The 144,179-nt window shown below is 42.6% G+C and overlaps 4 protein-coding genes and 1 long non-coding RNA gene across 5 annotated transcripts; all 5 read left to right on the top strand.

The window, feature by feature from the left end:
* Positions 1-40,030: 40,030 nt before the first annotated feature.
* LOC311044890 (anoctamin-6-like) lies at positions 40,031-55,119 on the top strand (the record flags this gene model as incomplete). The annotated part of the gene is made up of 9 exons (XM_084056701.1): positions 40,031-40,063; positions 42,010-42,066; positions 47,790-48,053; positions 50,045-50,152; positions 50,352-50,446; positions 51,170-51,304; positions 51,698-51,803; positions 52,238-52,298; positions 55,097-55,119. 9 exons carry the CDS (start codon positions 40,031-40,033, stop codon positions 55,117-55,119), a joined length of 882 nt encoding a protein of 293 aa, XP_083912827.1.
* Positions 55,120-57,300: 2,181 nt separating this feature from the next.
* On the top strand, positions 57,301-74,970 carry LOC311044889 (anoctamin-6-like; the record flags this gene model as incomplete). The annotated part of the gene is made up of 3 exons (XM_084056700.1): positions 57,301-57,399; positions 69,310-69,387; positions 74,695-74,970. Exons 1-3 carry the CDS (start codon positions 57,307-57,309, stop codon positions 74,968-74,970), a joined length of 447 nt encoding a protein of 148 aa, XP_083912826.1. The 5' UTR covers positions 57,301-57,306.
* A 928-nt stretch (positions 74,971-75,898) lies between these two features.
* LOC311044888 (anoctamin-6-like) lies at positions 75,899-95,659 on the top strand (the record flags this gene model as incomplete). The annotated part of the gene is made up of 6 exons (XM_084056699.1): positions 75,899-75,992; positions 76,097-76,302; positions 77,162-77,373; positions 78,320-78,425; positions 90,366-90,505; positions 95,422-95,659. Coding segments are annotated over 6 exons (996 nt in total), but the record flags the coding sequence as incomplete, so codon positions are not given.
* Positions 95,660-120,763: 25,104 nt separating this feature from the next.
* LOC311046507 lies at positions 120,764-122,328 on the top strand. Its single transcript, XR_014600892.1, has 2 exons — positions 120,764-120,910; positions 121,731-122,328. It is a non-coding gene; the product is annotated as an uncharacterized lncRNA (long non-coding RNA).
* Positions 122,329-140,590: 18,262 nt separating this feature from the next.
* On the top strand, positions 140,591-142,522 carry LOC311045805 (E3 ubiquitin/ISG15 ligase TRIM25-like; the record flags this gene model as incomplete). The annotated part of the gene is made up of 1 exon (XM_084057861.1): positions 140,591-142,522. The coding sequence occupies one exon, from the start codon at positions 140,591-140,593 to the stop codon at positions 142,196-142,198; it is 1,608 nt and encodes a 535-aa protein (XP_083913987.1). The 3' UTR covers positions 142,199-142,522.
* Between the last annotated feature and the right edge of the window lie 1,657 nt (positions 142,523-144,179).

Genomic DNA, 144,179 nt, shown 5'->3' with positions numbered 1-144,179 from the left:
GCACTAATTTATGGAACAGTGACCAACCAAATCAAACGCGAGGAATTAACACATTAATTGTAAATTGGCAGCCTATGCTGGATGACACAGGTTTTCATTTCACCTGTTGTCATGTTGTCATAATAAAACAATGCCTGAGTTCTTGCTTGGATCAGCACTGCACTTCAACGCGGTTACCATGGAAATATTTGGTCCTATACACTTTCATGCGTTGATCAATAATAGCCTACCATACTGCAGTGAACTGCTGCGCTCTCCAGCCCATGCAAAATGTAGGCCTATACACGCACTCATGACTCATATTATTAACTTTATTATATAACCTACCAAAGCATTATGGTTTGTTGTTTCTTTTAAATGTTTTGTCCATGGTTGGGTAACGTTATTGATTTATAAAGCCCGCTGATCTGACGCACGCACATAGCATCCTAGACTATTTCAGCTCCTTCTAGTCAGGCCATAAATAATAATATTCAGAATAATGTTAAGGGGGGAAAGGTATTATTATAATAATTATTACTATTGGTGGTGGTGTTGTTGTTGTTGTTGTTTTTTTGTTTATCACAAGCCTTGTCTAGTGCACCTGACGTCAGTAGACAGCAGCAAGACAAGACAGACAGCTGACAACAAGCTGCGTACTGCACTAGTGAAGTTAAACAGTCATCTTTGTGGAAATGTTTTCCACAGCCATTGTATCTTACAGTGAATTTATCTTGTGCTGGTTTCCAATCAAAAGTATTGAAAAGAGAAAGTTTATAGAATCTAGAGTTAACAGCCACCCAACGAAAGCCCCCCCCCCCCCCACCCCTGCAAATGGCTCCTGTTAAAATGCAAGTTAATAGGCAAAAATGGACCCCTGCGGTGGGGATGAGCGCTTTTCGGTGAGCGTCTGAAGAGGCCTAATATTCATATCAATATTCATTCAATGTGAGCACACATCCAGTGTGGACGATAGAGAGATAGATAGATAAATAGATAGATAGATAGATAGATAGATAGATAGATAATCACTTATGTTGCATGCCGGCAAGAAAATACAACGTGCGTAATTTGACGGTGCGTAAAGTCCAGCCTCTGTGTGCAAAACTGTTCTTATATTTAAAATACTCAAGCAATTCATTATTAGTTATACATTATGAATGTATCATTAAAAGGGGGTGTGTGTGATCCTCAATGCGCACACAACCAGGGATTTGATCTTTCACAGAAGTGATGAGGATTTGGAATCCCTCATGAATGAATCTTTCCACCTAGGCCTATGGCACGGTGATTGGTTTAAATATTGTAACGGGAAGCGCAGATGTTTTATGGATAGGGCTGGTGTCCGAAGACTCGAGGAGAGCAACTTTGCCGGGGGAACAACCCTTGTGCATTGCTAAATCCCCAAATGGTGTATAGAAAATTCGTCCCAAGATATATGTCCACAATTGGCTGATATCCGCATTACTGTCAAGCCTGCATCTACCAAAACTTAACCATACTACATGTTGGGCAATCACTTTTACACACATCACCTGTATGAATTAGTAGAGGCCAATCACTTTTAGTAGGTACAGAACCCGAGGGAAATCACTTTTACGCACAGCTCCTGGAAATACTTAGAATTCAATCATTTTTACTCATATCACCTGTGTGGGATAGTATAAAGGACAGTACTCATGGCCTTAAACTTTCTTTCCAAGACAGCCACAAACAGTGTACACCATGGCATACATGCAGATTGCAAACAGTCGGGGTGGCAGAGCCATGATCCTGAACGACTACCGTTACCTCACCAACAAAGTTAGGGCGGAAAGAATCTACTGGCGTTGTGCCAGTAGAGGTTGTCGGGTCTATGTGACCACTAATAATTTCAATGTTGAGGCGGATGATCCGCATATTGTAATTATTAATGCTCCTGGCCAACATGGTCATGCTGAGGAGGCGGATTTGGTGGCCACCACTGCTCTTATAGAGCAAATGCTTCGCCACGTGGCCGCTGATCCGTCCCAACCTTCTAGAAGGGTCTATGACAGGGTAAAGATATAATCTGTAGCATAATGCTTTTGTTGTAATACTTTTTCTCATTCTTCTCCAAGTCAAGTATATGAACAAAACATAACCCTATAATGTTATTTAATCAGATCCTGGCCCAGGCACCAAATGTTGCAGATATGCCTCCATTTGAGGCCGTTAGGTCGCGCCTTGAGCGCAGACGGGCCAGCCTCATGCCCCCCATCCCCAATAACCTCCAAGACGTGGCTGTGGACGGAGAATGGGCCGCGAGCTGGGGGGGCGACGATTTTCTGTCGAAGCACAATCGAGACAAGAACTACCTGGTCTTCGGTACCGACGAAAATTTCACGAAGCTGGCCCAGTGCCGACAGGTAAGACCCCCTCCCCCATGAAAATCAGTCAAAATGAACTCTATAATGATTGATGGAAATATTAGGCTAATTGTTATAATATGTTTTGACAGGCCCCATCCAGTTTAATGTGACCAATATTTGTTACAATGGGTAACGTAAGGCCCTTCCAACATTACCTTGTTAGACTAAACCAGGGGTGCAGGGCTTGATGATGAAGAGGGCCACTATATTTCCACACTAACCTTTTTCGTAAATGAATGAGTGCCCAACTCAGTCATTCTATGTCACACAAAAGTATCAAAAATAGCCGATACAAACTCAAAAAGTGTACACGTTTTTTGAGCTTGTAGATCTGCTATTTCGTTTAATTTCAAATGCATTTATTTGTATTTATGTTGACTTTAGGAAATTAAATGCAAATACATTAAATAAAAAATAGAATATTTTTGGTAATACTTGTCAATTGGCTACTAATACAGACTGAAGTAATTAAAGCAGGTCATGTTTGCATGTTTGGAATGTAACAACTGAAATCAATAATCAGTAGTCCGATATTAACCTGCAGGTGGCATTAAGTGAAGGTGAGGAGCACATGTGGGCCCTGGGCCCTGACCTTCACTTAATGCAGCCAGTGGGTTAATATGTAGGCCTAATATAATATTGATTTTCAGCTGGTACAATTCCAAACATGCATACATGATCCAGCAAAGATGATCTGCTTTAATTAGTTCATAGTAGCCAGTGGTGGAAAAAGTACTGCCATTTTATAGTTAAGTAAAAGTATCAATACTGCAATGTTGAAATAGTCTGTTAAAAGTAAAAGTCCGGAATTCAAAATGCACTTGAGTAAAAGTACGAAAGTATTGCCATCAAAATGTACTTAAAGCACTAAAAGTAAAAGTTCAAAATGTTTGAAAATAGCAGATCTACATCTCTCTCCACCATCAAAGTTGTCAACCCCTGCATGGTCCAAACAGTGAATAAATGTGATCGTCAATGCTTTATCAAGTAAAAGGCCATATCCTTATCAGTATTATTATTGTTGTTATTATTACTAATATTATTACTATTTCATATTAATAATATCTTATCCCTAACTGGTAAAGTTAAAGAAATCTGATTAGGCCTCATTAGCATACCGTTATTTAACATACATTTCATGACAACTTAATTGTAATATAAAAAGTATTTGTATTAATGCCAGTAACCAACGTGTAAAGTTTCATGCTGATATCCATAAGTGAATTTCTTTTAGTCTTGAACAGAAGAGATATCTATCCCAAATCAAGGGCATACTAATCTGAGCCAGGTCCTAGTAGTCAAGGGATATTAGCAGAAAGATTTCCAATGTTGGAATAAATTCCTTACCAAAAAAAATCCTCACCAATGTGTTTGTAAAGTGTCTAGTAACACATCTCACAAAGAGTGAAATGCAGTTTCCCTAGGATAATTTTTGACAGCTGATGAAAGTTGGAGTACCCACCATAACCTTATGTGGGGGAAAAAAATCTAAATTGAATTGTGTTTTAAGTATAATGTGAGGGGTCAAACCATTGCAAGCATTTGTTTTGCACCAAAACCACTCCTTGGGCTAAAAACGGCCCAATCTCAATGGGCTTTTTACACAAAAGGTATACCTGGAAAAGGATGGCTATGGCCGTTTTTAGCCCAAGGAGTGGTTTTGGTGCAAAACAAATGCTTGCAATGGATTCAGAATCATAAAAACACCCTAGTTTGACCTCTCACATGCTACTTAAAACAGAAATTCCCCACATAAGGTTATAGTGGGTACCCCAACTTTCAGGAGCTGTCAAAAATTCTCCTAGGGAAACTGCATTTCAGTCTTTGTGAGATGTGTTACTAGACACCTTTACAAACACATTGTGGAAGATTTTTTTTGGTAACAAATTTATTCCAAGATGTTTTTAATATCCCCTGATTATAGGCCTAGACTATATCTTTTTTTCAGAAAGTTATTTTCCACAATACTGTAAGCAAGTTTGCTCATTTCAAAATTCATGAACATCTATGTAGGAATTAAATATTTGAATTTTGTTTTAGATCTACATGGACGGGACTTTTAAGACCTGCCCTAGGCCGTTCTATCAGTTTGTAACTGTCCATGGCCTGTACATGGGGGAGAGGGCCATCCCTTTTTGTATGGTTCTGATGAGCGGCAAAACTGAAGAGATGTACCGCAGTGTGCTACGGCACATCCAGAGAAAGGTCCGCCGAGTCACTGGACAACGGTAGGCTATGTGTGTGTGCATGTGTGTCTGAGAATGTCTGTCCGTCCATCCGTCTTCCTGTGTGTGTGTGTGTGTGTGTGTGTGTGTGTGTGTGTGTGTGTGTGTGTGTGTGTGTGTGTGTGTGTGTGTGTGTGTGTGTGTGTGCGCGCGCACATTCACTGTATCCTTGCTTTATATTTTGTGTGGGAAATGAGAGTAACATTTATCTGCATGTCTGTCTATTTCTGTATGTCTGTGTTTCTATCTATCCTTCATCCCTCCTGTCATAAATCTAAAAGATGGATGCCAGCCAGAGTGGTGACGGACTTTGAGATGGCTGCAATGAATGCACTACGTGCTGAGCTACCAGGAGTCCGCACCACTGCTTGCTATTTTCATTTTTGCCAGAGCCTGTGGCGCAAAATCCAGGAGCTTGGCCTGTCAGGTCAGTGGCAGTGTATTAACAGCACACAACAAGCCATTTGGTAGATAGATACATGCTAAGATGGTCTGGGAGACCCTGATTGAGTACAGTAAAACCGCACACAAGCTTCAAAGAACAGAACGCGGGGCATGTTGACTCCCCTTTAACTTACTTCCCATTGTGGTGTGTATATTGATTGTTCATGAAAATATTAGTATATGTCCCAGTACATATATACAATATTATATCTGGAATAAATGCATTGTGCCTCCAAAATGTGTGTAAATGTAGGTAGTTAGTCTATTGTAAAAGTTGTATGTTTATAACAATGCAATTTAGTACTTTGATCTGTCAATTTTCAGGGAGTTAATTTATATTTCTTTACACAACTTTTGTAGCTCCATACCAGCGTGACCAGACGCTCAAAGGTTGGCTCAGGAAGGCCATGGCCATCGGATACCTGCCTCTTCAAGTTGTACGGCAGAACTTCCAACTGATGGCCACATCACGACTGACCAGACGGCTGATACGTGTGCACCCAGCACTGGAGGACTTCATAGACTACATGGAGCACACGTATGTAGGGAGGAATGCCATCTTCCCTACAGCCGTCTGGAATGTCCATCGCCGTGGTTCTGATAATAGAACTAACAACCGCGTGGAAGGTAACAACTAATGTCTTTACTGTAATGGGTAACATCAAATATTAAATATTGTCTTTACAATTTGTGAGGAGACAGGAGGTGTGTGGTAGCCTTGTGAGACCATCCTGATCTCGCAAGACCGGACGTTATTGCTTGAAGATAAATCAGGATACTGTACACTTAAAAGTGTCATATAAAGTCATATTGGGGAAAAGATAACAGCCTTATGAAAATAAACAAAAACTTTTCCCACTAGTCCTTTTTCTGTCATGATGCCATATGGTTCAATATAGAAACTTATGGCATCATGACAAAAGGGCACTGATAAGCCAAAAGTGAGGTTACATCTGTGCATCTTCTCACGCAGAATTGGTTCAATTAGCTAAATGTGACATGTCACTGAGCAATGTATGAAAAAATGTCAATGGGCCGCATGCCTTGTGTGCTGTATTTACACATCTATGATTGTTTCAGGTTTCCATCACAGATGGAACTCCAGCATGAACCGACGCCACCCCTCCATATGGGTATTCATCAGAAGACTAAAAGATGAACAGCGCCAGGTGGAGACCCTGTGTGGGATGAGTGAACGCGGTGAGCGCCCACCGCCTCAAAGGAGAAAGTGGAGGAGGCAGGAGGAGAGGCTGACGCGGCTGCGGAGGCAGTACCGGAGGGGTCAGAGGACCGTAGACCAGTATTGGGACGCTGTCCAGTACCTTGTGGTCAATTTCATTGACTAGGTTTCCACCCCACCCCCACCAGCCCACCACCACGTCCTGCATGCCTGCGAAGGAGGGAGGGAGGGAATCCTCCTAGTTTGACTTTTTTGTTGGTGAGTTTTTTTTTGGTGAGGACTTTTTTTTTTCTTCAATATTTGGCTTTAAAGTGGGTGTGGTGTTTTTTTTTTCTATTTTGCTGAGTGGCCATCGAAGGTCAGTAGCCCTGCCCCTAATAGTGGGATGACTTTTTTTTTTTTTTAATGGGGTGTGGTGTTTTGTTTTTGTATTTTGCTGAGTTGCCATCGAAGGTCAATAGCCCTGCCCCTAATAGTGGGATGACATTTTTTTTCTTTTTTCAATGGGGTGTGGTGTTTTGTTTTTGTATTTTGCTGAGTTGCCCCTGAGCCATCTAAGTTGAGAAGCCCTGCCCCTAATAGTGGGATGACTTTTTTGTTTCAATTGGGTGTGGTGTATTTTTTTTTTTTTTTTGCTGAGTGGCCCCTGAGCCATCGAAGGTCAGTAGCCCTGCCCCTAATAGTGGGATGACTTTTTTGTTTTTTTCAATGGGGTGTGGTGGTTTGTTTTTGTATTTTGCTATTTTGCTCTGCCCCTAATAGTGGGATGACTTTTTTTTCTTTTTTCAATGGGGTGTGGTGTTTTGTTTTTGTATTTGCTGAGTTGCCATCGAAGGTCAATAGCTCTGCCCCTAATAGTGGGATGACTTTTTTTTCTTTTTTCAATGGGGTGTGGTGTTTTGTTTTTGTATTTTGCTATTTTGCTCTGCCCCTAATAGTGGGATGACTTTTTTTTCTTTTTTCAATGGGGTGTGGTGTTTTGTTTTTGTATTTTGCTGAGTTGCCATCGAAGGTCAATAGCCCTGCCCCTAATAGTGGGATGACTTTTTTTTCTTTTTTCAATGGGGTGTGGTGTTTTGTTTTTGTATTTTGCTGAGTTGCCCCTGAGCCATATAAGTTGAGAAGCCCTGCCCCTAATAGTGGGATGACTTTTTAGTTTCAATTGGGTGTGGTGTATTTTTTATTTTTTTTTTGCTGAGTGGCCCCTGAGCCATCGAAGGTCAGTAGCCTTGCCCCTAATAGTGGGATGACTTTTTTGTTATTTTCAATGGGGTGTGGTGGTTTGTATTTTGCTATTTTGCTCTGCCCCTAATAGTGGGATGACATTGGGCTGCCTTTTTCTGTTTTTTTCTTAACCCTTAAGTTCTGTTTGATTTACTTTGTATTCACTTGTTGATGTTCGTGGGTCATTTTGACCAGGGTGATATTTGGTTTAAAAAAAAAATATATATATATATATATATACACATAAAATTGAACCAAATCATCATCCTACATTGACTTTGTCACAATTTGTGGAGTATGGGTGTAGTGCAAAAAACAGTTTGACATGTTCATCACTGAAAGTATGAGTTGTATAAGTTCAGAGTGACTGGCAGGGGGTGAACAGGCAAGAGAGCCACGTGTCAGGTTGCTGACTTTACAAGGAGGAGGACATGAGAGCCTGTGTGCTGTACATGAAAAAAACAACTCTTGGCATTTATAATTACATCCAATAAACTACTAAATAATAGCAAATTCAATTAATATTTCAATATAAATAAGGAGTAAATATTCATAAGGAAATCATAAAAGCTAGTCAAATAATTCATGGTCAAATCATTATAAATCTCCAATTATAACTTCATGTAATTAATCAAAAAGATAGGCAAAATATAATAGTTAAGCAGTAAGCAGGATAAACAATTGATTCTACATTTCATAATCTGTAAACCAAAGGGAATAATCATAACTTAAATACTTATGAAAGAATGTCTCTAGGGGTATTGTTCAGGTGGGAGTGACTGACAGGGGTGAGCAGGTAATGGTCACCGGTCAGGCTGACCATATAAGGTGAATGAGAGGAGGCTGAGAGCTCGATTTAACCCCGGTGTGGTACTGTATATGTAGGCTACTGAAGGAATTTGTGTGCTGTACAAAGGAAACAGAAATACAATATTCTTGCATTAATAATGATATCCAATATAAATAATAATTAGCAATTCAATTTATCTTCAATAGTACAATAAGGAATAAGTTCATCAATATTTATAATGAAATCATTCATAATGTCATTGAATTAAAGCATGGGTCCTCAACTACAAATCTTGAAGGTCCACAAATCATTTTTTTAATAAGCCAAAGGTCCGGTCATTAAAGTCGGTCAATCAAGCCAAGCTTATCAAATCGGATCCCCTCCCAACCAGGGGCACATTAACCCTTCGTGGTTCCCAGGTCGGTGCTCCCCGGGAGCGTTTTGGGGGGGTCCCCAGTTCATATTTGAACTGGGGACCACCCCCAAAATTAATCATTTGAACTGGTGACCCCCACAAAATAATCATATTTGAACTGGGGACCCCCCCAAAATCTTATTTTAACTGGTGACCCCTCCAAAAGAATCATATTTCAACTGGGGACCCCCCACCCAAAACAATCATATTTCAACTGGGGACCCCCACCCAAAATAATCATATTTCAACTGGGGACCCCCACCCAAAATAATCATATTTCAACTGGGGACCCCCCACCCAAAATAATCATATTTCAACTGGGGACCACCCACCCAAAACAGTCATATTTCAACTGGGGACCCCCACCCAAAATAATCATATTTCAACTGGGGACCCCCCACCCAAAATAATCGTATTTGAACTGGGGACCACCCACCCAAAATAATCATATTTGAACTGGGGACCCTCCACCCAAAACAATCATATTTCAACTGGGGACCCCCCACCCAAAATAATCATATTTCAACTGGGGACCACCCACCCCAAATCATATTTGAACTGGGGACCCTCCACCCAAAATAATCATATTTGAACTGGGGACCCTCCACCCAAAACAATCATATTTCAACTGGGGACCCCCCATCCAAAATAATCATATTTCAACTGGGGACCACCCACCCAAAATCATATTTGAACTGGGGACCCTCCACCCAAAACAATCATATTTGAACTGGGGACCCCCAACCCAAAACAATCATATTTGAACTGGGGAACCCCCACCCAAAATAATCATATTTGAACTGGGGACCACCCCCAAAATTAATCATATTTGAACTGGGGACCACCCACCCAAAACAATCATATTTGAGGCCTACATTACTGTTTGACTCGGTTCCACAGATAAATATTGTGAGCAGATCTACAAGCTCAGAACGTCTCACCAGCCAGTATTTCAGTAGGTCTGGTTGCTGTGGAATCTGCGAGTGGGATTTTAGCTGTCATTTCCTCTTTTTCTTTGGCTTCAAACATTTTGAAGACCATCCGTCGTACCAGCTAGCAAAGTGCTGGTACAAGCATACAAACTCACTGCTGTGCTGCTGAACTCTCGTAACCCCAGCTAACAGCCAATCAGCGCTGATTGCTCGCGCAGGGCACTCACACACACACACACACACACACACACACACACACACACACACACACACACACACACACACACACACACACACACACACACACACACACACACACACACACACACACACACACACACACACACACACACACACACACACACACACACACACACACACACACACACAGTCAGTCAGTCCACATGCATAGCGCTGCATGAAGGAAAATTCTGACTCGTGGTCGCGGTAACTCGCAGATTAATGGCCTGACCTACAAATTATATTTTGGGGGGAAAAATGGACCGCGGTCCGCCTGTTGAGTAGGCCTACCCCTGAATTGAAGCATCAAATAATATATATATATATATATATATATATATATATATATATATAGATATATATAGATATATATATATATATATATATATATAGATATATATAGATAGATAGATAATAAACAGTTAAGCAGGGAAACAATTCATTACATTTCAATAAGTAGTAAACTAAAAGGGAATAAACAACTTAAATGCACTGCTTATAATTTCAGGAATAAACAAATAAATAGGTGTGAATCACTCAATTGGTGCATCCAAATCAAACATAATGTGCAGTCCATATCATAACGTGGCACACACACTTATGTGCGCTCATTAACTCCCTCTGGGAGAGCAAACGTCCTGATGGCCCACTTGACATCAAAGGGAGTTGGGATCGAAGGACTTACGGTGGCCATACACTACTGCCATTCAATCATGATTGATTGAGCTGATTGAGATGACATCATGATTTCTCCATGAGTCTTTGCTTTCGAGGAAAAAACAACAACAATTTAGTAGGTGTGGATTGCTTCAGTCAATGAATCAACAGCGGTCGTTAACTCCCCACTGGGACATCAGACAAACTTGATGGCCCATTTGCGCACACATAAAAGGTGATTAGGATCAAAGGCACTTAGTTTGTAGACAGACGCACAAGGCATGAATGGATGACAGTGATCGTAGGTTTCGGTGACTGTCTTGTTTGTAGCGAGCTGTGTGCGGCCGGGGAACAAGCGGCCATTAAATTATGATTATTTTGATTATGATGATGATGATGATGATGATGATGATGATCATTATTATTATTGTTATTATTATTATTATTATTATTATTATTATTATTATTATTATTATTATTTTTTATTATTATTGTCATAAAATAGCTAAACAATCCATTTTACGCACAGCAGCCCAAATACAGGTCATGCCAGGTCCGGACAGTTCATTCTTCAAATAGGCCAGTAACATTAGTATTTATCTGATGAAGGTAAATGCTTCATCAGTAGGCTATTAAATAAGGTGTTTAGGCTATTTCAATGGCATTCGTCCAAGACAAGTGGAGTTAACTGGCCAGCTAAATAACAGACATATAGCATATTCCTTCTGTAAATGGGGTGTGGTTGGTTGGTCAAAGACGCACACAGGAATGAGTAGGAAAGTTGGCAGTGTTAAAAGGTCATGTCAGGCAGTCGCTGTATAGTTCTTATACCATAAGAAGCGCACACCTCTCTCTCATAATCTGATTAGGTAAAAAATAACGGGTGCGCAAGGCGCACTGTGCCGCGAGCTTGATCCATTTGATCCAGTTGTCACTGTGCCTGCTATGTTATTTGTTATATGATGGTTGCAGTCACGCGTAATTGCGCATGACACATGCGTGCCACACATATTTGATTAATATTATGATTATTATGATGATAATGATTATAATGCAATACACATGGGACGTTATACAAGCATTATATGATTTCGTTTTGATATTATTTCAACGGGGCATCATTCGAGAAGGCTTTCTGTCCGTCAGTCATTCACTGTTTGTCATTATAATAATAATATGAATAATTATGAATAATAATAATCATCTTATTGACTATATGCGCGGACAGACAGACACAGAGATGCGTGTCGAAATGGCGGGACTCTTGAAAAAAAAATAAAGTGCCATGCTGCCAGTCCGACACTGTCGGAATGGCAGGTCGTTTATGGAAATGGGAAAGTGCCACCACTCCGACAATTAGAAGTCAATGTCGGAGTGGGGGGATGTCGAAATGGAAGGCTGTTCCCGGTATGTTGTTAGGTTTTCAAAGCAGTAGTCGGAGGTTTATCCAGCGGCCTCTATATTGGATTGTTTCTCGAGAGAAGATGCATTAAATTAGTGGCGTTGGTGATAAAAGAAGGTTCGGACGTGACTGTCATTGAGAGCACAGTTAAACATGAATGGAGATGAGCTTGGCTGAATGAAAAAGTTGAAACGGGAAAGCTGTTCAGGTCATGGTGCCAATCCTGTGGGTGCTCGGGAGCTCATGCACCCACGGGAGACAGCGAGCACACACTGGGAATGCGGCGGTCGAACTGTAAAAATGCTTTGTAACGTGCTCACTGAGCAGGATGCATGATACCCAGTCAGATTTGTATCAGAGGAACGTGTTGTGCACTTCCATAAAGCTTTAATAGTTGTGCTACAACTGGTTCCAGAAACGGAAGCATGCGCGCACCTTTCGAATGACAACCGTGGGTGTGGGGGCTGGTGGGTTGAGCACCCAACGGTGAAATTATAAATTAGCGCCCCTTTCATCAGTTTTGTGTCAATTCATATTTGTTTGTTTGTTTTTCTATTCTTTCTATTAAAGGTAGGGTAAGTGATTTTCTTTGGTTAAAATAAGTGTTAAATAGCTCTATATTCTGATATTACTCATTGTTGCTATAGTGTTTGTAGAGGTCTTCTTAAATAATTCACTCCAGACGGTTGTAAAAATGTACATGAAGTTTTACTTCTCAAAAGAAAAAAAAAGAATATTCCACAGGTTACAATTATGAGAGATGAAGACGGTAAGAATATTGTATGCTTCCAAACTCCAAACTGTCTGACACTGCACTGTCATTACTGTCCCACTGATGACAGCAGCTGAGTCTAATCATGAAAATGTCAAGGTGACACAATACACACCTGTTCTTACTCAACCTTAATTATCAAAGGCCTTAATTATCGAAGGTACTCTTTGATGTTCTCTTAAAGCAAAAGTCCTCTTATGTCAATACTTGTACATACATATACAATGAAATAAACATGAATTTAGCAATTATTTAGGTTCTTCAAATATTTAGGTTTTATACCATTTTTACTCTATACACATTATTAATTATGAAATATCAAAAAGAAACGTTATCTCTGTGGTTTGGCTTCCACAGTGTTTGTTCAGTAACAGGAGTCGCCATGTCTCTCCAGCTCTTTATTTAACAAACAGCATTTTCAGGTCAGGATACCAATTTTATCCAATCAGAATAAAGAACTCAGACAGGATACAGATTAAAAAGTTGAATTCGAAGTGATGACACAAAGAAATGAGCAGACACTATTGGAACTAGAACACTATAAAAATGAAGCTGATAAATGGGTACTTTCTCCTGGTTGGCTGAGATTTTGTCACCTACTGTACCTGAAAAAAATGGGTTTAATCGGCTATCCTGGCTTAAATTATCCAGGAATCGGTTTCACGAAAGCTGAGTTAGCTCGGCAGATTAATTTAGCCAGTAAACCTGGATATGTTTATCCATGATCCGGTTTCACGAATGAGAATTGAAGCAATCCTCCCTTAGTTACTATGGCAATTTAGCTGTGAAGTTAGCCTGGTCCGGACCAGGCTAACAGCCAAGCTTTATTAATCCAGTGCCTTGTTCTTTAAGTTTTGTGAAATAGCTGTTAGTCCAATGACTCCAATCGTAAACCAATGACCTTTCCACACTTATTCAATTCTTATGCGAAAATCAAAGATCTACAAGCCCGGAAAAATAAATTGTTTTAATGGCGGCCGGGGGTCCACGGGGACCCCTGGACCCCCGTTGACCCCCGTGGACCGGGGACCCCCGGCTGCCAATGGGGGTCCGGGAGTACACGGGGGGCCGGGTACTCCCGAACCCCTGTTGACCCCCGGCCTCCGTGTACCCCTGGACCCCCGTTGACCCCCGTGGACCCCCGGCCGCCAAAAGGCAAGCTTTTCACTTGTAGATCTTCGATTTTAGAAATTAGAACATTATTCTAAGTGTTTATAATTATAATTCCAACATTCACTTAAACTCCTCATGTTTAAGCCTAACTGAATTATATATTTATGGACGTATATAAATTAATTGCATTTTTTTGGACAACTTTTGAACTTAATTTGTCGGCAATACTTTGCCACGCTTTCTCCCTGGATCTATATTTATTGCGGCCGTGTTTCCTCTCTTGCTTATTATACATTTTACTTTCTTGTATGATTCCATGAGCTGCTGCAGTGCTGCTGTTCAGCCACAGAGAAGAATGCCACTCTGGTTTTGGGCTCCATGATTGGTCAAGTTCATGGATTCTGCTCGACTTTCATGGTCTTTCATAGGAATAGGTGAACGCACATTCAGCCTGGTTTAAAGGAGACATCCGGTCATTTTAAGTGTTATGTTTGATGTGTGTCAAATCACTTACCAACGTAGGAATGAAAATCGCGTGACTCCACAGATCCCCCTATCGACCCCGACCGTTGTCATGATAGTAGGATGCTGGATAGCCCAAATTCGCCTATTTTAACAAATGCAAAGTCTGTTTTTTTGCTTCTAGTACTCATTGTTGAGTCCCATGATAATGTAACAGGCGCTAAAACTCCCGACAAGCTAACGGCTAATAACAGAACGAGCTAATGCTGGTTGCTGGTTTCTCTCCCGACCTGGCAACCTGGGGCTGCCATGCAGAGAGATAAGCAGCCCCAGCATTAGCTCGTTCTGTTATTAGCCGTTAGCTTCTCGGAGTTTTAGCGCCTGTTACATTATCATGGGACTCAACAATGAGTACTAGAAGCAAAAAAACAGACTTTGCATTTGTTAAAATAGGCGAATTTGGGCTATCCAGCATCCTACTATCATGACAACGGTGGGGGTCGATAGGGGGATCTGTGGAGTCACGCGATTTTCATTCCTACGTTGGTAAGTGATTTGACACACATCAAACATAACACTTAAAATGACCGGATGTCTCCTTTAACGATCCTGGCCCGACAAAGCCGCTCATTCTCAGCCAGGCTTGGCGTTCGTAGTTCCCCCCCCCCTCAAAAATTGATGTTTTGAATATCCTGGTATGGAAAAGAATAAAGTAAAAATAAATCTACATCAAATTACTTCAAATCACACCTAACTTCTATCCTATTGGACCTAGAATGGTGATGTTGGTGCCTATACCTATTATCATGAATGAGTAATTGTATAGAAATAAAATAAATATGATTGGAGGCGGAGCATATCTTATATGATATTTCACACAAATGAGACAGTAGCTTCAGGTGGCTGCAATTCAAAACTGGCTCCTGTAAAAGTCATATAGCTTTTTTGGGGCTTGAAAAGCTGTGTCGCCACATAGCTGCCTGGTAGTTGGCTCGAAGTGTGTGCTGCATGGCGTAAGCTGTCACGTGACACGTCATAGTGGAAGTGATGATGATGATGCAATGCGAGGGAGCGGTCTAGCCAACGGCAACTCAGGACTCCTGAATTGCTGACCTCCATACCCTCCTGTCAAGCATAAGTCTCTTGAGCTCTGCAGTGTTGTTAGCGCCACTGTCGCGCCGCAGTGTAGACGTAGGTGGTGCTCCTGGTATGCCTTACGCATGGTATGCTCCAGAAAGGCATCTGCTCTATCAGTCTTTGAGCTCGAGTCAGAGTCGAGTCTCGAGTCTTATGTATGGTGACTCGAGTGCAACTCGAGTGTGAGTCATTCACTCGAGTCCCCATCTCTACCATATGCAGTGCCGCCTTAACCCATTAAGACCTGGAACACATCTGTGTCATTTTAGATTTCAGCTATTATTTGAGCATTATTTTACACTTTGGCTATTCAAGAATAGCAGATCTACAAGCTCGTAGCGTGGCACCGAGTGCCGCGCTACGAGCTTGTAGATCTGCTATTTTTGTAAAATCGTGAAAATGTGTGCAAATCTGTGAATGTATTATGTTCTTTTAAAGCGAACATTTTGAACTCAAATCTTTGTTCTGGAGGTCCCTGGATCCCTTTGAGATGGGGGTCCGCGGCGAAATACATATAATTTTGGGGGTCCTTGACAATTATGAAAAAGAAGCACTGATATAGCAATATTTTGTTTTGTAGAAAATGTTGTGATTTAGAAGACATTTGTAGAATCGGCTTCAGGTCAGTGGGTTAAAGGGCTAGACCACTTTGGTAAAGGTTTGGGTTGTGTAGTTACCTTGCCATGATGTAACTCCAAAGGTGGGCAAGGAATCAAAAGTAATTGCTCCATTTATTAGAAATGTATAATCCAATACAGGCTCTTCATTGACTTCCATTGTGAAGAGGCTCAGGATAAGCTCTTTTGGCCCGTAAACAAATGCAAACCAAGTTGATCCTGACCATTTTTTTCCTGACATTTGTTCTTTATTTTGGAGGAACGTTTTACAAACAAAAATTCTCTGTGACTCTCTCAGTGCCAAGCCCCGAGTTATTGTTTTTTTTTCTGAATGCCCTCAGTGCCAGAACGAGAAATCCCGAGTTTTTACTTAATGTTGTTTTATAGACCGTCACGGTCTGATCTTGAATCCGAAGGGAGCAGTAAAACTGTAGCACAAACGGATACGGAAATAATGGATTTAACGTCATTCCGTTCCCGTCGACTCCATGTTTGTAGTTTTTTTTCTTTCGCCCGTATCTCTGTTCTTTTTTTTTCTTACATTTTTCCGAGGAGACGCGTGTTTCCAACGGCCTGTAGCGAAGGGCACACTAGCTCCGGATGCAATGTTTTGCTTCCGGAGCAATAGTCAGAGACTCCTGCTCCGGAAATACACAGTGAATCGATAGATAAATATGGATCTAAACTTTTATGACAACTTTAAAACTACTAAAAACACGAAAATCGCTCGAAAATCGCTTGGCACTGCAGTACATTATGAAAATACTCTGGCAGTCAAAGAGTTAAAGACATCACCTAGTAGGTAAAGGATGGAGCTTGTAAAAGAAAACAATCATACCGTCTGTGTGAACTAATCTCTGACTCATTAGACCGATCAGCATGGAACTTTGCACGTACATTCCCAGTAAGCCGGGGAAGAACCTTTCACCAAATGTTTCAAAGTGACCTCAAAGTGGCACTAGAACAGGCTACCTCACATTTTATTTTATCCCACGAATTTTGTAACCCATTTTTTCACCCAGTGCCAATTGCCTATGTAATCCTGGGCGCTACTCTCCCTCTGCCAGCCTAGGGAGAGCCCGGAACTGAGCTCCTGCCTCCTTCAATGCATGAGGAGCGAGCAAGCCGCTTCTTATCACCTGACAGGCCTGTAACTCTTGATTCATATAGGTCACACAATCACAAATGTTTCCCCTGGATTCCTTGGATCATATGACACAACTCCCCACATACTAGTAGGTCCGGCCATTTGTGCCAGACAAAAGTTTTCTTGAAAACAACGTTTTTGCTACCACTCCGAAATGCTGTCCAAAACTCACATACATTGGTACACTTTATCTCTGTGGTGTTGTGATCAAGATATATCAAAGTGTTCATATTCCATTCCAATTGACTATAACGGCCTTCCAAAGCACTTGTCTAGTTGCAATTTGTGTGAGGTCAAGTTAAAGTATTACTGGTCTAAAAAGGTTCATTCTAAAGTAGGAAAAACACAACTATCTATATTCCTATTCCTGATAAACCATTCCTCATGTAAAAAGACATGCTGCATGTGTCACATAGAAAAAAGTTTCCGTCCTCCTTCTACGCCGCCCTACCTGCACACTCGCCTGTCACTGAATGTCATTAACACATTGGGTGCCAGAATTTTATAATAACAGAATGCCCCCATCCATCACTCCATACCCATTCCCACCCACTACATACCCAATTCATTGTTTCTGAACTGAACTGAAACACAGCAAAGATTGAACACACTAACACACACTAACACACTCACATACACGAACACACTTGCGCACAAGAAGAGAAAAAAACTAAGTGCCACGGACTATATGCACACTAAGGACATTGATACCTACCTTGGGAATGCTTTATTGTGATCTTTTTCTTATACTAACTATGCACTGTTCAGAGTGAAGTTGGGGTTTTCTATTATTAAGGTCAAGTGTCAGGAGCCACTATTGTTAGTCGGGGAGTGTGTGATACCCTCACAAATGTGAAGTAACTTTTATTTAAAGTACGGTCCAGTACGTTTATTATTTTTATTATTCCTATGGTCACAAGCCAAAATAATATCAGTAGTAATTCACTGTAGGTCACTTGGGATGAGAAGCGGAACCTTTGTTTGTGCAGTAGGTGTTGCCTAAGGGTCCCCTTTAAGGTCTGGGTGCCTCCCCCCTTTCCTTCAGAGGAAAATTAGGAATGCAAGTAAACAGGTTCATGTCCTCATTCCTGTGATTGTTTACTCTGTTTTTCAGGTCAGTACACCGTGAAAACCATATTAACTTAGCTCCTAAGGTTTAATGTTTATGTGAAGAGACTGTGATGGGTTTTAATGACTGATTTGAGTGTTTAATGTAGAGGTAAAAAGTCCGCAAATTGACCAGTGAACCAAAAATTCAATCCTATTACTGTGGTACCCGACCCAGCTTGGGACCCGTAACATGTCACATAGAAAAAGGTTTCCGTCCTCCCTCTCCGCCGCCCTACCTGCACACTCGCCTATCAATTAATAGGCGTGTCAGTTGCTTCACATGTGAAAAGGCCTTTACACGGCACAGATCTGCATTACTCCTCACTCTGACGGATACCGTCATGGCTCATGAGTTGAATGAGCTTGTCAAGCCTTTAGCACAAGACTCAGACTCACTGTTCTTCAAAGACGGTAAGACGATCGATTTTATCCTGGTCTATAAGAAGGATGACACAGAAAAATATAAGTCTACAAGGGTGAGTGTTTTATTTTATTTTATTTTGTATCTATCGAACATAAAGCATAGGTGAACAGTATTTAAAGTGTGATTTAGTGTGTTTCTTTATCAAGGTAGACAAAGATGGATGTTGATTCTTGTAAAACAACACAGTTACATTTATAATACTTTTGTCTAAAAGGTCCGACCAAAAAGGTCCTTGCGGACTTGTTTCCGTTGGGGTCCTTGAATTAATTTCATAGACATATATAGTAGCAACCAAACAGTTCAAAAGTCAACATAAAAATACAGAGAAAATATACCACTATGTACAAAAAAAAAGCATGACAAATAAAAAAATATATATAAAAAAAGGGGGAGGGGGGTCGTCTGTCTACCGGGAAACTGGTACTACCTCCTCTTATGGCCTCCAGAAAGATGAGTTTTTAGGGCTGTTTTAAATGAGCCCAGCGAACTGCATTTTTTGAGGGATGGGGTTAGACTATTCCATACCTTGGTGGCCGTGCTGTAGAAGGAGAATTTGCCCATGTTTGTTTTATGTTGTTTACGCTCCCTCTAGTTTCATGACTGTGGGTGTCATGGCCCCTTGGCCTGGCTTGCAGGGCCTGTGTGGTTGTATGTTGTACTCCCCTATGTGTGTACCTCTCCCACAGATATCCTATAGGCGTCGGCCAACTTGGGGTTCCTAATTAGGTGCATTGCAGTGCTCCCTGGAGCCCTATAAAATAGTGGCTGCCAGCCACTCTATTTGTCCCTCACCAGATGACAGCACCCTTTTGTTTGTTTATCTTATGACTGAGTTTACACACTTTACAACACCCCACACTACATTTATCACACATCCATACATTGCTGACATTTGGGGGGCTTGTGTCACTTTCAAGTAAAAATACTCGGGTTGGCTGTGATTCTGAACAGGTAATGTCCTGTATTGTTTGAAGCCTATTTTGGCAACTTAAGTCACAGCATTACTGAGGAGGTGCATGGTAGTGTTTGAGTAATAATTTGAGTAACAATTTGTTTTGAATAGCAATTTGTTTTGAGTAATTTGGGTAACAATTTGTTTTGAATAGCAATTTGTTTTGGGTAATTTGAGTAACAATTTGTTTTGAATAACAATTTAAGTAATTGATTTATCAGTTTGGTTAAATACAATTATTTATTTTTGTTTTGTGCTGTCATTTAGTTATCACTAGAGTGGTAATTAGGGCAGGGGGAACAGGTGTGTCTTGGACAATCTGAGGGGTGGTGTTCCCCACCCAAATAGGAGAGCGGCGTTTCCCCCTGTGGGACTCGTTGTGCTTTTGTTTCTTTCTTGTATGATTTGATAGATTCTGTCCCACAAAATATGGGATAGGGTGGTGCCACCTAGATGCTCAGTCGGTAAAGGGGACTCGGGAGGGCGACTGACGACCAGGGCAAGTTGTGGTAGTTGAGATTTGGTTAGGCAGCTGAGGTAGGGGGAACGCCACTCCTGTAGGCACACCTGTCTCACCTGTCCTATAGAGCATCGCAGTTGCGCAGAATCCGGGTGCCGGAAGTAAATACTCAATGCATTTTTCCCATTGACTTTTCCAAAAATATTTATATCAATGAATTTAAGCCTAGAATCAAGCCATCCAGGATTCTGGTGAATCATGACCATAAAACCTTTTTTTCTGTGATTTTAAAAATTTTATATTTAATGATATGATATACTATGTTTAATAAATACCCTTTGTTTTGCCGTTTTCAAAAAAGTTTTTTCACAGAATCAAACGTTTTATGGTCATGATTCACCAGGATCCTGGATAGCTTGATTCTAGGCTTAAATTAATTTATATAAATATTTTCGGAAAAGTCAATGGGAAAAATGCATTGAGTATTTACTTCCGGCAACTGGAAGTGGGCGGGAACTGCAACGCTCTATTGTGGCAGAGGGGGAAAATTTGTTCAATTTTGGATTTTTTTGTGTTACTCTATTTGAAATCTAATGTAAAAAAAGAGAGAAAAAAACCCTACATGGTGTATTTGTAAAAGTGTTGGTAATGGGTCACATTTTCTTTTTTGTTTCTTGAACAGTTTGAAAAATGTCTGATCTAGAGGATTTTATGAAGACTCCATGCGAGGAAACTTTAGATAGTTTCACTAAGGAGCAGCTACTTAGAGTAGCAGACCACTATAACCTAGAAATCACTGACAAAAGGTTAAAGGAGACAGTGAAGTCAATTTTAAAAGCTAACTTGAAGGACATGGGGATTCTAAAAGAGTCTCCTTAAACTGAGGAAAAGTCAGCTGAAATGGTTAGTCAGTCTAAGCTGCCCACTAGTTTTTCACATTTGAACAACAGAAAGAGTTGCTTATGCTGCAAACAGAGCAGAAGAGACTGCAATCAGAGGAGAAGAGACTACAATAAGAGGAGAGGAGTCATCAGTTCGAGAAGGAGTTACAAGTTGAGAGTAGAGCAGTCTAGACTGGAGATTTAGAGGGCCACATTTGAGCTTATAAAGGAAGGTAAACTCACAGCTGAGGAGGCTGGGGTTTCCAGTAGTAGGTCAGCGGCCTCGGGGTCTCAAGCTCAGGATTTTGACATTTTCAGGAATTTGCGCTTAGTGGCCAAATTTTGTGAAAAGGACCCTGAAACCTTCTTTTCCATGTTTGAACGAGTAGCCGAGGTGCGTAAATGGCCAGAGTCTGCCCGCACGTTAATGCTGCAATGTGTGTTAACGGGCAGGGCGCAGGAAGCCTATTCATGTCTAAGCCCTGATGACAGTCAGAAGTATGCCGTTATGAATGCAGCAGTGTTAAAAGCCTTTGAACTTGTTCCAGAAGCCTATCGCAAACGTTTTCGCACATGGCGGAAAACAGAAAACAAGACTCACCTAGAGTTTGCACGCGATTTGTCATGTTACTTTTCCCGCTGGTGTCCCGCATTGGATGTTAAGGACTTTGATGGGTTATGTGACCTTATAGTCCTCAACAATTCAAAAACACTTTGCCTGAACATATTGCCAATTATATCAGTGACCGGAAAGTTGAAACTGCTGCCGAAGCAGCTGCTTTGGCAGATGAACATGTGTTGACACACAAGCCTCCTAATGGGGAGCGGCGCTCCTTTGGCCAGCAGCGCGCTGGTAATGACGGAGGCGATGGCGCACGTGTCAAAATGGGCGTTCCTGGTAGTTCAGGCATGGCGGTTGCACCAGAGGCGAAAGCTGAACATGGCACACGTGAGGAGAAAATATGTAACTTTTGTCATAAAAAGGGCATTGGAAAAATGACTGCTACGCTCTAAATGACTGCCCCACACACACACACAATTCAATTCAATTCAAAGGGCTTTATTGGCATGAGAAAACATACGTTTACATTGCCAAAGCAAAAAGCACAATACAACAATACAGCAATACAATCAAAACAAAAAATGTACATTTGAAAGTCAGAATCTTCAATAGATCAATTTCTATGTACCAAGATCACTGGGTGCAGGTATAGTGCAGGAATATACACAATGATTAGTCTTTAGGGTGGTTGTGTTCCGTTCGATATCCTTCTCCTATCACAACAACTCACGAATCTTGCTGCTGTGTTTGCACATTGTTGTACTTCGCCCAGCAGATATGGGAGTTTTTTGTCGTTGGTCATGTTTTCAAAGTCTCTGTGTGTGGTTGTAATCTGTGGGAAGTATGTGTCTCTGATGTCTTGGTACAATGGACAGACGGTTAGGAAGTGTAGCTCGGTTTCCACTTCCTTTTGTGTGCAGTGGGTGCATAGTCTGTCTTCTCTCGGGATACAGGTCTGCCTGTGACGACCTTTCTCGATCGCAAGACTGTGCTCACACACTGTGCTCACACACACACACACACACACACACACTCGGCCCGCCCCCTGATGACAGGCTCCACTGCTCCGCTGCGCACAGCCAGTTAATTGATAAAATCACGATTTTAAACGCATATTTGAAAACTGGAGCCTATCAATCAAAATGCGGGACAGCATCTCAATTTGCGGGAAGCTTGAAAAGTCACTGAAATGCGGGACTGTCCCGCACAAAACGGGACATATGGTCACCCTAGGAGTCTCTGAAGAGCGTTCCCACACGTGTTCACACCGTTCCCCCGCAACGGTTGCTATGGGAACGCCGTTCCCAAGCGTGCAACGCCATTTCCACCACTGCTCGTAACCTACTAGACTATGTAAATGGTTTTAGGCATCGACTTTATGCAGCTGGAGAACTAGTTTTCAGCCCTGGTGACCGTGTGTTGGCATTGTTGCCAATCACAGGCTCACCATTCCAAGCCAAATTCAAAGGTCCTTCTGTAGTCAAGAACATTTCTGACTTAAACTATTTGGTTTCAACTCCTCAGCGGAAGAAACCCACCCAACTACGTCATGTTAACTTGTTGAAGCCGTATCATGTTCGTGCGTCACCTGATGCGCAGTCTAATTTGCAGGACGTTCATGCGGCATGTTTAGCAAGTAGAGCATCTGTGATCACTTCTCCTCATTCGGTAGAGGATGGGGAAGAAAATGGTTTGCCTGCTGTTGATCCAGCACTGTAACATGGTCAATTAAAAAACTCTGAGACACTTGATAATCTGAATACCTTAGATCACCTGCCTGAGAAAGATGGAGCAGATTTGATTGTTATCCAGTTATCCAGGCTTTCCCATGCCTGTTCAATGAAACTCCCAGTCAAACCCATCTGATTGAGCATCATGCTCATTGAGGTTCGAAGGTGCTCTGCCTATCTGCCAGAGATTTTACAGAGTCAATATTAAGAAACGAAAGCATCTAGATGCTGAGGTCAAGTACATGCTGGACAATGGAATAGCCGTGCCGTCCGCGTCGAGCTGGGCGTCACCTTGCCTTCTTGTTCCAAAGTCTGATAACACGTTCAGGTTTTGCAAAGATTTTCGAAAAGTAAATGCTGTTACTAAGCCAGATTCATTCCCTCTTCCTCGTCTGGAGGACCGCGTAGATGAAATTGGACATGCCATGTATGTAAGCAAATTTGATCTACTAAAAGGATATTGGCAAGTTCCTTTGTCCAAGCGGGCGCAGGAAATTTCAGCATTTATAACGCCAAAAGGTCTGTTTTCGTACAAAGTAATGCCATTCGGTTTCCGGAACGCACCTGCGACATTTCAGCGGCTCATGACACGGGTGCTGGGTGACCTTGAGGGTTGTACTGTGTATTTGGATGATGTGGTGGTTTTCTCCGACTCAATGTGTAGAGCGCATTCGGGCTTTGTTCGGCCGCCTGGCCGAGGCTGGTCTCATGGTGAACCTGGCAAAGTGTGAGTTTGCCAGGGCCACCGTGACTTACCTTGGTCGGGTGGTTGGACAGGGTCAAGTTCGCCAAAAGTGAGTGCGGTTGCGGAATATCCAGCTCCAACCACTAAAAAAGAGTTGTTACGATTTCTTGGATTAGTAGGATATTACAGATGTTTCTGCCGTAATTTCTCTACTGTTGTGGCTCCCCTCACTAACCTGTTAAAGTCTAGTGTTGTGTTCATTTGGTCTGACGAATGTCAACAGGCATTTGAATCTGTCAAAGCTCTGTTGTGTACTGCTCCTGTCCTTGCAGCGCCGCGTTTCAATCGCACATTCACTCTACAGGTGGATGCTAGTCACGTGGGTGCTGGTGGGGTTTTATTACAAACAGACAATTTGGGCATTGACAAATCAGTTAGCTTCTTTTTAAGAAAATGTAACTCCTTCCAGTTGAATTATTCTACAATCGAGAAGGAGGCCTTAGCTCTGATATGGGTATTGAAACATTTTGATGTCTATGTAGTGTCTGGGGCTGCGCCTGTGGTGGTCTACACTGACCATAACCCACTAACTTTCTTGAACTCATTGCAATGCCCAGGGGTGCACATAACTTTTTTGGTCTAGTACTCAGAAGAGAACCTGGAGATGTGAGTTGGTGCGCACCAAATAAATGGTCCCGACCTGTTTTTTTTTGTCCCATCTACTGGTCCTCCTGTTCTGTCTGCTCCTGCTTCCTGTTCCTCTCCTCTTAGATGCTCCAGGAATCCATGGTAATCTTGGTTGCTGAGGGGAGGGCTGGGTGTGTTGGTTGTGGACAGGATTGGTTGGACGGTAATTCATTTGGAGGCAAGTGGTGTTTAAATTCACAAATATTTTTGTTTAAGTATTGATATACGTACATTTTTGGTTTTCTTGATTGATTTAAATTTCAATTTGATATACTTAAATTGGTGTTAGTTACACTATCTCGGTCCCTTATGGGCCCTCATTTTGAAGGGGGAGGGTGTCACTGCCCCTTGGCTTGGCTTGCAGGCCCTGTTTGGTTGTATGTTGTACTCCCCTATGTGTGTATCTCTCCCACAGATATCCTATAGGCGTCGGCCAACTTGGGGTTCCTAATTAGGTGCTCCCTAGAGCCCTATAAAAGAGTGGCTGCCAGCCAATCAGTTTGTTTTGGGAGGTTTGAAGCTTAGTCTTCAGTGACACTGAGGTGTTGGAGTACAAAGAGGAGCAAGCATAGTCAAAAAAGGTGCTGAATCAGGGCCCCTGAGAGGGTCCTGAGGGCCTGAGGGTTGACAAAAGAGGAAACCCTGCCCATAAATCTGGTTCTCTGGTTTACTCTTTCGACCACCTTTGTTGCCATGCTTTCTCCTGTCAGGTATTTGTCAATAATACATCCCAAATAGCGTAAAATATGCTGGGGAGTCTTATTCATGAGCCTGCGAGGTTAGTTCAGGCAGTATACATTCGAGAGGTTACATGCATGCTCATTTCTATGTGGCTGTGTACAGCGTCATGCTGTCATGCAATACACTGACGTGGCAATCTGTCCAATTGGGTGGTTAAGCTCTCCTAAATCTGTGTTCCTTCCGCTTGTGTGTCCTGGATGTCATGTGGCGTTTGCTCCCACCACCACCCAAGCACCACCAGTGGGCTCTGCTATTGGTTCTGTTCCCCTGTCTCCACCAGGCTGAAAGGCATGGCGAGAGAGTATGTTTTGCACCCTGTCCGTCCGTGTGTCCGTGTGTGTCTGTGAACAGTTAATCTGCGGCACCGTTAGCCCGGCCGCTGCGAAACTGTGCACACACACTCCCTGGATGCCAAAGCGAATTTCTCAGATTGGCCTGTTATAGCACCACCAGGAGGCCAATGTGTGCAAAACACATTTTTGGATATCACTTCTACAGATTTTGTCCAAACCTCACGCAAATTGGTACACAGTATCTCTATAGTCATGTGATCAACACGGATCTGACCGATTTTCCATATTTCATCCTGATTGGCTAATATTGGCTTCCAAAGTTTGCAGGATTGGTTTGTTTTGCAGCTCTATTAGCTGTGAAGGGTCTTCTTTCATGTGTATCAGTCATTATTGTATTGCCATCAAACAATATCAAGCAAAAAGGAAAAATCACACCCTGTGTGAAGGAAGCGGTGCCTTTGGGGCGGGGCTTAACTCATTTCAGTTTTTCCCTATTGGTGGTCTGAGTCCACTTACCAAATTTGTACTTGGTAGCGTGCTGCAAACTGGAATGATGGCTGTTTAAAGCCCAGCCAATGGGCAGACAGAGGGGGCGTAAGTACCGTTCGTCCCTATTGGTGGTTTTAGTCCATGTACAAAATTTGTACTCCGTAGCATGCTGCCAACTTGAGTTATGGCTGTTTAAAGGCCAGCCAATGGGAAGACAGAGGGGGCGGGGCTTCAGAAATTCATGCTCGTCCCTATTGGTGGTCTAAGTCCACATACCAAATGTGGACTTGGTGGCATGCTGCAAACTGGAGTTATAGCTGTTTAAAATCCCGTGCTCATCCCGTGCTCATACGGGCGGACGGACATAACATACGCGGGGGGTCCCTGGATCCCCCTTTGATAACTTAAGCAATTCATGCTCGTCCCTATTGGTGGTCTAAGTCCACATACCAAATTTGGACTTGGTGGCATGCTGCAAACTGGAGTTATAGCTGTTTAAAATCCCGTGCTCATCCCGTGCTCATACGGGCGGACAGACATAACATACGCTGGGGGTCCCTGGACCCCTCTTTCATAACTTCAGCAATTCATGCTCGTCCCTATTGGTGGTCTAAGTCCACATACCAAATTTGGACTTGGTGGCATGCTGCAAACTGGAGTTATAGCTGTTTAAAATCCCGTGCTCATCCCGTGCTCATACGGGCGGACGGACATAATATACGCTGGGGGTCCCTGGACCCCTCTTTGATAACCAGTGGCACGTGTGGCCAATGAGAGGAGAGATGGCATAGGCAATCTCCAAGTCCGTGTGTGTGTGTGTGTGTGTGTGTGTGTGTGTGTGTGTGTGTGTGTGTGTGTGTGTGTGTATGTGTTGCTTCTTTGCCGTGCTCATCCCGTGCTCATAACATACGGACGGACGGACGCTCATACGGACAGAGTCAAACGTAGAGCGGTTGGCACCGCTAAAAATCGGCGGGTCCTTCTTCTCTCCAGTCTACCCCATCGCGCAGCGCACCTCTCCAAATGGAACGTCCTAATGACCTCTCCAAATGGAATGGAATGGTCGTCCTAAAACTCGCCCCAGGTCTAATCCGGCGGACACGGTCCGCGAAAAAAATGGGGCAGTGTGTTTTAGGACAAGCGTTCCGTTTTAGTTTTCTTTCACTGTGAGAGGGGGGGGGGGGAAGCGTGTGAAATGGCAAGTGTGGCGTGAGGCCTGCGAAGAGGTTAAATTGCGTGACTCTCACTCTCAAAGGGTGAGACTTGGCAGCAGGCTCCTGCTTGACAAGTAATAATCTGTCTCAAATGGTAACCGCCTTCCATTCCGACATCTCGCCACTCCGACTAGTGGCTTCCGCGTGTGGTTAAGTATAGGGTTCGTTAATGTCGGAAAGGCGACATGTCGGAAAGGCGACATGTAACCGTCTCAAATTGGTCTGTGTTAATTGAAGATGTGCATTGTTGTGCCGTGTGCTCAGCAAGGTTTTGATTGTGTATACTTTGTTTGGCGGGCGGTATCGCGCACCAAAAATAGCCGATCTACAAGCTCACAACGCCTCACGTTGCGACGCGTTGTGAGCTTGTAAATCGGCTATAATTATGCGCACGCACTGCACGGCATGGGGCTCAATTAAGTAAATTTACTGTCTGCAGGTGCGGGCCAACGGATGCGCAGGGATTTCTACAGTTTACAGACAGACAAGACTAGGGGGCATTAAAGGCTGCATTCCAGTTCAGGAGAGTAAGACAGGGGCAATTCTCTTGAATGCTGTCTCAGTGCCTTCGAGTACAGCATGGAGAAAGGGCATTTGTTTTTTTTTTCACCATTATAAATGCTGCATCCATGGTTTGGCGAGGGCACTTTTTACCGACAGTCATAAAAGGGCAGGGGCTCAAGCCCCCTTTGATGTCTATGTGTGCACGCGCATGTTGTTTTGAACAAAATGCCTCGAATCATCAACGCAGCATGTGATTTCCATGAAATTATGCACGCACATTCCCACTGTGCCGAGGAAGAAACGGCCCTTGAAAATGTTCAAATCAGCCTCATGGTGGTGCTATAACAGGCCGTTTTGCGTTTTGACCTATAACAACACCAATCTGTGTGAACCTGGAAAAACCTTTGCCCTGCATTTTTCACATCTGCCTTTTAGAGCGCCACAGGGAGGTCGATTTGTGCAAAACTATAACAAATATTTTTTGTTGATATTACTCCTACAGATTCTGTCCAAAAATCACACAAATCGGTACAGAGTATCTCTATAGTCATGTGATCAACACAGACCCATTTTTTATATCCATCCTAATTGGCTAACATTGTTGGAACAAAATGCTTCAAATCATGAATGTAGTGTCCGATTGAAAGGCCTAAGAAGAAATGACACCCTTTTCCATTGGCCTATTAGAGTGCCACCAGGAGGTCACAATAACCTACAGTACCTGACCTGGCGGAGACCTGTGCTACGAGGAGCACTTTTTCTAGTTGTATATCTGTTACAGGTAAATTGGCATTCCAGGTAAATTGGAAAAGGGGCCCTTGTTTTCATCGCCCCCCAGGCAATTCTGTAGAACCAACGCTAGAGGGCAATGCAAGCCAGACATGAGTCCCACACCACACACGCACACATGCACACGCGCACAAACGAGCACGCATGCGTTCACACGCGCGAGCGCACACACACACACAACCACTTATTCCATGCAGTTGAAGCACAAGGGGGCGAGCCTGAGGGGGCGGGGCTGGCGGGTTATGTTAGTGCAGTGAGTGGCAGTTGGGGCAAACCATACAGGGGCAAACGCAGTCCCCACAACATCATTTACGATTCTGTGCCTACCGGTACATAACTCGGACGGCGCTTAGTCGACTAGCTGAGTCGGCGCGCCTCCGTCATGGTCTAAAACTATACTTTATTGGCGAAAAAAAGTAGTCCGCGGTTGTTTGAAAAAGTACCCCAAGCGGGAGTTAAACCCAGACTCCCAGTGGTAGTGGATGGGGAGTCCAATGATTATCGAAGTGCGCCACTGAGGCCGGTGCTGAGATTGGGTATTCGGGCTGTATTAGAATGTGACGTCCTAACTATTCTAATCGTTAGCTATTATACAAAGCTAGCAGCTAATGTAAACTGGGAGCTGGCTAGGCTAGAGCACTATTGCTTCCTGGTTGCTATGTTGTTGTCGTCGTCGTCCTCGCATCAAAGCCCCGCCTCGCAGCCCCGCGCCTAAAAACAAGCGCTCCCCTTCCAATTTCCCTGGAATGCCAATTTACCTGTGACATAATCTATCTCCCTGCTCTTAATGGTTAATGATGGATGTAGCAGAGCCTGAACACTAAGATAAAATATTACATACACACTTGTATTCTCATTATATAATATAGGTTCAATGTATTCGGTCTATAATATTGGTTCAATCTCTTTATGAGTTATCTGACTGAACTAGTGTTTGCGTTCAGCGTGTAATCCGGTGGATATTTTATGTTGTGGGTAATATGTTTTAACTTGGTGGAATTGTGTTTTATTTTGTCTCATGTACTGGTGCTTTTATTTTGTAATGTGTCTGTGTATGTTTTGGGGCAAAGCTTACCTTGTGTGATTGGTAGATGTGGGGGATGGGTGGTTTCAGGGGCCAGGAGTGAGTGAGTGGACAGATGCGTGTGGTTTCCAATCAAGGAGAGAGAGAGCTAGGAGAAGACAGGAGCACAGAGACTGTGTCAGTTCCTTTGAAGAAGAGTTTGAGTCATATTTTATGATATAAGTATTTAACTGTCATTTCTGTGTGTGTCTGATCGACAACTGCGGTGCGGTGAAGCAAGACGTTGCAAACAGCAATATTCTACAAGTGGTGTTAAAGGGAAATACCGCTCATTTTCAACATTGTCTGCACTATGTCTTTAATACACCTAAGAGCTGTTGTGTGGAAATAAGAATAAAGTCCCACCCACCCCCAGAGACATAGTTCAATGTTGAAAATGAGTGGTATTCCCCTTTAATCAGTGTGCTTGCTAAACCAGAAAGGGCAAGTGGCTTTTTTGTGTTCAGTCTCACTAGCGCAGAAAGACATTGTGGAGCTTTGGTGGAGCCTTTAAAGTCTCTGCTATATATACGTCAGGATTATGGAGGAGCTCCTGCAGTGAGCTGTCAGCTCAGGCATCCTGGACATTCTTCTGCTGTTCAGGCGTCAGTTCAGCAAAAGCTAAGGTAGGTCAAGGTTAGGGTTGCCAACTCCCAGAGATTAAAATAAGGGACATCTGTCCTGGGCGCGGCGAAGATTGTTTTGGGGTCAAACCCCCCAAAACCCCCGAAATGTATAGAAAAATATGTATTATACCTATAACACAATACAAACACAATGGTCTTACACAAAATAATTCATGATTCTTTTATAAAAAAATGAATAAATACGCCCCTCCCCGTTTGGAAGTCGGGACCGAGGTGTGCTGCTGGAGAGGGGCTCTGAACTGTTGTACCTTTCGTGTGACACTCGTCACACAAAAGGTACAGTTTTATTTCCTTGCTCAGGAGAGCGAAGGGGCCATCCGTTTTCGGCCACAACGTACCCAAACATCACTACAGGCCTGCAACGAGGGGTTTTAAATAGTTTGGTTTAATTATTTATTGCTGCTTGCTAGTGTGTAAGGTGTGAAAGGTTGTGGGCCCACATTTATTGTTTTCATTTTGAGGTTGAAATATTGTTCTTTGAACAAAGTGTATTTGGTTTAATGAGGACGTCCACCAATTAGTTTAATTAGGCCTAAATCACAAAAGGTATTTGTGTTCATTCCATTTGAAATAATACAAAAAAGCGGTATATTTCTCATTGGTGTATTGGTTGACAACCCAAGGTTATGAAAATATCTGTTTTCTATTTCAGAAGAGCCATTTAATGTTATTGTATGTGTATCTGTGTTTTGTCTAAGTAAAGATTATTATTTTTATTATACTTTCCTGAATGGAAATTGATTTCTGGGTATTTTTTAAATAATAGACGCATTTACTTATACTCACCTGGTAACCTGAATCAAAGTGATACTCACCTGTTTACCTGGGAATTAAGATACTTACGTTCTAATTACCTGGAAGAAAGACAATAGTGTTGATTATCTAATATCTACAGTAGGCTGTGAATTTATTTAATTCAAACTACTTACAGGTGTACACCTGAAACACAAGAAATAAATCAAACTAAATGTAATCGTATTTTAAAAATAACAAAAAGAACTCAGGGCCCTGCCTTTATCCATAATTAGAGGGGCAGGAGCGCTACAAGCTCAACTTGCCTAATAGGTATTGCGCACAAGATGTTGGCATTATCATTTAAGTACCGCCTAAGACGTGGATTTAAGTCACACATAATAGGGTTCTGAGTCTCTACATATTACACATATTATACTTGCTCATCATGATCATCACTCAACATTTCTGTCTCCCCAGGTGAAACTAATTGGCTGAGTGGCCATGCAGGAAACACCACTGAAAATGTTCAGTTAAAATGTATTCAATCAATAAAATCATGACTGTGCATTTAAAATACAACTGTGCAAATTACGCCGTGCAAATGCCTAAAGTGCCAAATCTGCCAATATGCTGTGAAAATATCATTCAAATGAATAAGGGTTACATGTGCAAACATAAGTAACAGAGGACCTCTCTCATACACCATTAAAGGACCCTTTAACGGGACCCTATCCAAATGCTTGCTTAGGTGGGAAACATTGGATCTCTGCTCTATATGCTAAGTTACTCTTGAAACAACTTGTTTCCATTTGGCACTATAATAAAATTGAATTGACTAGAAGTTCGGCCCGCGTTCGGTCCGGCCTGACGTAGCACTTTGCATTTGACATTCACCTCAGGCACACGCGCACGCACGCACGTACGCACGTGTGACATACACAAATGTATTGTCACATTTTTGTTTGATTATGTATGGTTACTTTGTATTTTTGAGACAAAGTAACCAGCGTATGTTATGTCCGTCCGCCCGTATGAGCACGGGATGAGCACGGAATTTTAAACAGCTATAACTCCAGTTTCCAGCATGCCACCAAGTCCAAATTTAGTATGTGGACTTAGACCACCAATAGGGACGAGCATGAATTGCTGAAGCCCCACCCCCTCTGTCCAGGGACCCCCAGCGTATGTTTTGTCCGTCCGCCCGTATGAGCACGGGATGAGCACGGGATTTTAAACAGCTATAACTCCAGTTTGCAGCGTGCCACCAAGTCCAAATTTGGTATGTGGACTTAGACCACCAATAGGGACGAGCATGAATTGCTCAAGCCCCGCCCCCTCTGTCTTCCCATTGGCTGGCCTTTAAACAGCCATAACTCAAGTTCGCAGCATGCTACGGAGTACAAATTTTGCACATGGACTACAACCACCAATAGGGACGATCTGTAATTACTTAAGCCCCGCCCCCCCTGTCTGCCCATTGGCTGGGCTTTAAACAGCCATTATTCCAGTTTGCAGCATGCTACCAAGTACAAACTTGGTAAGTGGACTCAGACCACCAATAGGGACGAACTGAAATGAGTTAGGCACTGCTTCCTTCACACAGGGTGTGATTTTGTATTACTACATGTCTCTAGTTTATATTTTGGTATGATACATCTTCCAATTCAGTAGCTTATTGACAGTAATCACTCTAAACCGGATAATGTATCCGGTAGGAGACACAAAGTAGAATCTTTGTGTCTCCTACCGGAAATACACCTGGGCATCAAATTATTGCGACAAAAAACAAAATATATCCATGTATTCAAGGCTTCATGGGGTGTGCAATTGTTAGAAAATAAATCATTTTTTGGGTGAACTCCTCCTTTAAGTTTCCCAGGGGGACTCTCTACCCATTCAGCTATGACCACCCTAGACCGAAGGAGGGTCAACATTTACAAGCTTATGGAAAGCAGTCTTTTTGCAAACACCAAAAATCTGAGAAGTTATCAATTGCACACCCCATGAAGCCTTGAATACATGGATATATTTTGTTTTTTGTCGCAATAATTTCATGCCCGGGTGTATTTCCGGTAGGAGACACAAAGATTCTACTTTGTGTCTCCTACCGGATACATTAGCCGGTAGGTAGTGATAACTGCCATTAAGCTACTGAATTGGAAGATGTATCATACCAAAATATAAACTAGAGACATGTAGGAATGCAAAAATACAAAAACTTTACGGCCACCTCAGGTGGTACCAATTTGTGAAAATATCAGTGTTGGCCCCTGGACTAACTGCTGATCGCAAAAACAAGACAGACAACGTACAGCAGCTGACCGAAAGAATAGACGTGCTGACAAAGCTGGTTGACTCATTGGCCGAGACAATACAGAAAGATCGGGCTTGTCGTTGTTCATCGCCTAACCCCAAATGGTCAGGAATGAGAGACAGTATGGCTGTCCAAAGTGTCTCGAGAAGGGTTTACAGGACTGTAAACACTGCTTTTACTGTGGCGAAGAGGGTCACAGAGCAGTAGGCTGCTTGAAAAAACCTAAGCGCCAGGGAAACGAGAACCGGTCGCTGTGGCGGGACAGCCAGTGACCGGAGCGCCCTCTAAGTCCCACCCTGAAAATGTGCAACATTTTGAGGCTCACAGCAACCACGGCTGTGGTGACAATAATCCCCAAAGAACAACTGCGGATGCAGTTGCTGTGAACAGAGGACGCCGTCACAGAAAGGCGACTGCTCTGCCCTCACTATCCCCCTCACCCCCTAATGAACCGATTGCCAAGCTGATAGGCAAGAAGGCCTTAACCAAGTGTCTCCTGAATGGCTTAGCAGTCAGTGCCCTAGTAGACACGGGGGCTCAAGTGAGCATTGTTAACCATTCCTGGAAAGAGATATACTTACCTGATCTTGACATTCGACCGCTAGCTGAGCTTATGGAGGATGACGAAAAGCTCCAAGTATATCTGTGAATGGGGACCTCATTCCTTTTGATGGTTGGGTCAGTATAACTGTGAGTTTGCCTGAAAATGAAGACCCCGACTTGGCTATTAAAGTGCCGTTCCTTGTAGGCCACTTGCCCTTAGAAACGCCACTGATTGGGTTCAATGTGGTGGAAGAATTGAGAAAGGGAAAGCCAGAGACTACTCCCTATTTCAACCCGTTTGCTTGGGGGAGCCATGTCGATCCCTGATGACACAGCTGAGACTATTGTGCACTATGTCCAAGCAAAGAAACCCGATACACTCCAGGGACGTCTGAGAACAGGTCAACAGGACAGGATAATCCCCGCTGGCAGTGTAATATGGGTAAAGTGCAGACTCCCACCTAATCTTGACCTGTCTGATTCCCTGTTGTTATTTGAGCCTGATGAGAGTAACGTCCAGTTGCAGCAGCTGGATGTCGGCGAGAGATCCAGAATGAGAAGAGCCCATATGTAGCTGTGCCTGTGGGAAACCACATGAAACATGACATTGCTTTGCCCCGTAAATCAGCCATTGGTAGTGTCCAGCCAATTAAGAAAATAATTGAAACTGACTCACCTGGAAAGGACACGAGAGTCCACAGTGTCACTACCTCACCAGCTGATGCAAGCCTGTCACAGTCACAATGGGAACCGCCAGTTGACATAAGTCACCTAGATGAAGAACAGCAAAAGATTGCAAAAAAGATGCTGTATGAGGAGTCAGCAGCATTTGCCCGGGATACCAATGATATCGGGTGCATCCCAAGTCTACAGATGTCAATCAACCTGAAAGACAACATCCCTGTGCAGAGATCATACTCTTCAATACCAAAGCCCTTGTTTGCCGAAGTGAAGGAGTACAGTCAAGATCTCCTAGCAAAGGATTGGATCGTTAAATCAAAGTCTCCTTATTCCGCTCCTGTTGTGTGCGTTCGCAAAAAGGATGGCTCGCTACGCCTTTGCATCGATTATCGACTTCTGAACCAGAAAACTGTTCCTGATAGACACCCGTTGCCCCGGATCCAAGATCTGACCGACACCCTGGGTGGCCAATCTTGGTTCAGTATCCTTGATCAAGGCAAGGCTTACCATCAAGGTTTCATCGACGAGGGTTCAAGGCACCTCACCGCTTTCATAACGCCCTGGGGGTTACACGAGTGGGTGAGAATACCATTTGGCCTCTCAAACGCACCCGCAGCCTTCCAAGGGAGCATGGAAGAGATGTTATGCTCACTCAGAGATGAATCCTGTATACCATACCTGGATGACATCCTTTGTTACGCTAAAACGTTTGAGGAGCATGTGGAAGGAGTCCGCAAAGTCCTGAAAGCACTACAAGAGCATGGCGTGAAGCTGAGACCCGAAAAATGTGAGCTGTTTCGCAGTCAAGTTAGGTATGTGGGTCGCCTTGTATCTGCGGATGGTGTGGAAATTGATCCAAAAGACTTGTAGGCTGTGCAGTCCCTCAAAAGCAAGACTCCACAGACGGTTGGTGATGTAAGAAGACTCTTAGGCTTCCTTAGTTACTATCGCTGTTACATCCAGGACTTCTCCCGCATTGCAAAACCAGCGTATGAGCTCCTCCAAGTAAAAACTGTCACGTCACCAGTCCAGCCCCAGCGAGGAAAGAGCAAAGGTCCTCAGTTGGCCTCTAAAACTCCTGTGAACTGGACCAGTGAAAACCAGAGAGTACTGGAACAACTCATTGACCTACTTACAAACCCACCAGTCCTAGCCTACCCAGACTTTAGCCTGCCATTCTCACTGCACACGGATGCCTCAGAACAGGGTCTCGGCGCTGTACTCTATCAGCGGCAGGAAGGCAACAGGGTCTCGGCGCTGTACTCTATCAGCGACAGGAAGGCAAGCTGAGAGTACTGGGTTATGGCTCCCGAACGTTGACCCAAGCAGAGAAGAACTATCGCCTGCACAGTGGGAAGTTGGAATTCTTGGCACTAAAATGGGCAGTGTGCAAAAATTTAGAGATTATCTATATTACGCCCCACACTTCACCATTTACACGGATAACAATCCCCTAACGTACGTAATGAGCACGGCAAAGCTCAATGCCGTTGGACACCGTTGGGTCAGAGATTTGTCTGACTTCCGGTTCGAGATCAAGTACAGACCTGGAAAAGTGAACATAGATGCTGACACCCTGTCCCGTCTACCCCTCGACATGGACAAGTATGTAACTGAGTGCAGTGAGGAGCTATCGCAGGAAGTGGTACGTGCAAACCTGGGATGGGAACATGGCAGCCCAGAAGCAAGATGTCGCCTGGATAGCAGCCCTCACACTCGCCACAGATACTGCTCCAGAACTCCCAGTCACCATCCCAACTATCAGCCGAGATGAGTTGTTCAATGCTCAACGGGATGATGCAGTGATAGGAGAGATTATTAAACTGAAAGAGACAAATGCAGTGTTGACTAATGACACAAGGAATACTGTGAGTAGAGCAGCAAGTAAGCTCCTCCGTGAATGGAACAAACTGCACCTGGAGAGTGGACTTCTTTTCAGACAAACCTGTGAAAGAAAACAGCTGGTTCTCCCTGCCAAATACAAGCCTATGGTCCTGAAGCACCTTCATGACGATATGGGGCACGTAGGTACAGAACGAGTACTGTCCCTGGCAAGGGAACGCTTTTACTGGCCGTTTATGAAGAAGGAAATAGTGGAGTACAGTATGTCACGAGAAGATGTCCTTGTATAAAGGAGAAAAAGCCAGTGAATCATGTCCGTGCTCCTATGGGCTCAATCACATCAAACACACCTTTGGATCTTGTATGTATTGACTATCTGCACCTGGACACTAGCCGAGCGGGTATGAGTACATCCTGGTCGTTGTGGATCACTTCACAAGATTCGCTCAAGCTTATCCAACAAAGAACAAGTCCGGACGGACAGCAGCTGAGCGCATCTTTGACGATTTCATTCCCCGGTGGGGGTACCCTGGCCGTCTACACCACGACCAAGGTCGCGAGTTTGAAAATGAGCTCTTTAAGACCCTCCGTCAGAAATCTGGAGTTGGACATTCAAGAACATCGCCGTACCACCCTCAAGGCAACCCGGCCGAGAGGTTTAATAGAACACTCTTGCAGATGTTAAGGACACTCGGTGCCAAGGAGAAAGAACGGTGGAAAGATCACCTCCAACATACTGTACACGCCTACAACTGTACACGCCATGAGTCTACTGGGTACTCACCCTATTTTCTTCTGTACGGGCGCAATCCCCGTCTCCCTGTAGACTTGTTGTTTGGTCTGGTGGAAGAGAAAGACACTGTGCCACACAAAAGCTATGCAGAAAAGTGGGCAGGGAAGATGTCTGAAGCGTACAAGATCGCCAGCGAGAACAGTAAACAATCAAGTGCACAAGGCAAATCCTACTATGACAAGAATCTGAGAGGTGTAGTTCTACGTCCTGGGGACAGAGTCCTAGTAAGGAATCTCAATGAGCGTGGCGGCCCAGGGAAACTCAGATCATACTGGGAAAAGAAGATCTATGTAGTCAAGGAACAAGTAGCAGACAACCCGGTGTATGTAGTCCACCCTGAGAGCGGTGATGGACAAAGAACCAGAGTACTCCATCGGAACCTGTTATTACTCGTCAATGACTTACCTGTCGAAGCTCCATCGCATCCAGTTGAACCCACACCTAAGAGACAAACAAAACAGAAACACTGTCAACCAAGTCATACCAATGTGAGAGAACATCAGAGTGACTCAAGTGATTCGGATTCTGAAGGAGATTATGGAAGATATTGGTTAAGATTCCCTGTAAGAGAAAGAGAACAGACAAGAGAGAATACTTACCATACCATACCTACCTTGATCCAGAGGACTCCGGTCCCTGAAGAAGTCAACAGTCCAAGCCAAGTTCCTGTAAGGGAAAAGAGACAAGTCGCAGTACCTGTGCGGAGAGAAAGACAGGATGAAACACTCACAAGAGAAGAACAAAGTGAAAGGGAAACACAACCAAGCACATCATACCTACCTGATCCTGAAACTGGAAGTGAAGACGATGAGTATGTCATCCCTGTGGAAGAAGAGATTGTTTTGCTTCCCCCTGCACGTGACACACCCGACGAGATCAGGCGGTCAGCAAGAGAAAGGAGACCAAGACAGATGTTCACATACCAGACACTTGGTGAACCTTCACTACAACCACATCCTACTGTCAATACAGTTCACACCTACACCACACCATACACTCCACAATACACACCTTGCCATTTTCCACCACCTTTCCTGTTTCCCCCTTACATCCCTTACCCCCATACACCCTACACATGCACCACACCAGCACTTTATTGAGTGTTTGAAGTTTTTGTTTTGAGATGAAAAAATGGTTTGAAATATCAGGAGACACTTCTTATTTTGTCAGGGAGCATGTGACATACACAAATGTATTGTCACATTTTTGTTTGATTATGTATGGTTACTTTGTATTTTTGAGAGCCTTATTGTGTAATGGAATGAGCATGGAACTTACATTGTAGGAACAGACCTATCCCCCTTTTCGCCACAAGGTGGCAAAATCGTTTGAGACAGGTAGCTTTAGGTGGTCAGGTGACAGTCTTTCTTCAGATGAACAAGGAAGAGAGATTGAACAACACCAAAACTGACTCTGTCTCCCGTTTTTCCCTGTTTGTTCAGGTAAATGGAACATTAGAACATAAAACATGTTCAATATGAGCACTTTGTAATATAAAACAAAGTTTGTCTTGGTTTTATGCCAGATGCCAGATTATGCCAATGTCGTGATTTTGTAGTAGTTTGTTGTGTGTAGTTGAATCTAGGTCTAAGCAGTCAGATCCATGGTAGCCATTACTGCTGCCCACAAACATGTCCTGTAGTGTTTCACTAACAGTATTTTTGCTGCTCCCTTTAGTGTTAAACGCTCCTGCTGTAATGTTTAATTTGTGATTGTACTTTTTGCATTGAGAAATGTTTATTTTCGTTTTGATTTAGTTAGTTAATCCTCTCCATGAATGCCTTGCAATGTGTCTTTGTAGTCTGTCCATTGTGATGTACTGTACCAATGCAGTATGAACCTTTTTGGTCAAAGTAAGCAAGTGATTTTTGATTGATTTCATGTGTATGCATAAATAAGTTCATGTGTATGTGACATTTAAAAATCATTAATTCTTAGTAGTACGCACTATATTATTGGTAAAAGCCAAAGAGAATATTCCAGTTTATTGATGCTGTGAAAACAAGTAAACACATGGGAATGTGAAGATATGGAAAAGATGTATATTGTGAGTTTGATGAAAATGTGTTAAAGGAGAAAAGATGGGTTTATTGATATTTTGTGAATGTGAGAATATTAATATTGAACTGAAACTCTTTGAAACAAAGAAAGACAAGTACATGGTGATTTAACCTGCATAATTGTTAATAAATTCAGATGAAACAACACCAAAACTGACTCTGTCTCCCGTTTTTCCCTGTTTGTTCAGGTAAACCTGCAGATCAGTTTAAAAAATATAATCTGTTTACTAAGCCACACCCCTGGGGCGTGTAACACACGCACGCACACACGCACGCACACGCACACGCACACGCGCACACACACACACACACACACACACACACACACACACACACACAGCGTAGGTGTTTATTTTTTATCACATGTTAATTCATGCAGAAAATGTGGATGGAGGCAGGATATTGCATACATACATTTGTGTTTGCATGTAAAGGAGTGTTCTATGATTTGAGCTGTAATTTTAATGGATCCGTAGTAACTCACATTTGGTAGATTGTGAAACTGCAGGGGGGGAGGTACACACACACACACACACACACACACACACACACACACACACACACACACACACACACACAGACACACAGACACTTGGGGGGGGGGGGGGGTTTGTACTGTTTGTATTATATTGTTTGTTGTGAATGAATGGGCGTACATATTTAGGAGGTTTTTGCAATCGTGAAGTGTGTGCGTCCGTGTGCGTGATGTGTGCTGGTGTGGGTCTGCTGAGTGAAAAAGTCAGCAGTACTGTACAGCGTTTGTAGCACAAATACACAAATGAACACAGGACGGGAGCGCCAAATGAAAGTAGTTTGTAGCTACTATAGTGGCTCATGGCTTTATGTTTGTAAATGTCAAATGGTAAATCATATTTGGCTGAGCAGAGCAGAGCAGAGAAGAGCATGTCTGTCGTGCCCCCCCCCCCCCCCCCCCCACACACACACACACACACGTCTAAAGTAACTAAATATAATTAGCTGGCATGAGCAGTCGCTTCTGTGTTCTGTGAGGCATAATAACTGTTGTGGCTTTCCTTGCATATTAGTAAATTGTGTTTGTTGACTGGTCATCTGCTAGCCTGGTAAACCCTCCCTCCAGAAATCTCATTTCCATTTGATTTCTGGAGTGAGTCTGGCCTGATCGCCCATTCTGCAATATTGGCTGTGGGCTGGAGTTGGGCGGGAGTAATACCGTTGACTGACAACCCCTTCAGCCAATGATCGCTTTTCCCCTTCAGCCAATCAGCAGTTCATTTTTACCACCTCCAGACTATGTAACGCAACGGGACTTTTGAGACGGCCATGCCCAAAATAGGTTGCCTTATTGGGATACATGCGTGTCACTCCCCGCCCCTGCCGGTTCTCTAAATTTATATTTTTAAATAGGCTGTGTCATGATTAATTGACCACAAATATGAAGTTAAACAACTAAATTCTATCCAAACGATATCTTAATAGTAAATTCCGTGCCTCAAAAAAGAAGTTTTAGACCGTTTTAAAAAAGAAAGTAAGAAGTGAAGGCACTCGGACCAAGCCCCCAGAGTTGCACCCCAGTGGCCAAAGCTGGAACAGCAGGCGGGGAGAAATACATGCGCGAGCAAAACATACTGAGAGATATTTATATATATAAATATAAATATGTAAACATATTATACATACATACATATGCATTTACATATAAATAGGCATCTCGAGTGTATTTAATAAATATCTCGCGTTCAATCCTTGACACACGGGTTGCCGTAGAACGCAAAAATGACACTAGTGCGCATGCTCATAACTCTACGTGTGGTCAAAATCGAACCAATAATTCTACTTCCGGCAGGCTTCCGGGTGCTTCAAAACGCCAGTGAGCACATTCATTGAAATGATAGCTGGGGGCGGGGCAATCCGCCCTCTAGTTATATATTCGTCTTTTGTCGGCTGCACTCAGGCTGCACTCGGCTTCATTCGGGCTCACTCGAACTCGCCACCTGATTGGCCAACTGTCGCTGTCAATCACAGAACGATGAGCGACGACGCTGATAGGCTCGTTCATTTGGTGAACGGGCTAGAAACGCCCAGACAAGCCTTCAGGCCAGACTCCTTCCAGAAATCAAATGGAAATGAGATTTCTGTAGGGAGGGTTTACCAGGCTAGTCATCTGCTGCTGGGTGAGTGTTACTTTTGCTGTGCGTAAGTGTGCGCGAGTCTGGCGTGTGCGCAGTAGAAGGCGGTCCAGTCTGAGTTGCCAGGTCTGCTTATTGTAAGCGATTTTGGGCTTATTTGGTCGCTTCTTTTGGGCTCGTTTTCATAGACCATGCCAGCACTTTTCTCGCACGTTTCACGAATGTGGTAACGCCAGCGCTTGTTTCTCGCACATGATTGCCTGGCCAAATCGTGATCATTTTGACGTTGCAGCAAATCCCGGAAGTAAACTGCAAGCTGAAATATTGCAACCACTTTGTGATTATTAGAAGTGGAGACACATGTGAAGGCGGAAAAGAGAGTAGATTTTAAAGTCAGCTTAGCCATGAGCGATTTTTGTAGCAAGTTGGGAGAGAATTGGACCACTGCTTTGGCCGTGAGCTGTACCTAAAGTTTTGGTGGGTACAGAGGGTACAGACTCGGATTGTGTGGCAGGATTCAGAGACAAATATGGCTCATTCAGACCACTTCCTGTGTGCTCTCTTTTCTCTCTCCAGAATTACTACGAAGGCACGCTGAAGACGTGGGGAATGAAGCTGCAGGAAACACAATCAGTAAGTCAATGGAAGTCTTCACAAAGTGGCAATTTTTAAGATGGTAATGAAGATTGACAAAAAACGTGGCTTTCTCCTCAAATACTTGAACTAAAACATTCCGCTTTCTGTTCAGTTATTTGACAAACTTGAGTATTTTTCTCCAGGGGGCCTATATCGACAATCAAACACATATTAAGGTGCATGCACCCTACCAAGACCATCTTATTGTGGGATCGCTAAAGCGATCACACTACTGTTATTGTGGGATCGCTAAAGCGATCACACTAATGTTATTGTCAACGGTGTTTTTTTGGCACCTAACTAGTCCTTAATACTTTTAGCTACAAACTCCGTTCCAACTCTTCAACGTTCAGCCTACTCTCATCTCTTCTCCTCTCATCGGCCACACGGCCGCTGTTGTTTTTTTTCCAAAACTTTTTTTTTTCAGAATTTTTTTTTTTCAAAACATTTTTTTTTCAGATTTTTTTTTTTTTGACTTTTTTTTTTCAGATTTTTTTTTTCCAAAAAAAAAAAAATTCCAAACATTTTTTTTTCCAAAATGTTTTTTTTTCCAAATTTTTTTTTTTTTTTTTCCGAACTTTTTTTTTTTTCAATTTTTTATTCCTAACATTTTTTTTTCAGATTTCTTTTTTTCTTTCCAAATTCTTTTTTTTCTTATTTTTTTTTTCAGATTTTTTTTTTTACACTATTCAACACTGCCAACACTATACAAACTTTTAACACTAATACTTTAACACCTTGTCAAACCTTTCACACCTTTCAAACTTTTCAAACCTTTAGAACCTTTCAAACCATTAGAACTTTTAGAACCTTTAGAACCTTTAGAACTTTTAGAACCTTTAGAACCTTTAGAACCTTTCAAACCTTTCAAACCTTTCAAACCTTTCAAACCTATAACACTACTAACACTATCAATACTCAATACCTGCAACATTCTTAGCGATCCCACACTGTTTCTTCAGGAACAGTACTTTCTAGTTGTCAATATTTTTTTTTGGCACCAGTTTTTTGGCACCTAACTAGTCCTTCATACTTTTAGCTACAAACTCCGTTCCAACTCTTCAAAGTTCGGCCTACTCAGGACATGTCGGCTATTATTCAATTTTTTTTAAATAATTTGTACTTTTAGAGATATTGCACTTTTTACTTCTAAAAAATCCCCATTCATTTCAATGGGGAAATTCATCATCATCCTCAGTCCCCCTTTCAAAAAAAAAAATTCCAAACATTTTTTTTTCCAAAATGTTTTTTTTTCCAATTTTTTTTTTTTTTTTTCCGAACTTATTTTTTTTTCAATTTTTTATTCCTAACATTTTTTTTTCAGATTTTTTTTTTCTTTCCAAATTCTTTTTTTTCTTATTTTTTTTTTCAGATTTTTTTTTTTACACTATTCAACACTGCCAACACTATACAAACTTTTAACACTAATACTTTAACACCTTGTCAAACCTTTCACACCTTTCAAACTTTTCAAACCTTTAGAACCTTTCAAACCATTAGAACTTTTAGAACCTTTAGAACCTTTAGAACCTTTAGAACTTTTAGAACCTTTAGAACCTTTAGAACCTTTAGAACCTTTAGAACCTTTCAAACCTTTCAAACCTTTAGAACCTTTCAAACCTTTCAAACCTTTCAAACCTTTCAAACCTATAACACTACTAACACTATCACTACTCAATACCTGCAACATTCTTAGCGATCCCACACTGTTTCTTCAGGAACAGTACTTTCTAGTTGTCAATATTTTTTTTTGGCACCAGTTTTTTGGCACCTAACTAGTCCTTCATACTTTTAGCTACAAACTCCGTTCCAACTCTTCAAAGTTCGGCCTACTCAGGACATGTCGGCTATTATTCAAATTTTTTGAAATAATTTGTACTTTTAGAGATATTGCACTTTTTACTTCTAAAAAATCCCCATTCATTTCAATGGGGAAATTCATCATCATCCTCAGTCCCCCTTTCACACCCATGTTAACTCTCATCTCTTCTCCTCTCATCGGCCACACGGCCGCTGTTGTTTTTTTTTCCAAAACTTTTTTTTTTCAGATTTTTTTTTTTTTCAAAAAAATTTTTCTTCAGATTTATTTTTTTCGAACTTTTTTTTTTCAGATTTTTTTTTTTCCAAAATTTTTTTTTTTACAATTTTTTTTTTTTTTCTGAATTTTTTTTTTCCAAAATGTTTTTTTTCCAAAAACATTTTTTTTCCCCAAAGATTTTTTTAAAACATTTAAAAAAAAAAAAAAAAAAAATCTTTTTCCAAATTTTTTTTTTCCCAAAACATTTTTTTTTTTTTAGATTTATTTTTCCGAACTTTTTTTTTTCAGATTTTTTTTTTTTAGATTTTTATTTCCTAACTTTTTTTTTTCAGATATTTATTTTTCTTTCCAAATTCTTTTTTTTCTTATTTTTTTTTCCTATTTTTTTTTTTACACTATTCAACACTGCCAACACTATACAAACTTTTAACACTAATACTTTAACACCTTGTCAAACCTTTCACACCTTTCAAACTTTTCAAACCTTTAGAACCTTTCAAACCATTAGAACTTTTAGAACTTTTAGAACCTTTAGAACCTTTCAAACCTTTCAAACCTTTAGAACCTTTCAAACCTTTCAAACCATTCAAACCTTTAGAACCTTTAGAACCTTTCAAACCTTTAGAACCTTTAGAACCTTTCAAACCTTTCAAACCTTTCAAACCTTTCAAACCTTTCACACCCTTCAAACCTTTCACACCTTTCAAACCTATAACACTACTAACACTATCAATACTCAATACCAGCAATATTAGCGATCCCACACTGTTTCTTCAGGAACAGTACTTTCTAGTTCATTCTACTGTTATGCCACCAAAATGTGGTATGCCCTACCAACAGCCATTAAAAAGTGTGACTCCCTACCCTCCTTCAAAACCGCCATAAGAGAGCACCTGTCTGTAATTTGCAACTGGTCCTAGAAAAGTCTTCTAAGCTTGACACCAGAAATGGTGATTGTAATTAATAGGTTTGTCACGTCCCTAATACCCAACAGTTGGGGTCGGGTTTGTAATATCTTGGGACCATATATCGGGACCATTTAGGGTCTGGTCCCTCAAAAAAAAAAAATGGTTAATTCAGATATCGGAATAAATGTCCTGGATCCACGTTTGTGTCCATCATTTTGGACCCATGAAGAGTTCTATCCTAATCCACCAATTTACCAATGTTTTGGCTAATGTTTTGAAGAAAAAACATGCAATATTTTCTATTTATTTGACTTTATTTTAGAGAACATTTCACTTATAAGCAATAACAATAAAATAACAATTGAATAAATAAAATGTCAAAAATTCTATTATATATTATATTATAATTATTATTCAATGAAAGCATTTAACATCTTATTATAGAAGTTACTATACAGGATAATTCTTGTAGTTTGCAATTACAATGTTCAGACAAGTTCAGGCAGGAATCAATGGTCCTCATGCAGCAATAAGTTCCTAATGTTTCCTCTTACATTTCTTCCTAAGTGAATTCCTAAGAGAAGTCGAGTCAGATGCATGAAACCTGAAACGTTCTTAAAAGGCAGAATTGTTCGTAACTATGTTCGTATGATGATGAATCCCAATCCTCGTAACTTGAAGGGGTGTGCCAGTTAATCCTAATTACCATAGGGAGCCGCCCCACCAATCCCCATATAAGGCATGATGACTGCATGGCTCTGCCTGCTGCCTGCAGTCACACCTGTGTGTGATTGTGGCACACAGAAATCGTAGGAAATAACACACAGAAATAAATAAACAAAGTAAAGAATACCTAAACTAAAGTCTAAATATGCATGGTGGAACACAAGACTCCAAACATAAAAATAAATAAATCAATAGTTCTGTGGAGGTACTTCTGAAGTGAACAGCAAATTATTTGTATTTAATGAATTCATATATTTTATTATTTCTCTCACATGAATCAACATATCACCACTAGACATCAATGTAAATTTGCTGAAATTAGCATGTTATCCATATTTCATGTTCAGGAGTAGCGTTAGTAGTGGATATAAAACATTTTATTACTGAAAGCTGGTGGGTGGATATGGAGGGTCTTTAAGGTAGCAGCTGCGGTGCCGTGTCATTGTTTCGACGGCGCATTGTTCCGACGGTTACTAACCCCTATACCTAACCCTAACCGCACGCGGAAGCCACGTAGTCGGAGTAATGGGATGTCGGACTTATGGGAAGTCCCCGCAGCTGCTTGGTATGTAATGGGGTGGAAATAGGGGTGTGGTGGGTGATATGGTGGTAAGGAGGGGTGTAGGGGGCTATGTGGGGGGTATGGGGATGGGTATAACGGGTGGGTATAGGGGGGCTTTCAGGTAGGAAGGGGACTGGAAAATGGGGGTGTGGCGAATGTCAGGGATATGGGAGTGGGGGTATGGGGGGCGATGAGGGGGGGTATGGGGGGCGATGAGGGTGGGTTGGGTGGGGACTTATGGGGTGATTATGGGGCTTGGGTCCGTTTCAGACCCGTCTCAAACATTTTCATGTCAAGGACCCCCAAATTGACATGCATTTGGCTGCAGATCCCCCACCTGAAAATATTTTCTGCCTGGGATTTTTTTTCAAGATTTATCAAAATGTTTCGAAAATAGCCGATCTACAAGCTCAAAATGGCCAGTAATGGGACACGTTGTGAGCTTGTAGATCGTCTATTTTCAAACAAAGTATAGGGTTAAAGTGATTAAACTGTTCCTTGTTTGCTGTGGACCCCCTGGAACTCCCTCAAGGACCCCTGGGGGTCCCCAGACCACACTTTGAGAACCACTGCTCTAAAGATATGATCAAACTATCACTACTACTGTATGTAATTTAAATCCTATATTATACAACTGTAGAATTGAAGAAACTTCGAGAATAAATTATTTTTGCACGAACATGTCAAACTTAAGAACTAAAAGGCCACCCTAAGAGGGCTCTTCAGTGTGTGTAGATTCTGTTCTTACCTGAGAACAGATCCCAGCTAAGAAAACATTGGAGTATACCAAAATCTTCTTAAAAACTTCTTAAGTGGGTCTAAGAAAAAATGTCCTCTTAAGAAAGTGTGCGTAGATTCTGTTCTTACCTAAGAACAGATCACAGCTTAGAAAACATTGGAGTATACCAAAATCTTCTTAAAAACTTCTTAAGTGGGTTTAAGAAGACATTTCCTCTTAAGAACGGTTGTTGCATGAGGCCCAATGTTATTTTGTTCATTATACTGCATAACTGCTGATCAAAAAAGTCCAATAATAGCCGATATATTTGCCAAACTGCCATATCTTTCTTTGTTGTCAGTCTTACAACATGGCTCCTTATCCTTTGTAAAGAAATAGCATTTACATGAACATGATATTATTATAAATCACTAATTAGGTGACAGCGCATTTGCTGCTAGGGCCCCATTTCTGTGGAACCAACTCCCGCTGCAAATTAGACAGTCCACTTCAGTGTCCACTTTTAAAAGTCTTTTAAAAACTCATTACTCTAGTGGCTTATAGCTAGAAGGAATGGTCAGCTAGTCTTCTGCTTTCATTCTTATTTTTGGTCTTATTCTTTTTGTATTGTTCCTTTGTTTTTAAATGTCCATCCTTGAATTGCATTTTTATCTCCTGTTTATGTATTGTATGTGAAGCACTTTGTAAACCTGTTTTTAAAAAGTGCTATATAATTTTTTTAATTAATATCATCCCATTTTCCTTTAGAGTGACGAGCAGCTTATCTTTGTGAAGATCCACATGTCGTGGGAGTTGCTGTGTAAAACTGCAGAGAAGCTCCACATCAAGCTACCCATCAAACTGCCCAGCATGGACCCGTCCAGCAAAGAAATTGCTGAGTGGCTCCAGATCAAGCGGCAGAGCAATGACCTCAGCATCACCGTCCCCTTTGAATATGACCGGAAGGAGCACTTCGACATTGACCCCGATAACCCTGATGCGACCTTCACAACGTCCATGAGGATTAGGATGGTGAAGTCCAGTTTATGTTATCCCTCTCACACTGGTTCAGGTTATTTAGTCGGTACATCTGTTTAACACATTGAGTGCCATAAACGGTCCGGACCCAATTTTATTTTTATTCGTGGGGCCCACGTGGGGCTCTCTAACGAAACTTTGGGATCATCCAAGGAGTTTCTGAGAAGGAGAGGCCGGATGTGGATCCATGTCAAAAATCCTTCCGGTCGGCCTTTCCAATGTTAACTCCTTGACTAAAAGCTTAATATCTCCATTTCTTTTTATTTGATCGTTTTCGATCGGTGATCACTCTGCAATGGAGGATCGCGTTAGAACTATGGCCCAATTCCAAACTCCGCCCTAAGCCCTCAAGCCCTGCACCATCATTAGCTTAAGGTAAGTCAGCTGGAAAGTGCCTGAGTGTGGGAGGGTTTAAGGGCTCCAAAAGGGTACAAAAGCAATGGAACAGTCCTTAGTGACGTCCCACGTTACCTTGACGACAGATGACAACGTTGCCGTGACAACCAAAGACACGACTGACACCTGCCTCCCTGGGCCGCGACCCCCGGTCTCAGTAGCGGGGGGCGGAGGCGGGGGTGGGGAGACGTCCCCTTTTAACTCTATGGGAGACGTGCATTAAACTTTAAAGGAAACATGCAGTCTAACTATAATAAATATCCAGTTGCCACTACTTTTGCGTTTGAAACTTAGAATTTCTCTAAATATTATAAACTTTTATATTATAAAATATTATAAAAAAGAGACATTATGACATATGATACCTTTAGGAGTAACTTTATATTTTTGGGACATGTTGTTATTTTGCACAACAACTTTGTACAACGAAGTATAAAATAGGGTTGATTAAAGTGTTTAATCAATTTATTTGATAATAAAAATTCTATTACAATTTTTCCTTTAGAAATAAAATAAATAATAAAGAAAAATAATCCCTCAAAAACCTGCTTTTTGAAGGTTCTCAAGCGTTCAACTGAACTTCTTTTTATTTTTTTATTCCATTTTCCTCACGAATGAACCCTGGCCTGATGCCATGACATGAATTCCCCTCCGTCCTAACCCCCGCCCTCCGGCCCCCCAGCTACTGAGACCGGGGGTAAAAAGACTCATTCGCCCCTGGGCCTCTTAATTCTGCATTTATTTCTCGGCCAGCGACGTCGCAGAAGAAATGCCTCTTTCCCTTTTAAATCCGGGCACCGTGGGCGTCGGCGTCCTCTGGTAACTCCCACTACGCAATGTATTGTGGGCAATTTCTTTGCCAAAGTCTCCAAAGGTACTGACTTAAGGAAAGGGTGCAGAAAGGGGCGTTCCCGAGCCCTCGCTAACTTCAGGCTGACTTTCCGATTTCATTTGGAACAACCCTCAAGCCCTTACGGAGCTCACATGAACGCGCACCCAAGTCAATGAGTCAGTGAGGGGGTGGTTTGGAATTGGGCCTATTATTGTTCCAGGCGTTAGTCGGGACCCTCCGCCGTCTCGCACACACGCTTGTTTACATGCACTTCCGCGTCGGGCCTTCTACAGCACGAAACGTATGGCAGAAATGCAGGCACTGAACGTATAATATTTTAATAAACCTCTGGCACCCGATTTGTTAATATGACATTGACTAAAACACTCATCATATTCTCAAACTGGTTCAGATCCCTTTAGTGGAAAATATCCTAAACTTCTTGCTCAAAACAGTTTACAATGTTAAAAAAGGTTGATAATAAATATGAATAACAGTCTAATAATACAAGTGTAGCATATGTTCACATCCATGCATTTCATTGTCATGTTGTCAAAAAACACAACAGAAACTGAAACAAAGCAGTGCAAACAATCGTTTATAGAACACTGTGGTGAAAGACTACAATACAGTGAAATATAGTGCAAGGTAGTTTGTATTTAAGTGTTAAACAACACTGTAAAACAGTGGGGAAAACATTGAATTGTTAAACATTAATATTAAGCACACTTCTCAATGTATTGCTCATGTGATGCAGGCTTCCTACATCCTCAGCTTAAGGGTCAATGCTGAAGGCGTTGATCAGCCTGACATCACAAAGCTGTTGGCCGATGGAGTGTACAAGGATGCCTTTCCTCTTCATGACGTGAGTGTTGATTCATGATTCATTCAGTTAGACACATCTCTTTATTTACTATTAATTACAGAGTTGTTGTTGTTGTTGTTTGTGGCTGTCAAGTTAACATCTCCACTACTGGATCTATACTCTCAGAATTTTCTATAGATCGCCTCCATATAAATAGTGGAATTTAAATTTTTAGTGTTTGATGTTTCCCCCAACTCAGGGTAGCATCAATGGCTCCAGCATAAGGTCTGAACTCTACCAAGAATGGGCTCATCTCAAAAACTTCTACAAGCCACAACCACTTGATCTCATTAGGTAATAGGTCTCTTTTCTCAATCACAGAAGCTCCATTCACACCAATGGGATGTTTCTGCCAAGCGCTATGTCAACTCTAGCTTGTACCAAAAACAAAGTGTGTGAGTGTTTCTCAATCTCATACTTAATAAACAACCTCATGACTGGCACTTATGTACCCTATGAACTACTTTACACTGCACAACCCCCCATTTCCTAATTCTTAACCCATGGTGGAAATGCCCTCATATACCATTGAGTGTAGGCATTATCCAGTACAGAGAGAAACTAGACGCGTCGCAACTCTGGGAAATTGCAAAGTGTGGTGGCGCCGACACCGGTTGCGGGTCGCGGCCGCCGGGACTCGAGGGATACGCCTGGCGACATGTGATTCAAATTTGGGATTGACTGGATGTTTCGTTCGCGTTTTGTGGCATTTTTTGTAAAACGGGCCCCTCCCGCTAACTTTGGAATCCAGTTACGGCCGAACGATCATGTGTACCGATTTTTGTGAGATTTGGACAAAATCTGTGGGAGGAGGAGCTAAAAGTGTGTTTTGAATAAAATTCAAAATGGCGGAAAATCTATCCAGACGGAAATGGGCGTGGCCTGTAAGGGGAGTTGCGTCGTGACCCAAGGATATAGTCTACTGTATGCCCCAAGTTTGCAAATACTTTTGCCTGCGCACTTCACCGGGTATGGACTAATAGTCCCTAATAATTATTACTTTAATGCTGTTCACAGGAAGTACCATGGGGAAAAAACTGCCATATATTTTGCCTTCTTGGGATTCTGCACAAAAATGCTGGTCCCCGCTGCCATCGTGGGCGTCTTCTGTTTCGTTCAGGGGTTGATGACTCTTGGCACAACCACTTGGAGGTACAGTTTGAATCTGTTGTGTGCATGTGCATATTTCAGTATCTCACATCACCCGTTCAGAATTGTTGAACTATAAATCATAATTAAATCACACAGTATTAGTCAATGTTGTTAAATCAACCTTTTATCCATCATGTACATTAAAAGTATAGCTCTTGTAAATGTCCCTCATTTGTAGCCTAGGAGGGAGCCTAAATGTGGTAGCCTAAATGTCCCTCATTTATAGCCTACAATGGTAGCAGTAACAGGTTATCCATGTTGCATAACTGTCCTGCAAATGCAGCAAGCATTTAGTTTGACTGGCAATTATAGCACCTGTAGGTCTTAATACCACTGAGTTTACTTTATTGTTTAACCGACAGTGTTTAACCGTTCTCCTCTCTTATTGGATAGTAAAGAGGTATGTGATCCAGCGATAGGCGGGACTATAGTGATGTGCCCCCAATGTGACAAAGAGTGCCCCTACTGGAAGTTAAACAGCACGTGTGTAACTGCTAAAGTGAGTTCATGATGTTTCATAAAGAAAAATAAAAAAGAAGAAAAACATGATTGCCAAATCTTATCATACTATTGTGCCATGCTGATACAATTTTGCAAACACTCTTGAATTATAATTATAAACAATGTTGTTGATTAAAGACTTGCTTAAAACGTTGCTTAAAACATGTGTGTTCATACCAAATGCGATACAAATAATCATGCCGCTTGAATTGTGGGGAACCTTTTGCTGTTTTCTGAAAATGTGGTTTGTGGTTGTTTGGCTTGTTTAGATGGACGAGAGGCTGACATATACACGCACACACTGAATGTAGGCTATAAGGCTACACAGCGTTGTTTCAAAAACCATCAGCGCGCACTGCTTTGGTTGAATTATCATTATAAAAAATATCAGTTCCAGTTCCTATCTAATTTGTTGCTTCTTCTTTTTTTCAGATACATTCTATATTTGACAACTATGGGACCCTGATGTTTGCTGTTTTCATGTCAATCTGGGGTGAGACCCTTAATAAATCAGACATCCTTCATTTCCAAGCTATTTTATTTCCAAGCCTTTCGTGATATATGTCTGAATAACTGCTCACTGTTATTCAGACAAGTACAAATTTACTTAAGTATCTATTGCAGTTTTAAAAAGTGGGACAATTTCACTCTCACACACTGCATGCACTGCGTTAAGTTTCCATTGTTAGAATATGAGCAGATCAAACGTTTCGGCAGCTTTAAATCATGGCTTTAAAGTCAGTGACACAACGTGGCTTTTGGATCCCATCTTCCAGACCGTGTAGTTTCCATCCCATAACCCGAGGAGACGGTGCGCTACTATCCAATAACAAAATAGGTAGTCTCTCACCACTTCCGCTGAGTATCCAAGAACCTTGTGAAGACCATAGCAATACAACTCACCATTCTTGATACAATCATTGAAGTGTTAGGTTTCCAGCTTCGCTAGCCATGTTTAGGAATGGTCACACACAAGAACTTAGTTTACTGTTGTTTTATTTCTCTCCTCATCACACAGCTTTGTTGTCTCTTTATCTGCAGATCACAAAGTATGCGCGCAAAACACACACATCCCATACATTACACGTCATCAGGACGTATTTCCTGTAATACAAGCGCATAGCACCACAAGAGAGTCTGGTCGTATACAATATAATATATGCGCACACCAGAAACAACATAATGGATGAGAACACACAATTCAACACCTCCACTTGTTCTCATCATAATAAACCAAATACAAAAAACAAACCAAACTAGAGAAAGTGCTCCTCGGAGCACAGGTCTCCACCAGGTCAGGTACGTTATTGTGGCCTCCTGGTGGCGCTATAATAGGCCAATGTGAAAAGGGTGCCATTTATTCTTAGGTCGTTCACGGCAATCGGACACTGCATTCATGATTTCAGGCATTTTGTTCACATTGGGCTATAACAGGTGTGGCATTTCTTCCTGGGCTTAGTGGGAATGTGTTAGCCTGGGTGCCAGCCTGCTTCGCTACGTTCGGCGGATTTTTTTTTCTCTCTGCGCTTATCAGTCTGGAATGCCCCCGATTGACTCGTCTTGAAGAACTACACTGGAACTACATATGTTACGTTAGGCAACGTCGTTGCTGATTGGATGTTGTTCAAACGAATGACGAATCAAAACGATCACACCGTTTTTTTTGTCCCGCCCCGCACCACAGACCAATCAGAAGCCACGGTAGGTTTCGAACCTTGGCTGCTGTGTCCCGCCTCCTGGAGATAGGAGGCATTCCAGACTGAGAAGCGCAGAGAGAAAAAAAATCCGCCGAACGTAGCGAAGCAGGCTGGCACCCAGGCTAGGAATGTGTGTCATTTTCTTTTATTAGCAGCTGTAAAGCTGCTCTAGAAACAGGCTCAGACGTGGTCATACGCGACATGTACAGTATTTGTTCATTGGCTGTCCTGGCTGTCCTTCACTACTTTAAGCCAATGGGGGACATTTCCCCGTTTAAGCCAATGGACGGCCCGTCCTTCGCAGCACCCGCCTCCCCTCGCAGCACCTCCCCTCCTGAAGGCAATCATAGTGAGAGGCTGAGAGTCATAAAGTCATTAAGTCATAAAAACTCGGCCAGCGGAGAATCTACTAATCATCTGTGATTTACAACAGCCGTTCTACTGAGCGTTACGTTCTACACGCTCATCACAATAGACATCGTGTCTCCCTTCAGTGTTGATTTAACTCTGAGGAGAAGTTCTTCTTAGCTGTGATGACATGCAGTGGTGGAAAAAGTACTCAAATGTTTTACTTGAGTAAAAGTATGCATGCAGCTGCTAATAATATGACTGTCAAGTCAAATTTATTCTTGTTATTACTATTAGTAACCTCGGGTGGCACCACTGATTCCATTATCCCCCCCAATCAGACCCATTACAGTTCATGTGAATAGGACAAGTTCATATTTCTCACAGCTGCAAACATGTTACATACAGTATATTTAGCAAATATAATAACATGCACAGGTCGAGTGGAATACTTCTAATAATAATGTGCAATTATCACAGCGTTGCCATTCGGCCACCTCAGATAACAGCAGGGCTTCTCTATAGGTCTGGGGCACTCCACATAATCGCCCTGTAACAATAATCGACACTTGCATTTGTCATATCTTTATCCTCAAGGTCTGATATGTAATCTTCTAAGTATTTGGGGGGTTTCTTCTCTCTTCTTGGGTAGCGTTGGTTTTGGCTATGACTATTAGGTTTCGGATCTTTGTCCTCATCTTGAGCTACAGTTTCTGTAATTTCACCATTTCGTGACTCATATTATGCATCTGCCTGTTCATTTTCCTCTAGGCTTTGATTTTCTATGTTGTCTTCTGTCTGCTGTACTTCAGCATCACTTCCATTTTTATGCTTTCTGTTTGTGTTTTCCTGGATTTCTGTCTCATAATCATCAGTTTGTGTTTGTTGTTCCACACTATTCTTTTTGATGAATTTCACCAGCCTATGTTTTGACACCTTTTCTGTATGTGGATTGTAGACCAGATAGTTCTTACTGTACCCCACAAATATCCCCTTTTCAAACCTGGGATCCAATTTCTTGTGATCATGTTTGTACGCATAACAATCAGATCCAAATACCCACAACAACATTTGGTTTTATCCCTGTTAACATGAAGTGTGGAGTATTCTTAACTCTGTCATTATAACATCTGTTGCGGATATGAGCTGCACTCTGAACAACAGGCCACAATATTTTTGGCAATCCCTTTTCTAATAAAAGGCACAATTCCCATTTCAAAAACGGTCCTCCACTGTCTCTCCGCAGTACCATTTTGGTGTGGAGAGTAGGGACATGTCTCATGGCTTATACCTCTATCTCTTAAAAGGGACTGGAAAGCATCACCTGTGTATTCTCCTCCACTATCTGATCTGATACATTTTACAGAACCAAAAGGGGCACTGTCTGATAGGAATTTCTTTGTGGCCAGTGTTGCATCACTTTTATTTTTAATGAAATAAACAGCTACTGCACCAGAAAAATCATCTGTAAATGAAATGGCATATGTATGTCCATCTTGACCAGTTGGGTCAATGGGGCCTGCCAAGTCAGTACCAACTCCAGTGGTGTTTTAGCTGTAGCATCCATTTTCCTATTTCTATTATTAGTAAATGTTTCCCTCAGTGCAGACATTGCAGTCTAGTTTGGTGTTGCCTGTGATTTTCATACCTTCTACCACACCTGGTAATTTCAACACATCATCAACATTACAGTGTCCCAAAATTTCATGCCATGTTTTGACATCAAGTGAGGTTCACTTTTTCACTATTTAATTATCATTCACTGAATCATCAACCCAGTGTTTGTGGTTAATTACTGTTTTCACGTAGCACAGTCTCTCCTGTTCCTCTATACGGAAGACCCATCTCTGGTTATCAGTTCATTCTGTCCCTTTTGGAAGATCACTTTGGCTCCATCATCTGCCATAGCCTCCACTGAAATGATGCTCTGTGGGTAGGATGGTATGAACAAGGTCTTTTTCAGTGTGACCACGGCGTCTCGTCCCTCGATGTCCTGAAGTGTCACCTCTGCGTCACCTCGATCCAATGCCACGTTATTCCTCCTGGTCCCGTCCGCAAGTTGCATGAAGTGTAGATTTGGGTTGAATGACTTGTCGAATCTGTTTTTCTCTGTTATGATGTGGGATGTTGCTCCACAGTCAACCATGAGGCCATTTTTCTTAATGTTGTCTGGGAGCAGCTCATGGCTAGCCTTGAATACAAAAGTTTGTTGTTCTTCCTTGTAGATGTCTCCGCCGTCTGCAGCCTGTTTTGCCTCATCTTTGTACATGTGTTTTCTCCTACACGTCTCGTTACTCTGTGTTGAGCTCTTATCAAAGCTGCACCATTTATTTGCCTGTTGGGTCTGTTGTGTTCCCTTTTGGCAACAGTCTCTCGCTAAAAGCCCAAGTTTTCCGCATCTATAGTAAGTTACAGATGACACATTTACCTTCATCATATTGTCTGTTTTTGTCTTGTTGTCGAACTTTTCTGTCTCTTCGTAGCTCCGTAGTTATTGCTCTTGCATTCGGTGAACGTTATCTCCTCATTGCTCTGTGTTGCATGAATGACGAATGACTTGTATGGTTCTGGGAGTCCTTTCAGAATCATGGCTATTATCAGCCCATCACTGATTATTTCTTTTGCATTTTTTAGTGCTGTTACCATCTTTTCAGCTCGGAGGATGTAGTCTATCACGGTCTCTTCATGTTCTTTTCTTAGCGACGTCATACAGGGCGATAATTCTGGGTTACCGTGGCTGGCGTAATGGCTCCGTATGATTTTTAGGGCTTTTCTGCCATCATCTGCCGCTTCTCTCATCACCAACGACAGGCTTCTGACGTCGAGGTATTGGATCAATTCTGCGTAGCATTCTTCATTCTTTTCTGTGTCTTGATCGTCTTGATCATCTCGATCGACGGTGGAGGGGATCGTCTCTTTTAGACCGATTATTCTCATATGACCGAGGAATTTTACCTCCCAAAGTTAGTAATCTTTGCCACCTTCCTCCTGATTCATGCCTGGGCCTATAACCTGTTAGGTTTCCAGCTTCGCTAGCCATGTTGAGGAATGGTCACACACAAGAACTTAGTTTACTGTAGTTTTATTTCTCTCATCCTCACACAGCTTTGTTGTCTCTTTAGCTGCAGATCACAAAGTGCGCGCGCAAAACACACACGTCCCATACATTACACGTCATCAGGACGTATTTCCTGTAATACAAGCGCATAGCGCCACAAGAGAATCTACTATATACATATTATATACAATATAATATGTGCGCACACCAGAAACAGCATAATGGATGAGAACACACAATCCAACATGAAGCATACAGATGTGATTCATTTTTGCTATTCCTAATGGTTTTCTCTCTCAGTCCGTTCAATGCTGTCTTTCTTTTTCCTTGCTTTAGTGACATTGTTCCTGGAGCTCTGGAAGCGGTACCAGGCAAAGCTGGAATACAAGTGGGGCACCATGGACATCCTGGAACAGGACGAACCGCCTCGTCCGGAATATGAGGACAAGTGTAAGCTTTCTGGCTACACCCGGAACAACCCTTTCACAAAGGTAGGTCACATGAACAACTTGACAATGACTGCAAGGTTGAAACGTTGCGATTTTTTTGCTGCTTCTGAATGAAGACTTTTGAAGTGAGTTGCGAGCCACCTTGTTTTTTCAAGGTCACATGATCAGAACAAGAAAAGTGCACTCCTTAGAGCGCAGATCTCCACCAGGCTGGTTGTCTACCCAGGGCTGTGTCAGTCACAGTGTGCAGCGTCGCGATCCAAGGAATGGGAAATTGAGTTTGTATGACAGACGGTGCAACTTTGGTGGCACCCCCTATGGGCAGAAGTGAAAGTGCTTGTTTAGGTGCACTCTATAGAGACCCCTGAACGTGTGATTCTAATTTGGGGATAATTGCATGTTGAACACAACATTTTGAAGGCAATTACAGGTAAATGGTAACGGTCGCAGCACAATTTAGGGTGAACTAATTTGACATAATAAGCCGTTATTACAAATAATCTGTTTCTTATTAGCAATAATGTTTTTTATTAGAAAGAAACAAACATTGTTATACCCTTATTTTCCACTATTATCCCTTAATTATGTTCTAATTAGAAATTGAATGAAACGTAACAAAAGCGTTATTAGAAATGGTGTTCTCTGCTATTAGACAGAAACAAACACAGTTATACTAGACCTAGAGGCTAACAAAGCCTAATAAGACCTAACAAAGTCTAATAAGAAATACATGTTCTTTATAATGCCTAATGTTAATGTTATTTCCACTTACTTGACCGTCACATTACAACCCCGCAACTACTAACTACACAATGTGATGTTAGGCTACTATTAGTCTACTGTAAGGGTTTCGTTAGAACAAATTTGTTCTTTTTTAGGCCTTTATTTAATGTTATTTCCACTTACTTCAAGTTACTTTACATAAAATTACAACATTATACTTCTGCCTACCTTTTTGCTTAATAAAAAATATGATGTTGTTATTAGGAACAAATTACCTCTCATTACTACAAAACTGTACCATAAATTGTACACCAGCCAGTCCATGCTAACGTCATGAAAGGAGAATGCATGCTCGTTATATACCAATATTCGCTGATTATTAGTCTAATTTCTGACAAACTATAGGCCTACTTCCCAATAACTTACCTGCTCCAGAAATGTTATGGAAGCCCATTGCACATGACTGCTATACTAGTAGGGGGTGCTAAGTGAAAAATCGTTACGCGGCGGATAAAAGCATGAAAATGATACAGATGTCATCCTAAAACATCCTAGAAGGGGTGCCCAAAAAAATGTTAAACAGGAAGTGAGTTACGGACAAAATCCAAAATGGCCACCTAAACTGTTGACCGTTGACTCAAAAGACACCAAAATAATCTCCAAAAAGCATACAATTTGGCACACATGTCCCTTGGGTCATCCTAAGACATCCTAGAAGGGGTGCCCAAAAAAATCTGAAACAGGAAGTGAGTTATTGACCAAATTGAAAATGGCCGCCTAGTGTTGTCGATTGACTCAAAAGACAACTAAAGAATCTCCAAAAAGCATAAAATGTGGCACACATGTCCCTTGGGTCATCCTAAGACATCCTAGAAGGGGTGCCCAAAAAAGTCTTCAACAGGAAGTGAGTTATTGACAAAATTGAAAATGGCCGCCTACAGTGTTGGCGATTGGCTAAAAAAGCCTATAGAATCTCCAAAAAGCATACAATTTGCCACATATGTCCCTTGGGTCATCCTAACACATCCTAGAAGGGGTGCTAAAAATAATCTAAAACAGGAAGTGAGTTGAAAATGGCCGCCTACAGTGTGAAAGATGATGCAAGATACCTAAAGAATCTCATAAAAGCATGAAATGTGGTACAAATGTCCCTTGGGTGATCTGAACGCATCCTACAAAAGAGGTTTTAAACAGGAAGTGACCGCCTAAAGCAGTTGACACAAAAGAAAACATAAAGGGACATCATAAAAGTGTACCATTTGGTACGTACATTGAGTGCTTCTTAATATATATCCTAGAAGGGGTTATGTATTTGTTTGTTTGCTTGTGTATTAAACCTTTTAGGAAGGGACCATGTTGAAGAAATTCTAAATGGCTGTTTAAACAGTTGACCACGGCAGTCTGCATATTATGCAGACTCAATACGACAGGTTATGCAGTGCATAACCTGTCGTATTTTGTAGTCTACCTTCTGTTTTAATTTCTACATCATCTTATTTATTTTACTTCATGCATTATTCTTTTTATTTTACTCTTTGAATCTTCTTTATTTATCTAACTCTCTGCATATTCTTATTTATTTTACTCTGCATCTTCTCTGCTTATTCTTATTTTACTCTCTGCATCTTATTTATTTTGCACTCTACATCTTCTTGCTGGTTTTACACTCAATCTTCTTTACATACAATCTTCTCATGTATTTTCTTCTTGATCATACTGTTTTTGTGTGATTAGTGTTTAGTAACTACATGTATTCATGTGTGCCATTTCGCAATTACCAGCACATTGGCATAATGCTCTGCAAGGTAACCCAGCATCCCGGCATCTACACTTTCTCGAACAGAAGGGCTCAGCTTTGCAGCCACACTTGAGTTCTCTACACATTTTGGCAGCCTCTGGCAAGAGTGTCCATAAAGGTGTCCACGAATCAGCTACTTTAATCCATCCATATTTGTCAGGAGATGGTAGAGATTGCATAGCTTTCAGGCTTCTGGACCAAATGACAGATTGGCAAACTGCTCGATTTGAATGTTGTAGCAGTGCAGCCCGTGGGGGAGGAGTGTTTTCCATTGAGAGACTATTAAAACTTTTTTTTGGCACCCTTTAAGATGCATTCAGATCACCCAAGGGACATTTGTACCATTATGTCATGCTTTTATGAGATTATTTTTTATGAGTGTCTTTTGCATAATCTGTCAACACTGTACACGGCCATTTTCAATTTAGTCAATAACTCACTTCCTGTTTCAGATCATTTCAGGCACCCCTTCTAGGATGTCTTAGGATGACCCAAGGGACATGCATACCAAATTGTATGCTTTTATGAGATTCTTTAGTTGTCTTTTGAGTCAATCGACAACACTAGGCGGCCATTTTCAATTTCGTCAATAACTCACTTCCTGTTTCAGATTCCTTTGGGCACCCCTTCTAGGATGTCTTAGGATGACCCAAGGGACATATGTGCCACATTGTATGCTTTTTGGAGATTCTTTTGGTGTCTTTTGAGTCAACGGTCAACAGTTTAGGTGGCCATTTTGATTTTTGACCATAACTCACTTCCTGTTTAAGATTTTTTTGGGCACCCCTTCTAGGATGTTTTAGGATGACCCAAGGGACATCCGTATCAAATGTCATGCTTTTATCCGCCGCGTAACGATTTGACCATTTTTTGTGGTTAGCACCTCCTACTATACTGCTCACTATTACATATTATAAAACATGAGGCACATTAACTTAGGCTTTCTCAATACATTTGGCTAGGTGAAGACAAAATAGCCTAAACACTGGTTGCTGTATAGAGCATAACATCAACTCGGAAAGCTTAATAAATTGAAACAATTACTGCAGCTTATTATTTTATTTCCACTCACTACAAAATAAGCCATTGTGACAATGAAATCCAGTATTATGGACATATTTATTTTAAGTTTTTAAGGACACTAAAACAAACCTTGACAATTAACAATTAGGGATGCACCGAATGGGAAATTCTTGGCCGAAACCGAATGCCGAAAATAGAAAACAGATGGCCGAAAACCGAATACCGAAAGGCCGAAAATGATTAATTTAAAAAAATGAATATAAACATTTTTTTTTAAAACATTTTTTGGACCATTGCTGTCATGGCTGTGCTTCTGAGCTACATGATTATGTCAAAACTTGTCATCACTATAATGGGTCCATATTGAGATCCGTTATTTAAAACATATATTTAGTAATTGTGTAGAATTATGTATTTACTATTGTGTAGTAATAAAATACAATATGTCTCAAAACATTAGCATGCCATACAGTTGAATTATTGCAAATTAAATACATATTAATTCAAGAAATTAAAACAAATTTTGAATAGCCTAACACATTGGTTCTCAAAGTGGGGTCCGGGGACCCCCAGGGGTACTTGGGGGGGTTCCAGGGGGTCCCCAGCAAAATGTGTTAATATAGCGTCACAATAATTTTAACCTTTTATACTTTGGCTATTCAAAAATAGCAGATATACAAGCTCATAGCGTGTTGTAGATCTGCTATTTTTGAAAAATCATGAACATTTGTGCAAACCTTGGTATATATATATATTTTAAATTTTTTAACTCAAATATTTGCCTCTGGGGGTCCCTGGAACAAAATATTTGAGATGGGGGTCCGCGGCCAAATTCTTATCATTTTGGGGGTCCTTGACATGAAAAAGTTTGAGAACCACTGGCCTAACAAAAGGCAATATAATGTCTGCAGTTGCATTATTGCACACAACCAAAATACTTTCAGTTTAATTTCAGAAAAGTCTCACGCACACACACACACACACACACACACACACACACACACACACACACACACACACACACACACACACACACACACACACACACACACACACACACACAATCAAAGAGGGAAGCGTCTCTACAGGCTACAGCTGGTGTTAATTATTTTGCGCTGGGCAGGCACTTAACTAGCGCTGGCTTTCCTACTGTCGTTACACCTTCTGACATGTGTGGATTCTAGTTTGGTTAACAACAGCAAAGCTTGGTTACAAAGTTAGTATGTATCATTCCTTCCTTCCTACTTGAGTCTTGAGTTGAGACGGTGCGATCGAACGTGTGTGTGAGGGAGGGACGAGGGAGGCCGGGGGGGAGGAATGTCAGGCTCTAGCTGAGCTCTGAGAGAAGCAGCAGCAGCTCTATACTCCTCCATACGGCGGTGTGTTACCGAGAGAGACGTTCTCCCTACAACAGTGATTTACCGATCGGATTGTGTTGTTTCGGTGATATTTTTTCGGCCACAAAACCCTTTCGGCCGAAAGCCGAAAATGCAATTTTTAACCATTTTCGGCCGATATGTTTCGGTGGCCGAATATTCGGTGCATCCCTATTAACAATAAAACATTTCTCTGACAAATGTTGAATAAAATATATAAAACAAGTGTCCGAAAGTCCATATTCCAAAACGATACCGGTGTTGCTTCTCACACTGGACGTTAGCTCAGCTAGCATGAGGCTAACGACAGTGTAACTCGAGACGCCTGCTTACTACAATAACGTTAAAACCAGGACTTGTCTTACTCCAAACTGGATAAATATTAAACACTATCAATACAGATGAGTAAACTCATTCATCACTTATGCACTAAGTGGTACGATTGTCACGTAATGCTCCTGTTTAAATACACATGTGAGTCCTTCAGACACACCAAAACCTCTCCCTCTAAAATTGGATAAGCACACACACATCCCAGCTCGTCCCGCCCCCCAACCAATCATATGCTTGGAAAAGTGATGGACCGTCATAAAGACCAATCAGTCAACACGTTAGATAGCCCCTACGGAACCTCTCCCTCCGCTGTATAGCTCCGAGATGAGGTTCCTCGTTTCTCTGTGCCATTTTAGCAGGACATTGTCGCACATTTTCCACTTTACAGAGACTGGCTCGTGGCTCTCCACTACATATTATTCAATATGTACGGGAACACTCTAAGACACACCGCGAGGAAATAAGCAGACCCAGCTGCCCCCGCGGCAGCCCGAAGCAGTTTAAGCCCGAAGTATCAGAGCCCAAGGCGTGCTCCAATATCCTGCCATCCAACAGAGTATGTAATACTCGTGGCCTAGGCGCAAGACGCTACCTAGGCCCAGCTGGCCCCGCCAGATGCCAAGGCCGGTCAAACAGGCTCGTGGCCTAGGCGCAAGCCGCTACCTAGGCCCAGCTGGCGTCAGGCCAATCAACTGATTAGCCACCTAGCTAGCCCGCAAGGCGCAGGGCTAGCTTCCCATGCATGACATCACTCCGAGCCCGGGCCCGTCCTGCGGGAGCCGGGGTCTCGGAGGCACGGTGAGTATGACCTGCTGTACTGCCTGGAGCCCAGCACTCGCTCCGTGGATGGGGTGCTGGCTGCCACGTTCATGCAGTAGAACCTGGTGGATGTGGAGGGCGCCGCCCAAGAGGCCGCCGTACAGATCTCGGACAAAGGGGCACCTCGCCAGAGCCGATGAGGTAGCAAGGCCCTGTGTCGAGTGTGCCCGTACTCCCGTCGTTGGACTGGCTTGATTGCCTGTCTGTACGCCTCCTGGGTTGTTTCCACCAGAGCCTAGCCTTAGAGAGTGGTTCCCCAAGGCGGCTATGCCTATAACAGACAAAAGCTGGTCTGTTGCACCCATATTGTTAAGCATTTCTGTTATGTTTAACAACTGCACATGTATTCACTGATACAGTCACCTGTGGGCCTGTGTCCTGCCGACAGTAAGTCCTCAGGGCCCTGCCAGGGCATACTTCGTTTATACTGCAGTTGGAGAAGTAGGCTGCCAACACCCGTAGTCTTCTCATAAACAAAATCCATCCCCACAGACCTGTCCAAACCAGGCAGGGCAGGTAAAGAGGGGGAGCCATAGCCTGAGCTTGGCTCTCACCGCTCTGCCGCCCTCGGACGTTTAGTCTGTTGGGCTGGAGTAGAAGCGGCAACACACCATATATGTTGCGCTCTGCTCGTCCCTGACAGTACGGATGTGCTCCGCTGGAATCACCGAACCCGGTTCTCCAGCAAACTACGCCACAGCACGTGTAAACCGAGCCAGTCGGCGATACGCTGTATAGTGTGCAATGACTGATTCAGGGGACCCCTGGCAGACCCAGCACGTTCTGTCTTGCGTCGCTGAGACCAGATCCACAGACAGAACTCCGCCACGGACACTTAAACCGACCCAATCGGTGATACCATACCCTGCCTGTTCCTCAAACAGCCTGGGGAGCCTGCAAGCCAGTTGCTGCAGCTCCTCAATAAAGGTAAGGGCTATTCTGGTCACGCAAGCGCCGTGTATGCGGGCGCTGATACAGTGACGGAATAGCCTCTGTGTTGGCTAGCTGCATCCGGATAGCCATGGCTCTGTGCATTCTCAGGATGAGCAAGCAGCTTACTCCGTGGCTTCACACCGATGACGGATTCCACCACGCAGAATTACACCAAGGTGTGTAGACGGCCCCGCCGTGCAACACCATATATGGTGCGCTCCGCTCGCCCCTGACAGCACGGATGCACTCTGCTGGTATCACCACACCCGGTTCTCCAGCAAACCACGCCACAGCCGCGTAAACCGGCCCAGTCGGCTATACGCTGTGTAGTGTGCGATGACTGATTCAGGGGACCCGTGGCAGACCCAGCACGTTCTGTCTTGCGTCACTGAGACCAGATCCACAGACAGAACCCCGCCCCGGACACATAAACCGACCCAATCGGTGATACGCCGTAAAGCGGGCTATAATGGCCGCGGGTATAACACTGTTCAACTGACTACCAGCGCGCCCCGCCCAGTGTCTCCACTGACGGGACTCCGCCATGGACGCGTAAACCGACCCAATCGGTGCTACGCCGTATAGCGGGCTATAATGGCCGCCCAGTTTGTGTTCGACAGACCAGCACGTTCTGTCTGTGTCACTGGCAGATCGACAGACAGAACTACACCACGGTCGTGTGAACTGACCTCGTCAGCGATACGCCGTATAGTGCTTTATCACACCGTGCTGACACTACCACCTTTTGAGAGCCCATGGCCTCTGAAAAGGTCTCATGTTCAGTCCGCCAAGCTGAATCAGGCTCACGGCCGAGGCCATGAGTCCGGCAGCCTGCATGCAAGTCCTGTACGTGCCCTTGCGCCCTAGGCGCATGGACCTCACGCAAGCCAGGAAACTCGCCATCCTGTCCTGAGACAGGCGCGCGACCATCCTGGTGAAATCCAAGGATATCCCCAGGAAGGTGGTTTGTTGGGACGGAACCAGAACGCTCTTCTGAACGTTGATTGTGAAGCCCAGGGACTGTAGGTGAGCGATGGCCACTCTGGTGTGGCGCGCCACCTCTTCCCTCGAATCCGCTGACAGCAGCCAGTCGTCTATATACGTCGCCAGACGCAGACCCTGCTGCCGCAGCGGGGCTATAGCCGCCTCCGTGCATTCCACGAACACCCTGGGGCTCGGTGACATGCCAACGGTAGCACCGTGTACTCGTACACTCTGCCTTCAAAGCCGAAGTGCAGAAATTTGCGGTGCGGTGGATAGATTGGGACGTGGGAGTAAGCATCCTTGAGATCTATACTCGTCCACCAATCTCCATGACGAACCTGCTCCAGCAGCGTTTCCGTCGTGAGCATACGAAATTTGAACCATCATGTACCTGTTCAGGCCTTTGAGGTTCAGAATAGGTCTTACGCCCCCCCCCCCCCCCCCCCTTCTTTTTCACCAGGAAATATTCCGAGTAGAAACCGAGCCGGTTCTGACCCGGAGATGGTTCTCTGATAGCACCCTTACTCAAAAGAGCCGATACCTCGTCTCGCAGCGTGATGGCCACCTGGCCTGACGCTCGGGAGAACACTACCGTAGTGGACAGTGGAGGTGAGCTCTTGAATTGTAATCTGTATCCTTTTTGCATGGTGCGTAACACCCAAGGATGTGGATTGCAGCTTTCCATCTGGAAAGACAGCGAGCGAGAGGATTCGTGGGGAAGGTGGGGGCCGTTGACGTCATCTCCCTGTCGGGTTCTGATCGTACGCTGGCGAGGGAAGCCCGTGACGTCCGTGACGTAGACGGGGATTCCCACTGACCGTCGACATCCGCCCTGTAGCATCGCCTGCTAGCGTTAGCTGGGCTAATGTCGCTTTCGTCACCGAGCGAGCGCCTGTTCCCATGGGAACGCAAGGCCTCGCCGCTCTGAGTGCCGGATGCAGCTGCCCTAAGGCAGTGTTCAAGGGTTGGAGAGAAAACGACCGAGCCCCGGCCTCTCTCACTCTAGCCGGCAGGATGAAGCAATTCATGCACGCAGAGGGGTCCAGACTGCCCGTGCGCGCATGTTCCATCCCCCAAGCAAGGCATACATCTATCGTGGCCGTCCCCCAAGGGCATCTTATCCCACAGCCCAGACAGACGTGGGGCGCTGGGCTGGCCATGTTTGCTATATCATTTAAGCTATGTATGCACATCTATATACCTAAATAATATAATATATAGGTATAAATTCGTAAACGTCTGTATTTGTATATCTAATACTCATATACTCAATACTCGAATATTTGTATACTCATATACTCAATATTCGTCCGTTTATACATTTGTATTAAATACCCTTAATTTCTAAGGATATGAGCAGAGCCAAGTGTCTCTTTATCAGTGATTTGCAACAGTGACTTGCAACTGTTTGTCAGTGAGTGCAGTGGGCTGCCAGGAGAACTCCTGACCTAGCGCCACACTGCCCTCTTGTGACCTGCGGGGCACAGTGCAGCCCTTCTCTAGGGAGCGCCCAGGCCCCTCCCCCCACGCTGACGCTCACGTCGACGCTGAAGTAGGTACACGCTGCAAACTCTGTTTGTAATAGATTACTTGGCTCCGCCGATGGCTTTCTCGGCCGCGGCGGCAATGATAGCCGGTAGTAGATGGCCCGGAGGTCCGCCGACTGGGTCAGCCTCACCCGGGTTCCACCTCGGTACCGCGCCCAAACCAGCAGCCGCCCTGGTCCGCCCCCTGACTGGGTCAGGCTCGGAACCGGGCTGCAGCCGCGGCGGTGGCGATGTCGGCGGTCCAAGCGTTCGGCCGACAGACGGCTTCACAACTTGGTCGCTCGAGCAGACCAGCTGCCGCCCTGATCCGCCCTCTGACTGGGTCAGACTCGGAACCAGGGTGCACGCCGCGCGCCAGGAATAAATGGAATATACTTGTGTTGGTGTAAATATGCCAGCAAAGCGTCCCGAGAGGAGCCTCACAAGACCTGCTCTCTACCTAAAGTAAGTGGACCACGCCGCCAAACACCCGTTCTGTATACTGTATGTCTTAAGCTGAGTCCACTAAGCGTCTGCTCTCGTGGAAATCAAAGAGTCGAAGTGGCTCTGCCTGGGTGGGGCTTAAATACCCCACTGATCACAGATCAGGGCAGGGCCACCATGAGTGATGTGTCTTAAAGAGTATCCACGAGCACTGCCCCAGGGGGTCAGTTCCCGTACATATTGAATAATATGTAGTGGAGAGCCAGTCTCGAACACGATAGAGAACACCATTTCTAATAATGCCTTTTGTTACGTTTCATTCAATTTCTAATTAGAACATAATTATGGGATAATAGTGGAAAATAAGGGTATAACAACGTTTGTTTCTTTCTAATAAAAAACATTATTGCTAATAAGAAACACATTATTTGTAATAACGGCTTATTATGTCAAATTAGTGTACCGTAAATTGTGCTGCGACCATGCTGAAGATAACAAGAATACATCTGTGTCAAATTAAATTATTATTATTTTCATTTATTTTGCAGCAGGGCGTAAAAATACATTAAATTACAAAATATTAACACAATACAACAACAGAAAAAAAATTGCATTCAACAATCAACATTCATGAGAAATTAAACAAACACACTGATACATATGAAATCACGTCAGTTGAGCTCAACAATGGAATCAAGCCAACCTGCAACCTGATGAATCATGACCATAGCACATTTGAAGTCAAATAAATTGGAAAACACAAAAAAAGCAGACTGTACAAGACTGAAGGAACTACTCATCCCACAAACCATTACGAATACTATTCCAATGCTTCCAACCAATCGATCATTTAGCTTGCCTTACTTCTTCTTATCTTCAACATTCATCATTGAACGTTGAACATTCAATGACACTGAAGACAACAATGACAATGCTTGTACTTGTCTACATTGGATTGTTTATACATTATAGCATCTATGTAGAAAATGGGTGTGAGTGTCTCTTCCTGTCAAGGGTCAAGTTAAGATTGTGGTGTATTCAAGACTGAAACAGTAAAATATGAAATGAATATGATATTAATACATTATAATCCCAGGAACTGGTAAAGTGTCTCACAACATTGGGAGACCAAAAGGTTGTTAGTCCGGGGGTCAGACCGTGGCTATCAGCTGCAGTTGAGTTAATCACGTCTAAGCATCCTGTCTATTGTCATAGGTGTGAATCTAAACACGGGATCCGGCCAAGCTCTTTGTTCTCACAAAGCGCATTCTAATATTATGCAAGAGTGCTCCCTCCAGAAGGGAGGGGCTGAGCTCCAACAGCGGGGGAACCCAGGAGAAGAGCGCGTTTCTTTTAAGTAATTTTAATTATCTAGATCATTCATACAACGTCGGACATGTCACTGTTTAGACTTATTTCAAAGCTAATAAAATGTTGTATAATAATGTTATAATGTGAGCATGTGGGAAAGTACGGTTTTATAGATAGGGATAAAGAAAGATTTTATGTGTCATGGGTGAAGGAGGCAGATCATTAATTCATTGCATGAGAAGGGGCTGGCCCAAGCCTATTGTTTTGACAGAGCTTGTTTGTGATTGATTGATACAGAAAGAAGGTAGTGCTATCTGTAATAAATGTTTTGGTATATAATGGTTTGTATTTGAAGCGAACAGGGCTCCGTAATTGACAAGTAAGCGGATGCCACGTTCAGCAGAATATAGCAGATTCTATGAACAAGATGCGCTATATATTGATTCGACCCAAATGTATGGATTGCTAAAGAACTCTGACAATAAAGTGAATTGTTTGAGAATGAAAACTCTGGTCTCTGAGCGCTGGCTTATTTCCTCCCTGGATATGCATTCTTATGGTCAGATACGACAAGATGCCTGTCTCTGTATCCACTTACAATAACAGTGTGTACAAAAACAATAATATAAGTCAATGTTATCAGAACAGAGAAATGTAATGTGATTTTATTGTAATGTTTCAGGAAAATGAAAAGCTGCCTTATGAACCCTGTAAACAACGTGCTTTGGTTGCTCTAGGAATAGTGGCCGTCCTGTTCTGGGTAAGGTTGATATGCTACTCTTATTTATCATTGTCTCCGCCAGACCGAAAGGCATGGCGAGAGAGTATGTTTACCTGTCTGTCCGTCCGTCCGTCCGTCCGTCCGTCCTTCCGTGTGTCCGTCCGTCCGTCCTTCTGTCTGCGAGCAGGTAATCTCCGCCACCGTTGGCCCAGTCGCTGTGAAACTGCGCACACACACTCCCTGGATAACACAGCAGAACCTCTGCCCCACATTTTTCAGATCAGCCTGTCATAGCGCCACCATGAGGCCGACTTTTGCAAAACACATTTTTTGATATTACTTCTACAGATTTTCTCCAAAAAACACGCAAATCACACAGTATCTCCATAGCCATGTGATCAACACGGATCTGTCCGATTTTCCATATTCCATCCTGATTGGCTAAGATTGGCTTCCAAAGTTTGCATGATAGGTTCATTTTGAACAAAATGCCTCAAATCATGAATGCAGCATGCACTTTCCGTGCAATTTTCGACAGAGATTCCCACTTGGCCCCAGGAAGAAATGTCACTTGAAAACTTTCAAATCAGCCTCATGGTGGCGCTATAACAGGCCGATTCACGTTTTTAGCTAAAACTGCACCGATCTGCGTGCAACTTTGCATGCACACTCCTTAGGGGCCAAGGAAAAACCTTTGCCCTGTATTTTTCACATATGCCTTTTAGAGTGCCACCAGGAGGCTGAGTTTTGTAAAACACATTTTTTGGTCTTACTCCTTCAGATTCTGTTCAAAAATCACGCAAATCGGTACACAGTATCTCTATAGTCATGTGATCAAGATGGATGTGTCCGATATTTCACATTCTATCCTACTTGGCTAACATTGGCTTCTAAAGTTTGCAGGATAGGTCCGTTTTGAAAAAAAATCCTCAAATCAAGAACGCAGTGTGCGATTTCCGTGAAATTTTGCACACACATTCCCACTAGGCCGAGGAATAAATGCCACCCTTTTCACATTGGCCTGTTATAGCGCCACCAGCTGGTCTAATTTTGCAAACCACATTTTTGGAACATAATGCCTCAAATCATGAATGCAGTGTCCGATTGCCGTGCAAGGCCTAAGAAGAAATGACACCCTTTTCACATTGGCCTATTATAGCGCGACCAGGAGGCCATAATAACCTACCTGACCTGGCGGAGACTTGTGTTCCAAGGAGCACTTTTTCTAGTTTCAAAAGTTATCAATACAAATTTACAAACTACAAACAGTAGTGATAGGCCTGTCCCGACTAAGGATTTGTATAGTCGAATCTGATTGGCGACTAATTGCCAACAGTCGACTGGCAGTCATTTGTTGTTATATTTTAAACATATAACAACTAACTTAGTCCACAATTTACGGCAAATAAGACAAATTTGGTTAACTATATGACAGCCCTATTAACCAAGCTGATTGCCCGGCATCCGCTGCACATGCGGTGCGGAGCAACATTAAACATTAAATTCAATTTAGAATAGGCTAAGCCTGCCAAAACAATTAAACAAACAATAATCAAATAAGAATAATAATACAGCAATAAATAACAAAACTAAATAATATTAGGCTAATTATGATAAAATAAAACAAATGTCTGGAACAGGCAATATTTATATATGGACTACCTTTTGGGTGCTCGTGCAGAGTATTCTTCATTGCTCAACGTCTTTGTGTTTCACCAAACAGTTCTTGCACACACAACCTTTGTGACCAGATGTCACCGACACCGCACTTTCCCCACACATGCATGTTTTTTTCAGGAAAGCAGAAAAACATTGCGGAAATATGAATTAAAGGATACGGCTTTTGTACCCAAAAACCCTTTTATGGAGTGTGTTCCTGTGGAACCCCTCCATTCTCGTTACAGGAGTACCAAAGGCTACACTCACTCTGCCATGTAAGGGTATTGAGTAGGCTACAGGGTATTGAGCGAGTGACAGATAATGAACTTTAGGTTACTAGTGAAACCCTGGTTCTTTTATATCACAAGTGAGATTCTCACCAATACAAACCCCTGCTTGCATTGTGCGGAAGAAGCGTACTTATTTCGAATGGCCATTCAGCCCTCAGCAGCACCTTATGAGGGATAAGGGGGTGGGGTGGCGCCCTGCTGACGTGGGATGACCGTGACTTTGTGCCAGCCAATAAAGTGTCTGGAGTAAATGCAACAGGGGGGCACTGTTACTTATAAATAGGCGGCTGCAGTTATGAAAAAAAAGCACCTAAGCCAAAACTAATTGCAACAAAACGTTTTTCAACTGTTTCTTGCAGTATTAGGTGTCCTTAATAACATACTCAAAGTTTACCAAAGTTTGAGCACTGGAAAGGTGTTATTTTCAAGATGGCGTCCAAGATGGCCTAAAAATCTTTAAAATAACCTAACTCCTTCATTATTTATCCTAGACAAGTACTTTTTGTGTCTTACCCTATGTTTTGGGGGCCTAGAAATCCACTGGAATTGTCCAAATTGCAGAGATACAATTAGATAATTGTGAAATCCAATATTTTGTTTGTGACTCTATTAAAACCCTCTGAAATGGTCACCCGTTTCAAGTGAACTAAACTAATTATGCAATAAACTAGTTATATATTTTTTTACTGGAACAAGGCTTCAAGATATCCTTAAAACACAAGTCACAATTTTCATTTTTGTCAATTTTGTCATTCAGAAGGTGCATGGCAGAGAAAGAGAATATTGTCAGTTGATATAGTATTGCATGCAATATTGAAAGGTTTTGGATAGCTCTGTGGATCAAATGTGAATCAAAGTGTCATCTTGTAGACACAAGATTTTGAAAAACAATAAATAGATTTTTGAAGAACTTTTTAACACATTAGGAAGGCAATCAGTGTGAGTGAGTAAAGAGGGGTGGGGGTGGCTACGGAGGAGCTCTTCACTCAAAACCCATGTCTCTACTGGGGGCCTAGGCAGAGGGGAGTATGCGGGGTAGGGTTGTGTGAGGAGGTAAAAGGGGGTCTGGTGTAGAGTTTAGAGGGCCTAGGGTTCCCCTCAGGTGGGTGGAGGGGAGTATGGGGAGTGGGGGTCACTGGATTGCTCCCTGGGCACTTGGAGCACAGAAGAGCAAAGTTATAGGAGCCAAGGAGACACTGAGCTTCTCTCCCCCATGTCCGAGGTGCAAAACCTCCAACAGTTGGCTCAGACATGTTAAAGCTATAGTGGGGCACTTGGGAGCTCAGGACGAGTGCTCATATGCAGTTAAAGAGAATGGGGCTTGTCGGCCCCTGTGGTGGTAGTTCTAAGACCTCCACGTCATGCATCGTGATAGCCAAATTCCAATATTCAAGTGTCCATCATCAAGTCCTCCACTCCCGCCTTAGCCCTGCCTCGGAGGCAGGAGGTGAGGAGGCAAGGAGCGTAATTTTTAAGTGACAGCAATTATGACGTGTCACACAGTTGGATTGCTGGACTATTTCGGAGCTAGGAGGGTTGTCATGTGGAGGAGGAGAAATTATACGCCACCACGCATTTCAACAAAGACAGTTCTGCAAACGATACATGAAAGATATACAGTACTTGTATCTTGCCATATTTCACTCCAAGTGGCTTAGGGAGCCTGCGCTCACCTGGTTCTCAGCAAGTCCAAAAGCAAATTAGCATTTGGGATGCAAACAATTTCTAAGTCACGCTGGAGGACGGAGTGAGGAGGAGGCAGAAATTAAGCTTATGCGTTAGGCTGAGAGGAGTGTCCCTACGTCGCCTGGCTCACTGGATAGTCCCACTGGTCCCAAGTGGACCTCCATGCTGGCTCCTATGCCCTATGGCACTCGTGAGTGGCCATAGTTAGTGAGGAGGGACCCCCCATAGTGGTGGTTGTAAGACCATGTGGTGCATGACTGTGTGTCAGGCAGACAGGGGTGTCCCTATGTCGGACTGGCTCACAGGAGAGTCGGTGACTTAGTGACTGGCTCAGAGCATCCTTTCTCTCCAGAACAAAAACAAATAGTCTAACCATTAGGTGTATACAGAAAGCAATGCTTGTTTGTTGGATAGCAGCAGGGACAAAGCGTGGAGGTCGGTTAGATCGGGATTCTATGGGAGATTGGAGCCCAGGGCGTCATGGGCTGTCTCCTATGCCTCCTTGATGTTAAAATTATCCAGAAAAAAAGATCAAGGTTATTGCTATAGCAGTACCAATCACAAAATAAAAGACATGTGAAATGAATTTTGCACAAAAACCCCACACAACTACTCTCAGGAATAAGAAGATGTCTGTGACAAGCAAATCTGAACCCTCTACGCACCGCACTCCTCCACCACCCCTGCCTAGACACCCAAGACAGCAGACACTAGATACATGTTGTGATAGCTCTGTACTGTCTTGCATATCCTCTCCAGGCCCATAAGGGGCCATTTCTCTCCACTGTAATATTTGAGAATTTGGCCAATTTGCTATTAAAAAGGTCTTAAGAGTGATTAAGTTGTCACTTTGGAAATGTGCAGATACACTGTATACACTTATACTGTATGTTGGTTTGTTTACTGTTGAGTGGGAAAACAATGATGCATATTAAGCTAATCATCTGGGGGGGGGGTGAATTCATGTATAGGTGATGAATTCACCAAATCCTGGGCATTATGGCACGTAGAAAAGGGAGAAATGTCCAATTACATTGTTAAATATGCTTATAACCATGCTTATAACCAATTTCTTTTATAATTCTATACTTGTAATCACTTGAATATAATTTATATTATGCTAATTAGATCCAAGATCACCAAAACCTGGGGTTAGGCACCAAAATTACTTGTCTAGGATGAATAATACAGGAGTAATGGTATTTTAAGGATCTGACGGCGGCCATTTTGAAAATCGGACCTTTCTAGTGGTCCGATTTTGGTAAACTTTTGATATGTTATTAAGTACACCTGATACTACAATAAACCATTGAGAAACCTTTTGTTGCAATTTTTTTTGGGTCAAATCATAACTGCAGCCGCCTAAAATGAGACATCTGATTCATGATATCAAAGAACCGGGATTACTCTAGTAACCTAGAGTTTTCAATTGACAATACTTCTATGAGGTGTAATTAAAAAACTGCAACAGTCTTGAAAGTGCAATGTCGATCATGTCTGGTCACATAAAATGTCTTTGTCAAGATCAGACTCTTATCCTGTACAGTAGGTCAATGTTTACATCATTGAAGATAAACTAACTAACACTGAGCATTTTGTTGTGCATACATAACGTAATCCACACCGGGATCGGATTCATATAATGAAGCTAGTTCATCTCTTTCTCTGTATAGTATTACTTCAGCACATCACCTCCTCTTTTCTCCGACAGCTGCTACTTATCCCGGCCACGGTAATGGCTATCATCATATTGCGTCTACATGTGCTCCTCACCTTCTCTGGTCAACTGAGAAGCAGCTCCAACTCCACTCCAACTTCAATATATGCAGACAGGCAGATGGCCATCTCTTTCAAAGCCTCAGTCACCATCTTGGTCTGCATCATGATCCTCAAGAAGGTCATCAAATTAGTTTATATGGAGGTGGCTGTGTACATCACAGACTTTGGTGAGAGTGCTTTTGTATTTAAAACAGAAACTTCCAAATGAGAAGCAAGATAGTTTAACAACATATGAAGAACATTTAATTATCTACTTTTAAGTTACTGGAAAGTAACACAATTGTAGATTCAAAGAGGGAACTTGTCTTTAACCTTCAACCTGTCTAAACCTTATTTCTTCATACAATTAAACAGCATACAGTGTAACCAATATAAACAACATTCAAGACACACCAAATGAGCAATGTTGAAGTGCAGAATTCTTACATCCTATTTCACTTATCTGTCACCTAAAAACAGAGTTCCCTCGGACCAAGACGGGGTACGAGAACAGTCTGACCCTGAAGATGTTCTTTTTTCAGTTTTTTACCTTCTTCTCAGACTGTTTCTACATCGGCTTCATCAAGGGGAAGGTGGTTGGCCACCCAGGAAAGCCTGTTTATATCCTGGGAAATATCAGAAATGAGGAGGTACAGTTAGTCATCCTATCCATTTAGTCATATTTGTTATGTGACGCTCCTGATGAATGCATGTCTAAGGAAGTCTATGAATCAGACCCCATAGTCTGAGGGAGTAATGCCTCCTGGTGGACAGACAAACTAGTACACCCTGAGATCTTTCTTTCTTTCTTTCTTTCTTTCTTTCTTTCTTTCTTTCTTTCTTTCTTTCTCTCTTTCTTCAACACAGCATATCTACATGTAAACAAACAAAGTTATATTGGTTGTAACGGTTACTATGTATCTTGGTGTTGCAGTGTGCGCCTCATGGCTGTCTGCAGGATTTGACCCTGGAGCTGGCTGTCATCATGGCTGGGAATGCCATCTTGACCAACATCCAACAGTTTGTGCTACGGTACGTACAGTAATTACAAGTACAATCACAATTAAGCTGCTTTGGCAAAGCAATGAATTGTACATAAAGCATCTCTGTCTGTTAGGCCCATCTGGAGGAGGGTGAAGAACTTGAGACATTGGTGTTGCACCAGTCAGAAGAACATTCCACGCTGGGAACAAGACTACCAGCTGGTGGAAAACCAACAACGGGGACTGTTATATGAATACCTGGAGATGGGTAAGCCAGGTGATGGGAAATGTAATGGTGTGGGGGTGTGTGCGTGCGTGACTGTGCGCGTATCTTCAGACAGTCAGCTAGAGTTGTCACATCTCATCTCCTAGTGATCCAGTTTGGCTTTGTGACTATGTTTGCGACCGCCTTCCCCTTGGCTCCGGTCCTGGCTCTGCTCAACAACCTGTTCATGATCCGGAGTGATGCCTGGAAGATCACCTTCCGGTTCCGCCGCATGGTACCAGATAAGGTCCAGGACATTAAAGCCTGGATGCCCATCCTGCATGGTATCACAATACTGGCCATGGCAACAAATGTGAGTGTTGACTCCTTCAGGTGTTGTAAAAAATGTAAAACACATTTATAGGGATGTCCGATATTAGCATAAAAACAATATCGAGAAATAACATTTTTTTTTCCAAAACTTACCTGTCTAAATTACAACAAAACTGCTTAAATCCAGATGTATTTTTAACCATTGACGTATATAGACGCATGTCAATCCAAATGCACACACCACCATTGACGTATTATGACGTATGCTAGTGTTTTCAGTGTTTACGCTATAGGGCGCTCTTCAACAACCTATGAGTGATCCTATGACTTCTGGAGAAGAGTAGACCCGGAAATAACGTGATCACAACAAACCCAGCCCCGTCCGTTCTAATTTTAAAGGATTTAGAAAAATATTGTTTTCTCTTCTTTCTTGTTTTTTTCTGCGTTTTTGGCGAGAACAAGCTATATTCAACAGCCAATAACTAAAGAACAGAGGGTCGCGGTGACACGCTCCCCCCCCCCCCCCCCCCCCCCCCAAAAACAGAGACACGGCTCCGTCTTTTGCGACACTCGGTGTGTCAATCGTCCTGTAGTGAAAAATTCTATGGCTCTTGAAAGGTTAGTAAAAACGCTCAAAAACGCTGGCAAGGGCTAATTTATTGATTTATTTACTCCAGGCAGTCAATGAGTTAATGACTTATAAATTCAACAAAATACTGAAGTCAATTTCTAATTCATGGTGTCATACTTTCATTCAACAAAAACCTAAAAATGTATCAGCCACCACTTGTGCCAACATGTATTTGTTTCAGTTGAAAACATGTCATTTTTATCATGCAACAACATATAAGTCAGCCTTCAGCATCCACAAATGTGGTTTCTACGTCCCTCTCACTCAGGTGATGATTGTCGTCTTCACAACAGACATGATCCCTCGCCTGGTGTATTACTGGTCTTTCTCTGTCTACCCGTATGGAGACCACAGTCACTACACCATGGAGGGATACATCAACAGCACCCTGTCTGTGTTCAACATAGAAGACTTCACCAATCAGAGCAAACCCACTCAAGCAAACACACCAGACTGGTTCGCCAACACCACCACCTGCAGGTATAGATGTTTGTATTTATTATTTCAGATAGTGAATAGGGCATAGCAGTGGTGGCCATTTTGTGGTTCCACAAAAGCCCATACATTTTCCGACATTTCCGAAAATGTCAATATTAATCATTTTAAGTCTGGAACCAAGCCATCCAGGCTCCTGGTGATTCATGACCATAAAACATTTGATTCTGTGAAAAGAAATATTTGAAAATGAAAAAAAGGGTATTTATTAAATATAGTATCATAATTATATTATAAATTATGAATATATTTATTTTTGAATCACAGAATCAAATGTGTTATGGTCATGATGGACTGTGGAGAAGTGGAACGATGAGATTGTGAATCGAACTAGAAAATACTGTTCCTGAATAAACAGTGTGGATTAGCTATGTTGGTAGCCAGTAGTCCCTAGAATGTATTTGTATTTTTGCATACTTGTGTAAGCGACGTGGGTGTGGGTGCAGAATAGACTCAGTTCAACACGGTAATAGGTTCTTCTCAATAACTTTTACTAAAGTCTCTCAGCCAAACAGTACAGTCCAACAGACGTAAACAATGAATGAATGAAATTCCCTGGTCGCTCTCTCTCTTCTTCTCTCCTTCCCTCTCTAGCTTTTTCCCACAGCACCCCCAGCGGAAACTCTAATACTGAACAGTGGTTATTTCTTATAACCTAACAATACTCCATGGCTGCATTTCACTCTTACACTTGCATAACCTTCACTTCAAATACAAATATTGTAGCCTACTTTTCACTCCACTACGTTTCTTGGAAGGGAAAAAGTACATAATTAATTAACCACTTAAGACCTATCCGATCTACAAGCTCACAACACATTGCGATGTAACGCAGATCTGCTATTCTCACTATAATTCTTAGCCACCGTTTTCGTAAGGTGTTTTTCCTGGACTCTGTTTCGGTGTAACAGACATTGTTGTCCCCCGTCAGGTACAGAGATTTCCGCTATCCACCAGGACACCCCAGACAGTATGAGTTCAAGAAGTACTACTGGCATGTCCTCACCGCCAGATTGGCTTTTATTGTTATTGTACAGGTGAGTAAATAATGGAATCTGTTCAGAATGAATTACAGTTGTTACCTATTTCACTCTGTAGCTCCAAACCGTGGTTGGGAACGTCTGGAAACGTGGCTCGTTTATCGTGGTAACCTTTATAGAATTAGTCCATACAACTTCTTGGTAGAGAACGGGTATCATTTATTACTGACGGTCAGGCAGGAACATACAGGTTATACTTTTCAACGGATGCTTCTCTCTTTGTTATCTTTTCTGTTACAATATCTTCCTCCCGCTACTCACTCGCACCATATCACTTCCACACCGGCACAACACAGTGCGTCAACGTCATCACGTTTCACACCCAGGCCCCACCCCCTTAAAGGCACAGGCCTGGCATATAACACTACCCCCACTCTGGATAATGATTAGTCCCTTAACATTACTCCAGCACTGTCACATACACATACAATGAAGAGAACAATAACATTTTAGCAACTCTCAACATATTCCACGGTGCAGTCTTTGGATGAAAAGAGCTCTTCCCCAGCTTAGGACAGTCATTAGTTAGAGATCAAGTATTCACAATAGAAAACTCAATAATGCTTAAACATGACCGGAACAGAGTATCAATGCAAAAATACCCAAATACCATTTTTTTTTCCTTTTCTCTTTTTTTTTATTCTTTTCTTTTTTGCCTTTTTGGCCCCCTATAAGTGAGTTTTGGACACTGACCAATCCTGCACCGTGATTGGCCAATAGTCTACAACGCAGTCTACACCCCTAACCCTTCCAGAGTCAATGCAAATCTATACTTTTGCAAAGTCAGCCAATCACATTACAGCTAGTGTCATCACCACTAGCTGTAATGTGATTGGCTGACTTTGCAAATTCAGGGCTGTGATTGGCTAGCGAATCACATGACACATGTGCAGCCCTATGAATAGCAGTATGGACTTAAAAAAAAGTAATTTGTCCTTTTTTTAAGTGAGTCATGTTGTTATGACCACACATCGCCCACTTCACACTGGGTGTGATTTTTTTTTTCTTAACAGGGGAGCTCCGGGTAGACTACCATTGCTCCCAGCGAGATCAGGGCGTATTCTTGCCCTCTCCATGAACAATGATCTCACTACTGGCTAAATCAGCAAAATGTCTTCAGTTTTCAACAGTGTTCAATAACTCAAAACAACATCTTCAGTTCTTAGTAGTCTTCAGTGACTCAGAAAAAAATAAAAAATTGTTCTTAGTGTTCAGTAACTCACCCAATCACCATACATGTCCGGGGCCTTGTGAACCCTCTGAGGCCTACGGAAAGGGGTCGAAACCGTAGGCAGGTAGTGGATGCATCCCTGCTCTGGATCTGAGACGTCGGCCTCATCCAGCTGAGACCAAGCAGGGCTGTCAGGGGGCTGGCTGTCAGGGGGCTGGCACTGTGAAGCTGGTGTAGAAGAGCAGGGACCCTGGAGGGCTCCTGCAGCAGCGCTCTCGTCCTCCGACGGGGCGTCCCACAGATTGAGGGGACCAATGTCTGGATCAGCGGTGGCTGGGTCAGCGGTGTCTGGATCAGCGGTGTCCGAATCAGCGGTGGCTTGGTCAGCGGCGGTTGGGTCAGCGGCGGTTGGGTCAGCGGCGGCTGGGTCAGCGGTGTCCGGGTCAGTGGTGTCTGGGTCGTCGCGGCTCTCATCCGAAGCCGGGGGTGGCACTTCCACTGGTGCCCATGTGTCTGCACTCTGGAAGACCCAACTATTGTCCAGTGGGGTTCTGGAATAGTACGGCTTGAGCTTGTCGTGATGGACCACCTTGGCTTTGGCCCTCTGGTTCTTTTGGATTCGGTAGACTAAGTCATCTAGTTGGCCCACAATGAAGAAGGGACCCTAGTAGGAAGGCAGTTTTAGTGGCTCGATAAGCCATGAGGGCATAAGGGATCATGACATCCCAGTCCCAATGGCATCGCTCAGCCGTGGTAGCCAGGACTTTCTGCAGGGTGGCGTTAAAACGCTCCACTTGGCCATCAGACTTTGGATTAAATGGAGTGGTTCGGGTCTTTTCAATCCCCAACAGCTTGCACATTTCTTGGAACACAGCAGACTCAAAGTTCGTGCCCTGATCGCTGTGTAGGGAATAAGCGGCCCCATACCTGCACACCCACTCGGAGGCAATCTTTTCAGCCACTGTAATTGCTTCCTGGTTGGGGAGGGGATACGCCTCCACCCACTTGCTGAAGTAGTCTTGGACCACATATGTAACGGTTGTGTCTCTCAGTCTCGTTTAATGGGCCCATTATGTCGACTGCAATCCGTTCCATGGGGGCAGAATCAGAATCAGAATCAGGTTTATTGTCAAATCACAGGTTTACAAGGTAAAAAAGTGGGTGAAATTCATTTTTGTACATCATTCCCATCGCAACGTTAGTTCTATAGAAAGAAGAGTGGGGAGAGAGAAGAAGAAGAGGGGAGGGGGGCAAGTGGGAAGGAGATCGAACAAGAGAACAATAGAAGGCCAAACAAGTTATCTACATATTTACAAAGTACCTGAGATAAAGAAAACAGAGCTTAGCAGCAATGTATGTATACTGTGCATGATATACTTATAGACGTTAAGGTGCTTAGAGAGAAAAAAAAAGCGCAATAAAAAATAAAAAAAGGCAAAAAGTTTGTGCATTATACATGGGATTAAGGTGCAAAAAGTCAGTGCGTGTCCACCTGAGGGTGGGACTGGCCCTGGTATAATCCGCAAGTAGCTCCATGAGGGAGAGTAACAAAAAAATTAATTAATCTGTGCCTGGTGTGGTCTACAGGTATGTCCGAGGGGGAGCTAAGTCCAAAGTCATTTCTCCCTGGTATAATCCACAGGTGTGTTCAGGAAGAGCCAGAAAGTCTGCGACCAGCTGGGCAGTACCACCTATTGTCAGGCTGCTGAAGAGGGCTCATGCCTCATTCAGCATTCTGACAGCAGCCGGGTTAAAACTATTCCAGAACCTGGTCGTGGAACTCTTGATACTGCGGTAGGTCCCCTTGCCCGGCCGCGGTCGTTGTAGGGTTCTGAACAGTTTGTGACTTGGGTGGTACTTGTCCTTGATGATGCGCTTGGCTTTGACCACACACCGCTTCTTGTACAGATCCTGGAGCGCTGGGAGCTCGCTTCCCGTTATTCGCTCTGCCGATCGCACTACTAGCTGTAGGTTGATCTTCTCTCTGGCAGTGCAGTTCCCATACCACGCCGTGACACAGCCTGTTAGGACAAGAAGTCCTGTATCCAGTCGCACATGCTTGGGTGTAGCCCTAGGTCTCTGAGCTTTTTGTCAAGTATTGCTGGGACAATGGTGTTGAATGCTGAGCTGTAGTCCACGAACAGCATACGTACATATTTGTCCTTCAGCAGCTTGTTGTCCATGTGCGAGAGGACGGTGTGGAGAGCCATGGCAATAGCGTCGTCGGTGGATCTGTTTTTGCGGTATGCATACTGCCACGGGTCCAGCGAGGCAGGTAGCATGGAGCTGATGTATTCCCTCACCAGTTTCTCGAAGCACTTGCTGACGATCGGGGTGAGAGCGACAGGTCTCCAGTCATTCAGGCATGTCACTCTGGCCTTTTTGGGAATGGGCACAATGGTTGACATTTTGAACCCTGCAGGGACCACAGCCTGGGAGAGGGAGAGGTTAAAGATGTCAGCGAAGACACCCGCCAGCTGGTGTGCACATGCCTTAAGGACCCGGCCTGGGATCCCATCATGTCCGGCTGCCTTGTGGATGTTGACCCGTGCGAAGGCTGTACGCACTTCTCTCTCCGAGATGGTTAGAGGGTTCTCCTCTGCTGGTACTGCTGATGGCCCCGCTTGGCTGCCGCGGTTGGAGCTGATCTCAAACCGGCCGTAGAAAGTGTTCAGTTCGCTGGGGAGGGAGGCAGGCGGGTTCACCTCGCTTCTGGTTCTTGTTTTGCAGTCTGTCAAGGTGTTTAGGGCCGCGCGTGCCGTGTTGCGCGTTTCCACGTCGCCAGATTTGAAACCAGCATCCCGTGCGTGCAGATGTACACGTACTCCGCTGTCCATCCATGGTTTCTGATTGGGATAGATCTGAACTGTCTTTTTTGGGACTATGTCGTCTATGCACTTACTGATAAAGCCAGTGACTGAGTCTGAGAGTTTGTTGATGTTATTCCCAGCGGCGTTCTTAAACATCCCCCAGTCAGTCTGGTAGAAGCAGGATTGTAGCATAGCGTCTGTGTCCTCGGACCAGATTCGGATCTCCTTCTCAACGACCGGCTCCCTTTTTAGCCTCTGTTTGTAGGCAGGTAGCAGCTGGATGGCGTAATGGTCAGAGCTTCCTAGCGGTGGGCGGCGGAGAGCTTTGTATCCATCCTTGAAGGGCGTGTAGCAGTGGTCAAGAATATTGTCACCGCGGGTACTGCAGGTGACATGCTTGTGGAATTTGGGAAAGACCTTTTTTAGGTCTGTCCGGTTGAAGTCGCCTAGGCAGATTGCTGCGCAGTCCGGGTGACGATTTTCTTGTGCACTGATAGCCTGGTGTAATTCCCTCATAGCAGTGTCCTTATTAGCTCCAGGGTGAATGTAAACAACGGCTACAATCACAATGCTGAAGTCACGTGGTAGGTAGAAAGGACGGCAGGCTATGATTAAAAGTTCAAGGTCTGGCGAGCAGTGGCTATCTAGGATATTAACATCTTTGCACCAGCTGTTGTTGATCAGGGTACAAACTCCCCCCCCACGTTGCTTACCGCTCAGTACAGGGTCTCTGTCTTTCCTATATGCGGTGAAGCCAGGAGGAGTGATGGAAGAATCAGATGCTAGCTCAGTTAGCCACGTCTCCGTTAAAACAACAATGCTCGTGTTCCTTGTCTCAGTATTATACTTAACGCGCGCCAGTAAGTCGTCCATAGTGGTCACTGTTCTTGATTCACACAGAGATCTAACGTTCGCTAGCAGGATTGAAGGCAGTGCAGGTTTATATCCACGTTTTGTTGTTCTTACGAGGACGCCCGCCCTAGTGCCTCGCCGACCGGTTCGGCGTCGGCGTCGCTTCCGTGTTGTTGTTGTTCCAGCTGCTGGGACAAAGGGCTCCCCTCCCCCCACCCAGCCGGGCGGAGGGTTTTCGGCAAAAAAGTCCGGAATTCTGTGTGCAATCGCTTTTCTGATGTCCAGAAGTGCTTGTCTATCATAACTCCTTAGACACCTTAAAAAAGAGAAGGCTAAAAAATACTAAAAAGAGGGAATAACATTGCGATGTTACGGAGCACGCACGGATGCGGCCGTTCTCTGGCGCGCCCATTGTATTATGTATTAGGGCACCGACCTTCACAGTGCCCATAGCTGCCTGGGGAGTTTTCTTAGGACGAGCCTTGAAAGCACAGTTGGTGCAGGTGCGGCACCACAGGGTGACATCATCTTTCATGTTGTACCAGAAGTACCTGGTCTGCAGACGAGTAAGGGTCCTCTCCACCCCGAAGTGGTCACCCACCGGGCCACCATGCATCTGCTCCATCACACAGGTGCGGTATGTACGTGGCAGCAGGATTTGTGGGTAGAACACCTTTCCCTCAGTGCAGTAACATTTTTCTCAATATGACACCATCTTTCTGATAGAGTCGTTTCCACTGTGCCCAGTAGGCTTTGGTGGTGGGGCTTGAGGGTGCTATGGCAACCCAGGGTGGCCGGCCCTCCCCATCTTCTATCCACTTACACACGGGCGCTATGTCTAGATCAGTGTTCTGGGCTAGTTTCAACTGCTCTTGAGTCCAACCACCAAACAGGGTTGCCTGGTGGGACTCTCTCACCCTGTTGATGCTCGGATGTGCCGGGAGGTAGTCGCGAGCATCGTGGCTGGAAGCATCAGCTACCCCACTAGACGTTGCTCCGGAGGTGTTGGGAGAAGGACCCACTCAGTCGAACTGTCTGCCAGGTTACATTGCACCCCCTTGTGTTGGTACTGGACGTTGTTGGGGCCGGGCTCCGCCAAGTTGCAGGGACATAGATTTCTACACGGTCTCCTTGACAGTGCATCAGCATTTTGGTGGTGTCTCCCTTGCCGGTGGACCACCTGGAAGTCATACTCTGCCAATTTCTCCAACCAGCGAGCAAGTTTTCCTTCCGGCTCCCTCATCCTGGTCAACCAACGCAGACTGCTGTGATCGGTCCGCACAGTGAAGGGCCTCCCCAGCAGATACTGTCTGAAGTGAGAGGTGAACTCCACTACGGCCAGGAACTCCCGTCTGGTGGTGCAGTAGTTTTGTTCGGTAGGAGACAGCCTTCTACTTCCATAAGCCAGAACTCTCTCCTCACCCTCTTGAATCTGGGAGAGGACTGCCCCGAACCCCCAGTCGCTGGCGTCAGTGTCCAGGAAGAATTCGCCACTGTCCAACGGGTAGGCGAGTACCGGTGTCGTTGTCAGCCGGGGCCTTCAACACCTCGAATGCCTCCTGGCACTCGTCTGTCCAGTTGAAGCGTGCATACTTCTTAGTGAGCTCATGCAGTGGCCTGGCTACCGTGGCAAAATCCTGCACAAATCTTCTGTAGTAGGATGCTAGCCCGAAAAATTGTCTGACATCTGAGACGTTCTGAGGCCTGGGCCACTCCACCACTTTCTTCACCTTCTGGGGATCTGTGGCGACGCCCTGGGCGGAGACAATGTGCCCCAGGTAGAAGACTCGCTCACGAAACAAACAGCACTTGGATGGTTTCAGTTTTAGATTGGCCTCTCGCAGCCTGGTGAACACTTGACTGAGCCGCTCTAGCATTTGGGTGATGTCTCGCCCCAGAACAATGATGTCGTCGAGATACACTAAGCAGGTCTCCCACTGCAGCCCGGCCAGGACACGGTCCATCAAGCGCTGGAAGGTGGCTGGTGCATTACAAAGCCCGAAAGGCATCACATTCCACTCGAAGAGGCCCTTACGTGTGCAGAAAGCAGCAGCTTTGCGGGCCCTGGGGGTCATCTCCACCTGTACCAGCCAGTATCCTGATGTCAAGTCCAGCGTGCTGAAGTACTTGGCAGTGGACAAGGTGTCCAGTGTGTCTTGGATCCGGGGCAGGAGGTAGGCGTCTTTAATAGTGCGCTCATTTAGGAGCCTGTAATCGACACACAGGCGGGAGCTCTGATCTTTCTTTCGCACCATTACGATTGGCGCGGCCCAGCTGCTGTTAGTGGGCTGAGCTACGCCCGTTTCCAGGCCCTGCTGCACCTGTTGGTCTGCTGCAGCCTGTTTGTCGCTGGCCATTCTGCGGGGATGTTGTTTCACGGATGGTCCAGGAGTGGTCAGGATGTCGTGTTTCACGAGGTCGGTGGGTCCCGTAGAGAAGACATCGTGGTAGGAATTAAGCAGGGCAGCCAGCCTACGGCGATCATCCTCGGGAAAGTTTGCACAACTCTCGGTGTACAGGGTCTGCAGGTGGGTAGGTACAGAAACAGAGTCATGGTTAATTTGTTCAAACACTGTGTGGTCCTTGTGTGACTGGAACCCCACCTCTGCCGGTTGTAGGACCCCAGCGACGGCTCCTTTCTTTAAGACGACAGGTGTGGTACCTGGGTTGTATACTCGAATGGGGATGTCTGCTGGCCGCTGCACCTGCACAATGGCGCGAGCCACTAGGACATGGTGCTGTTGGACAAAGTTCTTTGTGGGGCTCATTAACAGCTCCACCTTGGCAGCAGCAGAGTAGTGGGTGGTGCCAGGGACAATATACTCGCGGCCCGGCTCCAATACTGTCCGGCGAGCCACCCTGACAAAGCGCGTTTCTGGTTCAGAGTTGGCATTACAGTGAGGTACCTTCTCCCCGAGGAGGGTGATTTCTCTGCGGCCGTAGTCCAAACAGGCTCGTGCCTGCCTCAGGAATGGATGTCCCAATATAACCTCTGTGCCCTCAGCTGTGCTTGCCACGATGAAGCTCACGTTGGGGGTGTGCCTCCCGTATTGGGATGACGACTTCTCCTAGGACTGGCAGACTTTCCGGCCCAAGGCCCTGCAGGGTCTGAGCGGTTGATGGTTGTATTTCGGGTCGGACCTCGAGGGGTAGGGACTCAAAATGGTGTAAAGGAAGTACACTTCCCCGAGCACCAGAGTCTAGAAGGGCACGGACCTCCAATCCGTGCATCACTACTTGGACACACATCTCCTCTTTTTGATTTTTAGCGCTGATGACCACAGTGCTTGAGTCAGATGCTGGCACTGGTTCAGCGTTCACGGCATGCTGCTTGGGGTAACGAGGGGAGGGGCAGTTTCTCTGTATATGGCCAATGCCGGAGCAGTTGTGACAGATGAGCTCCCCAAAGTCCTTCTTCCCTTGCCGGTCACCTCTTTGGGAGCGCCACCCTTGGGAAGACCTTGGCTCCCGCTTTGGTGAATTTATAAACTGTACAGCTGGCCCCTCTGGTTCCTTCTGCCACATTAATTCAGAATGTTCACGTACTGTAGCTGCTCTGGTTCTTCGTTCCATGGAACTAGGCGCGCCTGTCCTCATCAACTGCATGACTGCTCTGGCGGCCCTCCTGGTTGCCTCATACCTGTGGGCTATGTCGTAGGCTTTTGCCAGGGTGCGTGGCCGCTCCTCCGAAAGCTTCTGCACCAGTTGAGCATCAGCCAGGGTGTTTGTGAAGATCTCCACGCCAATGACATCCTGTTCACGTTCGGTGCGATCAGCATATGCAATAGAAACCTTCTCGTATATATCATCTCTCAAAGTGTGAAGGGCTTCATCTGGTTCTCGGATTCTTTGTCTCAGTTCGATGCCGATGGCCACTGCGTGCTCCGAGCATGGCCCATAAGCAGCCTCTATCTCGTTCACGATCCGCTGGTAGCTCCACTTGCTTGATCTTGGGTTCTTATGAACGATAGCGCCAGCTGCTCCGCACAAACTGAACCTCAGTTGCTCCACCATGGTCTTCTCTGACCAGCGGTTTGCTTGTACGCAGCTCTCAAACTGATAAATAAAGTCTTTCCATGCACCTGACCCATCAAACTGACCTGGTCGGAGGGTGGGAATCCTCTCCCTTTTACAAAGTTCATCATCACTGCTGCCCGCAAAGTCATCACAGCACACTGATGGTTGGGGGTAGCTGTGTGTAATAGGTTTAGCCAATGTTGTGTCAAGCCAGTCATAATCACATGGTTCCTGTTCATTTCCTATTGGCAGCTGTGCATTCCTTGGTGGGGTGTAGTTGTAGCCCATCGCTTGAACTCCATAAAGCTGCCCCATATGTTGTGGCATACATGGGGTGGGGGGCAATGCAGCCGGTAGGTAAGGTGCTTGATACAGAGCAACTGGGGTGCTGGAGACACAGTAATTATAGTTCATGGGGTTGAAAGGGTTAATGTGCTGTCCATCAGCTGTGAGAGCAGGGGCTGTAATGTGGCTACTTCCATCTCCATATAGTGGCATTGAACAAGGGGCGGGGTGGTAACTCATCTGATTAAACGTCACTGACTCACCGTATGTAGCCATTTGCTGGGCTGGCCATGTTGTGAAAGGATTAGTTGGTTGTGGTGACGTGGGACGATATTCCATATTTACGTGCGACGGTGATGCGTGGCCCTGCGCGGTTGACTCCCGCGAGGCTAACGTTATCTCCATGCTAACCATAAAGGGGTTGGTGGTGTTGCCTTGATTTGCTGTCCAGAACGGATTTGTGCGACGATGCATTTTATTTTCAACAGTCCCGTAATTTCTGTAATCCTCCATTCTCCCGCGGCGAATAATAAAGCAATTCTCGTGTCTCTACCTTGCAGGAGTTGAATCCCGGACGGGCCCCCAGTGTTACCTAGTTTCCTCTGTAGCTCCAAACCGTGGTTGGGAGCGTCTGGAAACGTGGCTCGTTTATCGTGGTAACCTTTATAGAATTAGTCCATACAACTTCTTGGTAGAGAACGGGTATCATTTATTACTGACGGTCAGGCAGGAACATACAGGTTATACTTTTCAACGGATGAATCTCTCTTTGTTGTCTCCGCCAGGAGACTATGTTTTCACTTTCCGCCCCCCCCCCCCCCCCCCTCGGCCAAGCTAACATTGGTCAAGCCTCACGTGACACGTGACAATACGTTGAAAGAGTGTGCTCTGATTGGCTAGTGAGACGCATGACGTATAGCGGCCTATAAATAGATGTGTCACTTTGAAAGAGTCTTAGCCTCTTTCAAAGTGAGGTAAGACAGGAGTAATCACGAAATGGCTGAGAAATGGCGGAGTAACACTTAAGACAGGATTAATCAAGTAACACTTAAAGGGCAAGACCACTTTGGTAGAGGTTTGGGTTGTGTAGTTACCTTGCCATGATGTAACTCCAAAGGTGGGCAAGAAATAAAAAATAATTGCTCCATTGATTAGAAATTGATAATTCAAAATATGCTCCTCATTGACTTACATTGTACGGTAAAACTGCTCTCAAAGTCACTCTTTTAGCACAAAAACGAACGCAAACAAAGTTGATTCAGACAATATAGAACATCACCAAACCCATTACTGTTTTTTTTTTTAAATAAAAATGTCAACTTCCTGTTGATTTTGCCATTTTTAATAAGTAGAAAACCCGGACTGGATCGGCGGATCTGGATCCAGATCTTCAAATAGTAAAATCAACAGGAAGTTGACATTTTTATTAAAAAAACAAACAGTACTGGGTTTGGTGATGTTCTATATTGTCTGAATCAGCTATGTTTGGGTTCATTTATGTGCTAAAAGAGTGACTTTGAGAGCTGTTTCACCGTACAATGTAAGTCAATGAGGATTATATTTTGAATTATCAATTTCTAATCAATGGAGGATTTGTTTTCAATTTCTTGCCCACCTTTGGAGTTACATCATGGCAAGGTAACTACACAACCCAAACCTCTACCAAAGTGGTCTTACCCTTTAAGACAGGATTAATCAGGAACAGTACTGGCGGAGACCTGTGCTCCGAGGAGCACATTTTCTAGTTATCTTTTCTGTTACAATATCTTCCTCCCGCTACTCACTCGCACCATATATCACTTCCGCACCGGCACAACACAGTGCGTCAACGTCATCACGTTTCACTCCCAGGCCCCACCCCCTTAAAGGCACAGGCCTGGCATATAACACAGTATATGCAGGATCTTACGAGACCAGGACATGCGTTAATTGTGCACTCCTGTTGCAGGACTTTAATGTGTATCTGACTATGAGATTGGTAATGTGATGTGATAGGAGCAGCACCGGAGCCAAATGGTGCTGTTCTGACCTTTTCGAAAACACTCTCTGCACTTGCTCTGGTACCCGTAATTAACGCTTAATGTATGATTACGTAATACATTATTTAAGCGTTAATTAAGCATTCATCATGTATTCATCATGAATGAATTTGTCATGAATTCCTTGTAATTCATGTATTAAATAACTTTGCTTAACTAATGATTAACTAATGATGTTAATTAATGATAAATGACAAGGAATTCATGATGAATTAATGCTTAATTCATGCTAAATTAACGCTTAAATCATATATTAAGTCATTCTGCTTTACTATTGATTAACTAATGCTGTTAATTAATGGAATTCATCATGGAATTCATGATGAATTAAGGCTTAATCAATGCTTAATTAACGCTTGATTAACGCTTCAATAATGTATTAAGTAATCATAAATGATGCGTTAATTACGGGTACCTTATGAGCAAGTGTTACCCACTCCGCACTCCAGTCAAAATGCGGTCACTCCGCTCATATGCTCTGCCACCAAAGCAATGTCTGAGGCTCAAAATGTATTGTTTTACTGTCAAAGTAATCAGTATAGAAACAGATAGTTTATCTATAACTTACATTTTTAATTAATACATAATACAAGAATAATCATATACCGGTAATTACTTGTATTGCATGTTTATCTATTTATCTATTTGTCTGCCCCCATGTCTACCTACATACCTTATTAATGTATCTTTTATCTTTGTGTGTGCGTGTGTGCGTGCGTCTGTCTGTCTATCGGAACCATCTATTCCACCCATCTCTTTACAGCAAATTCTTTACCTAACAAGATGTGTCCTGTCCTACGTGATCACAGACGTGCCTGAGGCAGTCAAGATGCAGATCAAACGAGATTGGTTCCTGACGCAGGATATCATTCACTTGACTGAGGTCCCGGAGGCATTGAACAGGTAGAAACCAAGGGGGGCCGTGAGCCCATTTTAATAGAAATTCTATCAAATATAAAGATGGAAATAAAAATTCTCTCTGGTATCGTAGTATGGTGGTATGGTGTATTTTGTACCAATGCCGGGTGAAGAGGATGGCCTGGATATGTTACATTTTTATATCACATCCAGCTCATATCACTCCACAAAACTTGCTGGTATCACTATTCTGCCCGTTGAACCACTGAGGGTTTCCTCCCTGCAGTGTACGGAAAGCCAGTCTGCCTGATCCCTCATATTTTAGACCCTTTCCAGGTATTGCCACCTGGGTTGGCTGAGCCCGGGGATGTAAGATCAGTTGTCTTCTCCTATCCCAATGTGCTGGATAGACTAGGCACTAGTGATGCGCGGGTCGACCTGTTACCCGCAGGTCCCGCACAAGTCAAGATTTCGGAGGCAATTATGCGGGCTGCGGGTGTAGCGGGTCAACACCACTCTCACACATAAAACAAATAATTTTAAAAATCACATTTAAGCCTATTATTAATATTATTATTTGGATAAAGTAGTAAAATCATTAAAACCCATCATAAGTATTTAAAGTTTTTATCATGATCAGACAATGTCAGTGTGTGTTCATTCCCAACAGTCTGCTGCTGTGCCCATAGAGTTACTGTGCCTCACAGCACTGCAGTTATCTGATAGATCAGCCTATTCTTTGTACCATGGTGTTGCGCGTTGAAAATATCAGACCTATAAGCTCACAACATGTCGCAACTCACTGCGTTGTGAGCTTGTAGGTCTGATATTTTCGATACGCAACACCACCGCCATACGCCGAAGCACAAATGAAGCTTTACACAGCTGCGTCACCTCCTAATCAGCGCTGCGTACGGGTGGTTCGCTCGGGTGTTATGATAAACAGAACCAGGATCTCGAAGTCTCTGAACCAAGCCGGACCCAATTGACGATAATAAAACCCGTCAAAACCCGAATGGGTTCGAATGGGTCGTGGATATCAAGCACAGTGACTGTCTGTCTGCAATGGATAAAGTGTTAGTGACGAAAGTTAGTGACACACATTGCAGGCAACTAAGGCAAGCAATCAACCTACCTTGCGCCACCATCCATGTATAACATTAACAAAAATAAACAAAAACTGTAGGTTTTGCATATTAAAGGCATTGTAGGGAACATTAAGCCTAAATTTAAAAAATATTTATATATATATATATTTTTTGCATTTTTCCCCCTCTATCAGCCACTATATAATGATGCTGGGGTGTTTTCCTGCATTGAAACACAGTACTCTTTCTGAAAACCCTATTTTCCCTGCATTGTTTGTAAACAATGTTTGTTTGTGCAGTTCGTTTCCCGGCCACCAGGGGGTGATGCCTCCATAGACTTCCATAGACTGCCTTACCACCCGGACAAACATAAAAACAACAACAACAAAAGGGAAAATAGGGTTTTCAGAAAGAGGCCTGTGTTTCAATGCAGGAAAACACCCCAGCATCATTATATAGTGGCTGATAGAGGGGGAAAAATGCAAAAAAATAAAATAAATTTAGGCTTAATGTTCCCTACAATGCCTTTAAGGTTGAATGAGATGTAAAGGCCAAAACATATATTCATTTGTTTATACTGTCCGACGTACGGTGTCGCGCAGCAGTTCACTCACGGCCGCTATATAAATCTATAAATATTTATATGGCTATATAAATCTGACCTATTAATGATGATTACAGTATCTTCTTTTTTTCGAAAAGACAGGAGAGCAACCTATCGTGTGCGGACATTTCCTTTTTCCTCCTTTTTCTTCACAAAATTGGTGTCAAACCAGCAGGATCGTGCCAAAGGTTGTGTCTACCTTGACACAGGATCTAAATGTCTCAATAGAAGAGCAGGGAGACCAAACAACCACCCCAAAAGTTATTATTGTATTAACATACTCTACCATACAGATTGGTCAAAATCACATTTTATACACTAAAATAAATGACATACTAGAGCTTTAAGTCATGTTAGAGTTTTTTGATTGATTGATTGAATACTTTATTAGCAGTTTGCAGATTGTACAGAGGTATGGTTCACAATGATTGTTAAAAGGATAACACAAAAAGCCCTAGGGGCTTGTTTTCATTCATTTCATCCTGTGTATTCAATTCATTAAGACATTTAAAGACATGCAATAATAAACAAGACATAATCAACACTAGTAGCAATGAACGTATATGTACAGTAAACATTGATTGATTGATTGATTGATTGATTGATTGATTGATTTATTGATTGATTGATTGATTGATTGATTGATTGATTGATTGATTGATTGATTGATTGATTGATTTACTTTATTTAGTAAGACATGAGAACAACAGTACATTGGAAGTACAAATTCACAATACAAGGTCTACTAAACTGGAAGGCTCATAAAGCACTAAGCTTGTTTATGAAATAAATGAGATACTGCAGGCACACAAATCATGATGACATAAAAAAAAACATTAACTCTTTACATGTTCCATACTGTAGATAAAAGCAAAAGTCCTCCGACATACAGTATAAACATTCTGCTCTCTCTCTCTGTATGTGCTGCACTGTGCATAATCTGCATACGTCTGTAAACTGGTTGCATTTTGCACCAATATAATCCGAATAGCTTGATTGTATACAGAACGTCATACAATCAGCTTACATTACATTACATTACAGTCATTTAGCAGACGCTTTTATCCAAAGTGACTTACAATAAGTGCATTCAACATAGGTAGGGAACGAAAACTACTAATCACCAGAAGTGCAATATATCAGCTACCTATTTCCTTAAACAGATGAGACAAAATAGCAAAATCAAATGAGCAGGAGCTAAAACAAATAAGTGTATCGACTAAACAAGATCCAATAAAACAATACAACACTAAAACAAGCGTTCGTACAACTAGTTAACAACAAGTAGGCCAGGCAGAGAGGAAGGGTAGTGTTTCCTGAAGAGGTGGGTTTTCAGCCTGCGGCGAAAGATGGGCAGTGACTCTGCTGTCCTGACTTCAGTGGGAAGTTCATTCCACCACTGTGGGGCCAGAACAGAAAAAAAGTTGTGACCGCGTGGATCGGCCAGAAGGACCCTTGAGTGACGAGGCAATCAGTCGCCCCGAGATGGCAGACCGAAGTGGTCGGGCAGGGGTGTAGGCATCAATCATAGCCCGGAGGCAAGAAGGAGCTGTTCCTTTCACTACCCTATAGGCTAGCACCAGGGTTTTAAACTGGATGCGAGCCGCTACGGGGAGCCAGTGTAGAGAACGGAGAAGGATAGTTGTGTGGGAGAACTTGGGGCGGTTGAACACCAGACGAGCCGCAGCTTTCTGAACAAGCTCCAGAGGTCTGATGGCAGATGCCGGAGTACTAGCAAGGAGGGAGTTGCAGTAGTCCAAGCGGGAGATGACAAGAGCCTGGATCTGAGAGCCTGGGCTGCCTTCTCCGTGAGGAAGGGGCGAATCCTCCTGATGTTGTAGAGGAGGAATCTGCAGGACCGTGTCACTGATGCGATGTTTGCCGAGAACGACAGTTGATCGTCCAGGGTCAGAACATCAGCTCGGTCTTGTCCAGGTTGAGCTTCAGGTGGTGCGTTGACATCCACTCCGAGATGTCAGCCAGACAAGCAGCAATGCGTGCCTCCACTTGTGTGTCAGAGGGGGGGAATGAGAGGAACAGCTGGGTGTCATCGGCATAGCAGTGGTAGGAAAAGCCATGGGAGTGGATGACAGCACCAAGAGATGTAGTGTAGAGAGAGAAAAGAAGAGGACCCAGAACCGAGCCTTGGGGAACCCCAGTAGTGAGCCTGTGTGGTTCTGACACAGACCCTTTCAGCATCACATGGTAGGAGCGACCCGTCAGGTAGGATGCAAACAGGGAGAGTGCAGAGCCTGAGACACCCATCCCCTCAAGGGTGGAGAGGAGGATCTGATGGTTCACTGTGTGGAACGCTGCAGACAGGTCCAGGAGTATCAGGACGGAGGAGAGAGAGTTCGCTCTAGCCGCATGGAGCGACTCCGTCACTGCCAGGAGGGCAGTCTCGGTCGAGTGACCTACTTTGAACCCGGACTGGTGGGAGTCCAGGAGGTTGTTCTGGTGGAGGTAGGAGGACAGTTGTTTGAAGACAGCACGTTCGAGAGTTTTAGATAGGAAGGGAAACCGGTCTGTATAGTTCTTGATCTCAGAGGGGTCAAGTGTCGGTTTCTTCAGGAGGGGGGTGACTCTGGCAGTCTTGAAAGCAGAGGTAAAATAGTCAGATGTCAGAGAGGTGTTAATAAGGTGGGTTAAGAACGGAAGAAGTTCAGGTGCAGTGGACTGCAGCAGAATGGATGGGACCGGGTCCAGGGAGCATGAGGTGGGGTGATTACAGGTAACAAGGAGAAGGACCTCGTTAGGGGAGAGGGGAGAAAAGTGGGATAGAGAGGGGGAGGGAAGAGGACTAGGTGAAGATAAAGAGGTTCAGGGGCAGGGAGAGCAGAGAGAACAGGAGAGGAAAGATCAGTGGGGGAAAGTGAGCGAAGATTGCGACGTGAGGAAACCATGTGGGTAGGGAGGGGCTGTGAGGGGGAGAGGAGAGAGAGAGAGAGAGCTTACAGGTTACTGGTATGAAAAGTAGAAAATATGTGCAAGAAAAAAAGGGGGAAAAAAGGAGGGGGGGGGGGGGGGTAGGTTAGGACTTTGACAGGGGCCATTTTCGAATTGCAGCCTCCTGAAGGTGTTTCTTTAGGGCAGTTTTGAAAGTGAGTAGGGTTTTACACTCCTTTACTCCTTTAGGTAGGGCATTCCACATTTTTGTTGAATAGCATGAGAACAAGTTCATTCCCTTTGTTGAGCCAAATCTGGGTTGAACATGATTCGTGGAGTTGCCTCTGGTGTTATGATCGTGGACTTCATTAACGTTTTGGAAGTATTTTGATCCTCCTGGGCTCGGCGAGGACCTCCAGGGTGCACGGCCGCCCGGCCGTGCCCGACCCGAGGCCTCGCTCTCCGATGGCCACCGTGGCCTCCAATTTCATGGTTCTTTCCCCCCTATCGGGGAGGGGGGAAAGGGATTCACGGCCACCACCACCGGCGCCCAGCTCGGCCCACCCGGGCCGCCCCGAGACGGAGCCTCACGCTGGGCTTCGCCGTGCCCAAGCTCCATAGGTACGTTCTGGAGCGAGTCGGCGTCTCGCCCGGGAGACTTTTTCACAGGGGGGAGGCAGGGGCCTCGGGGGGCCACGGGGAGGGGACAGGGAGGTACGACGCGGAGATCCAGGGGAAGGTGTTTTTTTGGCTACCCGGGCAGCGTCCCTAGGACCCGGGGGGGGGGGGCACCGATGCGTGTGCACCCCCGGCCCGGATCCAACGAGCCCTCCACAGATCAGTCACTTTTCAAGTAACTGATCTTAATGGTTCAGACTTCAGAAAATGAACGCTTCTATAGTCTTAATAAAAACAGACATGTAAAATGACCAGTCTAAATGTGACTTTTAGTAGGTGCTTCAATTTAAAAATAATAAACTTATTGTTAGGGATGTTCGATATTGACTTTTTTGCCAATATCCGATATTGTCCAACTCTTAATTTCTCTTAAACAACATCACATATCTAATCAAATAAAATAGCTATAAAATCAATGTAATATCTAATAAATATCTAATACATCTAATATGTATACAGTGATGTTGTTAGGTTTTCAATTAAATTAGTCCCGGGACTCACTGGTGGTCATTTGAATGAGTCCCACTAATCTTAGACGAGATGTTGGCCTATAGACGCCTTAACAGACGACGTCACACTGATACGAAACAGTATGCGCACGCAGGTCGGCAGCAAAAGAACCCCACCGCTCATAAGATGCAATGTAAAAGTGGTCACAGTCTCACGTGTAAAAATGCATCCCATCACACTTTCAGATGCTGTTTTTCTCCCAGTGTGGAGGAAGAATGCTTAGGATTTTTACTGTGATCTCTCGCTCTTGAAATATATAATCCTTGGTTTCTGTTGTGTGTAAACAATAATAACAATTCAAAGCAGTTGTCCTCAAAACTCCACCTCCAGTGGCTGTCATAGGAACGGAGGGAGCGCTCTATGATCATGGCATCAGAACCTGCTTGGCTCGCGCAGCTGCAGCCCGTCAAGACTAATTTATGCTCCGTCCCGCGAAGGTGTCGCGCGCAGAGAACGGCCGAGAATAGCAGATCTCCAAGCTCACAGCGGTCGCATCCGTGACGCGGTTGTGAGCTTGTATGTCAGCTGTTCTCGGTGCGCTATACCGTTGCGCGATGAAGTATATGTGTCGCCAGGGCGCACCCCACTAGCCTACACACAGAGGAGGTTGAATGAACTGAAACAAGCTCACCCCAAAACAGCAGGTTTGGGGATCTGTTGGGAATTGATTACATGAAGCAGTCACCTGTGCGTCCAGTCTCAATGTTTGTAAACAAATAATTGGTCTATTTGACAGTGTAGAAGCATGATTGCCTCTGATGCCTATAACATTAACGAGCGTCAACGAGCGTCAGCTGGAAACAGACACACACACCTGTCCTCTGCAGTGCTCCAATTTGAAATGTCTTTTCATTCATTTCTCTTCAAAAGCCCTTGAATATGATGGAATATGATTAAGGAATACTGTGATTATGGTAAACTCGCATTTCATATCACACACACCATACAGTTAGAACTTGTGCAACGTTCAATAGCCCCCCGAATAATAATCAAAAAATATTATATATTTTTTTAATATGTGAATTATTTCGCGGACCCCCTGGCTATGCGTCGGGGACCCCACTTTGAGAACCGTGGCCCGAGGGCTCCTGGGCCTTCCGGAGCTTTTTACGTTCGAGAATCCCGGAGCTAGTAAACACTGATTCATGCGCAGAACACTTGGTCACGTTAGCGAGCATAACAAATAACTAAATACACCTCAGAAAATTAGATAGTAAATATATATATCACCCAATTACTAGGACAACACTTTCTAAGTGTGGATTAAACCACTAATCTACCTAAATCTAATGAAAGTATAGAATTACATGACGCTACACCGGAAGTACGTCATTCCACCAGATTTTGGTGAACAAATAGTCATTCACCACAGGAAGGTGCTAGAAGGCCACATAGGTAACATGTCAATCCACCCCGTCTTCATCATAATGATGCATTATTGTCTCTGCCAGGCCAAAAGGCATGGCAAGAGTATGTTTTATCCCCTGTCTGTCCGTCCGTCCGTCCGTCCGTCCGTGTGTGTGTGTGTGTGTGTGTGTGTGTGTGTCCGTCTGTCTGCGAGCAGCCCTCAGAGCCCACTTTGAAAACCACTGCATTAGATGTCATAAATAATATTTTACCAAGTTTTCTTTTTAGTTCTAATTCAGCAACAAGTTAGCATCATTGACACATCTAAGATTCATTTGGACATTTCATTTGAACTCAAGTGTACATTGAACTGAAGAACAATGTAGTGCTGGTAAATATGACAAATATATCCCTCGATCCATGAGATAATCTGTAGCTGCAGCTAATCTCCGGCACTGTTGGCCCAGTCCGAAACTGTGCACACACACTCCCTGGATGCCAATTCAGAACCTCTGCCCCAAATGTTTCACACGGGCCTGTTATAGCGCCACCAGGAGGCTGATTTGTGCAAAACCCATTTACTCCTACATATTTTATCCAAACGTCATGCAAATCGGTACATAGTATCTCTATAGTCATGTGATCAACACAGATTTGTCCGATTTTCCATATTCCATCCTCATTGGCTAAGGTTGGCTTCCAAAGTTTGCAGGATTGGTCCGTTTTAAACAAAATGCATCAAATCATGAACACAGCTTGTGCTTTCTGTGAAATTTCACACGCACATTCCCACTAGGTTGAGGAAGAAATGGCACCCTTTTCACATTGGCCTGTTATAGCGCCGCCAGGAGGCCACAATTACGTAATTCACCTGGCGGTGACCTGTGCTCCGATGAGCACTTTTTCTAGTTCTACACTCTTTTAGCCCGTTAACAAACACAAACAGAGCTGATTCAGACAATTTAGAACATCACAAAATTCAGACTGTTTATACATATTCAAATAGTTAAATCAACATGAAGACGACATTTTTATTTAAAAAAAAAACAGTACTGGGTGTAAGAGCCAAATGGGTGAAACATGTTTAATTGATTTGTGTGACCATGGGTGGCGCTGTTGTCTATATAGGCATCAAGTTCACTGCCATGCAGGAGGTTTGACCCGTAAGGGCAATGGTTTTTGACCGCAGGTTACCGTAGGTTACTGCTGTTTGAATCACCATGGCGCGAAATGTTTGTTTGCCAAGTTTATTCATCAGTCTATGGAACCCAAAAGTTACAGTTTGCACAGTGAAGTGAAATGAATACATCTTTCTGTATGAATAAAGGCCTTTATCGTATGATTCGTATCATTGGAACACTGAGACACAGTGAGCGGGGTGATATCAGATTAAGCAACGTATCGGCAGGTCATCCAGGTCCAACAACAGGTTCAACACCTCAGTAGCTCCGTATGAGACGGGAGCTCCTTTAATACTGGGTCTTGTGATGTTCTATTATTGTCTGCGTTGTTTGTGTTTGTTTATGGGCTAAAAGACATCACTAAAACAAGTAAAAACACACATAAGACAGATATTTTGCCGTGCAATGTAAGTCAATGAGTAGCATATTAAAATCATCAATTTCTAATCAATGGAGCAATTATTTTTCATTTTGTCCACCTTTGGAGTTACATCATGGCAACCCAAACCTCTACCAAAGTGTTCTTTCCCTTTAACACTAATAATTAACACTATCAATACTCTTAACTCTAACACTACTTAAAGCTCTATTATGCTTATTTATTTATTTTTGTGAATAAAATGTGATTTTATCCAATCTGTATGGCAGAATATGTAAATACAATACAACTTTTATAATTGGGGTGGTTGTATTTGGTCTCCCTGCTCTTCTTGACCACTTTTGAAGTTACATCATGAAGCTAACTTCACAACCCAAACGTCTATCAATGTTTATAAAGACATTAGAGACAGAGAGTGAGACGGTGGAGGGAGACCCTTTTCCACCGGGGTTGAACCGGTTCGGGGCTTTCTTCCCGCTTGCAACAAAATCCCAACACTGCGCCGGCAATTCCTGACCCTGGGGGCCCTCAGAGCCCACTTTAAAAACCACTGCATTAGATGGCATAAAGTTGGCATAAGTTTTCTTTTCAGTTCTAATTCAGCAACAAGTTAGCATCGTTGACACATCTAAGATTCATTTGGACATTTCATTTGAACTCAAGTGTACAGTGAACTGAAGAACAATAGTGCTGGTAAATATGACAAATATATCCCTCGATCCATGAGTTAATCTGTTCTTAAACTTAATTTACTCCATGTTATCATGGCGGCACTTGCCGACGAGAACAGAACTTCACGCTACAGTAACAGCACGTTGCGGCACATTGCTAGCATGCAAGAGCTGTTCTTGTCAGCAAGCGATGCCGTTGTGCGATGGAGTACATGAAGTTTACCTGTTGTCTTTCTCTCCAGGCCAGGGCATCAAGCAAGCCAGACAAGAGATGCAGGAAAGGGATTCCGAAGAGGTGTACAGACTACAAAGTCTAATAAAGTCTTCAAGATTATCATCTGTGGACAGACAGAAGAGACTGACTGATTGATTATCAGGTGACTAAGGTTGTACAGTGCCGTTTCTTTCAGCTGGGAAACATCGCCAACATGAAGTCCTTTCTCTCTTTGGCAGACCTTGAAAAGGTCATTCATACTTTCATATTGTCTCGTTTGGACTACTGTAATCTGAGTTCCCAGAAGTTTTCGCCAGCTCTGGCGAGGAACTTCTGGGCCAGAGCCCTGGTATTTGTGGGCGGGATGTACCTTACGCTCTGAATCTGAGCGGACACGCCTCTTACCGGTCTGAGAGCTGTGCAACTCGTCTAAAAAGTCCGACGAGAGGCAAACAGCAGTACACAACAATGGCGGCCGAAATTTCTCAAGGGGAAATTGCTTCCCGTCGATCCAATTTAGATGCAACACCCACTGCATGTGGATCCCGCCCCCTTTTCTTCATTGGCTGTTGATTTGAATCACAACGCAGTGGCCGCGCCCCTGCTGTCCAAGCTCCGACGCTAACCCTCCCAGACTAGGACTACTGTAACTCTCTGTACTCTCTAGCTACTGGTCGTCTTCAACTAGTACAGAATTCAGCTGCTAGATAGTTAGACTCCAGGAAACACAATCACAGTACAAGTACACATATCCTGGTCTCTCTCCACTGCCTGCCAGTTAGTTTCAGGATTGATTTTAAGGTTTTACTGATTACTTTTAAAGATACAAGGCCAGGCTCCTATTGCTACATTTTAAATATTGTTGCTGTCGGGTGGAAACCTCATTATTTTCAAAACTGTTACTTTTCCGGATTCATATTCAAAAATAGCAAAAGATAGCAGATCTACAAGCTCAAAATGTGCTGCGATGCGAAGCGTTTTGAGCTTGTAGATCTGATATATTTGCTACTTTTGCGTTTACTGTAGTATGACGAAGTAGGCCATTAATTAATGAAAAAAACAAGTTGAATTATGGAGATACAAGGTTTCTGCCCAACAACAACATGCTGGTTACCATATGAGCCTGTCCGCAGCCTTAGATCCTCAGCTAGGGCTCTCTTGGTTGTTCTCGTCTCATTGCCATGGCTAATTTGACTTTTGCGGCTCGGGCACCTATGCTTTTGAACGTCCTGCCTGAGGATAAGGCCAGCAAAGTCAGTGTCATCGTTTAAATCCCTCCTGAAAGCATATTTTTACACCAAGGCATTTGTATAATGTACATTGCCTCCATTACTCTTATGTGTTTTTACTTGTTTTAGTGGTGCCATTTGGTGATGTTTATTTTATTGTATGGCATTTACTTTACTTTAATTCCTTAGTCTGACAAGCCGTAGTTCCAATGTTGCCAATGTTGTATGCTTGATTATCTGGGAAGGGTGCTAAAAAAAAAAACAATGAGCAACCCCTTACATGTACATACTGTAGGTCATATTTGATGTTTTTTTTTGTTGTTGTTTTGTCCACCGTGTAGTCTAGGGGTTTGAATCGAGAGTTAATAATGAATACAATTAGTCGTGTTCGGGGGAGGGAGGCCCGGTGGACCAGCTAATGAACAAAATATATTTCTGAATGACCTTTGTAAAGTAATTGCTTCTGGAAAATAAAAGAAGAGTACACTGAATACAGTAAGTTTATTGAGCTATCTAAAGAGCACATGTACACGATACTGCAGAGTCAGAAACCAGTGTTACCATGTTTGCTTTTTAAGCTACTTTAAGCTTATTTTTTTGAAGTTGCTTGTAAATATTGGTTGTTGCGTGTTGCGTTTTTGGGCTTTTTTCTCAAGTGTAGTTGATTATTTGGGCTTGCTTCACAATTTTAAAATTATTTTAACCGGTGGTTCTCAATTAGTTCGATGTCATGAACCCCCAAATTAATTATGTATTTGTCCCTAACCCCCATCTGAAAATGTTTTGTGCCAGGGAGCCCCGTACCAGATTTGTGTTGTTAGTGTTTCAAAAATCTTCAAATATTTTATTTCAAGATTTTTTTTTAAATAGCAGATCTACAAGCTCACAACGCGTCGCATCACAACGCATTGTGAGCATGTAGATTGGCTATTTTTAATGTATACAGTATAATGGTTTAAAGTGCTCATAATGGCCTAGTGCAGAGGTCTTCAACAGGGGGTGTGTAAAATTGTTGCTGGGATTAGACAATTGAAAAAAATATATATAGAAAAACATTTCTATATTTTTTTTCTTCTAAAAATGTGTCATTAAATAACTGAAAAACATTTTCCATATTTATGTTTAAAATAAATCACGATTCTGTCCAATTTGAATAATTATTGTGCAATTGACAGATTGTTGTTGTTCTCAGTTAATAAGGTACAGTATGTTTATAAATGGCAGTACGGCTACCCTACTCACTGTACCTTGTACATGCATGGTTACAATAAAAGCATATATTAATATATGAATCTGTCTACTATTTTTAATATCTTATTATTGAATGCTATGTTTGTATGTTTATAAATATAAAACACAATTTTATATATAATTATACAATATATGTTGTCCCCTAGGCTGACTGTACCTTGTTTTGTATATACCTTGACAGTAGCTAAACTCCCGGCCACCATTTTGGACGTGTGGTATATCGCCGATAACCACCCTGCCGTCTGCGCCATATGTGATATCTTTAAAACCACAGACTTACAGGTTTACTGCACTATTGAACGCCATATTGTAAAGATAGTTTGATGTTCCAGAGATGTGAATAGATGTTTGAGAATGGATGAGACATCACTCCATAGTGAGGTTACTTCTTCCAGTTTATTTTATCTCCACAGCCTAACGGCTTGGAGTGGCCCACACACCAAGCTTACATTTTACAGTCTATATTTATAGTAGTGAGATCTTAATGACAAATGCCTAGCCGTTCTGTCTCCATGCTAAGTGTACCCCACACCCAGGCTGGAGCCAACAAATGGTAATACACTCCTCTGTCTGTACTGGCCAAAGTAATCCTATAATAATTCTAACATATGACTTAAATGTGTATCTTAAGTTATGAAATATACAACAGACCCCCCACGGGAGACTCCAAACGTCTTCCGCAAAAACGTATATTTCCAAAAGAAAAACAAAGAACCGCCCCCCATGAGGGTGCAATACGTTAGTCCGACAGCGCATTCCTCCGACAGCGCAGTGCTCCGACATTAAACAGTAAACCCGAACCAAACCCGCACCCTAACCCTAACCGCACGCGGATGCCACATAGTCGGAGAAAAGGTCTGTCGGATTAACGCATGCCTCCCCCCCATGAAACTTACTGGAACACAACCAGGACAAAATTAAAACATTCAGGAACACTAAATAGCAAACAATCATCCAATACAGAATAATGCACATACAAGAACCAAGATTACATAGTACAGTGACAAGGTGATTTACAAATAGACAGAAAACTCATTCCTTGATTCCAATTAGCGTGCAGGATCCCCCTGTTAATCCTTCAAACTCTGGGAAAAATGTTACACATAAAACATAAGGGAATCGCCCTCATACACATCTCACGGGAATCGCCCGCGTGTACCTCTCAACGAAAATAAAAAAATCCACATTTAACCCCAGAGACCAGAGAGTGAAACAACTTCCTCACAAACACTTGCGCCATGGCAGCCAACGCTCCACAGTTTAAACCCACCATTATCACAAAAATATAACCTCAGGTCCCGTACGCACAATGTCCCGCTCGATAATCTTTCTCTGTAGTCTCCCTCAACGTCATTTTCTCACCCCAGCCGCGCTGCCCAGTGCAGTCTCCAGATTGTCCAACAGATAGCTGCATTTTACAACAGCACGCTCTACTTGCGATCGTCGAAAATGTTCTAACACACTCCCCACGAAGAACCCCTCATCGCCGGTTCTACGTTCTGCTGGCACCCGCTGTCTCCCGTCCATCCTCACAACATTACCCGCCACGAGGGAACCCCTTCCATCCACAGGTTCCCCGCTCTGCCGTCAGCACCGCAGCGCGCTCCTTTAGCGATCGCAGAAGATAATTTGTGCAGCCAGATGAGTCGTACAGCCGTCCTAGATCTGGTCATGATGAGGGCCTCTCCCCGTAGATCCTCGACAAGTTGTCGACATGTCGTCCCGATGTCCACAATGCACCCTTGCAGTGGTCCCCCCACGTCGCAGGAAGATAGCATGATCCTTCCATCCACAGCAAGGCCAAAAGTTCAGACGTCCCCGTCCGCGCATGTCCTTTCGCCGCCTGGCTCAGCATTCCTGGAGATTGGCGTCCCGCTCCCCAAATAACCAAACCAACGCGACTGCCGACTTAGACGCCATATGTGGTATATCGCCGATAACCACCCTGCCGTCTGCGCCATATGTGGTATCTTTAAAACCACAGACTTACAGGTTTACTGCACTATTGAAGTTTGCCAACAACGCCATATTGTAAAGATAGTTTGATGTTCCAGAGATGTGAATAGATGTTTGAAGAATGGATGAGACATCACTCCATAGTGAGGTTACTTCTTCCAGTTTATTTCATCTCCACAGCCTAACGGCTTGGAGTGGCGCACACACCAAGCTTACATTTTACAGTCTATATTTATAGTAGTGAGATCTAAAGAATAAGAGGAGGTACGTGTTGGGTGTGACAGCCCTGTAAGGTGGGACCCCCACCTCCTCTGGCTCTCTACATTTGCAACTGTATAGAGCCAGGAAAGGGAAGGTGTCAGCCTTAATGACAAATGCCTAGCCGTTCTGTCTCCATGCTAAGTGTACCCCACACCCAGGCTGGAGCCAACAAATGGTAATACACTCCTCTGTCTGTACTGGCCAAAGTAATCCTATAATAATTCTAACATATGACTTAAATGTTTATCTTAAGTTATGAAATATACAACAGACGCCATCTTGAAAATGAAGCCTTTCCGGAATGTATTTATGTATCCTGACTGGAGTGTAATTTTTGAGTGTTATCAGGCACTCCTAGAGCCCCCCCTCTTAAGGTTGTTAGACACCGGGCGATTATTTTTTGCGAATAATGCGTTTTTTTAAAAAACCTTATAAAGTCAATGGCTCCGTACATGGAGTGAAAAAGCGTCTTTTAATTATTCGGAACGAGTCCGAATTTTGCGTATATTCGCTATTTTCGCCGGTGTGTAAGGACCTTTAGTCCAGGTGAGTGGTAAATTCATGAAAATCACTATACCAACTCCAAATAGCCCCAAAGACAGTGTCAGCACTATTTGACCCCACTGATTCAGAAAACAGAAGTTGAAGGAGGGGGACTTTATTAGGCAATACAGATTTGTCTGCCAGGACATTTCCACCCCCTTTTCTCAGACCAGGTGAGAGGTACAGTACATTCATATAAATGGCCATTCTTAAAACAGCGCCAAAGACACAATGCCAGCACTATTTTACCCGACCCCGCACTGATTCCAAAAACAGAAGTTTAAGGAGGGGGACTTTATTCGGCAATACTGATTTGCCTGCCAGGAAAAGTCACAGAATTTATCCTGAAAACATAAGTTAACCTGCAGGACAATAGATCTGTCCCCCTTGTGTCAACAATGAATGTTGCTCCATATAATCTCTTGAAGGACATTCATTGGCCGCGTTTCCCAAAGAGATTCGTAGAGATGCTGCGTAGAGATGCTGCGCAGGTCCTACAATGGGTCTTACGTGTGTACACACAGGCTGCGCAGTACCTTAGCAGGCACGTAGATTTCAGGTCATGCGTAGCCTACGCAGCTTGCGTAAGAGCCTCCTACACAGCTGGGACTCGGCGAAACCTACACTCTACCCTCATTAGTAGCAGGTGGTTGTGCCCTACGTGCCATCTAAACTACATTCGGGAGACAGCATGCACGTAGCCTACTCCCCGCCTACTCCTGGGAGAGGCGTAGCCCTGAGTGCTGTCCTACGCAGCAGTTTGTTACGAGCGCCCTGGGTCGCTCGTAATTTTTTTTTCTTTTTTTATTACGGCCGGGCCGGTGCGTAACGTGCCTACCCAAAAAAAAAACAGACATACAAGCTGTCAACGCACTGCGACTTGCCTTGGGTAGGGCGAGCGGCTGTGGTGCTTTGTCCTCTATGCATGAACCCGAAGTTTACAAATTGTACTCTCACGGATGATCCGATCATCTAATAAAAATATTAAGCATATGCCAAGTTAACTAAAGGTATATAAATGATGCTGAGCTTTGAAAATAGCAGATCTACAAGCTCACAACGCGTCACAAGCTTGTAGATCTGCTATTTTCAAAAGATTTTTATGCATAGTAGACTTGGGAAATGGGACATTCCGGGAATACTTCTGGTGATTAGTAGTTTCGTTCCCCTACCTATGTTGAATTTACTTTTCGTTCCCCTACCTATGTTGAATGCACTTATTGTAAATCGCTTTGGATAAAAGCGCCTGCTAAATGACTGTAATGTATTGTAATGTATATATATTTATATATATATATATATATATATATATATATATATATATATATACACATATATGTATATATGTATATATATATATATATATATATATATATACATATATACATATATATATATATATATATATATATATATATATACATATATATATATATATATATATATATATATATATATATATATATATATATATATATATATATATATATATATATATACACATATATATATATATATATGTATATATATATATATATATATATATATATATATATATATATATATATATATATATATATATATATATATATATATATGTATATATAGTTTTAGCACAGACGTAACGCTGTGCGCTTGAGAACCTACGACGCTGCTGTCTCCCGAAGCCAGTTTAGATGGCACGTAGGGCACACACAGCTGCTACTAACAAAGATAGTGCGTAGCGGGGTTGCTACTGCACAGCTGTCTACGCACGAGCTGAAATTCGTTTGGAAAACGCGCCCATTTTACGGTAGATTTTTTTGCATGCATAGAGGAATCAGTTGAACAATCCTTTGTAACATTTTTTTTTATTTAAGATAGCCATTTTAAGCTCCCAACAGGAAAATTAAACCTTTCCGGAAGGTATTTTTTCCTAGTTTTTTAGCATGTTATTTAGTATGCCCAATTAGGGTACCAGAATCAAGAAACATTTTTGCAATTGAGATATGCAGTAGCTATAGTTTAAACTCCTGGCCTCCATTTTGGGGATAATCGTAACCACATAGTATTGGTCTAATTCTGCTCCAGTGTATACCGTCCTGTTTCAATATGTAGCGTATATAGAGATTTTGTGCATTTATTGTAAGATATTAATTATAATTGTTGCATATTGCTGTAAATCAAGACCATTCAGCTAGAGCTATGAAAGAGCAATCTCTGTGCGCCCATATATGGGCATAAAAGGGACACAGGCAGACAGAGAGATACAGAGATCTCCATATATGGGCAAAAAAGGGACACAGACAGCCAAGCATTCCCAATTTGCATCGTTACCACACTTGCACTAACTCACAACACCAGCTTGTGCCATTTTCAAGTCTCAATTTATGTTAAAAAACAATCTGGGGAGTCTCACAACGTGACGCGTCACAATGCGCTGAGAGCTTGTAGATTGGCTATTTTCATTTCATTATTGTTATTGTTGTTTATTATGTCTGGAAAATCTTTAATTTACTTTGTAATTTGTACTTTTGAATACTTAAAAGCAAGAACTCAAGTGCCCCTGCGGGGGGCGGTATGATCTCTCTCCATTGTAACTGATAGAGCTGTTATTTTTCCTTATCAACCATATATAGATACTTATGCATGGCAAAACATCACATAAATATGTATATAAGTACCAGTGACTTTTCATCAAAGGCGACAAAGAAAAAACAGACTCAGAACACAGGCAGCCATTGGATGTAGGGAAGTATATTATTCAGAGAGAGAGAGAGGAAGGTTTACAGTATCACAGGTATACACGCATCATCGGTCGTCGTCTCTCTCCCGTTAAACAGAGAAAGCCCTGGACTTTAACAGCGTCCGGTAACATAAACATATGACATCATTGAAGATACATCGAGCGTCCAGCCCTCGGAGGTGTATTCCTGCCATTGGTGGATATAGTGATGATTACGTCGTCGTCAGATGATGATGAGGATGGTAGATGATGAAGATGATGATGATGGTGTGACAGTTTATCTTTGAACAAACAGCGTCCACATGTCTCAAACAACACGTTGACCTCGGGTCTGACCGGTCACTGGTCAGTGGTGACTTCAGTGGCTCTGAAGGAATTGTTAGCGCAGAGAAGAACATCGAGATACAGTGTTCTCAAAACAAAGATAACCACAGAAAGGCCTGTAACTAGTTTGACTTTGCATAGACAGAGACAGGAGAAATAGGGTACATGACAGAATTTAGGCCAATATGACAGCTATTACATTAATTTGACATTTAAAGCAGGTTTAGGACACTAGACAAATTATGATCAATCAAAATAACTCTATCAAGCCTACATCTTATCATGATTTGGATAGGGTCAAAGGGCAAGCTGATCAAGTCTTGTACCTTGTGACATTATTCAAACCAAATCAGACACAGACAGGCAAACTTAACATTGTGACAGAGATTTCAATGACTTAAGGGCAAAAATAAATGGTTAGTTATTCGGATAACATACACATTTTTACTTCTTCAAAAGGACTGTATAATTTATTCAGATATTAATTCAAAATTGTACTTCTTCAAAAGGACTGTATATAATGGTTATTTATTCAATTAGGAAGCAAAACATGGTTATATTTCATGACATTTTAAGACACCACACAAGTTTTCCCCTTGCAATTTGCAAATAACTTTATTATAATTCAAAACAAATCTCAGCTAATGTACTGTTCCAAGCAAACCTTTTCAAAATATGTTTAGATTTGATACATTTTCAGCACAGTTATTGACATTGGCTGCTTAGCCTTAGAGTGAAAGAAAAATGACCAGTCTGACGTTTTCAAATTGCAATCGGACCAGATACCTACGTCTCTGGTCAAAGACGATTCTGTACATTCAGAAAAAGAAAAAGTTACCCTCCTCGTTGTGAAGCTGCGGTCAAGTGCATTTTAACAAGCTGACCTGTAGGTCCAAGTATTTGAAAATGGAACAATACACTCCTGATACCTGTATTTATTACATCACTTTACACTTTATTTAGGGAAAAACTCACGTGGAATGTCTTAAAACTCAAGAAATACTTCCCGATTGCATCATGTAGGCATGGGGGCATCAAACATCTATCCAAGACATTAGTTGAAATCTGTAAGATAGATGGAAGTCAAATTTACTGTTTGGCATGAGACCTACAGTTGACTGTAGTATGAAACAGAGTTTAAAACATTTTGGAACAAAATATAAAAGTTTTAGCCCTGTATGTCACAATTAGCAGGTATTGTGACCTTATTGTTGTCCAGGAATTGGATTAGTGGTTCACATTCTCGTTCTAAAATGAAACAAACACAAACAAAGCACATTAAACATTGAAATCAAATCATATTTAAATCAAGTATTCATCAAACTCCCCTCTATTTGACACCCATATATCTGTAATATAGTGTGTGTCAGAGGATGAATTTGTTGATGAGAAAGGAAAAAATCAAACTGAAAATCAAAAGAAAAAAATAAAAATAAATTATAACAATTGTAATTAAAATATTTAAAATTAAAATATAACAATGAAAAATAAGGAATAGACATCTTTGTTCTGAAGAGTATATTGGAGTTAGATAAAGTACACCAAAATAAATCAAAATTAAAATTTTCCAAAAAGAGCAGATCTACAAGCTCAAAAAAATCTTAAGTTAAAATGATAAAATATTTTCAAAACTTTTAAAAGAATTCAAAATGACTTTATAATAAACTTAGTATTATAGTTAATTTTTTCCAATATTGATATTAGAATATATTGAATCTTATTAGGGTTAATTTAACTGAGATGGGTTGAATGAAGTTGAACTCAATGGAGGTTAGGTCGTTGCCAAGCAACGTGGCAGTTACTAACACTTCCTGTTGAAGGAATTATGGGTAATGGAGTTTTAGAGACCAGAGTGGCTATTTAGTTCTAACTGATGGAGAATGATTGAAATTTGGACTAAAATTGTTAGAGAACGAGCAAGATAGACACACGCATTCAAACACATTCACGCATGCCTGCATAGCTGAATCCCTCACACACAGATAGAAGATAAGAGAGAAAGATAAAAACTTTCACTCTCCCTCACTCCCTAGTACTCACACACACCGTAGAAGACAGCACTGGCGGACCCACACAGAGAGAGAGAGATAGAGAGAAAAAAAACAATGGTTCATTAATACACACAGACATACCGAACATACATATTTCAGCGACAAACTAATTTTGGAATGAGAAATATTTTATCCTGACTGGGTTCAGTATTACTTATTAGTTTAACTTATATTAAAAATATTTAAAAGAATTTAAAACTTAGAATTTAAACTTAGGATTAAGGCAAAATATATTCACTGGTTCAAAGGAATATAAAATGTATTATTAAGGCATTTAAAACTTATTGTTTAAAGCTCAACATATTAAATTGATGGATGGTTTAACCTAAAATGGTCAAAATAAAATCGGTCTATGTTCATATATAAAGTATAATTGTGTAGGCCCCCACCCGTCAAACAAAGCCCTCTCAGTGGAGTATCGGACAAATTGGTAGCACGTGCAGGCCCCTACCCGTCCCTCATAGTGGAGTATCGGACGAATTGGTAGAACAAGCCCCTACCCGTCCCTCAGTGGAGTATCGGACGAATTGGTACCTGTCCCTCCGTGGAGTATTGGAGAAATTGGTATGTCCCTTAGTGGAGTATCGGACGAATTGGTACCTGTCCCTCCGTGGAGTATCAGGGATGGGTTAGGAGGTGGGGGACACAAATCTATTAATATATCTAGAACATAAAACACTTTGACTGTTGTAGGCACCACACAGACAACCCCCTCCCCTAGTGTAAAACTATTATTAGATAAATCCAAACATCAGTGTAAAAAAAAACGTTGAGGATGTGTCTGGTGGTGTGATCAATATATACAATGGACAAGCCAGAAAATAAAACAACATAAATAAAGACCACTGTATTCTAAATAAAAGGATAATTTATGAGACATTTAGGAATGTCCTCCCAGGAATATAAGGTGATAAAACATTTTTACTTGACTGACTCCCTGGCGGAGCTGTGTTAAACAGTAATTTAAAAAAACAAAAACAGGCTGATAATTATGAGACAAATCGTTCGGTAAAGACAATAAAATAAAAATAAAGAAAAAGGTATACTCATCAGATCAAGGTTCACATGGAGAAGTTACGTGGAGATCCCAATCACTGGACCATGGTAAAATAAAAATAAAAAGATATACTCATCAAATCAATGGTTCAGGGATCCTGACTCCGATGGCTGGACCATGTGGAATTTGAGACATGTGGAGAGTCAAAGGGCAAGTCCAAAGGTCCAGCGATCGCGTCCAGGTCCAAAACAAAATAAATAAAATAAAAAATGTGATACTGTTCAAAGCTAACCTTCATCTGAATAGAAGTGATACATCGTTACACCCAAGGCTGGTTCGTTTGATACGTATTAAAACATGGTCTGCCAGGGGAAGAGAGTCTGACCGTACAGTTCCGGTCAATAGCTCAGTTCCCCTCGTCCACCCTGTTTCATCCATATCCGGCATCGATTTGGACCAATTGATAGAGCAGTTATTTTTCCTTATCAACAATATATATATATATACCCATGCATGGCAAAACATCACATAAGTATGTATATAAGTACGGGTAACTTTCATCAAAGGCGACAAAGAAAAAACAGACTCAGAACACAGGCAGCCATTGGATGTAGGGAATATCTTGTATTCAGACAGAGAGAGAATGGAAGGTTTACAGTATCAGCAGGTGTTCACGCATCATCGGTCGTCGTCTCTCTCCCGTTAAACAGAGAAAGCCCTGGACTTTAACAGCGTCCGGTAACATAAACATATGACATCATTGAAGATACATCGAGCGTCCAGCCCTCGGAGGTGTATTCCTGCCATTGGTGGATAGTGATGATTACGTCGTCGTCAGATGATGATGAGGATGGTAGATGATGAAGATGATGATGATGGTGTGACAGTTTATCTTTGAACAAACAGCGTCCACATGTCTCAAACAACACGTTGACCTCGGGTCTGACCGTTCACTGGTCAGTGGTGACTTCAGTGGCGCTGAAGGAATTGTTAGCGCAGAGAAGAACATCGAGATACAGTGTTCTCAAAACAAAGATAACCACAGAAAGGCCTGTAACTAGTTTGACCTTGCATAGACAGAGACAGGAGAAATAGGGTACATGACAGAATTTAGGCCAATATGACAGCTATTACATTAATTTGACATTTAAAGCAGGTTTAGGACACTAGACAAATTATGATCAATCAAAATAACTCTATCAGTAACCCTTAAGCTATTTGACCTAAATGAGCGTGTGCCGTTTGACAATAATGTCCAATATTTCTTTTGATTATGTTTCAGAGAAGCTGGATATTTGGAGCATTTCCATACTACGTTGATCATTTTTCGATAAGCACTTTTTGAGAAGTTATTTTTTTAGCTTTGTTTCAACCTGCTGACGTCACATTAGATTACTTCTCCATCCGCACGTCTTGTTCCTGTGGATTTATTCATTTATTTTCACTACTAGACCTACTTGGGAAGTTGAAAATCGTCGCTATCAGGTGGTAGGTAACCTCATATGTCCAAAACAGTTACTTTTCAGGATAAAAAAAAAAGGCAAAATCGACAAGCTCAAAATGCGTTGTTTTGCACCGTGTTTGGAGCTTGCAGATCTGCTACTTTTGATGCTTTTGTGTGACGCTGTAGTGTGATCAAGTAGGGCATTAATTTAGCCTACGAAAAAACACAAAAAGTTAGAATATGGAGATAAGAGGATTCTGCCCGACAGCAATGAAATGCTAATGTATACCCAGCCCTGTTATGGTGTACCCATTGTACCCATTGTCTGCATGTGTTCCTTTTATGCCCATATATGGACATTTCTATATCTTTCTGTCTGCGCCCCTTTTATGCCCATATATGGAGTTACGTGTCAAGCATGCCCAAATATGTCGACAGCGTAGTTTCCATCTCATAGCCTGAGGAGACATCCAATAACAAAACAGATAAGTCAGTCAACACTTCGGCAAAACCCGCTGAAGTGCACTTCATGTACACTTGCTGATTCTCACTCCAACGCACTGAATCCCGAACTACTCCAGTGGAGCTTCTCAGTGACCATCAGTACAAGACTGTGGTCGTACTGGGCAGTTCCCAGGTTTTAATATGCGTGTGTCTGTAAAAAAAAAAAATATATATAAAAAATAACTAATAATAAACCAGTTGAGGAGCTCAGCTATTTATTATGATTAGTGTGGTTGTCTGTTATTACCATTCTATGGGTGCAGTTAAGGAGTGGAGTTTCCTTTAAGCCACGTTGACACGTCACATTCAACACGTGGAGTTCAACATTGGTGAACATTGACCCGGCGTCAACCAATAAAAGGTCAAGTAAAAGTACTCAAATCTATCAAATTTTTTCTAGAATAGACGATCTACAAGGTCGCAATGCGACGTGTTGCGAGCTTGTAGATCGGCTATTTTTGAATAGCTGAAATATGAAATAGAGTGTCGTGATCACACTTCACACTTAGCAGCAGAGTGTCCCTAATTACCTATGCAAACACCAGGCTAGATACAACACACTCATGATTCTGCTTACTATAGTATCATTACGGGGCCAGGCTTCCAGCATGGACCCGTTTTGATATTGGCATTATTCTGTTTCTTCTTCTGACGTTTTTGCCAGTTCTGGCTGAACCGTGCATACGCTTTTTACAAAACTCGGCCATATGGTAGATGGTCATGAAAAACTATCAAGAAATAAATCTCACAAACTTTCGTCAAAAGGTGGCGCTATAGCACTCAATTGAAAATGCCAACTTTGAACAGGTACAACTCATGGACCTACAGCAATAAAACTTACATACACACATGCGTCTACTCAACAACTTTTACCCTATGACTTTTGACCTCTGACCTTTAGATCTCCCACCATTTTGAATTATATGAAAAGCAGCTAAAATCTATCTCCTCCTGGGATTTTTGAGCAATCTGCACGAAATCCGTGAAAATCTATCTCCTCCTGGGATTTTTGAGCAATCTGCACGAAACTTTTTACACACAAACTTTGGACCTATGCCGACTCAACGATGCAGCGGATTTTCCATAAGTGAAAAAATGAAGCTTTAATGAGCCAATGAATATTGCAGTTTTATGACAATTATTCATCTACCCCTAACACATACATGCAGACTCACATTTCTTTGAAACTTTGCGGTAATGTTGAGGGTCATTCCAAATATCACTGAAACCAATCTTACTCCAATTGGTCAAAGGGGGGCGCTATAGCGATTTATTTTAAATGCAAACTTTAAACAGGTAAAAGTCATGCCTTGTTTGGCCGACAGCCATTAAACCTGCTTACACATGTGCCTTGACTCATGAGGAACACATCTATCACAGATTCTGTCTGTTGGTCCAATGGCTTCTCCCTTAAGCGAGTGCCTCACGACCTCAAGGTTACCGGTTCAAGCCTCACTCGATGAGACTCCTTTAAGTTGAATTATAAAAAACATGACTGTATCAATGAATACATGTGCAAACGGTAAAGATAACATGAAATGCTTATTTGAGAGGGTATGTTTTTGCAATGTATGACATACTTAATTCTGAAAATAGCTGATCTACAATCTCAAAACTTTTCAGATAGCAACGAGTTTCTGAGCTTGTAGATCGGCTGCTTTCACTGGTTCACTTTTATTTTCAACAGACAACTTCTGCCTGGACAAAGCTATAGCACTATAGGTAGTGTTGCAGCCTGTCAATCCGAAGGTTGAGAGTTTGATTCCTATTAATGGCGATAGGTTGAGATGTCCAATCAATCCATTCTGCTTCCATCTCTCTCTCTCTTCAATCTATTATGTTTCCATCTCTCTCTCTCTTCAATCTATTATGTTTCCATGTCTCTCTCTCTTCAATCCATTCCGTTTCCATGTCTCTCTCTCTCTGCCTAGATTGCCCTAAATTTTTATCAATTTGAAAAACACTTAAAGGACGACTTCACCCATTTTCAACCCATCTTCATATAATAGGTCCTCACTAATGCTCATGATAAAACTGTATCATTCTTTTCTACTCAGTCTGTTTCTCAGAGGAGGGCAGGCTTTGTATTCCTGGAAAGTTGCAATGCAATAATAGAAGCCATTGTTCTTGCGTTAATAAAAATCGAAATAAAATGTTTTAAATATTGTTGAAAAAAAAAACCCTGCCTAATGATGATGTCACTGGTAGACGGATTTCTGGACTGTCCACAGTCCTCCTATGAGACACAGACCAAGTAGAAAGAAATTGTACCATTTTATCATGAGCATTAGTGAGGACCTATTATATGAAAATATGTTGAAAATGGGTGAAGTCGTCCTTTAAACCCAGGATTTTTCAGCTATTTGCGTGAAACTGTATCATCTGTGTGATTTCCTTTTTCACTGTTTGGACTGTTGGTCCAATGGCTTCTCGCTTCAGCATCAGCCTCCGGATCGCAGGGTCGCTGGTTCAAGCCTCACCTCATGCTGGCTAATTTTCAATTGTATCGCACAAAACATGACTGTATCAATTAATGCATGTGCAACTGTTAATGGTAACATGAAATGCTTCTTTGAGAGAGTATGTTTTTGCAATGTATGACAAACTTCATTGTGAAAATAGCCGATCTACAATCTCAGAACTTTTCAGATAGCAACGTTTTGTGAGCTTGTAGATCGGCTACTTTCAGTCAGAGGCAGCCTTTCAGTCTGTAGGACTGCTGGTTCAATCCCCGTCCCCGACAATGTATTGAGGTGATCATGATGTGACATTCTTAGGTTTACACGTAGTGTTTCTTGAGGATAGGCTTAGGCGTCGTTTTACTGAGGTTAGGGTTAGTGAGGGTTTAAAATGCTCATGTTAATTGCATGGTCTTCTTTCTCTCAAGTTCAGTCTTCTATGTTTCTATGGCTTATTGTGCAATATTACTTATCATTGCTTCTTCTTATTTCTTTCTGCGTTCCCTGGCCCCGTATTATCGCTGCTTGCAGCTGCATTTCATGTCAAGGACAACCATATTGAGAAGTATTTGGCTGCAGACCCCATCTGAAAAGATCTTGTGCCAGAGACTCCCATAAGATTTATGTTGTTAATTTTCTACGGTAATTCTACATTTTTCAAAAGTAGCAGCCCTAAGCTCTCGGGTCGCATCACAACACATTGTGAGCTTGTAGATCTGCTATTTCCGAATAGCCAAAGTATAAAATAGGGTTAAAGTCGTTAAACTGATTTTGATACTATATTAATCGATTTGGCTGGGGACCCCCTCAAGGATCCCTGGGGGTCGAAATACCCCACTTTGAGAACCTGTGGGTGTGATCTTTGTCTTCAACGACATACACGCAGCATGCCAGTGTTGCCATGTCTGCTTATTATAAGCGGCTTCTTTCTAAAATGTAGTTGATATTTGGGCTTGTTTCCAAATGTTTTGATTGTTGTTTAAACCAGTGGTTCTCAAACATGTTCATGTATTTTTCCACAGACCCCCATCTGAAATTATAATTTGTGCCAGGGAGCCCCCAACAAATATTTTGCACTTTTTCCCCCTCAAGATTTGTTTGTAAATAGCAGATCTACAAGCTCGCAATGGGTCGCGAAGCGTTGTGAGCTTGTAGATCGGCAATTTTCAAATATATGATATCCCATGTCTAGGTAAAGTGCTCTTGGCCTAGTTATCTTCTTTTGGGCTTGTTTTCATAGACCTGGTTGCTTATTTCTCTCACAAGATCTGGCAACACTGGCTGCTTGTTTACCAGCAATGCCACTCCACGCTGTATTTTTCTTTTCACGCTTGCGTTTATGAAACACTACACAGGATTATTATTTCATGTCAACATTCAAGTACAACTATCAGAAGATAACTCAGGTAAAGTAAAGTCTCACTCTGCAAGGGGGGTTGCCCGCTGGGTGCAGCTAATGGGAGTGACTGGCCGTGTGGGGACACCCCATTGGGGCGGTCTTTGGAGCTGGTCTGTGTGAGACGCGTCGAGACATGTAGTGCGGAAAGGAATAACGTAACATCTCGTGACGTAAATAACGTCACGAGATGTTCGAAGATTACTAGATATCTAAAAACACAGATTATACACACAAAAAAAAACAAGATCTTGTTTCTTTAGGCCTAAACTTCATTAAAAGAAGATCTAGTTGCAAAATCGGTGGAATGTCCCTTTAAGTCCAGAGCTCGATGAATGTTAGGGACGGAAAAAAAAGTCACTACAAAGTACTACCAATCAACTCTAAATTGCCTGAAACGTACTCCTAACAGGTTTTTGGGGGGACAATTTACCAAAACGTATCAGGTACGTATGTACACTTTTAGTACATACGTACACTTTAATACATATTTACACACAACCTTCAAATTACTACACATAACTTGCACTTATAAATACACTTTTGACCTTTAAATTAAACTACACTTATAATTACACTTTTAACCTGCAATCAGCAGACACCGCAGGGAATTGAACCCCATCCCAGTAAACCAGGAGTTCCATACCAGCGTCTTTTGCTTCTTAACTTATTTACAGGTTGAAGATAAAGTGTAATCAGACTATCTGCACATTTCTAAAGTGACAAGTTAAACTTTTAACATCTTTTTAAAACCTGAAAGAAAATGCGACAAATGTGGAATGTTTTGGAAGTATTTTAAATATACAAGGGGGAGAAAATAAGGGAAATAAAATGAACAGTCCTTTTAGGGTTAAACCCTCAGTCTTTAAAGGGTCTACACCATGAATTTTAACTTTTTCTTCATTTTTGTGTGTTTTTGGTCTCCCCCACCTCTCTTTTGTTCCAACAAATACCCGACTTCGAGCATGCAGGCTTTCATAGGCTATCTGTGGTTTTCATGTAAATTGGTCTGAAAACAGTCCGTCAGATTTGTTCCCCCACCCTACGTCACGTCTGGGAACAATTCCTCCCGTTTTTCAGTTCTAACCAAAAAAAAAAAAAAAAAAAAAAAAAAAATGTTTTTTTTCATTTTTTTTTTTTTTTTAATTTGTTTCTTTTTTTTTTTTTTTTACTTTTTCCACACAGAACCAGGACATGACATGCATATGAAGTGGCTCAATAGCGCCCCGTGCCAAACAGGACAATGTGGTATTGCAGGTGAAAGTGCTTTATAAGCCAGAGAGAAGTTAGTTGGAATGAGTATATCTGAGGCTTGATTTAGGCTCAAACCTTTTGAAAAACGTTTGAGGGACATAAACAATATGATATCAAATATTATTATTATTTTTTAAATTCATGGTGTAGCTCCTTTAATGTTTCCTTTTGAGGGACTAAAATGAAGTCGAGGGAGGGACTGGGGGGGCTCAACAGACAATGAGGATGGAGGGAGACACACATGTTGTTGTGTGTGTGTGTACATGTTGTAGATCTTCGCGAAAAATAGTAGATCTACAAGCTCACAATGGTACGAGCTTGTAGCCTTTTAGATCTGATATATCTTTTTTTATAAATTATGTCAGGCTGGCCCCTTGGAAAAAACATGAAAATGTGTGCAAATGTTCGAATATATGTTTTTTTAAAGCGAACTCATTTAAAGCAACTCAAATCTTTGCTTCTAGGGGGATTCTACAAAATGTCTTCTAAATCCAACAGTTTTTTTTAAAATGCATTTGGCCGTGGACCCCCATCTCAAAATATTTTGTTCCAGGGACCCCCCAGAAGTTGTAACAGAGTTAAAAATGTCCACTTTAAGAATATAAGATATGCAAAAATGTTCAATATTAGTAAAAAATAACAGATCTACAAGCTCATAGCGTGGCACTCGGTGCCGCGCTATGAGCTTGTCTTAAAGGGTCAATGTGTGATTTTCTTGAGCCTGTAAGTGAGTCAAAGAGGTAGAAGACAAAGAGGTTCACTAGGACGGGGTTCGAGTCCCTGCGGAGTCCTGCTGATTGCATTTACAGGCGTCACTTCGTGCCACGCTGTGAGCTTGTATAGCCAACGGTGACATCTAAAAATGACATGAGCTCATATGAGCTCATAGCACGGCACCGAGTGCCGCGCTATGAGCTTGTAGATCTGCTATTTTTGAAAATCCAAATAAATCTAACATGACCGAGATGCGTCACTGTGTGTCTCACACACACACACATATACACACAAACACCCCAGTAGCTACCCACGGTCAGTCCTCTTAGGGCAAGAAAGGGCCCCTCAGTCCGATTCTCTTAAAATACTCTGCCGGGACTGGGGGAGGCTCTGGCATGTGGAGGGACTAGGCTCTGTGGATGGCCTCCTGTTTGGCCCCTCCTTCGTCTCACCAGGTCCAGGACCTGAGTGTTGCACCAGACTCCCCCGCTCCAAACACTGATGGTTATTATGGTTCAATCAACAACTACTGTACAGGATAATGTTATGAATGGGCAGATGGCTCTGGTTTGCTGCTTGTGTAAACTAATCTGAAAAGTAGAAACAGTTTGGACACTAGGTGGCAGTGTTCCTACTGATCATATCTGAGTGGATTTCAGGCATGCTTTCATTCCTAAGCCAATAATTTGATGACCGGCAGCGGTTCCGGTAGGAGACACAAAGAGACTCCTTTGTGTCTCCTATCGGAACCACTGGTCGTCAAATTATTGTCTTAGGAATGCGAAAAGAACAAAAAATATCCAAGAATTCAAGTCTCCATGGTGTGACTAATCGATAGAAAAAAAGCATTTTTTGGGGGTGAACTATCCCTTTAAGACCTTGATTCCCATGAATGGAAGTGATAGAAAATATCATTAAGTTCATAAATGATCGCACATGTGAATAAATGTTTATTCAAATACATTTTCAGAATTTTCTCTCCAGATGCATACAGAACAATGTAATCGGTAATAAATACATTCATACAATTGTAACATACTAGACGAGCAAAATAGCAAAGAACAAGGGCATTAATTTATGAATACACGGAGAAAAACATGGAGATAAGAATTTTGGGTCGCAGCACAATTTACGGTACACTAATTTGACATAATAAGCCGTTATTACAAATAATGTGTGTCTTATTAGCAATAATGTTTTTTATTAGAAAGAAACAAACGTTGTTATACCCTCATTTTCCACTATTATCCCTTAATTATGTTCTAATTAGAAATTGAATGAAACGTAACAAAAGGTGTTATTAGAAATGGTGTTCTCTGCTATTAGACAGAAACAAACACAGTTATACTGTAATTATGGAACATAATTCCTAGAGGCTAACAAAGCCTAATAAGACCTAACAAAGCCTAATAAGAACCCCACAACTACTAACTACACGATGTGATGTTAGGCTACTATTAGTCTACTGTAAGGGTTTCGTTAGAACAAATGTGTTCTTTATTAGGCCTTTATTTAATGTTATTTCCACTTACTTCAAGTTACTTTACATATAATTACAACAGAACTGTACCGTATATTGTACATCAGCCATTCCAGGCTAACTTCATGACACATTATATTCTTCCTACCTTTTTTGCTTAATACAAATTATTATGTTTGTAACCCCTGGGTAATTTCCCCAGCGTTAATATGTGTCTATTTCAAAACCTTAGTAGTAGGCAGGCAATTTGATAAGTCAACAGGTCTTTAGAAGCTAGTACCACTTTAAGAGATCAGTCTAACTTGTAGCTCCGACGGAACCTCTCCCTCCCATAGAGTTAAAAATAATAGAGAGGGCACCGGATATCGCCTCCCATCCACTTGCATTGAGTTGCTCACCCAGCGCATGGGCCGAAATCACCCCTTCTTCCGGGTTGGAAACGTATTGGAAAATGTGATGGGCGCGGCCTATTTGCGTCATGGGCTCGTTCATATACATTGGGCACACCTGCAATACCTCAAATGGCCAGCACGTCCATTTGGCTTAAATGAAACCACTGGGTTCTGGGGGCTTGGTTCCCTCCGCTCCGAGATGAGGTTCCTCGTTTCTCGGTGCCGTTTTAGCAGAACATTGTCGCACATTTTCCACTTTACATGTTTCTTACCCCTTTCTGCACATCGTATCCAAAAAGTAAAGGTTTTCTGCCATGCTCTCAGATATTTTAAGTTCTAGCGCACAATAAAATCTATCCAACGAGTTGAAAAAAGTATTTAATTCGCCTCTGTCCTTATCCGATTACATGTTTTTAAGACATTACGCAAGAGTTGCACCCGTAGAGATAACATTACTGATTCCCCTACTGGTCAAATGTTGAATTGCATCTTCTAATGCAAAATATTATGGAACCGGCTGAGGACAGAGGCGAATTAAATACTTTTTTCAACTCGTTGGATAGATTTTATTGTGCGCTAGAACTTAAAATATCTGAGAGAATGGCGGAAAACCTTTACTTTTTGGATACGATGTGCAGAAAGGGGTAAGAAACATGTAAAGTGGAAAATGTGCGACAATGTCCTGCTAAAACGGCACTGAGAAACGAGGAACCTCATCTCGGAGCTATACAGAGAGGTTCCGTAGGGGCTATCTAACTTGTTGACTGATTGGTCTTTATGACGGTCCATCACTTTTCCAAGCATATGATTGGTTGGGGGGCGGGACGTCCTGGGATGTGTGTGTGCTTAGCCAATTTTAGAGGGAGTGGTTTTGGTGTGTCTGAAGGACTCACATAGTGTATTTAAACGGGAGCATTACGTGATAATCGTACCACTTAGTGCATAAGTGATGAATGAGTTTACTCATCTGTATTGATAGTGTTTAATATTTATCCTGTTTGGAGTCAAGACGAGTCCTGGTTTTAAAATTACTGTAGTAAGCAGGCGTCTCGAGTTACACTGTTGTTAGCCTCTCATGCTAGCTAAGCTAACGTCCAGTGTGAGAAGCAACACCGGGATCGTTTTGGAATATAAAGACTTTCGGACACTTGTTTTATATATTTTATTCAACGTTTGTCAGAGAAATGTATTATTGTTAATTGTCAAGGTTTGTTTTAGCGTCCTTAATTTTTTTCCCCCAAAGTGCTTAAAAGAAATGTGTCCATAATACTGGATTTCATTGTCAAAATGGCTTATTTTGCAGTGAGTGAAAATAAAATAATAAGCTGCAGCAATGTTTCAATGTATTAAGCTTTCCGAGTTGATGTTATGATCTATACAGCAACCAGCCAAGGGTGTGTTTAGGCTATTTTGTCTTCACCTAGCCAATGTATTGAGAAAGTAGCCTAAGTTAATGTGCCTCATGTTTTATTATAATATGTAATAGTGAGCAGTATAGCATTCATGTGCAATGGGCTTCCATAACATTTCTGGAGCAGGTAAGTTATTTGGAAGTAGGCCTACAGTTTGTCAGAAATTAGACTAATAATCAGCGAATATTGATATACAACGAGCATGCATTCTCCTTTCATGACGTTAGCATGGACTGTCTGGTGTACAATTTACGGTACAGTTCTGTAGTAATGAGAAGTAATTTGTTCCTAATAACAACATAATAATTTTTATTAAGCAAAAAGGTAGGCAGAAGTATAATGTGTCATGAAGGTAGCCCGGAATGGCTGATGTACAATTTACGGTACAGTTCTGTAGTAATGAGAAGTAATTTGTTCCTAATAACATAATAATTCTTATTAAGCAAAAAGGTATAGGCAGAAGTATAATGTGTCATGACGTTAGCACGGAATAGCTGGTGTACAAGTTACGGTACAGTTCTGTAGTAATGAGAGGTAGTTTGTTCCTAATAACAACATAATAATTTGTATTAAGCAAAAAAGGTATAGGAAGAATATAATGTGTCATGAAGTTTGCCCGGAATGGCTGATGTACAATTTACTGTTGTAATTATATGTAAAGTAACTTGAAGTAAGTGGAAATAACATTAAATAAAGGCCTAATAAAGAACACATTTGTTCTAACGAAACCCTTACAGTAGACTAGTAGCCTAACATCACATCGTGTAGTTAGTAGTTGTGGGGTTCTTATTAGGCTTTGTTAGGTCTTATTAGGCTTTGTTAGGTCTTATTAGGCTTTGTTAGCCTCTAGGAATTATGTTCCATAATTAGAGTATAACTGTGTTTGTTTCTGTCTAATAGCAGAGAACACCATTTCTAATAACACCTTTTGTTACTTTTCATTCAAATTCTAATTAGAACATAATTAAGGGATAATAGTGGAAAATAAGGGTATAACAACGTTTGTTTCTTAATAATAAAAAAACATTATTGCTAATAAGAAACACATTATTTGTAATAACGGCTTACTATGTCATATTAGTGTACCGTAAATTGTGCTGCGACCCAACTCTGTTCTTCACACACTGGTGGAAAACGTTATGGATGGCTGTTGTTACAGTAGCCCTGGGTGTTAAATGATTTATTGAAACTAAAGAAGAAGAAGAAAATGATTATTAAAAAAATGCACACACACACACACACACACACACACACACACACACACACACACACACACACACACACACACACACACACACACACACACACACACACACACACACACACACACACACACACTTCCTCCTTTGGCTGTGAGTGTGGGTGTGTGTGTGTGTGTGTGTGTGTGTGTGTGTCTGTGTGTGAGTGTGGATGTTTGTGCCACGTTGTGATTGGCCAACTGTTGGCTATTGGCCATGCAGCTGTTCCTGTGCCCAGATGACTGCTCTTGGCCCTTGAACCCCAGCATCCATATTCTGAAGGAACGTTCAACAAAAAATAGCCAATCTACAAGCTCACAACGCATCATGTTGCAATGCGTTGTGAGCTTGTAGATCGGCTATTTTTGGTCGAAGAGATTTGGTGTAGACGGCAAAAGGTGCACAGTCGAGCCAGCTCAGGTCCTGTTTACTAAGTGTATAGAGGGTTTAACCCATTAAGGCCTGAGTCCGATTCTTGAAATGTTTTCTAAATCCTAACATTTTTTTGAAAAAAACTATAAAAACGTTTTTTTCACGATTAAAAAAAAAGTAGCAGATCTACAAGCTCATAGCGCGGCACTCGGTGCCGCGCTATGAGCTTGTAGATCTGCTATTTTTGAATAGCCAAGAAAGTGACACAGATGCGTTCCAGGTCTTAATGTGATTGAGAAGGATATCAGTGAGCTGTCACAGTTGAACCCGATCCTTCCTGACTCCCAACCAGGCATGCAATGGTCATTTGGTATGTTCTTGCACTCTATTTTCAATGACGTTATGGATGGCTGTTGTTACAGTAGGCCTGGGTGTTAAATGATTTATTGAAACTAAAGAAGAAGAAGAAAATGATTAACACACACACACACACACACACACACACACACACACACACACACACACACACACACACACACACACACACACACACACACACACACACACACACTTCCTCCTTTGGCTGTGAGTGTGGGTGTGTGTGTGTGTGTGTGTGTGTGTGTGTGTGTGTGTGTGTGTCTGTGTGTGAGTGTGGATGTTTGTGCCACGTTGTGATGGGCCAACTGTTGGCTATTGGCCATGCAGCTGTTCCTGTGCCCAGATGACTGCTCTTGGCCCTTGAACCCCAGCATCCATATTCTGAAGGAACGTTCAACAAAAAATAGCCAATCTACAAGCTCACGACGCATCATGTTGCAATGCGTTGTGAGCTTGTAGATCGGCTATTTTTGGTCGAAGAGATTTGGTGTAGACGGCAAAAGGTGCACAGTCGAGCCAGCTCAGGTCCTGTTTACTAAGTGTATAGAGGGTTTAACCCATTAAGGCCTGAGTCCGATTCTTGAAATGTTTTCTAAATCCTAAAATTTTTTTGAAAAAAATATAAAAACGTTTTTTTCACGATTTAAAAAAAAGTAGCAGATCTACAAGCTCATAGCGCGGCACTCGGTGCCGCGCTATGAGCTTGTAGATCTGCTATTTTTGAATAGCCAAGAAAGTGACACAGATGCGTTCCAGGTCTTAATGTGATTGAGAAGGATATCAGTGAGCTGTCACAGTTGAACCCGATCCTTCCTGACTCCCAACCAGGCATGCAATGGTCATTTGGTATGTTCTTGCACTCTATTTTCAATGACGTGACGCGCACGTCGCTTAACACCTACACTGCAAGTCACACAATGGACAATAGGCTCTATGCACAGCAGCCATATTGTAAAGAAATTGGGCCTCTTCTTACTTCCTTCACAGGTTTTGCCAATGACACTAACGAAGGCTTTGTTCCATTTCATGTAACACAGTGGTTCTCAAACTTTTAATTTCAAGGACCCCCCATAACTCTGAGAGTGTACAAATGGAACCAAATGGACCCTTACGGGTCCATTTGGTTCCATTTGTACACTCTCAGAGTTACACACCTTTTAAAATGCACAACAGTACCCTGACTCTGTTTTACCCGAATGGAACAGAGCCTTCATTAGTATCATTGGTAACACCTGTGAAGGAAGTAAGAAGAGGCCCAATTTCTCTCCAAAATGGCTGCTGTACATAGAGCCTATTGATATGCATCTAGGCTTATTACTATGCTAGTTCGCTAGGTGTGAGCATTTGAAAACTTTGTTGATACATAAAATGTACATAAAATGTATAACAAAGAATCGAAAATAGCAGATCTACCAGCTCACAATGCGTCGCATCGTGACGCATTGTGAGCTTGTAGATCGGCTATTTTCAAATGGCCAACATGTGTAGGCTAATAGGGCTGAAGTGGTTACTGTACGTTTCGTAATAATAATTATAATCTACAAAGTAACTAACTGAAGTTTTCAAATAATTGTAGTGTAAACGTACAATATTTGCCTCTGAGATGTAGTGGAGTAGAACCCTATAATTATGTTTCTTTCTTCGTTTCACTTCACCAAATCATATACATGGTTCTCACTAATGCTCATTAATAAGATGTCTACTCCCTACTCTGTGTCTAAGACACAGAGTAGGTCTCCGGGTTTTGGTCAATGCCCACACCCCTGCCCGACCACTCCGGTCTGCAACCTTGGGGCGACTGACTCCCCCCCCACTCAACGGTCCTTCTGGTCGATCGACACGGTCACGACTTTTTTCTGTTCTGGCCCCACAGTGGTGGAATGTACTTCCCACTAATGTCAGGACAGCAGAGTCACTGCCCATCTTTCGCCGCAGGCTGAAAACCCACCTCTTCAGGAAACACTACCCTTCCTCTCTGCCTGGCCTACTTGTTGTTAACTAGTTTGTTGCTTGTTTTATTGTTGAATTGTTTATTGGATCTTGTTTAGTCAATACAATTATTTGTTTTTAGCTCCTGCTCATTTGATTTGGCTATTTTGTCTCATCTGTTTAAGGAAATAGGTAGCTGATATATTGCACTTTTACCTTAGCGCTAGCTATGCTCTTGGTTGCTTGTTATTGCAGAAAATGCACTTATAACCTCTGGTGATTAGTAGCTTTCGTTCCCTACCTTTGTTGATTGCACTTATTGTAAGTCGCTTTGGATAAAAGCGTCTGCTAAATGACTGTAATGTAATGTAATGTAAGAGGAGGACTGTCTGTGGACATTTCAGAAACATTGGTAGGCAGGTCTGGTCACTTCAAACAAGTTTTCAAACTTTTTCTTTTTCATTATCAATGCAAAATCAATGCCCTCTATTTGATCAGTGTTCTAACTTTCCAGATAGAGAAAGGCTGTAGTTTCTATTAGCTTGGAATCTCCATCAATGATGTCACTAGTAGGCAGGATTCTGAACTGTCCACAGTCCTCCTCTGAGAAACATAGTGAGTAGACAGAAATGGTGCCATATTATTATAAGCATTAGTGAGGTCCAATTATATGAAGATACGTTTGAAAATGGATGAAGTGCTCCTTTGAGTTGGGTTAGTTATTTGTTTTTGTTTTTTTTCCTTTGGGGTTTAGGCAAGAGATGATTTGTGCTCTAATTCGGTTTATTGTTTTGTCAGTCCTCCATCCTGGAGAATTCAAGAATAAAGAGAATATCAGTTGAAGTTGATGCCATGGGAGATGGGGAGGAAGGTTCACACCGCACTCTGGTTTTCCCGTAGAAGAACCGGAAAATACACCCGGTCATCAAATTCTTGGCTTAGGAATGCCACAAAAACAAAAAATAATCCATAAATTCAAGGCTTCATGGGGTGTGCAATTGATAGAAAATAAGTCATTTTTTGGGTGAACTCCTCCTTTAAGTAATCAATCTGAGTCATTCTTCTTCCACCACTACTGGTACCATTGCTTTAAAGATTTCCCATAATGGTCATATTCATCTGTCAATAAACACATATAAAAGCACTGTTTGTCTATTGTGTGCTTTACTTTATTTTTATTTTTTTAGGGTTACAATAACATGTATAGTAATATATCTAGATGGCTAAGGATTATGTGTTTATGTCCATACTGTTATGGCACAGAAGACAACACAATTTAATTCAATAGCATACAGAGTATTAGATTCATTTATCAGTTGGAAGCTTTCATCAGATTCTTGTTGGGAACTCTCCGTGAATCTCCTGTATTTGCTTTGTTCATGTTAACCTATCACAACGTCCTCTATTACAGTAGCTTTGTTAACGCTGATTGTGTTAACCCTTTAAGACCTGGAACGCATGTGTCCTTTTCTTGATTTGCGCTAAAAAGCATTGTTTTACACTTTGGCTATTTTTGAAAATTCGTGAAAATGTGTGAACATCTTTGAATATATATATTTTTAAAGCGACATTTTTTAACTCAAATCTATGCTTCTGGGGGTCCCTGGAACAAAATATTTTGATGGGGGTCCGCGGCCAAATACATATAATTTTGGGGGTCCTTGACATGAAAAAGATTGAGCACCACTGATATAGAAACGTTTTTCAGAAAACTGTTGAGATTTAGGAGACATGTAGAATCGGCTTCAGGTCTTAATGGGTTAAATGTCAGATGAGAGGCTGTGAGAGAAACTTGCCGGGAACACCAGCCAAAATCCTATAATCAATAAAAAAAAACGTAATTCAATAGAATTTCTGAATTCATGTCACTTTCATGTTTGCCTGTTTGACAGAGTATCACATTGTGACTTGAAAAGTTTCATTCAGGTTACAGTGAGAGAGAGGAACTCATTCTCAGAGGAGACATTATTATTAAACAAAATTGATGTGACGGACACAGCTGTAGATCCCTTGGTGGGTGTGGTCAGCTGCAGGAAACAGGAAGTTGGCAGAGTGATAAACAGTTGCCTGCGATCCCTGCTGCTGGCCCTTAGAAACTCCATGTATTGAGAGGAAGATGGAGATTGTTGGCTTAAACAGCACCTGTAACAAGACAGGAGTGATTGGCTGAAACAGCAGATACGTTGTTGTTGTTGTTGTTGTTGTTGTTGTTGTTGTTGTTGTTGTTGTTGTTGTCTACACACATGCATGTGTAGAGATTAATACATATGAATAGACAGACAGACAGACAGACAGACAGACAGACAGACAGACAGACAAGTTAAGTAAGAGACTGTAGATTACGGTCACTGTTGTAGTCATTGTTGGTTACCTGAACAGATCACCTCCAGTGTAGAGGCTGCAGCACTAGGCTCTATTATTACACACTCCCTAGCTGCAGTGTCAGATTCAAAACAGGGCTTCAAAGCAGGCCTCATTAGCCAAACAGGCACTTCTGTAGAACCACGTCTAAGATATGATGAAACAGCAGAGCCACAGCCCAACTGTCTACACACTACAGATGCTGTCTTTAGTTGATAACAACAGTCATGCACTTGTCTCCACTCTCCCTGCTGTTTCATCTCCAGGCTACCAGTACAGTTACTGGTTCCTCCCACCAACCGGACATCATCAGGCTCTGTACAGAGACAATGGAATACACAATTGAAATGTAATTTGACATTGATTGTGAAATAATAATCCAAAACTAAAGTGTAGTTTGTCTTTTACCTGAGCAGGTGAGTCCAACAGTCTTGTCAGGTGAGCAGGTGTTTCTAGTTGAGTCTGAGGTTCTACAGTCCAGGAGAGCAGACTCATTGCCTCCACATTGGAACTCTTCGGTCCACATTGGAGCATTCACTCCCCCATAGGGCACCCCCTGGAGGACTGAAGGAGCCCCACAGCCAAGCTGTCTACAGACCACCTCTGCATCCTGCTGATCAAAGTCAGCTTCACACACTGAGACCCACGACTGATCAGACTTCACCTCCACACTGCCTGAACACACGCTTGTCCCATTCACCAACCTCACAGACTCTGGAGAGAGAGAGAGAGAGAGAGAGAGAGAGAGAGAGAGAGAGAGAGAGAGAGAGAGAGAGAGAGAGAGAGAGAGAGAGAGAGAGAGAGAGAGAGAGAGAGAGAGAGATACAGACAGACACCTGTCAAACTACTCCTCCAAAGTGAGTAATACCCATGGGCATAACCCCAGAAGGAGATCATCGTACCACGTTCCCGCCAAATTTTGCTCAAACATGGGCAACTATGCTGCCACCAAAATGTGGGATGGCCTACCAAAAGATACAGTATAAAGGTTCTCTGGGGACCTCCCTACCCAAACTCAAAGCTAACCTAAAATAATGCCTGTCCTCAAAATACAAGTGCACATACAGTTTAACTCCTTGAACACCTTGATAGTACAATCGTCTGACCCCCGCCCCACCCCTCCTTTCTCTATAAATATACCTTATGATTCTACTGAGCTTTATTCAATAGGTTTTGTTCAATGGACCAGAATGGAAACAAGACCCTGGGGCTTGTTTCCATTCTTTTGTTTTTAATATATATATATTTATCCCACAATTTTGCAACCCTTTTTCACCCAGTGCCAATTGTCTAAGTGATCCTGGAAGCTACACTCCCCCCCGACAGCCCAGGGAGCCCAGAGCCGAGCGCATGCCTCCTTCAATGCATGAGAGCCAACCGGTAGGACGTAGCGCGTGGAAGGAACACGTTATTCCAGCCAGTTCCTTTCCCCTCCATCAGGCGCCCCGGCTGTCATGGGGGAGGCGATACAGCGACCAGGATTACTGCATGTTTATGTGAGGGTACCTACCCTAGGAGACACAGGGAGAACATGCAAACTCCACACAGAAAGGCCCTTTCGCCAACCCCACCTAGGGTATGGGTGCTGATGACGCGGAGGATAGGACACACCCCCAGCGCCCACAGCGTCACCGGCAGGAATCAAACCCTAGACCTTCTAGCTGTGAGGTGACAGCGCTACCGACTGCGCCACCGTGCCCCCTGTTAACATTCTTTTAGCATAACCTTTAACTATACTACCTGTATTTAATAATAGTTGTGCTAATAAAGTATTCAGTCAATCAAAAGATAGACAGAGATAATTTTCTAACTAATTATTTTCCAGATAATAAGCAATAAATGATAAGACCTAATATACCTCAAATTAATTAAAATGTAGTTCAACAATTTGGTCACAAATTGTCCTATTTACACCCTCCACACTCTCATTAAAACATACAGAACAAATAACACGCACGCACGCACGCACGCACGCACGCACGCACACACACACACACACACACACACACACACACACACACACACACACACACACACACACACACACACAACTACGCGCACACACACACACACACAGACACACAGACACACACACACACACACACACACACACACACACACACACACACACACACACACACACACACACACACACACACACACACATACACGTCCACACACATGCACGCACACACAGGTTAGATATGTAAAAAAGGAATGGGCGCGCATTTTCTTAATCACTTAATCCTTGTAAACTGTTTTGTAACAACACGTCGTGACACATCAGTCCTGACATCGTAGACTGGCCTCCAAGTACTATATTAATGGATGCTGTACCCAACGGATACAATGGGTATTGCATCACCAAGAGGCATGCATTTCCAACCGGCATCCCCCTAGTTTTAATTGCATTGTTAAAATGTAACATTATCAAAGAATAAATTAGATTTGTCTACACTTCCCAAAAGGATGCATGTTTTTAATTGTTTACCCAGAAATAAATAGTATCATAGATCATACATAGAGAGATAGATTTTTTACCTGAACAGATCACCTCAATTCCAGTGAACCAAGAAGATTCACTTTTAATCGTCAAACACTCCCTTAGTGAAGATTCGGATCCAACGCAGCCAGACACAATGTACCATATACTACTTTGATAATCTGTCGTAACACGACCCAATTTTGTTGAAACAGCAGAGCCACAGTCCAGTTGTCTACACGCTACAAATGCTGACTTCAGGTTCCAGTCATATGCATCTGCTCGTCTCCACTCTCCCTGGTGTTTCACCTCCAGTCTACCAGCACAGTGACTGGTTCCGACAGTCCAGGAGAACAGACTCATTACCTCCACATTGGAACTCTTTGGTCCATATTGGAGCATTCACCTCCCCATAGAGCACCCCCTGGAGGACTGAAGGAGCCCCACACCCAAGCTGCCTACAGACCACCTCTGCATCCTGCTGGTCAAAGTCACCTTCACACACCGAGACCCATGACTGATTAAACTTCACCTCCACTCTGCCTGAACACAAACTAGTCCCATTCACCAACCTCACAGACTCTGGAGAGAGAGAGAGAGAGAGAGAGAGAGAGAGAGAGAGAGAGAGAGAGAGAGAGAGAGAGAGAGAGAGAGAGAGAGAGAGAGAGAGAGAGAGAGAGAGAGAGAGAGAGAGAGAGAGAGAGAGAGAGAGAGAGAGAGAGAGAGAGAGAGAGAGAGAGACACACAGAGAGTCTTTTTCAAAGCCATTTTTTTCCTCTTTTTTTTCTTTCTTTTTTTTAAAGTTGAAGTCGTTTTGTGTTACCTGAACAGATCATCTCCAGCCTTAACGGGGAAGAATTATCAGAGTTCTCCATTGTTACACACTCCCTAAGTGAAGATTCAGATCCAACACAGGCAGCTGTCATCATCCACACAGGTTTATTTGGATGATTATAAGGCTTTTTTGTTGAAACCGTAGTGCCGCAGTCTAGCTGTTTACACACTATAGATGATGACTTCAGGTTCCAGAACGAAAATCCACCCACTGGTCTCCACTCTTCCTGGTGTTTCATCTCCAGTATACCAGTACAGTTACTGGTTCCTCCCACCAACCTGAGATCAGACTCTGTACAGAGAATAGAATAAGCAGTAAAACATCATTTGAATCAAACATTTGAGGCTATATCTATAATTTTTTTGTCATATTTGTTTACCTGTTGTGTGATGTGTCGGTTAAACTGAAGAGGGAAACAAATCATACATCAGTTCATATACTCTTTACCAATACAGGACATGATGTCCTCCTGTTTGCTGCTAACATTGAGAATGAATAACTGATATATATATATATATATATATATATATATATATATATATATATATATATATATATATATATATATATATATATATATGTATGTGTATATCAGGATACACAAATCCAAAGATTTTCAGTTATGAATGTAATATAAACAATGGTTTGTTTTAAACAAAAAAGGTTGGTTGTCATGGTGATCGGTACCTTGGTATATACAGTATATTACATGTAGACGTCTGTACTATGTTTCTAAGATACATGTATTATGATATTTGAACCATGTTTCTGATGAACTGCACACACACACACACACACACACACACACACACACACACACACACACACAGCGACAAAGACAGAGACACTTTTTCTTTTTCTTAATTTTTTTCCCACGATTTTGTAACCCTATTTTTAACACCCAGTGCCAATTGTCTATGTAATCCTGGGCACTACCTTCCCTCTGCCAACCTAGGGAGGCCAGGGCCGAGCTCATGCCTCCTTCAATGCATGAGAGCCAACTGACCTTCTTGTCACCTGACAGGGGGGAGTTTCCCTGGTTGGACGTAGCGCGTGGAAGGAACACGTTATTCCAATCAGTTCCCTTTCTCTCCATCAGGCGCCCCGGCTGGCCAGGGGGAGGCAGTATAGTGACCAGGATTACTGCATGTTTTTGTGAGGGTACCTACCCTAGGAGACACGGGGAGAACATGCAAACTCCACACAGAAAGGCCCTTTCGCCAACCCCACCTAGGGTATGGGCGCTGATGACGCGGAGGAGAGAACACGCCCCCAGCGCCCACAGCGTCCCTGTGGGAATTGAACCCAGGACCTTCTAGCTGTGAGGCGACAGCGCTACCGACTGCGCCACCGTGCCCCCGAGAGTCTTTTTCAAAGCCGCTTTTTTTCCTCTTTTTTTCTTTTCTTTTGTTTTTAAGTTGAAGTCGTTGTGTGTTACCTGAACAGATAATATCCAGCCTAGACGAGGAAGAACGTTTAGAGTTCTCCATTGTTACACACTCCCTAAGTGAAGATTCAGATCCAACACAGGCGGCTGTCATCATCCACACAGGTTTATTTGGATGATTAAAAGGCCATTTTGTTGTAACCGCAGTGCCACAGTCTAGCTGTTTACACACTATAGATGATGACATCCGGTTCCAGGACGAAAATCCACCCACTGGTCTCCACTCTTCCTGATGTTTCATCTCCAGTATACCAGTACAGTTACTGTTTCCTCCCACCAACCTGAGATCAGACTCTGTACAGAGAATAGAATAAGCAGTAAAACATAATTTGAATCAAACATTTAAGGCTATATCTATAATTTTTTGTCATATTTGTTTACCTGTTGTGTGATGTGTCGGTTGAACCTGAAGAGCTGAAGATGGAAAAACAATCATTCATCAGTTCATAATATATATATATATAATATATATATATAATATATATATATATATATATATATATATATATATATATATCACACACACACACACACACACACACACACACACACACACACACACACACACACACACAGCGAGAGAAAGAGAGAGAGAGAGAGAGAGAGAGAGAGAGGGGGGGGGTGCATCAGGAGACAGTATAAAGGTCAACTCATCAGGTATCTGTGTGATCTTTGGAAACAAATATTGTAATGTTGGCTGCAGTGAAAGGGGGGGGGGGGGGCGGGGGGGCACCTCTGTGTTCATTTTTTTTTTTTTTATAAAGTAAAGTATACATGATTAGAACGTGCTTAATACATTCGACAATTGCTACAAATTGCTAAAAAAAAATGTATATACAGTCATTTTGGGGCATAAACAAGAAGTTGAAGGATAAAATCAAGTCTGATAATGATGTACCGACTGTGCATGTTCACATCATGTATACTTTACATTACTTAAGACCATTTTTCAAATATAAACAAAATAGCCCAGATGTCCCTATCCTGTCTCCTCTGTAAATAGCAGAGTGCGATTGGCTTACAGATCTACAAATTGTCAAGAGACAACACTATTGATCACCAGTATGGCTAATCTTTGATCTGAGCAAAGATCAAAGAGAGATCCCCCCCTGGCCCCCCTATACAATTGCCACTGGACAGCGCATTTGATACAATCTAACAAGGAGCAATGCTTCAAACAACAGCTGTAGTTCCAGTCACACAAATTCATTATGGTATTTGAGAACGCTCCTCTGATTCACTGTTTTTCAGGGACTTGTTACTATTAGACAGGGGCGGCCATAGCTGAGTGGTTAGTGAGCCCGCCTAGGGAGCCAGAGACCCTGGTTGCCCCAGGTACGATTCCAGGCCAGGCCAGCAAATGTGTCGATGAAATGAAATGTGTCCCTGAGCAATACTCTTAACCCCTAATTGCTCACAGGCCCTCATTGGAAACAAGACCGTAAGGACTTTCATGAACGGACCTGTTAAAGGAATTATCCTTATCCTTAGACAACACCACTTCTAGGAAATACACCTCAGGCTTAACCTATGAGGCATATTCTACAAATGCTTTCTAAATCAGTAATTCTCAAAATGATCCGTGCCAAGGACCCCCAAACTGACATATATATATATATATATTTGGCCGGGGACGGTGGACCCTATCTGATTTATTTGTTTTGCCAGGGACTCCCAGAAGAGAATCAAAAGTATTTTGAGATTTTTCAAATCATTTCAAAAATAGCAGATGTGCAAGCTTGCAGCGCTGCACAAAGTGACGCGCTGTGAGCTTGTACATCTGGTAGAATTGTATATGTTAAGTGAGAACATCAATGGCGTCACCTTTGTATAAGGTGCCCTGAAAAGAAATCCATTGTAGCTGGCTACACACAGACTCCTAAACCATAGATCAATTGAGCACACATCATGGTCTTCTGTATTTTACAGTGGAACCATTAACCCATTAAGACCTAAGGCCGGTTCTAAAATAGTAGTTCTCAAATCTTTCGTGCCAAGGACCCCCAAAATGGTATGTATTTGGCCGCGGACCCACCATCTGAAAATGCTTTGAGCCAGGAAGACCCCCAGAAGAGAAGATTTGTGTTTAAAAAAAATCAAATTTTTACCATTTTTCAAACACTTTCAAGATTTGTTTTTAATATTCAAAATATATGTATATAGCTAAAATCTAAAATGACACAGATGGTTTCCCGGTTTTAATGGTTTATACGTAAGTGTCCTATAATGTTTCCAAGAATTGCACCATAGTATCACCTTTTGATAGCGATCAATATCAAGACGTAATTAAGAGTTTCAAGTTCCAATTCATAATATATAATATAGGTCCCACTCTTTGGAGTCCTTTTTGTCACTGACTGTGTAGGAATTATTATTATATAATTATATATATATATATATATATATATATATATATATATATATATATATATATATATATATATATATATATATATATATATATATATACACACATATATATATATATGTATACGTGGCACATGCGTGACTTCATCCTCTGCATTTTACCCATCTGATAATCACTAGGAGCAGTGAGCAGCCATTCGCTTGGGGAGTCGGCGCTCAGGGATCAATAAGGGGTTAAGAGTCTTGCTCAGGGACGCACATTACTGGCCTGGAATCGAACCTGCGACAACCAGGGCTCACTAACCACTTAGCTATGGCCGCCCCCAATGCAATGGCTATACAGTTATAAGAGTCACCGGTTGTTTTTTGTTTCCCCTTTATCCCTGGGTAGCAGGCTAATAATCATATTTGGCATTCGATTCAATGTTTTCTAAATGACCTAAGCAACGCAGGATAATAGATATTAGATCTTACCATCCATCGCCATGGTTTGGGAGGAAAGAAGCAGAGAGGCCACACTCAGCCACAGTACCATCTTCATCCTGCTGCCTGATCCTGTGTCTGCTGGAGCTCCACAGATACCTTCACCCACTGCTTTCTGACACCGTGTCCTCCCCTGGGATCTGACTGGCCGTCCCGGGTGCCGCCCCATTGTACATGTTTGGATTTGGAAATACACACTCTGACCACTCTGGTCCGGTTTAGCATCTGAACATTTGTGACAACATTGACGGATTAAGTCATTGCAACAAACTAGAGCCGTGGTTCCCAAACTGTTTAGTTCAAGACCCAAACTATAGTGAAAATAGCAGATCTGCAAGCTCACAACGCGTCACTTCACTACCTCTTTTGGGGATATTTCACTTTCAAGCATGTTTGGGGTCAGCTCTGGAATCACCCACGGTGAATCTGATAAGGAAGGGACATATGGATCACCGACCCCAAAAATATGGCTCCCCATCCGCTTCCGTTCTATCTCCTTGATGAAAACCTCTGTAACTCCGAAACTTTTTCTGGTGGGGAAAACGAGTAATTTTGGATGCACGATCACTCCGCCATTGTGACTCGTGTGAGAGATGTTATCGCTCCAGGCGTGCACCGTGCACGCATGCATTGTTTACAATGGATTGCTCATCATGGAGTTTAGAGCTTTAAACAGCGCAGCGCAACGCAGCCCAACGCAACGCAACGCAACGCAACGCAACGGTGAGACTTCGGGCACCGAACGTAATCTGTTTTAATACAATTCTGGCATCACAACTTTTCATCAAATGAAAACAATTCCAACAATGTTCTAAAGTATTTCATGAATAAAATAAAATACATTGAATAATTTCCATAAATGAATTGGAAAAAAGTTTAAGAAGTAGTGAAAATAGCTGAGGTGAGCTTGTGGATCTGCTATTTTCACTAATTTGGATCCCAGGCAAACGTCTAATTTCTCTTTTGAGCTAAAACATTTGGGAACCAGTGCTTTATGCTATAATGTCTGGAATGGGTACAAATCAGTTGCCCTTCCCCCCTCGCCTCTGACCACAACATGGTGGTGAGGCTGGTTCCAACCTACACCTGCCAGCCGGAGGTCACCAGAATCAACTCATTCTCACTCCCAAGACGGCAGGCGTTTGACTGGAAGAGGGGGGATGCTGCACATGTTGACTATAGTCACGGTTCTGTATCTTATAAAATGTTTTGAAACTGATCTGTAACTTAACCCAATTTTAAGCTGTTTATTAATCTTGTGAGTCAGTGACAACTGAGAATGACCTTTGCCTGTTATTGGCTCCTGTTTCTTACAGAAAATGACAAAACATGAATGCAAAATCCAATCAACCCCAAGTTGGAATCGCGTTTTGAACGCGTTTTTTAGAGGTCGCACCTCCAAAAGCACTTTAACTTCTGCACAGAGAGCCACGATAAATGAGTCAAGTTGCACCATATAGACAGGGCAAAAGCTATAACAACCTGATTAACGGGTGTATCTAACTTCCCTCAGTTGTTTCTAACATGATTTTTCACGTAGAATCCATTTCTTCTTGGGATATTTTTGTATTGCGCATAGTTAATGAGATAATTTGCATATTTGATTAAACTAGCGGAAATAAGGAGCAGAGGTCATCCAACTTGTGTTTTGGTGGTTTTCTGGTCAAATAATGATGATGGACATTTTATCTCATTCAGGTGTAAGGACCTTTACAGTATAACGATTGGGCATGTTTATGGTAGCGCATTAGCATATATTATGCATGTGTAACGACTCAAAGCAAACGCATGGTCATTTTCTGTTCAGTGTTATTCCAAGTACTAATTTTTACAAATATTATTCCTGTACATCTGACCTACAGAAGCAGTAAATATCCCAAAAAACTGCTCTTTGTTAATTTAATAAGCTAATATGAGTATATGACCATAAACAAATTTCAATTATGCATTTCATGTATTGCTGAATGACAGCTGTCTGTCTGTCTGTCAATCAATCTATAGATCAATCAATCAATCAATCAATCAATCAATCAATCAATCTATCTATCTATCTATCTATCTATATCTTGTACTGTGTGCGTGTCTGTCTGTCTGTCTGTCTGTCTGTCTGTCTGTCTGTCTGTCTGTCTGTCTGTCTATGTGCGGAGCGTTGCTGAAAATTAGCACTTTTTCCTCTTTTTGTTTACCATTATGGAACCAAAACGGGTAATCGATAAGAACCGGAATCAGTAAGCGGATTCGGAATCCACAAAATCATTAATACCACTATTAATCACAACTGAATAGCCTACATGTAACCTTTAACCTCCCATCATATCTCAGTTTGTATGAAAACACTTTTTACACATTTTTTATAAACCACTTTCTTTCTTACTTTCTTTAACTGTGTTTATCATCAACAGTCTTCTACCTGCTGCATATTGGACTGTTTTCCGGAGGTGTGAGAGAAATAAAACTCAACGATCTGCAAATTCTGAACTTGTTCATTTTTGGAGCCTTAGCCGCTTGGTCAACCTTTACCTTCTCATAGTTCTACTTGAATTTTGACAAGAAATAATAATCCCGCTAGTGTTTGAGTAGCGCGAGCCGTGAAAAAACATAAACAAAAAACACATGTATAGCGAACGCGTATATAAGGATAAATATACTAAGGATTAGTCCGTGACGTCACTGCTAAAATACCAAGGATGCGTCCGTGACGCCAATATCATATTAACAGAGACATATTAACAGAGACCAACGCACACACTGGTTTGGTTGTGTATTGTTTTTCAGTTATTATTATAACTCAAGACAACGTCAGGAACACAGTCAAACTTTATTATTCACTCTAAACTCTGGCAAGTGACTCTTCTTCTGTGAATGACATTCTATCTCCCATAGCCCCATAGTCAACAGTGCCCCCATGAGGCACATATTTACCATTACTGCTAAATGAAATGTACTCGAGTACGGAAGAATTTTGGCCAGTGTGAATGTTGGCCAGCTGGGAGAAGCCAATCGTACTCGGGAACGGTTCGAATCAATCGGACCCAGTCTGAATCCGCCCTAAACTTCTACTCTGGCTTTTTACCTTTTTTTTGTGCAAATATTTTATATAATGCCGTGTTAAAGATAAAGAAATAAAGAAAATAAATAAGAGAAAATAAATGAAAAAAGTAATTGAAAAAACATGGCCCCCTCAAACATTGGAAGGACAATATCAGTCACCTGAACCAAAGTTGTGTGTTTTCAATGAGTCTAGCATGGTTACAATGGAGTTTGAAGTAGACAACGTGTCTTAGTGAGATGCGTTGTGACTTACAGAAAGAGAGCATACTGGGCTCTGCCAGAGCCCTCACTGAGGTCATGATCTGACAGCAGGGAAGTCCCTAAGCTCTCACATACCTCAAGTGAGCAAGCTTTTAAGTCTGTAAGGGCGTACATTATTGGAACTCAGCCAGAGAGAGAGAGAGAGAGAGAGAGAGAGAGAAGAGAGAGAGAGAGAGAGAGAGAGAGAGAGAGAGAGAGAGAGAGAGAGAGAGAGAGAGAGAGAGAGAGAGAAACCTCGCGTCACCAGTCTTTCCACTTCGGAGGAAAGCCTGGTATGCGTTACTAAAGACCCATATGATCCGGTCTAGGCCACGCCTACTGAAAAAAAAGAAAAAAAAGAATCCTCTTTCCAGATTGTCGCGATCCGGTTTTGCGGTGCTGCTTTGTTTTGGTTCCCCAATCCCTATTTAAATGGAATAAAATGTCCCCGTGGGACAAAAGAGAGAGAGAGAGAGAGAGAGAGAGAGAGAGAGAGAGAGAGAGAGAGAGAGAGAGAGAGAGAGAGAGAGAGAGAGAGGGGCAGGCAGGCAGGCAGGCAGGCAGGCAGGCAGGCAGGCAGGCAGGCAGGCAGACAGACAGACAGACAGACAGACAGACAGACAGACAGACAGACAGAGAATGAGAGTCTCTTGTCTCACAGGTTTTCACAGCTTATTCAACACAAGAGGAAAACTAATGAGTCATGTTTCAACAGGATGAATATTTTACTGATGAATCTCAGCAAACTAAAGTCTGTCTCTTTAAACACACTCCTCCTCCAACACACACACACACACACACACACACACACACACACACACACACACACACACACACACACACACACACACACACACACACACACACACACACACACACACACACACACACACACACACACACACACACGAACAAGAACAAATAAGAACCTCCCCATGTCATGTGATTTCTGGGTGAAACCTAACTAAACTCCGTTCATCAGACAGTCGGCTGTAAAATGGCACAACAAGCTGTTGTGGATCAGGATCAGTTCTGCTGTTCTATCTGTCTGGATCTACTGAAGGATCCAGTGACTGTTCCCTGTGGACACAACTACTGCAGTAGGTGTATTGAGGGATACTGGAGTCAGGATGATCAAAGAGGGACATTCAGCTGTCCACAGTGCAGACACACGTTCATCCCAAGACCTGTTCTGAAGAAAAACACCATGTTGGCTGACATGATGGATATACTGAAGAAGACAGGACTCCAAGATGTTCCGCCTGATCACTGCTATGCTGGACCTGGAGATGTGGCCTGTGATTCCTGCACTGGGAGAAAACGTAAAGCTGTGAACACTTGTCTTCAGTGTCTGGTCTCTTACTGTGACACTCACCTCCAGCCTCACCATCAATCTCCTGCCTTTAAGAAACACAAGCTGGTCAAAGCCTCCAGCGAGCTTCAGGAGAACATCTGCTCTCGTCACAACGAGGCGAGGAAGCTTTTCTGTCGTACTGATCAGCAGTGTATCTGTTCTCTGTGCTCCGTGGAAGAACACAAAGGTCACCATATGGTCTCAGCTGCAGCAGAAAGGACTGAGAGACAGAAAGAGCTTGATACGAGTCAGCAAAACATAACGCAGAGAATCCAGGAGAGAGAGAAAGACATGAAGGTGCTTCACGAGGAGGTGAAGTCCATCAATCACTGTGCCGATAGAGCAGTGGAGCTGATCAGAGACCAGCAGAAACGTGAAGTGAGTCGTGCTGAAGAACTGAGGAGGCGTGTGGAGCAGGAGGTTACTGAACTGAGGAGGAGACATGCTGAGCTGGAGCAGATCTCACACACAGAGGATCACATCCATTTTCTACACAGTTACACCTCCCTCTCAAGGATCAGTGAATCTACACACCCAGTCAGCAGCAATGTCCGTCCTCTGAGATACTTTGAAGATGTGACCGTGGCTGTGTCAAAGATGAGGGACAAACTAGAGGACATTCTTAAAGAGGAAGGGACAAACGTCTCAGAGACAGTGAATAGAGTGGCTGTTTCACTGTCAACACCAGCAGAACCCAAGACCAGAGCTGAGTTCTTACAATATTCATGTCCAATCACACTGGATCTAAACACAGCACATCAACTACTATCTCTGTCGAAAGGGAACAGAAAAGTAACATGCATGAGAGAAGAACTATCATATCCTCATCACCCAGAGAGATTCACTGGACAGTGTCAGGTTCTGAGTACAGAGGGTCTGACTGGACGCTGTTACTGGGAGGTAGAGTGGAGTGGAGGCCGTGTTGTTATAGCAGTCTCATATAAAGATATCAGCAGGACAGGAGGTTATCGTGAAACAGGATTTGGATCCAATGATAAATCTTGGTCTTTACAGCGTCAGACAGGATGTTATGTTTTCAGACACAGAGGCATTACTACTGAAATCCCAGGCCCTGTGTCCTCCAGAGTAGGAGTGTATCTGGATCACAGTGCAGGTACTCTGTCCTTCTACAGAGTCTCTGACACCATGACTCTCCTCCACAGAGTCCACACCACATCCACCCGACCCCTCTATGCTGGATTTAGGGCTTTTTGGTCTGGAGGCACTGCTGAGTTGTGTGACCTCAAGTAGATCAGACTTTGTGTTTGTCTCTCATGACTCCACAATCATTTATAATTCAATTCGTCAACATTCTCAGTTAAAAAATGTAACTGTTCTGTTGATTAAACAAATACATTAACCCATTGAGACCTGGGCCGATGTCTCCTAAATCCCAACAGTTTTCTGAAAAACGTATGTTTCTATATCAGTGGTTCTCAATCTTTTTCATGTCAAGGACCCCCAAAATTATATACATTTGGCCGCAGACCCCCATCAAAATATTTTGTACCAGGGACCCCAAGAAGCAAAGATTTTAGTTAAAAATGTTCGCTTTAAAAATATATATATTCAAAGATTTGCACACATTTTCAAGATTTTTCAAAAAATCAAAACAAGCTCATAGCGCGGCACTCGGTGCCGCGCTATGAGCTTGTATATCTGCTATTTTTGAATAGCCAAAGTGTAAAATAATGCTTTTTAGCTCAAATCTAAAAATGACTCAGTTCCTGGTCTTAATGGGTTAAAACAAATACTTGTCATTCAAATCATGTTTATTGTATTTGTTCATTTTGTTGTTCATTGGTTTATATTAATCCATTGTAAAATTTGTTAATCATCTCTCATATCTCCATACTTGTGGGTTTGATATTCCAAAAATGACATGTAATGATATTGATTTATTATTATATATTATATATTTTTAATTTTTTCATGTTTACAAAATATCTGAATAAACATTACAAATGAATGTACAGACCTTTTGAAAATAAATGATTCTATTCAATTGAATGTAATAAATATTAACCAAACATGATAATAAATGTATGTGTATTGTGTTTCATTATTTTATGACTGTACTTTAACCTGCTGTCGTGTCTTACATTCTTTATTGTTGTCATTGTTTCAATGGACTGGTGAACTGGGACACTGTTATTGTTGTCAGGCAGAGTGTATCTCCATGTTTATTTGTCTTTTCTTCTTTTTTTTATAAATGAATGCCCAACTTGATTATACAAGAGTATCACACAAAAGTAGTAAAAATAGCCGATCCACAAGCTTGTGTTATTTACAGTGTTTTTAAATGTTTTAAAATTAATAATAACAGAGGAACAATTTTGGACATACAAGGTTTCTACTCGACAGCAACAATATATTTTAGCTGTCAGGTAGAAACCTCTTATGTCCAAAACTATTACTTTTCAGAAAATGTTAAAAAATAATAATTCTGTGTTCTAATGGATCCATGTAGTTATTATTTAGTCACAAGCTCTTGTTATACTTTTCATTGGTTCAATATTTATAAAACCCACAGACACACTTAAACACTTTGATTTAACTTTTTTTCACAAATGGCGAGAATAGCAGATCTACAAGCTCACAACACATCACGTTGTGACGCGTTGTGAGCTTGTAGCTCCGCTATTTTTTGCTATTTTTGTTTCACACTATAGTATGACTAAGTAGGGCATTCATTTAAGAAAACTAAAAAGTGTAAACATGGAGATATGAGGTTTCTGCCCGACAACAACGATATGTAACATGTGACCTGTATGTGTTTGTTGGTGATTCACTCTCATCTGTATAAACATACACATCATCTGTATGTGTTTAATACACTTCACAACATGTGATGTCATGTGATATTGCCTGGCAGCGATGGACAGTAATGAAGTACATTTACTCAAGTGCTGTACTTTACTTGAGTATTTGTATTGCTGGATACTACAAACTTTCCCTCCACTACGTTTCAAAGACAAATCATGTACTTTAGACTGTGATGTGATGCCAGAGTGTGGTCTAGCCAACACCAACTCAGGACTCCTCAATGGCTGCCCTCCACACCCTGCTGTCCAGCATCTGGGTCTGGAGCTCTGCAGCAGTGGCCTAGACAGATACACCATTCTGGGTGGGCCTGTATATAAATGGGTGGGCCACATTAATAGCTTCAATATCATTGCAGTAGCCTTCATTACAAGCTTGGAAAGTGTTCTGCTAAGCAGTCTTAATTTTG

Source organism: Gymnoscopelus microlampas, assembly GCF_963454915.1.
Source record: "Gymnoscopelus microlampas genome assembly, chromosome: 5".
Taxonomy (NCBI): Eukaryota; Metazoa; Chordata; class Actinopteri; order Myctophiformes; family Myctophidae; genus Gymnoscopelus; species Gymnoscopelus microlampas.
This window is presented reverse-complemented; position numbering and strand designations above follow the sequence as displayed.